This window comes from Pagrus major, chromosome 10, assembly GCF_040436345.1.
Source record: "Pagrus major chromosome 10, Pma_NU_1.0".
In the NCBI taxonomy this organism is placed as follows: domain Eukaryota; kingdom Metazoa; phylum Chordata; class Actinopteri; order Spariformes; family Sparidae; genus Pagrus; species Pagrus major.
Window position 1 is genome coordinate 21230518 of NC_133224.1, and position 112593 is coordinate 21343110.

Consider the following 112593-nt stretch of genomic DNA (forward strand, 5'->3'; position numbering starts at 1 on the left):
ATACATTCCCCTGTCATCATCTTATTTAGGACAAAGAGTGTTTCTGATTTAGCACTGGTGTCATCACTGAAACACATCCTCAGCTCTCTAGACAGGTGAAGGTGAGTTGTTTTGCTTTGACCAAAAAATAGACAAAATTCACTGAGGCTATAAAAGGCTGTGATGCAAGTGAGTTGGCAGCTCTGTGTGAACAGAATGGGTAAAACTTTCACACTGCTTTTTTTTTTGTCTGTGGCGTAGTGGCACAGTCTGTCTGCCATTGTCCTGGATAAATTACACTGTTTCAGTGTCTTTCATCATCATTTTTACTATTCCCCATTAGCAACCCCGTTTTTTTCCAAAGATGTGTGCTGTTGCTCAACCTGAATGACAATTCTAGCAGTCAGTTGTCTGTATTGGTGTTCCTTTCCGATATTCAATTGCCTCATAAACAATAATGTAGCAATACAAGAAACAGAAAATCCAGCTCAGACGCCAAGGAGTGTCTTGATTTATTTGTTCAGCCACACATAATTAGCTTACTTATCTGTGAGTGTATTGCAGTTTCATCAGGTTCTCATTGACACCAGTGTAATTTAAAAGCTTCTTTTGACTTGTGATCGGTGAGCAATGATCAAATACATAAAAGAACGTGGTTATACTTTTTCTGTGTCGCAAAAAATGCGCATGAGATGCGTAACTTCAGCCTTGAAATATCTTTTTAGTTGTAATATCTTTTTACCCAGATAGTTAAAATATTTGGAGATTGCAGAAATACCTTTGAGGTTAGTGTTTTAGACTGTCTTTTCAGGACCAAAAAGCCTAAAAAGATCCAGATGTGAGAGTATTTCAAGAATCCTTCACGTCATATTTCCAGAGAAAGCAGATAGGATTTCAATGTAATGGTGACAGATGAGGGACAAGGTGGTGATTCCCACGCCCCTGAAAAGTATGTGCACGCCACTGCTCACACTCACATATCAAAGGTTTTTATCTTTCATCTCTCTGCTGTACATTTCCTCTTATCTTCTCGCTTTTCTCGCCCCCAAAACAACCTTAACAAACGTAAAAGTAGAGCCTCGTCTCTTAAAGAAAGGTCAGTCCTAGTTAAAACGGCCACGTTGTCAAATATTAACCGGTCATATTGATTACAAAAAAGGGGCACCAAGAAAAACGGTTTATATTTTGTTTACTTACGTGAATGGAGGGGTGGGGCGGGGCGTTTGGTGGCCTGGACCAATAGCAGCCCCAGAAGGCGTTGACTGACGTAGATTCCAACCAATGACTGAAGTGTGCAGCTGGACAAACGCTACCGCGACACAACGTCTTTTCCCCCCTCGACGTTTAGGCAAAGAAACAGTGGATTTACCCGGTTTTTAAGCCATTTAGGCAAGCTAACTGACAAAGGGGATACGTGTTTATTTAGCGTGTTGGAGATTTCTTAGAAGAATTTCTGTATTGGGTGGTTTTCTTGTGATATTCGGGACCGGAAAAGAGCCGTTTCCCCCCGACAGCTGGTTGCGGATTCCCCCCTATCTGACTGCGGTCACTTGAAGTTGTTTGGTGAGTCTGTTGTTATTGGTGGAGTAAAGGGGGAAGCTGTGTTTGCTACAGAAAACAAAGGAAGCCTGAAGGGAAGAGCGGCAAGAAAGCGACGAGAAAGGCTAACTGTCAACTATGTTTATCAAAAAAGCATCGAACTTATGTTCCGTGTGAGCCCGTTTGTAGCTTTACATCGACAACAAGCAGCAGCAGTCATTTCACGGTTAACATTGCTTATCGTGTTGCACAACTTCAGCCCTCAATTACCAGTGTGAAAATACGGGAAAACTATCATAAAAGGTCGTAAAGCCGCTTTAAAGTCTTCTCCTGCAATGGAAATAGATATATTATAACCGATTTTATCATTGGAGCACTGTCAAGTTCATGAAAGTATGCAAATATTGGATTTGTTAATTTCCTCAGATAAGTGATAGTGGGCTATAGGTAGGGCAATATACACACTGATTCACACTGTTCACCATCATTACAATCATTTATGACCCCTCATAAAAGTTAATCAAAGTGTAATTAGTAAGATTTTATGTTATTAATAGACCGAAATACTTTTATTTCCGAAGCCACGCAGGCATTTGTGTTTTGGGAGAGAGTAAAGAGAGTAGTGGTGGTGCTGGTGTGGTGGAGCTTCAGGGATGTTTGTTCACATGCTGCATTCACGTACCCATTCCGAGCCCCGATTTTCGGCCGTCAGCGCTACTCTGACGTGTAGTGTAGTTGGCTTATGGCCCTTTAAAGCTAAACTGTCTACTTGAGACCCTATGGCTAACTGTTCAAGAGGTAAAGCTATCTAATAATTTATAATAAAAAAAGGAAAGGTTAGTGGAAAGTCTGCACACATAAGTATGTGTGTTGAAGACTTTAATTGATTTCCTATTTCAAATATCTCTGACTTCACCTTTGTCCTGTGACCTATTCTGGGTTGAAGTTAGTTGATTGAAAGAAAATTTGTCACAGCAATTTTGATTATTGATTCATTGTGTAAGTCAATTTCAAGAAACAATCATAAACTCCAGCTGTCAGATGTGAGGATATGCAGCTTTGTTCTCTCATATGTCTCATTGAAAAGTCAATTGTTTGAGGCTTTGTGCTGTTGGTTGGACAAAACGAGCAACTTGAAGATGTTACCTTGAGCTTTAGGAAAAGTTTGATGGACTCTTTCAGTATTTTTTTTTTATTGTTTTATAGACAAAACAATTAATCAAGGTAATAATAACTGTCTCATTGTCTGCTAAATGCCCTAAATGTCTCATTAATAATGAAAATAGCTGTATCCCTTGAAATACTTTTTAATTACTAAGCTCTACAGCTACAGGGCTTGTAACAATAAAAAAGAGGTTTCTACACTCAGCTGTCAGCTTGTTGGATAAACCTAGTTAAATCCAAAATAGCAGCCATACAACTTATCATTGCACATTTTTCATGTTCAGTTGTTGTTGATTCAACGCAATTTAAACGATAGGTGTTTCTAATATTTAGTTTACCGTCCCTCATTGATTTAAACATGGTTGACAAAATATAAGAAACACTTCTCAGTATAATGCAGTACAACTCAACAGCACTCTACAACTTTTTTGGCATGAAAATAGGATGGATTCTTTTCTTAGCTGATTGTTAGCATCATGGTCATTACTGGTTTGTTGCTGGACCACAGTATCATCAGCTGCTGTCAGTAATTCAAATTATATTATCTACTGGACTAATTAACTTCTAACCAGAGAAGATAAACAATAATAACTGAAGCACAAATCTGCACCAGGCTGTGACTCCAAGCCAAGTGTAGGAATGGAAATACTGCAGAGGGATATAACCAGATGTGGCTGGTTGCATATCCGGAACACGTCTGTTTCTGTGCATTACTGCAAATATTTTCCTAAACAATAAACAAACATCAAATCTTTCTAGCAACACTTTGGTCAGTTTGTTTTTCATGTGCTTTCGACATCCTCCTGCATATCTAATTAATAGTATTTGTCCACGTGGCATGTGCACAGCATGTTCTGAAAATGTTGCTTGCTGCTTAATCATTTTAAACAGACCATGTTGAGGTTAGGACAAAACAAGAGTTTTATCTTGGTTTTGGGCATTTTTCGTTATGTGAAAATGTATTGCAATTCCCACATTCCTGAAGGAACGTGAATGCAGCACCGGACCACGTGACCGACCCAGCTTTCTAACGTTAGCAAGGTGGCTAACAAGATTTAGCTAACTTGAGCTACGTTGCATCGCAGCAGAGAGTAATCCCAACTGGAGAAACGACGAACACGCAGTCTTCGCCCGTTAGTTGCAATAACTTTGTGTAACGTCACACCTCGAAGTGAACACCGAGAGCGCAATGCCAGGTAACTTTAACTTCTACAACCTTGAATTTTCACGGTTCGTCGTGTGTGTGTGCAAAGCTGTTGTAATCCCCGAAGTGGAGGCTTGTTTTGTTGACCTGCTTCACTGGATGCTGCCGCTGCTGCCATGCTGTAGCAGCGTGCTAGCTGATAACGGAGCAGCCGACTTTGTTTGGCCTCAAGCATCCGATCGGGAGCGGAGTTTGACCTCAGCGCGTGGTTAACATGTTATAATAGCCAGCTATGTATTTTTCTTGTGGTTCATAGTTCGCTTTGAGGCCGATTTCACGCAATCGCACCACCCGACTTCCATTAAAATAACTGTTTTTAGCCACCCAGCCTTCTACCCTTTGTTGCTTGGATAGCTTTCACCTTAGGCCCATCCGCTCATTGACAGCACAGCTATGTCTATCTACCTAGCATGTTAGCCACCGTAAACTAGCCACTTAGCATTACCTCGGCTAAAACCGTCCAATCCATTTACCAACTTTCCAGGTAGGCCTGGACACCTGGTTTAGCCTGTTAGCCCTCTGAAGACGTTAGCAGGCTATAAGCGACTACGACACAGCCCGCTACATACAGCACACTGTTACCTTACATAATCTGTTATGTGGCGGTGTATTCTGTGCACTTAAAAGCACATTATATTCAGCTGATGGTGTTAAACAAGCCTATCTGGTTTTTCCCGTGTTTCCCTAGTTTTGTCGCTCGGCAGGTCGAATCCGTGGGCGAGATAGGATTTTTTTTTTCTTCCCCACATGCAGGTACACAAAGTATCTTGGGTTTCTGAAGTGACACATGGCGTTAAAGCACGACAATTTCACGTGTTCAGTCTTATATTCTGACCTTTACAAACCGTGTCTCTTTTTGGTATTTCTACCAAAACTTATTTTGTTATTATCCAACAATTTCAGCTGATTACAAATCGGTTTACACTCGGCATGAATGAGTTAACATGTAGACATGTCAGCTAATATGTTCATTATTTTAAGTTTATATGGTTTCAATTAAAGTAGTTTCACCATTTATTAATTCATGAGACGTTTATTTTCTTAAATATATCAATCTCTGTGAACAAATGTGCATCAGTCACCCAGAGCTCACAGTAACATTTTTAGTTTGCTTGTTTTCTTTGTCCAACAGTTCAGTACCCAAAAATATTTAATGTTCAATGACATGAAAGCAAGAGAAATGGCAAATTCTCCTTTTCGACTAGCTGTACCATCAATTGTTTGGCATTTTCTTGAAACAGCTGATTGATTACCGTTCAGAAGTTAGTCCATAAAGTGGCAGTAAATGGTCAGATAAGAGTCCATCATAGTTGTACAGAGCCTAAAGTGTTGCTTTAAGTGTTTTTGTTTGATGAACAGCCCAAAATTCCCAAATATTTAATGTGCTGATACACAACAGCAGCTGGAACCAGTGTAGATTTGTCTTTCTTGACAAATTACTTAAAGTATTGGTATTTTATAAAATAGCTGCCGAATAACCATTTTGAGGGTGAAATTTTGGGGTTTCCACTCTTTCAGTAGAGGTGCACCTCCAATTGATTTTTATTAATTGGCAATTTCCATCTTTATCAGTATTGGAAGGATCTAATTTCTGTGCTAAATTTGTCCTAATGTGTCATTCAAAATATGTAATCCAAGTATTTTTAAGCATAGACATGAATGTAAAATAAGATAGGAAGGGAATTGAATTAATGTTAAGGATTTGCAGTGGGGAAAAAACAACATAATCAAGGCAACAAAATTGACATTCATCAATAGGAAGGCTTCATTTGAGCCTTGAAATACTGCATACATGAGGGAATTGGTCATCGGGAACATCCAGTCAGAAGATGTTGACATCATCTACGACTAGAGTGCAACTAAAAGTATTTCAGATCACAACATAAAGTAATTTGACTCAGAACTACAGCTTAATCATATCAGTTTTTTTCTTTGTAGTCCTGTGGCAGAACAGCATTTTACTTTTCCACTGTTCATCCTTCACCCTCATCGAATCAGATCAAATCTCACTCTGCTCGCAGGCATTGAGGATGCTAGGCCCCGCTCGCTAACTAAATATTACATGGCGACCGACACATGGTTATGCAACATGAACATGTTAAGTGCTACATGCTGTACATAAAGGCACAGTGCTCGCTGTCTCCCCTGTTCTTTATTCATGTTGGGTCAACCGCCGTGCACTCTGTCGCCTGAGTAGACGGTGATGCTCAACAACTGTTAGAATTGATTTTTATGGCTCATATTCACATGATTCCTTTTATCTTTAATATTTTCCTACTCTGAACAAATCGGTTTAAGATGGATTCAGCTAACTATTATTTTTCTCATCAATTAATTTATTGATTCTATTAAATTAGATATTTCTTTGTAAAATGTCTTTAAAAAGTCAGGAAGTCTCATTATGATGCTTCTTTTGGCCACAACCCGGTGATACTCAATTTCAGATTATATCAAACAGAAAAAAAACAGCAAATCCTCACATTTGAGAAGCTGGAACCAGAAACGTGTTTGTCATTTTTGCTTGATAAATGACTCTCAACAGTCATTTTAGCTTTTAAACTCAGTGCACTCTAATCTTGGGTTAACTTTGTTGTTGTCTGCTTTGTTTTTTCTTCCTTCCATGCCTGATGTGTGGAATTAAAGGCAACACATCTTCAGTGTTGATGTGTAAAAAGTCTGTGTTGTTTCGTAACACTTTATAGGCTCCAGTAAAAAATGAAATTGAACACTGGCACAGTCGCACATGCAGGCTTCAAACACGTTGGACACGCTGGCACTTTGCTCACTAGTGCAGAATTAAATGTAGGCCTGACGTATTCTCTTGCAACATGTTTTTTCTTCCTCTCTCCTGCCTGATTATTGTTTGCTTTCAAAGCATGTATGTCATGGCAGCTTTGTCATTCACTACAGATAGAGACCAAAATTCTGATAACTCTGAGCCAGTCAGATGCACCTCCTGTAAGTCTACTAACCTACTTAGATTATACATGTTTATTTGAACTCCTTTGAAGGACATCGTGTCCCTCCCGTTAGTGGGTACAGTGAACAGCAAGCCGAGCTCGGCTCACACATGTTTGTTACATTGACCGGGACAGAAACAGCAGGTATAGGTCTCAGTGTAACATTATGTCCTGGATATTGAAGTCAGCCGAGTGAAGCTGCTGGTAGTTTGAGGAAACAAGTCAAACATTGCAATGGTGCGTCTGCATCAGGCTGACCCTGAGGCTGTGAGCACGGCTTGGTTGAGATCATCGTTTTTCTTTTTTTCTCTCTCCCCACTGCGAGGCCGCAGTTGAGTCATGACAAGTCTGTTGGAGCTGGCTGGCAGTCTGAGGATTATGTCATTATAGTGGGCATTTATCATCCGAGCAGGAGTCCTGTGTCTGTCGCTGAAGTAGGGATGCACATACAATCAAGTGTGGTCACTAATTAAATGTACTTTACCAGTAGTATGGTATTCGTGATGGTATTATTAATTCCTGTAGAAGTGTCCACCGCTTTTTAAGTATCATCAAGATTTTCATGTGGGGCACGATGCAACGATTGCAGAAGAAGTGCAATAAGTTGGAAGTTCCCTACACGGAGCTGAAAGATGAATCTGTCTCTTTATTGTTGGAATTTCTACTTTGATACAATACATTGAAGAATAGTGATGTTCAGTACCATTTTCAGTACCACAGGAAAAAGACGCAACATTGAGGAAATATAATTTTTAATTTTTATTAAAAGATTAATAAAACAAGGCTGTGATATGACGAGATACCACTTTTCTTCATTTGGCTAGTCGTCAAGAACAGCAGAAATACTGGGCACTTCTTTTTTTAAAAGGTTTGTTTTCTCTTTAGAATAGGCCTGTGTGAGGAAGAGCAGCTGGTACTGTAGTTTCAATGCTACATAAAATGAGAAACTGCTTTAAATATTCAGAATTGATATGCATCGATATCTTTGAAAACACTGGCCTCTTTGTACTCAACGCTGCAACTCACGATTATTTTTTATTGTTGATTAAGCTGTTGATTATGTCCTTGCCAAATACCATAGTCTTTTGTAAAATGTTAGAAAATGGTAAAAAATGTTGATCAGTGTTTACCAAAGCCCAAGAGTTTGTACACAAGCCGGAGATATTCAGTTTACTGTCACAGAGGAGTAAAGAAAAACCAGAGTGTTCAGATTTAAGAAGCTGGAATAGAGAATTTCAACTGAATTTTTATTTTTTTTAAAAAAATTTTTTTACTCAAACTGACTTCATTGATCATTAGAATAGTTGGTGATGAATTTAACAGTTGACAACTAAACAAATAACTGTTGCTGGTCTACTTTCAGTAGAAAGCAGTGACTTTCCATGACAGTCATGAATCATGCTGTGAGAGTGCAAGTTGAAACATGCACAAAGTACAGAATTTCCCTAAATTACATAAGCAGTCTCTAAAATGACTCTGTAGGCAATTGGCACATAACTCGACACCTAAAGTGTGTGGCACTGTAGCCAGAATGACAGCAAAGCATTTTACTGACCTCAACATTGATTCTTAACAGAGTTTTTGTCTTTCACTGTATCAAACTGTTTCCTCTATTTAAGAAAATAAATCTACTTATCCGAAAGCGGTTAGACGGATGTGAGTTACACCTGCACCCTCTGTATTGCAACATGATGCACACCTTGAACAGTGACTCACTGATTCACTTTTTTCTACTGATGCGTTTCTAACTTGTGCTTTTCTTTGCTGTCCTGTTGCATTTCCTTGACTTAGATTTAAATCTTACTCAACTTGGTTGTTTTGCTTCGCACACTAAAGCAAAACTGTGTATGTAAATGCGGAAGTCCACACTGTGCTGTATTGTCTCTTTTTATTAGGCAACTGATTTCACACTCTGAGCGTTTGTTTGCCTGAGTGAATGTTGCTGTATATCTTCATGATGCCAGTCTGGCCCTGTGTATTTTCTCAGTTAATAATAAACACTGCGAGGCCTTATTGCCGCAGCACACTCTACCAAGCTGAATAACTATTGATTGCAGTCGTAAAATGTCAACGACTCTATTAAGCCTTCAGACTCATTTGGAGTTAGACCATTTTTAGATTCCACAGGGTACTTTTGGAGACTCGGATCTGTCCCAGCTGCTGTTGCTGTTTTCAGTCTGCTTCTTATTCAGATCATGAGATATGGAAAGTTTTTCGGTGTTATTGTTTATGGAGACTTTTCTACCCGTGGGAGGAAGTTTTCCAGCTGTAGCTAGAAAGTAATTGAGTTTCTGCTAATTTGTTAAATTTTGGGTCTTGGCCTGAAATGTTGGAGCCTTGATTCAGTTGAGATAATGTTAAGTTTTACAGCCAATAACACACAGCTGTGGGTGAATAAATAGGAGAAGAGTCAAATCTGGCTTTAAGAATGAAAGAAAATGAAGTATGAGTGGTGTTTGATTCGTTTTTAGTAGTTTAGTTTTTTTTCTTTAACGAGATGAGGTTTCAAGTTCCTATTTTTACTTCTTGGCGAGTTTTCTAACTATTAAACTTGTGTCTTTCCCTTGCAGAGCCAGCTGAGATGAGCGGTCCAGAGGTGGCCAAGACACCGGGAGGAGGAGCTCCGGGCAAGGAGGGAAAGGAGCCAGTGGCCAATGGGCATGCAGGAGAGGGCAACGACGCCAACCCATTCGCCGAGTACATGTGGATGGAGAATGAGGAGGAGTATAACAGACAGGTGGGTGCTCGGTACACATCAACATGTGGTTCTCCTTCTACTCTCATCCCTTCTATTCAGTCTCAGCCCTACTTTGTCTTCCCATACTGCTCACCCTTATACCGCCTCTCATTTTCTTCCTTGTGGGCTTTGACTTTCATATCACTATAAAGGTGGCTCAGACCAGCATCAGCACTATGTCAAAAATTATTCTCCTTATTTTCAATGAAATGAGGAGAAAGAGATGGGTATTAAAGGTTCCCAGACAGAATTGAACTGGGGACGTTGCTGTTTATGGTTGGCACCCTGGGCCCCCCTCTCTGGATCTTCTCAACAGTACATGCAGCAGCATGCTAAGACATTTTCTTACATTTTATTATTACAGATCTTTTTCCCTCCCGCGCCTGCTTTAAAGATTGTGATCTTTTATTAGATTGTGGGCTTTGCTAGGTTGCATGAATATATCCGGATGTTTAAAATTTCACTTGTAATGGTGCTTTAAACTCACCACCTCCCCACCCCCCTTCTCCTTTTGTTCTACCCTGAAGTTTCAGCGCTGCCATTTTTTTTGCGCTGTCCCCAACCCTCCTTTATCTTTTCCTCAACATCCTAACTGAAGTTCTCGGGGCATCTGATAACTGATGGCCATCCACACTTTGACGGATTGGTTTCCCTCCCATGCCCCACACACAAGCTCACTTTTATTACCTTCATGTTCTCAGGTTTTCTGATTCCTATGAGCGCGATATCTCAAGAACACCTTGAGGAATTTCTTCAAATTTGGCACAGGTGTCCACATGGACTCAAGAATGAACTGTTATTACAATTCGGTGGTCAAAGGTCACAGTGACCTCAAACACATTTTTGGCCATTACACAACAGTTCATACGATGATTATGTCACAATTTCACTCAATGTCTATTGTGATAAAATGACAAAGATATGACATTTTATATCCCAAAGGTCAACTTCCCTGCAACATCATATTGTGCACAAAATGATCTGAGCATTATTCAGTGCCCTAGCTCAGGAACCAGCAACTTGACTGGTGTGTGTAAGCATCCAACCATCAGGCAGTAATTCTTCTCTTCCTCACTAATCTGATGTTATTTGGACCCAATCTTAATCTCTTGATCTACATGGTTATATATAGGTAGAAGTGTGCCTGTGACTTTTTTAACAAATCCAACTTCTTGCAATATTCAGTGCCCCTTTAGCTGTCTGTATCTCAACCTCTCAAGTTGTTATCTCTCTCTTGGCTGGATGAGTCATGTATTAGTGTGTGTGTGTGTATCGTCATAACATATTCCTGAGAAGCCCCAGCATTTATGCCACTCATTTCTCTCCTCCTTCTCCTCCTCGTCATCTCCCAGGTGGAAGAGGAGCTGTTGGAGCAGGAGTTCCTGGAGCGCTGCTTCCAGGAAATGCTGGAGGAGGAGGACCAGGATTGGTTCATCCCTTCGCGTGACCTCAACAACCAGGGGGTGGGGCAGCTGCAGCAGCAGCTCAACGGCCTGTCCGTCAACGATCACCACAGCAACCTGGAGGAAGTGGCGGTGAGTCAGAGAAGGATCTGATTTCACAAGATTATTTTATTTCTAAACTCACTTAGAAATTAATCATGAAAGGTCAAGGCTTTAGGCTGTTTGTTCTTACTTTTTTTTCTTTTGTTTAATTTCTTTTCCCCACAGAGGAAGAGCATCTTGAATCCCGAAGCGAAGGAGTTCGTCCCGGGGAAGAAATACTAGGAGTCCCCCTCACCCCCATGGAGCCTCCACACGCACACACACAAACACACACCAGTCCTCACATATTCTCAGAGACTCTGGCGGCCACGACCGCGCACACACTGATTCTTACACGCACACACGCATGCACACACACACATGCAGACACAATTGAAGTCAGTGGCGTGCTGGCAGGCCCAGTTGGGGGGTGGGGGGATTTCTTTTTCTTTTCTTTTTGTTTCTTTAATCTTTTTATTTCCTGTTTGTTTCTTGTAAACTGAGGGACATTGGGAACAGGGGTGGGGGATGGGTGTAATACCAGCACCGCCCTGCTGCGGGCGCTAGCTCATCATTGCATTTCAGATGACACTGTTGACATTTATAGAGTATGCAGATCTCACTCGTGTCCCCTTTGAACTGAGGCAGCTACCAAGGAGTGATGCCAGGACAAAAATATAATCCAAAACATCTAATTATCTTTAAAAATCACTTCACACATTTGTTGATTTGTGTGCTGTCAAATTTGGAAAAACATCGCCCATAAGTCGAGGGTTTCCAAGACAGTGAGGTCAGAGAGCGACTAACATTTCAGGGGACTGGATGGGTTTCTGCCGCTGCTCTGTAGAGTCACCACGGTCAGTCAAACCCGGTGACGTTGGCTCCTATGATGTCACAAGCTCCCTGTGACATCATAGACCTTGCTCATGTAGAAACGCGGGTTCTTATTTGTATCTGCAGCGGCTCCGTTCCAAACCAAATACAGACCCCCCCCCCCTCCCCGCACGCTTGTGTTTTGAAGTGATCTTAACAGACATGGACAGGTGTAACCATGGATATGAAATTATTTTCCCAATTTATGTGGAAGTCCATGTTTATCTTTTGTCCAGCTTATTATAACAGAGGTGTGAGTTTCCCAATCACACGTCAAGTTGAGTTAAGCAAGAAAAATATTATCGGGGGAAGGTCAGAGCTTTTTGAACCTTACAAAACTCAGTTATCGTCATTTTTATGTTTTCGTTCAGCTTCATCCTTAAGTTCAATCTGGATTTCTGGGGTGTCGTGAACTATTGTGTTACAGGGGAGTATTTGGTCTGGAACAATGCCACTGCCTCTCTCTGCCGGAACAACTTGGTTTGTCCAGCATCAGATCAAGTGTCCATATCCAAATCAGGTTTTCAAATAGCCTCTCCTCCTCTTTTTTTTTTTTCTTTTTTTGTTTTTTTTTTCTTCTTCATGTTTTGAGGATGAGGCATTTTGTGTCTCTACTGGGTACAGTAACCTGTGGTGTCCATTCAGTCATGTTTGCAGGAGGAAACGTTAGGAGACAATATTGTCATGGCCAATCAGAATAAAGCAGTTTGGAGCACGTGGCTGACAGCATGTTCTCCTTGCCGTTACTCTCTTTGTAGGTTGACTTCTTTTGAGGAAGTTCTTTTTAACCATAAATCTGTGTTTTGGTCTGGCTTTCCCCGAAGCGTCGTAGTGCAAATATAATCTCCGTTAAGTTGTGAGCCAGTAAGAAAAAGTTGTATATGTGAAGATGCTTTTCAGGAAACCCAGATTCTTATCAACAGTAATCATGAATTATTGAGTTGGTCTTGGCTTAAAAATGCAAAGCAAGTATTGTCATAAGGGAAAATCTTGTAATCTGAACATTCATCTTGAGTCCACTTTTCACTAGTGGTATTACAGTGACAATAATGTCTCATGTATTTAACTGTATTAGTGTTAAGTAGACACTTGAGCACTTGTACTTCATTGAAGTATCTGACAGGTGAAAGCACTCATTTTAAATCCATGCAGCTTTTCCAAATTTCAGCCTAACAAGTACTCAAGTGTGTTCTTAAAGCATGCAGTAGAAACCTGGTTAAAATGGAACTTCCTCGCACAGTGTTGGACCACAGATGTCGATTGGCACCCTGGTGAAGCCAATAGGAATGTCCGCCAGGTGGATTGTACAACATGAAATCATTTTTGGTGATTTTGTTTAGATGAGTTAGACGACAGAAGCCGTTTAAAAAAAAAAAAAAAAAAAGAAGAGGTCCAGAAGACACAGAGTATGAATTTCAATACAAATAAAAATAATGAAAAAAGATGAATAAAGATGTTAAAGACAAATTGCCCTGATTTGGTCTTTTGTTATCTTCACACAGTATTTTGAGCAATTTAGAGGGAAAATTTTTGAAGTTGTTCTACTGAGACTCATCGACAGGGTTTCATTGCCAGGGTGTTTCAAATGTAGGCTGATAAACGACACAATTTGGATCATCCTGACGCCTATTGAACTACACTTAAGGGGACTTTTCGGAGGCCAAATTAAGGATCTAGGCTGGTATGTGTGAAACCACTGCAAAAGTTTGTTCTCAAGTCTGTCAAATGTAAGAATTGGTTAATATTTTTGTTTTAATCCTTTGCAGGAACATTCACAAGTTTTGGTCTACATTAACTAGTTTTCAGGGGAGCTCCAGTGGCATACAGCTTAATGTAAATAATTTGCCAGTAAATAGTTTATGGAGATGTTATGTTTTAAGTTGACCCTAGTGTTCTTATATTCAGGGAGGAAGACATTTCTTGAACTTATCTTGTTGTATTCATTCATGGGCATCCCCGTCCTCACTGCCTTGTCATACAGCTGAGTTTCCTCGTTCCAGGATACATTGCATGAGCAAATGCTCCCAAAGATCCAGCAAGTATATAAGTGACTTCACAGAACACTGCTATAGCTGATTTAGTGATACTCTAAAACACCAGAGTGACATCAACCTTTAGCTGAGGGTGCCAACATACATATTTTTCCATGTAGTGTTAAACCTTGTCTACTTATTGTCTTCTCTGTATTATATAGAGTATATCCCAGCTGATTTTTATAGTTTTTTCTTATATTTATGAATGACCAAAAGCATTATAAGGTATGGAAATCTCTGCAATCTTGACAGTGACTCAAAGTTATAACTAGGAGGCCTGTGTGATATGGTTAAGTTGCATATCAGCTGATATTGATAATTATTGATAATTTTTAATGACTTGTCCTATTTTTATAGTTTTTTAAGACCAGTGTAATTTACCCTCTTTATTTTGAATTTAACCACTTTATCAAGTCCCAAAGGTTATGATTATGTTAACACAACAATGAAAAACAAATAAAATCACGCTAACAATTAAAAATACTGCCACACCGGAGAGCAGACTTTAGAGGAAATGACACTAAAGACATGCCGGAGCGTGGAAGGACTTGATGCCAAGTCTTTTAGAGCTGTATGTAGATGCTGTTGCATCGAGCAGAAAGTTGACCCTGAGTGGTGTCCTGCAGGGTCTCAAAAGGAGGAATGTTATCTACAGAGAAAAACCTCACTTCTTTTTTTGTAGGACACAAATCAAAACAGAAGAACAGCCGCCCTTCTTATTCTCCTGCATGACCTTCCGAGTTGAAACGATGGTAATCTTCAAGTTGACTTAACGTACATTTTAAAGTTAGCAGGTGAACTTTCATTTACAAGTTTAACCAACTTGAAAATTCTTACAGTGTGTGTGGAGCAGCTGACTGATGCACAGAGCCCAGCAGGAATCCATGGGATTAAGGGAATCCAAGCAGAGTACCAAGTCAGCTACAATGCTGTGGTAAGGAGAGGGTGGAGAGGTTGAGTGTGTGGATGTGATGATCACTAATCTCTAGTCCTTTCCACTGACTTTTTATGTTATTGTGTATGGGCCCAGCCTAAGATCAGTAGAGTGACTCTCAATATTTGTCATCCTCCTCTTCAGCAGACACTCTGATCCTCAACTTTTGTTTAAATACGCAAATTAAAAAAGAATGTTATTTGTTTGTAATGTCAGTCATGATGAATCCGTTTAAATTGCTGCACATCTGCAGTAAATGTTGAGAAGTGCTGCTTCCTCGTCCAACCACCCACTCCTTTCAGGCAGGAAGAGTTGCCACATCTGAAAAATACTTCCTAACTGAGGTAGCGGTCAAGGCCTGTGTCTGTGATTCTCAGTTATCTAGCCTCAGGATACAGAGGCTGAGGATGAGTCATAGCACAGCACTACACCTTCTGCTGGCAGGCACCCAAAGGAGAATGTAAAATGTGAGTGCTTGTTGTCATCCTCCTGTCGGACGGAAAATTAAATGTGCATGCGGCCATGCAGACGTCTGAGAAGTCATCGGATTCTTTACTTCTGCAAGTTAAAGTTCTGCATTAAGAATGTACTGAAGACAGACAGTTTAAGTTTTATCTGCAACTATACTTGATGCATCAAAGGTAAAAGTACTCATTATACAGAATTGTTCCTTTCTAAGTGTTGTGTTATTATCTTGTATTAAAATATTAGATTATTGGTATCTATGCATTAAACTTAAGGGGTAAGCATTACAACTACAAACAAAACTCATTACATCATAACAATATTATGTGTTGAAAACTTTTATCTGGAAGTAAACATGTATGTAACGCTGTGATCTCACCCTCTCACTGACGTTACATAGTGCAGAAACAAGTGTCATGGTCATTGAAGGTAACTCCACCACTGACACTTGACTGCATCAGTGTGGCTCATGTTAAAGGTAACCGGTGGAGGATGTGATTGTGACAGGCTGTGATTAGACTATGGACTATGGACTTTGCTTTTGCTGTAGTTATGGGCCATGGTTATTGTTGCTGTGGCTCCAGTGATTAGCAGGGCTTTATACACAGATCATTAATGTGTAACACTAGCTAACCTACATGACAGCTGTGAACTGACATGAGTGAGTTGGCTAGTCATAGAGCTACAGCTACAGCTACTACCATAGCCACGTCAATAATAATAGAGCCACCCACAGCAGTGGCTACAACCGCAGCCAGTGGCTTTCGGCTACAGATGGAGCTCAGTTTTCCGCCACAATATATTATAATAATATTAGTACTGACCTTTTTTTAGACTGCTTACAACCACACCAAAATTTTATGAGCCCAATTAATTTCTGTTTCAGATCTGTGCTTTGAGAACAAACTAGTACCTGAAGAAAATAAGACCTTTCCCTGCTTTTATTATACAAGAAAATAAAATTTTCTCTGGATGTGTGTTGTCAACCCCGTTTTTAGCTGAAGAGCAGAGAGAATCCAGTATGATGACTTTAGAGGTCACATCTCTGCCTTGGCAAGTGATGAAGTGTGCACCGGAGGGGTTTGCAGCAGAGTTTGATGCCACCACAAAGAAAATCTTCCAATCTACTTCTTCTTGATGCTGCTTTGCATTAAGGCACTTGCGGTGGTTTTGAACTCTCAGTCAATCTCAACATTACAGATTCTTCCATACTGACACTTGACAGAAAAGTCAGTCAAATCATGTCTTGATCCCCAAGATGCAGGCTTCTTGCACTTTTGATTTTTCCTAGTAGATGGTGCTGTTACACCACCTTTCCACCTATGACAGACACATCACAGCTGTGACTGTCATCCCCATGGATCCACATATACTGAGATATTACTTCTAGAAAGCAATCTTAAGTCACAACATAATCATTTTTTCTTTGTGTTTTTTATATGTTACACATTTTGTAGTTTTCAGAAAGAGGGCTTTGTTCTACTCATGAGGTCGGTTGGGAATCACGTGGAGATGTTATTGTCTGGGACCTGCAGAGCTATATACAACAACTCAAACATAATGCCAAGAGCAGATGACTCTTTTTAAGTTGAATGTTGTTGAAGGTGTTGGACATGTTGAAGATCCTACGACATCATCGTTTTTCTTGTCCGAAATCCACAACCACAGAGGTTTCTGTTTTTATTTTGCAGTCAGTCTTGGTGTTGTTTGCCTAAAATGTAACCTGCACATCTGCTGTGTGCAACTGTGGTTTGACAATGTGGAGAATGAATCCAAATATAGACTTTATATGGAGCAGATACCAAGATAACAGATACCAGAGCAGGCTATAAGAAAGGCCTTCCTCCGTTAATAGTTGTTATGTCTGGTTGGTATTCATGCTGTGATAGAAACAGAACTTTCTGTCTGTGTGGTCACATATCAGGTGTTCGAAAAATGTAGAATAAAAGTGGAGAGATGAACAAAATATGACAAAGGGGGTTTTGCGGGATTTTAGAGAAGGTTTGTATTAGTGTGACTTCACCAATCACCTCAGCGCACCACAGGAAAATAACAGTTTGCCGGTGTGAAACTGCGTTTTTCCACCTCAACATGAAAATAAAGCCTGTACTGTGCTGTGTGTTTCTACTGTGTATTTCTACTGTGTGCTGTGTGTTTCTACTGTGTATTTCTACTATGTGCTGCGTATTTCTACTGTCTAATTCTACCGTGTGGTGTGTATTTCTACTGTGTATTTCTACTGTGTGCTGTGTATTTCTACTGTGTATTTCTACTGTGTGATGTGTATTTCTACTGTGTATTTCTACTCTCTATTTCTACTGTGTGATGTGTATTTCTACTGTGTGATGTGTATTTCTACTGTGTATTTCTACTCTCTATTTCTACTGTGTGATGTGTATTTCTACTGTCTTTCTACTGTGTGTTGTGTATTTCTACTGTCTATTTCTACTATGTATTTCTACTGTGTGCTGTGTATTTCTACTGTGTATTTCTACTTTCTATTTCTACTGTCTATTTCTACTGTGTATTTCTACTGTGTGCTGTGTATTTCCACTGTCTATTTCTACTCTGTATTTTTACTGTGTATTTCTACTGTTTATTTCTGCTGTGTGCTGTGTATTTCTACTGTCTATTTCTACTGCGTATTTCTACTGCGTATTTCTACTGTTTATTTCTACTGTGTGCTGTGTATTTCTACTGTGTATTTCTACTGTGTGATGTGTATTTCTACTGTGTATTTCTACTGTGTGATGTGTATTTCTACTGTCTTTCTACTGTGTGTTGTGTATTTCTACTGTGTATTTCTACTGTGTGCTGTGTATTTCTACTGTGTATTTCTACTGTGTGCTGTGTATTTCTACTGTGTATTTCTACTGTGTGATGTGTATTTCTACTGTGTATTTCTACTGTGTGATGTGTATTTCTACTGTGTGCTGTGTATTTCTACTGTGTATTTCTACTTTCTATTTCTACTGTGTATTTCTACTGTGTGCTGCGTATTTCTACTGTCTAATTCTACCGTGTGGTGTGTATTTCTACTGTGTATTTCTACTGTGTGCTGTGTATTTCTACTGTGTATTTCTACTGTGTGATGTGTATTTCTACTGTGTATTTCTACTCTCTATTTCTACTGTGTGATGTGTATTTCTACTGTGTGATGTGTATTTCTACTGTGTATTTCTACTCTCTATTTCTACTGTGTGATGTGTATTTCTACTGTCTTTCTACTGTGTGTTGTGTATTTCTACTGTCTATTTCTACTATGTATTTCTACTGTGTGCTGTGTATTTCTACTGTGTATTTCTACTTTCTATTTCTACTGTCTATTTCTACTGTGTATTTCTACTGTGTGCTGTGTATTTCCACTGTCTATTTCTACTCTGTATTTTTACTGTGTATTTCTACTGTTTATTTCTGCTGTGTGCTGTGTATTTCTACTGTCTATTTCTACTGCGTATTTCTACTGCGTATTTCTACTGTTTATTTCTACTGTGTGCTGTGTATTTCTACTGTGTATTTCTACTGTGTGATGTGTATTTCTACTGTGTATTTCTACTGTGTGATGTGTATTTCTACTGTCTTTCTACTGTGTGTTGTGTATTTCTACTGTGTATTTCTACTGTGTATTTCTACTGTGTGCTGTGTATTTCTACTGTGTATTTCTACTGTGTGCTGTGTATTTCTACTGTGTATTTCTACTGTGTGATGTGTATTTCTACTGTGTATTTCTACTGTGTGATGTGTATTTCTACTGTGTGCTGTGTATTTCTACTGTGTATTTCTACTTTCTATTTCTACTGTGTATTTCTACTGTGTGCTGTGTATTTCCACTGTGTATTTCTACTGTGTATTTTTACTGTGTATTTCTACTGTGTGCTGTGTATTTCCACTGTGTATTTCTACTGTGCTGTGTATTTCTACTGTCTATTTCTACTGTGTGATGTGTATTTCTACTGTCTTTCTACTGTGTTGTGTATTTCTACTGTCTATTTCTACTTTGTATTTCTACTGTGTATTTCTACTTTCTATTTCTACTGTGTATTTCTACTGTGTATTTCTACTGTGTGCTGTGTATTTCCACTGTGTATTTCTACTGTGCTGTGTATTTCTACTGTCTATTTCTACTGTGTGATGTGTATTTCTACTGTCTTTCTACTGTGTTGTGTATTTCTACTGTCTATTTCTACTTTGTATTTCTACTGTGTATTTCTACTTTCTATTTCTACTGTGTATTTCTACTGTGTATTTCTACTGTGTGCTGTGTATTTCCACTGTGTATTTCTACTTTCTATTTCTACTGTGTATTTCTACTGTTTATTTCTACTGTGTGCTGTGTATTTATACTGTCTATTTCTACTGTGTATTTCTACTGTTTATTTCTACTGTGTGCTGTGTATTTATACTGTGTATTTCTACTGTGTGCTGTGTATTTCTACTGTGTATTTCTACTGTGTGATGTGTATTTCTACTGTGTATTTCTACTGTCTATTTCTACTGTGTATTTCTACTGTGTGCTGTGTATTTCTACTGCCTATTTCTACTGTGTGATGTGTATTTCTACTGTCTTTCTACTGTGTGCTGTGTATTTCTACTGTCTATTTCTACTGTGTATTTCTACTGTGTGCTGTGTATTTCTACTGTGTATTTCTACTGTCTATTTCTACTGTCTATTTCTACTGTGTGATGTGTATTTCTACTGTCCATTTCTACTGTGTATTTCTACTGTGTGCTGTGTATTTCTACTGTGTATTTCTACTGTGTGCTGTGTATTTCCACTGTGTATTTCAACTGTGTGCTGTGTATTTCTACTGTGTATTTCTACTTTCTATTTCTACTGTGTATTTCTACTGTGTATTTCTACTGTGTGCTGTGTATTTCCACTGTGTATTTCAACTGTGTGTTGTGTATTTCCACTGTGTATTTCTACTGTCTTTCTACTGTGTGCTGTGTATTTCTACTGTGTATTTCTACTGTGTGCTGTGTATTTATACTGTGTATTTCTACTGTGTGATGTGTATTTCTACTGAGTGCTGTGTATTTATACTGTGTATTTCTACTTTGTATTTCTACTGTGTGCTGTGTATTTCTACTGAGTGCTGTGTATTTCTACTTTGTATTTCTACTGTGTATTTCTACTGTGTGCTGTGTATTTCTACTGTGTATTTCTACTGTGTGATGTGTATTTTTACTGTGTATTTCAACTGTCTATTTCTACTGTGTGATGTGTATTTCTACTGTGTGTTGTGTATTTCTACTGTCTACTTCTACTGTGTATTTCTACTGTGTGCAGTGTATTTCTACTGTGTATTTCTACTGTGTGCTGTGTATTTCCAGTGTGTATTTCTACTGTGTATTTTTACTGTGTATTTCTACTGTGTATGTCTACTGTGTATTTCTACTGTGTATTTCTACTGTGTGCTGTGTATTTCCAGTGTGTATTTCTACTGTGTATTTTTACTGTGTATTTCTACTGTGTGATGTGTATTTCTGTGGTGTATTTCTACTGTGTGATGTGTATTTCTGTGGTGTATTTCTACTGTGTGATGTCTATTAGCCAGTCAGACTTACAATAAACATGATGCATTACTATTGTATAAGACAACTTTGGGTCTAAAGGAGGAGTAGATGTGATGTTGCTTTGTCACAGTTTTATATCTTATACATAAGACAACTTTTGCTGTTTGACTCAGTTCTGCTCTGTTTCCTTGAGCCCTGCCCAGGTCACAAAGCTCCATATCCCAGCATTACTGTATGAATGGCTTAGCAGGAGTAATAGGATGACATTTCCCAAAGAAGTTGCAGCATTTGTGTATGCTGCCACAGTCAACAGAATAAATATCAGTAGAATTCATCCAATTTAATTAAAACAGTAGCGTTAGCATAGCAACAGTGGCTTCTAGTGGGCTGTAGTAACTGGTGTCCTTGGTACGTTTCATTTGTGTGTGAGAAACTTGCTTTGCTGTGTCGGGCGACGGATCAACATTCTGTTCTCAGCTCAAAGCAGGTGTTGTGATTGTGCTCAGTGTCATCTTATATTCCTCCCCAGCTCCCTTTCTGATATTTTCTATCCACAAATGTACAAATGCGTCACTATTCTGTACTTTGGGAAGACAGTGGGGATACTGTGGACAGACTGAGCACACTTTGGGTTTACTGTCATACGCTGTGTCCTTAAGAAATAACAAAAGATGAGTTTGGTCCTGTCCACTGTCAAAAATTGACCCAAAACATTTCCTGTCATACATATAGTGACTAATTGCATTTGTTGAAAGTAGCAGTAACAAACTAAGACATTTATTCACAACAGGATGAAAGATGAACAAAAGATGGTGAGAAAACTGAAGGACTATTACTAAAAGACTAAAAGCTAATTTCATTCAAGAGAACAATTAACAGATTAACAGAACATGAATGCAATAAACAGTGATGTTGACACTGTCTATTGTTTGCTCCTTCAGCTCCTCCCCCCGTCTCTGTCCCTTGCATTGTGGATCCAAACTTTAATGCATCCCCCCACTTCTGATGCCATGGCCTGGCTGATTTTGTCACATCATCTAAGTAACAAAGAAATCAACAATGTGTGCATTGCATGATTTACATGTATACATTTTCTTTTCTGGGGATAGCCTATGACTAGGCCTAATGAGTAAATATAGCCCTCATCAGGTATTATGGCACATTTTAAGATAGAGTGCAAAGGGTGATTTCATTGAAAGAATGTATTTGAACAACAGACTGTGATTAGAGTTTGAAACAAAAGAACCAAGTAGTTTACACAGTATGAAACACGACTTAATATGAGCCCAAGCCTTTTCAACATATAGTATGATGACATGTCTCTGGAACTTTCCACACAGGGCCTTTAAGTATAAAGTAGCAAGAAATGGAAATACTTGGGTAGCCTAGTGTTCAGTACTAGACCCAAAGTTGTGACATACAAACAGCATCTGGCTTATACAAAGTAATGCATTATGTTTATTGCAAGTATGACTGGATAGTAGAAACAGTATGGGTTCTTTTGTCGTGTTGGTGCAGAAATGCAGTTTTACACAGGCAAATGTTTTTTCTCGGGCGTACTGAGATTATCTTCTTGACTGTGCCGGTGATTTGTGACATCACACCAACATTAACCTTCTCAAATCCTGCAAAAACCTCCTTTTTTCGTGTTCTGTTCATCTTTCCACTTTTATTCTACATTTACATCTACAAAGTTATATTCCTATCATGGTGTGAATGCCAGCCAGATGTAACAAATATTAATGACAAAAGGCCTTTCCTATAGGCTACTCTGGTGACTATACAGCCATGGTAGGCAACAAGTATGTGTTCTGTAATGGAGTCATTCTGCACATTGTCAAGCCACAATTGTGCAAAGCAGATCTGCAGGTTAAAATTTATGCACACAGCACCAAGACTGTTGCAAAATAAAAACAGAAACCTCTGTGGTTGTGTGGATTACGCACAAAAAGTGTGATGACGTAGGATCTTCAACATGTCCAACAACTTTAACAACGTTCAGAGTCGTCTGCTCTTGGCATTGTTTGAGTTGTTGTATATTTGCTCTGTAGGTCCCAGACAACAAGAAGCTTCCTCTGAAGAAAAACATCTCCACGTGATTCCCAACTGACTGTGATCTACGCCTCATGAAAACAGAGCCCTCTTTCTCTAAACTACTAAATGTGTAACGTATAAAAAACACAAAGATAATTATCATGTTGTGACTAAAGGTCGTTTTCTAGATGCTTCAATTAACATGTGGATCCATGAGGATGACTTTCACACACTGCGACGTGTCTGTCACATGTTAAAGATGGTGTAACAGCACCATCTACTAGGAAAAATCAAAAGTGCAAAAAGCCTGCATCTTGGGGATCAAGAGATGATTTGCGACCCTGAATGACTTTTCTGTCAAGTGTCATTATTTTTATTAGAAATGTCAAATGTAAACAAGTGTTGTAAAGGTGCAAAGATTTGCAATGACATTACAATAAAAGTGATATCGATTTTGGAGTCAAAATAGCCTCCATGCAGCTGTAAAAACAAGATATGTAATATGTTAAAGCACAGTCTTGGTATCTTGTAGTTACATCAAATCATTATTACATAATCATATGGTAAATACTGTTAGCGAAAATGCTAATAATCATATTCAGGCAAACACATGTTCCCTTTAGCTGATTGGTTAAGATCTAAGGCAGCTGAACTCTCATCGGCTGCTGTTAAAAGTGTGCCGGTAGAAGATTTTGACGTTCGCTGTGTAATCCATAGTTATGGTGGCTCCCATACTTTTAGCCCCCAGACTAGCGCCGCCGAGGGCTGAAGACTGCTGCAAAGTCATGAGGCTGTAGCCATGGAAACGGCCCTTGAACTTGTCAGATGATGCCACTTCATCCAGGACCTCGGTGAACCCTGAAACACAGAAAACAAAAGAGAGGAAACTGAGATTTAGTGGAACTTAACTGAAATTTTCTTTCAGTGTCAAATTCATAATAAGTTAAGGGCTTCGTTTTGTTGATCTGAGGGATGCTGACCTAACTTCAGAAGCTCCCAGCTCCTCCACACTGAGCCCTCACACAGGATGGGCAGGCCGAGGTCACCACTCAATAGAGGCTGCCATAACAGTCAGACGAAGACATTACAAAAAATTCATGCAGTGAAAGTTTAGAACAAAATAACAGTACACGTGTGTGTATGTTACCTCTTGTGCTGTTGGTAAGACTGCTTCTACGTGTTTAGCCAGGACTCTCCCAGCCTGAGTGAACACATATTTGCAGAGAGCGTCCCCTGTTTCTGCAACTTAAACACGTGCACACAAACACTTTTCACTTCCACTTTAATCTTTTATTTTTTTTCTAAACAGAACCAAGCAGGAAGTGATGCACCGCCTACCTTCAGCCAGCTTCTTGCAGAAACCAGCAAAGTGGGACTTCTGGAAGTTCCTGTAGAGGTGTGGCAACATGCCCATCAGATCTGACACCTGGGATAAATTGGACATATTGTATTATTCAGAGAGATATTTGATTCTCCTAAACGATGAACATATTCTCTCACTGTTGTTGCAGTCTGACCTGGAAGTATTCCTCCATGGCTTTTCTGACAAGTGTGATGTCATGAGGAGGAGCAACCAGGTTGTCTTTGGCATCAAACACCGTCTTCACAGCCAAATGGGAGATCCAGAATGCTGAGAGATAGACAGACGTCTGTGTAAAGAGTCTGATCCAGTCAATAAAGCTTTAAAATATTCATAAGCATATCGCCATGGTTACCTCCTCCCTCGTCGCCCATCATGTGACCCCAGCCTCCGCAGCCGATCTGTGAGCCATCGGGATTGAGTAATTTGCAGTTAGAGCCGGTCCCTGATATCAACACTACACCGCCTACAGAGAAAACAGAGCCGCCAGTCAGCTGTATATGATACTAATGATGAGTGTGTTGAGCTCATTAAGCCATAAAGTTTGGAAAGACATGCTATAGATGATAGGATTTATACAGCCACACCTAAAGGGGGTAAAGTGTCAAGCCTCGCCCTGTTTTATGGTAACGATTTACACCGTGTCTGTAGCTGAGTATCTTCCAACTTTTTATGTAGATAGGACAATTGTAGCTACTTCATAAATTCAGACAGTAAAACTCATTTGCTAAACAACACCTGATGTGCATATTTATACCTTTTGAAAATGTATATAGTTTAAAATATCTATGGCATTTTATCACATTAATGCACATCTTTATGGTACAAATGGTTGAAAATAAGAATGCATTTACGGTATTGAGATGAAACTAAAATGTTACAAAGTTTGGTTTCTGAGGTTTTACTGCAGCACAATGAAACAATAGAAAAAAAGTATAGTTACCACGATCACTGGCTGTAGCGATTGCGCCGATGGCATCGGTGGTGATGAAGTAGTGCTGGCTGAGAGCAGGGAACCGTTCCTTCATCTGAGCGATCAGTTTGTCAATGGCGTCCTTCTGCTCCCCTCCACTCAGAGACATGCCCTGCGCACACACACACACATTTAAATGTTCTACTTATTTGTTCATCAAATACACATCAGGAAGTCAAAACAAGTGTGTAGGCATTTGACAAACTTTGAAAGTTTGACTGACCAATGAGCATAATGGCGTATTCGGATCCAGCCCTGCCTCCGTCTTGGCTCTCTGGACCATGTCGTTGATGACTTCGATACATTTGTCCACCCCGACCAACTGTATACACAAATAGATGCACACACAAAGTCTTTATGCCTTCAGCTTTTATAGTTTACTGACATTTACTTTGGTTATGAGAGGGAAATAAATCAAACAAAGACTTTAAATAATGACAAACTCCCAATATTCATCCAATCTTTCCTCCCTACAATCCTTACTTTGTTTCCTACATCTCTCCTGTCTTACCCAAAATACCACCATCCCCCCCTACTGCTCACCCAGTGGTTGGAGCATGGTCCCTCTGTCTCTGCCAGGATCTTTCCATCTGCTGCCACCAACACAGCCTTGGAGTGAGTCCCGCCACTAGACAAACAGAAACACACACCTTACGAGAATAACAAAAATGCATTTGTTGTCTATAAACTCACAGGTGCAACTAAGGACACAGATAGGAAGTGATCACGAGACACATAAAAAGTTCCCTTGTCCTCCAGTCAGGAGACTATAATCAGAATGAAACTAAGCTAGTACGCTAAATTTCAAGATGGCAGCCGCGAAAAAATGTCTAGATGCTACCCTTAAGTGATATTAATTCATAAAAAGTAAAAGAAGAAAGGTTTTGCTGTGAATTTAACTCATTCTTACCCCTCTACTCCGCCGAACATCGATGCCATGTCTCACTTCCTGTTTTGGTCCAGTCAAAGTGCGCAAATATCGCGAGAGCAGCAGCTCGACTCCAACCTGCAATGCTGATTAATAACCAGTAGGTGGCAGCTGTGTTTAGGGGAAAAAATCACCCTCGACCTTCAGTTCACATCATGTCATGATGATGATTTTTGATTTGTTTTTATATATATATATAAAAAAAACATACAGTAAGGCAGAGGATGTGTTTAAGTTTGGTGGAGGAACACTGGAAAATTGTGTGTTTTGACTCATGGTCTAAAAATCCATAGTTAGTCAGAGATTTAGCACCATCTGGTTATGGGCTGAAAACAGGGACAACTTTAAGCTGCAGTGTGAGCCAGCAGGAGGCATCTGCAACACATTAATGTTGAGGCCAGCATCTCTTTGCCAACACAGGCTGCTTAAAACATATCTACCATTCTTTGGCTACCCTAGTATCTGTAGATAAAGTGTATTTAAGTGCTAATAATAGTAGTGTTCATAGAAACTGGGTCTAACTTTATGACATTTACAAATTTTTCTCAGTTATTGGAGTGACCTGCTATGTTATCATTAAGTTTCATGACCAAAGTAAACACCACATGTTGTTAACATTACGCCTATAGGTTGTAGTTGTATTCGAAAGTACGTGTGTCAGAGCTGTAACCAACAGAGAAGTTACACAAGAGTGAGGAGGTGGGAGGAGAGGAAGAAGAAGAAGAAGAAGAAGAAGAAGAAGAAGAAGAAGAAGAAGAAGAAGCGGCGGCTCGGTGCGCTCACCACGCGCTGCTCACTCCTCCTGCGGAGAGAGAGCTGCGTCAAACACCGCAGACTTACTACAATACCGGATATTGGCTAATTCAGATTTCAAAATAAGACATATAATAAGCAAAATCCTCACTTTTTTTCCACATAGCACACACGACAATGTGAACTCATTAATAAATATTTACCAAACTCTCTCAGGTCACTATTGAGCTCTTCTTTAAATAATAAGATTTAATGATTAACGCAGATATTTACCATCATCATGATAATCATTCACATGATACAAAGCAGTCATGCTCGGTTTGATACCTACTTCAAGAATCAGTTCACATTTCTGTCAGTTTTCAGCATTTTTCAAGGTTTCTTTTGAGAGTAGTAATTGTAATTGTTAGGGCTCGCTTGGACAGAAAATGGGCCATATCATCACATTAATTGAGCCTGGGTGCCTACAGTCTGCTTTACCCCATTTGTAATCCAGCCTGGGCAACTGTCTGGCTGGATTTCTACAAGGCAACACTCGCAACTGGCTTAGTTTCAGGTTTACAGTGAGGCTTTTGTGGTCATTTATTTAATTGTAAATATGTTTGGTCATATATCATGCACTCTATCTATTAAAAAGTATAAATTCAAATGGTAGGGGGCTTAAGGAGACAAACTTGAGGCCCTGTCTAGTCTAGTTTGAAAGCCTTGATTATCAATGTGGTAGTTACATGGTGCACATTCTTAAATATATTTTGCTTTTTCAAGTTATTACTAAATAATGAGGCCTACTAGTTACTAACTAATGCACTAAGGAAGGGAAAAACAGGGAGGTTAATAACCGCACACAACTTAGTTTTTGATCTCGGGCCAATAAGAAAGTTAATGTATCCCGAAGTAAACAAAAAACAGGTTTCCATGTATTATTTCCTGACCAATTAAAATAACTAAATACCTGTGAAGCACTGCTGAGCTGAGCCACCATGCACCTGATCCAGATGTTGGTTAATCAGACTTTTATTGTGAAAGCTGTAACCGGAAGCTTCATGTTATGTATTAAGTGTGGTTTATCAGTGGTCCAGCCCTACAGGAGGAGTGAGAGAGGCGACAGATAGGCGACCCAGCGACAACTTTAGGACATTATTTAACTTTGTCGGGACCACCCAGCGACTCTCCGGACCTCTTTACTTCCACCATGACGCCTTAAAGTGTGCGAGAGCGGGACCATAGATGAGTTTGAACGGCCGGGGGGCGGAAGTGAGAGAAGGGGGAAGTTGTTAGGGGACATAGGAAAAATAAAACCCCTTAAAAAAAGTGATTTTTTTTTAATTTTTCCTGCGTCAAGTTCAAGTCAAATTTCGTCTTTCGAGGTGACGGGTGTCCCTGGAGTGTTTTGGGGGCATGGACACCCACGTTAAGGAGGGACAACTTTATGTGCAGCACCAAAAGTTTGGAAAGGTAAGTCCAAGAAAAGTAGTAGTTATTTTTGCGAGGGCGGTTGTGGCGTTGACAGAAATTTGTGAAGTCTGTGTAGATTTGTGATAGGAGTATAATAAACTAACTAGATATATAAACCTCTATAGGTCTCTGCTGTCTGTCATAAACAGTCTGTAAGTCCTCATAGAAATGAAACAGTTATGTTAGTTAAGTTATTTCCCTCCAGGAACATTAACTTACAGGAATAACAAAGTAGCATGTTTATGAGTCAGTTTAGCTAAAGATAAAGGCACCACACATCCCCATAGTAGTATTGTTTGTTGGTATATTATGTAATATGATATTCAAGAAGATGGAAGTGTTTTTTAATTCGCACACAAGTGACATAAACGTTGTGCTTCTCCCAGTTATAAACCAGAAAGGAGCATCTTAGGTCGTGACTAATAAACAGAGCATATATTGGTGCAATTAACAGACCAGTGTCTTCTGTAGATGCAGAGAGAGGAAGTGAGAGCAGTTTTTTTACTGATCTGACCTTGTTTTCGTGTGGTGGTTTGGAGTGAACCTGCCGTGCATATCTATGTGTGAGCCAGTTTTCATGTGCATGTGTTTATGAGCTGGTTAAAACCCCTGGTGCACTGTAGTAACACTGAATTGAATGTAAAAAACAAAACAAAACAGGAAAGTGGACTTAAGTTAATTGTGTGAGATAGAAAGCAAATGTGTGAGAGTTTTTGTTTGTTTGTGTGTGAGCTAGTGACACCGCACTTCATTAGAGCTGCTAAAAAGCATGCCATGATAATGAAAAAGGATGTGCAAGCAGAACAGCAGAGATTAACAGAAATAGAAAATTGGCACGGATAGAGATACAGATCTTTTTCATGAAGGTGGCACACATATTTCCACTTCATCTTTGCTGCATATACAGCTGTTTGCACCCTTGCAAACGCCATCACCCATCCTCCTCTGTGTTGCCTCTGACACTTTGTGACCACTCATTGTAGATATGAAATCACACACCAGAACCGGACGCAGTTAAAAGCCAGTGATAACACCTGTTTGTGTGTGTAAGTGGGTGTGTCTGTGTGTTTGTTTCAATCTTTGGCCTCCATGCAACCTCTCCTTTGGTCTCAGTGCACCTCTGGATAAGAACTCAGTTACTCTTTCAGATTTGTAAGAGCGTCTTTGTCTCCCCGTCTCTCTCTCTGGTCATATGACATGGATCAACAAAACATTCTGGCTCTGTTTCCTGTCTTGTAATCACCACTCCACAATAGATATTCATACGCGCAAAACACAGTTTCAATGAATTTTATAAACAGTTTAAAATAGAAAACGAACAAACAAAATCTCCACGTCCTCAGAAATGACATGTTATCGCTACAGAGTAGAGCTGAGGGTAATAGAAGAAGAAGAAGGCACTAGAGTAGAGGAGAATAGTACAGGAAGCTGATCTGAAAGTGTTGAAACATGTGTGAGCTCTGTTGGGTGAATTATGCAATCGCGAGAGCTGTCAGTGGACACACACGCACACTCATATAGGCTCGTTCCCACGTGTACGGTCGGAAAATGTGACTTAAGAGAACAGCGGCTAAGTCTGACCAAAGTTTCTGTTTCTGACTGCTGTTTAAAGAGTTTATACAGCAGGCTGTTAGAATGTAAACCATCGAGATGCATCTACGTTTCATATACTTTTTACACTGTGTTGAAGATTTTAGTAACTTCAGTCCATATACTATTTAACAGTATTTGGAGACAAGTAACAAAACAAAAACATTTGAATGTATTGAAATAACATTATCAAGACCACAGATTGTTTCTTTCTTTTTTTGCATTTTTCTCAGGTACTTTTATGCAAATAATGCAAGTCAGACTGAGCCCAAACCACCAGAGTTGTAATACAGATAAGATACAGCTCTACTGACAATGAACTAGAAAAAAAAGATCATTTGGATTGACTAACGATCGCTGGGCCCCACAGTCAGACAAAATGTTGGTAGTCCTGCCAGCATGACAGCCATCATGTTTGTTTAATGTTCCAAAATTGGACAGTTCACCTTAGCTTACCTTAAATTCAGTCGTTAACTACCTACTCACCCCCATGCCGATGGAACGTCAGGTGAAATTTTGGAGTCTGCAAAACATTTCTGAAGCTTCACAGCAAAACAGAGTTGCAGTATTCTCCTAAACAACTGAGGTAGATGGGCCGCATCACAGCCTCGATGCGCAGAAGAGCTTGTGCACAACTTCAGACAGGGTGCGCTTTAGTCTAGCAGCTACAGTGAAGATTTTGGCTTAAAAAAGGCCGTAAATAACGTCTTCTCGAATCAATCTGTGACATATTCATTCAGCCTTTGTTCAGCCCCATGTATTCACCATCATTCAGGTCCTCACTGCATTGGCTCGACCCTCAACTTAATCAACAATTCTATGCTCCAGCTTCCACCAAATTTTTGCAGCTATTCTTTATCTCATATCAGTACAGGACCCTCTTGTTCAGAGAGAGTAAGAATTTGGACGATGACACCTCGGTCAAACTTATGGTTAGTGACCACTGACATGTGCTGTTAAGGCTTGCATTTGTGTTTTTTCTAACTTAGAAAAGCTCCTCCAGAGATGCAGAAGACATGAGTCACAAGTGTTTTCAAGTAGAACTCCTCTCACTAGAGAGTATTTTTTCAACAGTGTCCGAGACCTCTGTCAAACCCTACTGCGGGACACTAAACAATACATCTGAGGCCTGACACACACTGTATACAAAGGTATTCATACCATCCAAAGCATGTGCCATGCCTCTGTCTAAGCCACTCACAGTCACATTTGAACAATGCCCACGTGTAAAGCATGCCAAATATTTGTGGTGATGATGCCGATGTTAAGCTGCTGTCTGACCTGCCGTTGAGACAGTGAAAAACAACATACAGGCCCAGTGCTGGATGAAAGAGTCCAGTTTTCAGACTTGTAAAGCTGTTTAATCTCTTCTTGTGGCTAAGTTGTATGCATGATTTACGATTTCAGATTTAATCGCTATCTGTGCATGCTTCTGCTTGTCTGCCACACACTTACTGAGATCAAAGATGCCTGGACCTGAAGTTTGGAGTTTTGCTGAACCCTGGGCTCACACATAGCTTTCTGCTTGATGTCGACATTGGCAGTTGTTTGCGAACTATCAGTTAAAGCTGCACGGGTGAGCATGGTAGATGATGAAGACAGCTTCAGTCAGGAGCTAGCTGCCACTTGAACAGACTGGGTGTGTCAGGATAAAATATCATTACACACCCTGAGGCGGGATTTATACAAGTCACTTCTAAAGTAATGACTGCCTGATGGATTAACGGGGTTATGAATTATCTTCTCTTCAGGTAGCAGCTCAGACACTTAATCATCTTTCTCAGAAAAGAAACACCAGTGCGTAATTGTCCACATATACTCTGAAGTAGGTATATTTTCAGGAAGAACAGCATAGTTTTGTGAGTAGATGGTGATGCTCAGTGGAAAGGAATGATTAAGTGGGTACAGAAACATGCTCAGAGTCCTTACTCACAGCGATTGTGTCATTTAATTTCAGTCACATTAACACTCATTCAGTGTCACTTGCAATACTCTTCAGGCAAATTTTACTGTCTTTTCCTCATGTGAGTCAGTATGAATTACTGTAACTTTGCATATTTTTTACATAAACTGTCATTTCAGTCTAATTCTACAAGTAAGTGACGTCTTCAGACAAAAGTGTAGTCATGGCCTGAATGTATGAGTATAATTTCTGTGGTGTTAGTAACGTTTAGTAATGAAGATTACTTTACAATGTAAAACTGAGGCTGTTTTACAGTTAGACTATTAGTGGACACGGAGAACAATCCATCTTATCGTGAGCATGTCATAAGAGGAACAGATAACGTACTGTTTTATATGTACACAGACCAATCTTTTTGATCACAGTAAACGGTTGGTCCCTTTCCTTTAGGTCAGCAGGGGTGAGTATCATTTAGATTTTGTCAACTCTAATACCTATTCTGCTTATCATTTCCTGTTCTCATTGAAAACTGGTTCCCTTTTTTGGCATATTATAGAGCAGAAAAAAAAAACCAATACGTTGAAAGCAGATATAAGAGGAATTTGTCACGAGTGACAGCACACGTTGTGATTCTGTTTTGGCATAAAAGAAAAGTTAAATGATGACCTGTTGATGTTCGCTGTTTCACTCCTCTTGACTTGAGCTGGATGTGCTAGTATAAGCAGCTACTGGGGACATCAGAGAGGCTTCATTCTTATACCACGCTGTTAGAAATGTTTTGGCATGCGAGTCCCTTCAAAACATGAAATTATTTTCAGACAGGGTTTACATTTCGCTGTATCACTTTACTGTCTTTGGTGAAGTTTAGCTGCACATTTCCGTGCTAGATGTGGTCAGCCTTATGGTGAGCGCTATAGACCAAATCAACGTGACAACAACAGTTACTTCCTAGTAGAAAACTGGCCACTGAGTTGCACTGTGGAGGTTTGTGAAATCGTCACGCTTTATGTCAGCTTTGGCAGTGGAAAATGTCTGATTTTATTTTAATTATTTAACATTTCATACCCTAATGAATTATTAGATAATTGCAGCTCTACGTGCAGGTTGAGTTTCAAGGCTCCACATTTTTGTACCTAAATCATATTAGCATAGAAATGAAATAAAATGTAATAACTTTTTTACTGTCTAGGGACTGTACATCATTCAATTGTAAGTAAATGTGACTTGTGTTACCTAGCTTGACCTACTTACGGACGTCATCATCCCTCTGGATACATATCTGCTCCACAAATAGCCTTTTGATACACGACATGTGCACTATAGTACTTTGACTATATGAAAATGTGGCATATTTCTATTTGACTCACTGTGTGGCAGCAACACAAAGCTGATATTCTTCAGTTCAGGACTCATTACTGTTATTTACTATATGCTCACCACACTGTTTCATGCAAATGTACGCTCAGTTTTGGTTGATCAGTTTCAGGAACTCAAAAAAGAACAACCTGAAAGCTTTTCTGTGTACTTTTTACTTTACTCGGCTCAACTCGACATGTTTGAAGGTTTATTTTGTAGGCACAGCAGAAGACTGAGGTTATGGCAGCAGACCTGTGGTCAAAGCAGTGGTCTGCCTCTCTCTCTCTCTAACACACACACACACACTCTTCTTCTCCCTCATTATCTCCGTCTCTTAAATACACATTACACACGCATACAGGACACATAAACACAGTCGCACAGCTTTCCTCTGTTTTCCTTCTCTCTCCTTTTCACACACATTACTGAGAACAGACACGCTGTGATACACAAACATACTTTCACTCTGTTAAACACACAAACAGACGGACAACCACACACACACACTTCTCCTGCATGTGTCATTGAGGTCTGTCTGTGGCCAGTGGGAACACGGTTGAGTAGTTCAGTTAAATGGCAACATGACGAATAGAGAGGATCCTGTGCTGTAGTGACAGTTGTGGATTTATGTACCCATCGTACATGCAAACACACACAGATGATGTAATAATATTATACAGTGATAATTAAATTTACGAGTATTATTTTGAGTGACATAAGTCAATCAAAGAGCTTTCTATTCTCAAATTCACACTTTTTGTAGTAAATAATTTGTTTTGAGAGACAGATCTGTGAAATATATTTTCAGTGACCAAATGAGTTCAAGTAAAGATTCAAATTCTGTGGTCATGAAATCCTTTTCTGTCAGATGCAGCAACGTTATCTAAGAATAATACAATGGCAACGTGTGCGAAATGAAAATGTGATGTAAATGCAGAGACGAATGAACACAATGACAGCTTTGAAGACGCGACAGAATTAGAAGTGTCTTTGTCGTATACCAAAAACAAAAACTGGCACTACGCCACCTTCAAAGTTGAATGACAGGAAGAACAAAAAAGAGCTTTCTGAAGTCCTAAACGGCACGAGAACTTTGTTAAAAAATACAGAAAAACCTTCTTTTTGCACAAGGATTTATCTGCTGTTTCAAAATGCTGATTCACATAGTCAGCTCATGTATCATTGTTTTAATGGACTGACTAATGTACTGAATTGACACATGATCCAAGGCGTTGAAGGTGGACAACATTTCTTTACGCCTTTATTAAGATTTACATGTTTAGGACAAATATAATGACCTTTTCTTTTAAATGTACAAAGGAAGGGTTTACGTTGTCTTTACAAGGCCAATCTTTAAAAGTTACAGTTAACATAGAGGCAGTAAAGGCAATGCACATGCTTGTATTATAGTTAGTTATTAATATAATAAGTGCTGTGTTGAACAGGCAGGACAGCAGTGAGGAAGTCTCTCTGCCAGGATCCTTTTTGCATAATTTCCACTCAGTGTAACAGTGGCTGATAACGGTCTGTTGCCTTATATGGAGCAGCTGTTTCACACACACACACACACACACACACACACACACACACACACACACACACACACACACACACACACACACACACACACACACACACTATGGACCATATTGCAGCAGGGGTTAATGTATACAGTAAAATCACGATTGTCTGGACAGTGTTTATGTGTGTCTGCACAGCAACAGATGTTCCTCAGCGCACCGAGGGAATCATTGAACAACACAAACAGACGCACATACACATATGTACATACACTGAGACACACCTGGATGCAGAAGAAGGAAGCAGAGAGAATCCTGGGTAATAACAATCCCACACATTTCCTGTCCTTTTTCGGCAGTTAATTGTAACGGGTTGGAGTGCATGCATGCACATGTGCACGTGTTGACTTCTCCAACCTTGTGTGTGTGTAAGTGTGTGTTATAAATACATTAAGTTCATCTTTAAATTTCTTGTCATTTCAGTTCTAGGAGTTACATGTTTCTGACATGCAACTGATGAATTGCAATGAGTGTTGAATATTTGATTGTGCAGCTGCATGTAGGCCATGTGGCTACAGTTTTATCGGGCCCATCATGCAAATACTATAATTACACCATTCGAGTGACGCACGTCTCTCATTTTCATACTGTGAATGATAGACATGTGCGTTATAGAGCTACTTTTACTTCAGTTGAGTATTTCCATTGAATTTCAAACTTAGACTTCACAACAGTTAGGAGGGACGTATTCTACTTTTACTCTACTACATGCATTTATCAATTACAATTACTCTGCAGATTAAGATTTTACCTTACACTTATGACGTGTTTGTAAAATAACCTAAGAAGAAAAGTACGCACAGTGTGCTTAGTATATTAATCTCAGAGGCCATTTTTCCGCATACACTACTTTTCATTAGGGCTGCAGGACTGACATTGCGATATTTGGCTTTCTGTGATATATACTGTATTGCGATAAGAAAAAAAAACACAGGAATTTTCACCAGATAACTTAGATAGCTCAAGAGAGGCTATGCACCTGTTTGTGGAAGTCACCATGATTACAAGCACTGAGTGGCAAAAAGACTACCGAGTTGCAATATTGTTAATGTTAATCAAGTGGTGCAAGGGTATTTTTCTGTCATGGTGTGGCTTCATTTCCTGAAGAAACACGTTTGAATACTTCTTCTACCACCTACAGAGCCAGTGTTTGCTGTGACAGCAAAAATCAGATAATGGCATGCTGATATAATCTCTTGTGTATCTGGAGTGTATCCTGGCAGATATGCAAATAAAAATTTCATACATATCTTTTATAGGCAGCATTGTCATGCATTTCAAGATTGAAATATGTTTGTTGTTTTATTCATATAATTTAATTTCAAATTAATTTGAAACTTAATAAATTCACTGTAGTAAAGTTGATTTTGAAGCCTTTTTCACATCAGACGTTGTCGGAAAAGTAAAGTAAATAATAAAATTATAATTAAAAATGGCTCAAATCCATCTAGCAGCTTCAGTGTCAGGCTCCAGGTATTGTTCATGCAGTCACTGCCACACTGTCACGTCTTACTGGGACACTTGTATAGAACAGAGGACTACAATGACAAGTCATAAATGTGTGCTGTGAAAAATGTGTATTGTTCTATTGTAAATATCCTGCTTAAGCAACAATTTCCAAAATGATTTGTTCATTCTTGTATATAAAAATGTGGTATTGGCTGATATGTTGCCATCAGACTATCGATATCGATATCAGCCTGACACACAGGCCCTATGAGCTGCATGTAGGTCACATAAGTATTCAAATGCACTGGGTGATATTTTGTTAAATATTATCCGACCAGTGACGAAGAGAATCTCCCTCGTTATGCAGCATTTGAGGACTTGTAGTCGTAGTTTTGGACTGTGTGTCATTTGGAATTTTGGATTTTCCCCGCTGGTCGAAGGATTTTCACACTGCTGACCTTCCTGTCACAAGCTCGGCTCTCTGACTGTCATTCAGCATCCTCCCCGCAGAGTGAATGTAGGGGAAAACACACACATACATTCTGTGGAATAATGTGGCTGAGATGAGGCATAGCGTGATGTGGGGTAGCCAAACACACACACACACACACACACGTCCAGAGGGTACGAGGGACGATAGGGACTTCCCAAACAAATGTCCTGTTGTCTCATGTCGTTTTATCACATGTACACTTGTTTGTGTTATGACTGCACATAATCTTGCGTGTAGTGTGTAATCTTTCCCATTGTAAGCCCTGAACATCTGGAGTCTAACACACCCGCTGTGTCTCTTATTGTTCAGTGCTGTATGTATGTCGTGTTGTTTGGTCACATCCCTTTTTTTCCCTGAGGAGGAAGAGATCATTGTTAGCTGCTGCTTCCTCACTGTTGTTGTCAGGAAAGGTGATGCACCTGTTGCTAGGTCATATTTTTAACCTGTTACTTAAAAAACAAACAAACAAACAAAAATCTATATTAAGTTAAGCTTTTTTATTACTTTAAAGTGGCATAAAACATAGACAGAGTCATTTAATCCTGGGAAATTAATGATAACATGTGTAGGAGACATTGTTGGATATTTACTGAAGCTTTTTAGACTTTTATGACCTTCCTCTTATCTTCATATCTCTACATAACCATAAGGAATATATGTGGTTACTCACAGCAGATGGACACTTAAACACTGTCTTTTTCTTTGTAACTTAAACAGATATAGAAATAAAGATTGATAATGGCTATGTCAAAAAAAAAAAAAAAAGATTACAGACACCTAAAATAAGGCCAGGAATGTGTTCGACATCCTAAACTAAACTAACTGAGTTTAATTTGGATTTATCTAAATCAGATATTATTGTTTGATGTGATACTTTAAATACTGCAAATGAGATCTCTGTAGTGTTAACAGTGTTCGTATTTTGTGTCCAGATCTTTTTTTGGGTGCACATCATGTCCTTGTTTGACTCCCAAGTTTTAGTTGTCACGCTAAACCTTTACTCATTTGGGTCAAAAATGTAAAAAAAAAAAGCAGCTCAGAACTTGCTTTGATTTTTGGGGGAAATTATTCTTTCCTTCAAACAACTGGTGACTAATGCTGTAACTGTGGTCTATTGCTGCAGATTGATAGTAGAGGAAAGAGTGGTGTGTGCGACAGGTCTGAGTCAAACTGCATTAGATTCATCACCACATGCCTCCTACATTAAGTCTCAGTCAGTAGAGTACAAGTAACAGAAATGTTATTTTGACTCACATCCTTTGAGGACTTCAGATGTTCAAACATCTTCTCTCTTCATCAGTTTTTGGTTATTTCTGGCAAGCTCTGCATTCTGCGTTTCCTCTTTGCTGTCTACAGACCACATGCTAATTGTTCTTCCCTCCCCAGACAGATGTGAACAGGACAGATGTGTGTCACAAAAAAGAAAGAGGCAGACCTTCTGTTTCTGTTTTGCCCAACCTACCATTTTTCCTGTTCTACCCTTTCAACCATGCCTCACTTTTTCTTCTTTCACTTTTAATTCAGAAATAGCCCGCTCACATGAAAAGCTACTTTGATAATCTCTAAATGGAACAAAATGTGCTTTGCTTATTGTTGTAATTTAAATAAGAGACCTGGATACATACAAAAATAATCAACAAAGGATCTAGAAAAACTCAAAAGAAACTACAAAGGAAAACGTTACTGATCATGCACTTGAAATATGCAATGAGAGTGAACTAAACATTAAATAGGTAATATCCAACATTCACTGCCACTAGAGTGCCAACATCTCAGACTGAAACAAATGCACGTGTTATTCACTTGTAAGTTTTCAAAAAGATAATTGAGTGTAGTGTTTAGCTAAGAAAAGAAAAAGAGAAAGATTATGACGAATAGGAGGCCATTTTGTGTCCTGGTTCGTAAGGAAAGGAACATATTTAAGTGTACTGTTTAGCTGTAACAGAAGAAAGTTTCTTACTAGGCCGCCATTTTGAAAACAGGCAAGGAGAGGTCATTCTCTGTTTAGGACACAATTTCTCCAGCATATCTTAACTGGTAAATGTTTTATATGTGATTAATGTTCAAATCTCACATATTTAACTGTTAAAGTTGCAGGTCCTGAATCCAAAAAAAATCCCTGAAAAACAGTAAAACAGTCAGTAAACCAAAGGGAAACTCCAAACTCCAGTGATATTTATCTGTGGGTTGTAAAATTGATATAAAGTTGATATAATATTTTGATTAGCGCAGCTTTAAATTTTTCCCCCTTTTCTGCTCATTAGAAATGGAAGAAGAACTGGTTCGTCCTGTACCCCGCCAGCCAAAACGGCATCGCCCGCCTCGAGTTCTACGACTCACCCTCGGGCGGAGGGGGCGGGGCCGGCGGAGGCTCGGGAAGCGGGTCCAATGAGAAAACCAGGAAACTTGACAAGAAGATCATCCGCTTGTCCGAGTGCATCTCCATACTGCCGGCGCTGACGGAGAGCTGTCCCAAAGATAACATGGCGGCGTTCTGTGTGGAGACCAACGACAAGATGCACGTGTTTGCTGCAGAGAAGACCGTCACCAAGGACTGGATGGATACCATGTGTGATATCGCATTTCAGGTATTTTTGCACTTTTACTGTTAGCTTTTGGAAATAGTGTCTGCAGAGAGTGACTAAGACGTGGGTGGATGTGTTAGTTATTAAGGTACGAGCTTCCTTTAATGTCTGTTTTGAATGTGTCTGTCTTTTGTTCTATCTACTAAACATTTTCCAAAATTTCCCACATGCCCCTGGAGTGTCTGTACAGGCCACAGTCTCTATTGTGTGCACTCACCCACACACACATACACAAACCTGAACACTACACATATTTGAGAGAGGAAGCCAGAGGGAGTTTCCAGGAGGAAGACTTCATCCGCATCGCTCTCTGCTGCACTGTCAGCCTCTCTAACTCTTTATTCGTTTTCTCTTTCCCTTCTCTCACTCTTGCCTAATCTGACCTTCAGTGGTTATACTGGAAAGCTCCCAGTTTTTCTAGGTTTCCCCTCTTTTTGTCCATGCACACTTCAAAGTACAACAAATAATCTGGCATCTCTCTCAGCTGGTTAACTGTCTAAGTGTGTGTGTGTGTCCACAGGGAGGAAGCGGTAGCAGCACCAGTACTGCTGCGGACTCTAATGGAGGACAGAAAGACCTGCAGATGTCTGAAAACCTCATCTACTACTCCAGAGAGGAGGGTAAAGACACAAAGCCCTCTATTCGTATGATCTAAAGAGAATAACACAGCACAGAAGATCATCTGGAATTAAGGGAATTTAAGCAAAAACACCTTTCCTGTCTTCTCACAGTGAACGAGTTTTGGGTGACTGTTCAGCGTACCGAGGCGTCCGAACGCTGCGCGCTGACGGGCAGCTACTGGCTGAAAGCAGAAAACGACATCTTAATCTTGAAGGACCCAAAGACCAAGAGGAAGGTGCTGGTGTGGCCCTACAAGCTGCTGAGGAGATACGGGCGAGACCGGGTGGGTGAAGAAAATTTCTTTTCAGCAATTGAAAGCGATTGATCTCTGACGCAGCTGACGAGCACAGCAAGAGGAAGTTTGGTGTGTTCAATTCAAGCCCACACTGTGACAACTGATCGTTGTTAGGAAGTGCAAATGACACTTTTAGCAGCAGTGTGTGTGCATTTGGTCTCTGAAGATATTAAACTAAAGAGACTGTGGTTGTTTTTGTGTCACATTGATGCTTCAAAGCTTGAGGCTAGGGTTTAAAAATGACTTTGACCTTTTAACGGTCTGTTTGGTTTGTCTGTGTTTATTTATGCATGTGTATAGAGTGAAACCAACACTAATCATATGTAAGAGGAAGATGAAGAAGAAAAGGGGAAGTAACCTAAATGATCTGTATGTGTAGGTCTCATAGAAAGCCTATGTTTATAAAACAGAATTTAACATTAAGGAAAGCGGTGAAGTAATGAAATAGATATGCTGAGAAAACTCAAAAATAAAAATTCAGTGGAAAAAGGAAGCAAGCATTGTTTTAGTGCCAAGAAAATGCTAAATGAGTGATGACTGGAAAAGAGTGCAGGGACTTCTATGACTGGCTTCCATTATTTCACTCCCATTTTGGCATTTATTCAGACAATTCTGTGTATTTTAACTGCGTCACACACACAATTAGCTTCTACTTTCACATAGGGCTGCCACAGTTAATAAGTTTTAGTTGTTTAGTAGTTTGTCATACAGTAATTGCAACTAATGATCAAAAGGATAAGTTAACCAAAATTCAGTAATTATCCTCCACACCCATGCCAAGGGAAGTCGGGTGAAGTTTCTTATTCCACAAAACATTTCACAGCAAAACAGTGTAACAGCATTCTTTAGCTTAGCAGCTACAGTGAACTACTTTCACACACATAAATTCATTTTTCCTTGTCTTTATTTCCTTTCTCTCTCTAGGTGATGTTCTCGTTCGAGGCGGGCCGGCGCTGCGACTCCGGCCCCGGCAACTTCACCTTTGAGACCAAGCAAGGCAACGAGATCTTCACGCTGGTGGACCAGGCCATCCAGTCGCAGAAGGCTCTGGCTGAGGAGCGCCACCTCAGCTGCCCCATCAACTTTGACCCAGACTGCCCTGCGTCACTGCAGCACATACGCAACGCCATTTCTAGTGGCATGGCGGCGGCGGGAAGCGGAGATAGCAGCAGCTGCAGCAGTCGGGAGGCGGACGGCGATTCAGGCGGCAGCAAACCGGGCTCTGCTGATGGTGTGCTCGGGAAGAGAGAGGGTGGAGATGGAGGAGGAGGGAGGGGGCAAGGAGCAGCAACGGGACACAAAGGGAGGAGTTTACCAGAACCACCAGCCATGTTGGGGGTTTTGGGAGCTGAAGGGACCCCTCCAAAGCCTCTCAGGGGGCAGGCAAAAGGCCTCTCCTCAGCTGATGAACAAGCAGGTCTTTATTCTGAGCCGGCAGATTCAGTCCGCATGCCTCTGACGCCGTCTGACTGCCTCTACTCCGACCCAGTGGACAGCATCAAGGGTCAAAACCAGACCAGCAACCCAACCACCCCTCCAGTGCCCACCCCGCGCCTCCGACCAGTAGGAGACGAGGCTTTGGGAGGCGTCGTCCAAGGGGATCATCACCACACAGGCAGCAATAACAGGAAGCCGTCGGACCTGTACTCACACGTGTATGATCGGATCAGCCTGGAGCTGAACCAGAAAACGAGCGCGATGAATCTAAACGGGGCTGCAGGGGGAGGAAGAGGGGGAGGACGAGGGGTGAACATTAACAGACGACCCCCAGGAGGTCAAGCTGAAGGGGCTTCCTCACCTTCTGCTCTTCCTACGGAGCACATATACGACGAACCGGAGGGTTGTGCTAATATGTCTGCAGGTTCAGGGATGAGTATTTACAATGAGGCCCGTTTGGAGCCCCTCAGCCTGAGGAGACAGGAAGAAGCAGCGACCCCATCAGGACCGGAGGGAAATTACTGCACGCCCTCCCACGGAAAGCCGCCCGAGCCCCACAGACACTCTCCTCCACAGCTGGGCCCGAGTCGTGGCACACCGCAACCTCCTGTGCCGAGGTATCCCAAACCTGTCACCGCCCCCAAACCGGCCAGGAGCGCTTTTGCTCGGAAGGAGCCGGTGCCGCTGCCTCCCGGGAAACACGGAGGTCCTGGCAGTAATGTGAACAACAACAACAATATTTGGGTCGGAGGAGAGGGCCGGGAGCTGTACAGCAAAGTGTCTAAACAGAAACCTAACTCGTGGTACAGCCAGCACCAGCAGGCGCCGCTGAGATCACCTGATATCATCTATGACAACCTGGGAGATATCTGACATCCCTCCGTTTCCTACAGGGACTGAAATGAAATGTCTAATGCAAAAAACAAACTTTTGGTCGATGCTTTTTTTTTCTTGAAGTTTATGTAAGGACTACGCACATTTCTTCCATCTGTGGACTGGGATAATTATTTGAGACGGTCGATTCATTCAGAGCACATTAGATCACAACTACGAGAAAACCACATTATGAAACATGGAGTGCAACTATTGTCGGGCCACCCTGTGTGTGTGTGTGTGTGTGTTTGAGAAAGACAGAGTGATGCATGGTCAAACCCATAATTGGAGTACCAATCCACAGTGTGGTTGGAACCAGCCACTTCACTTGAACACACACACACACACACACAGAAACCATTTTTGCCAAAAGGAGCTCGGCCTCCAGGCTTCACTTTAACAAGCTGAGAGAGCGGCTTGGCTCTTCTTTTATAAAATGTCTGCAATGCTTATGAAGTGACTGGGAAATATGTTTTTGCACTGCTGCTTTTGTGTTTTCTCTGCGATATGAGACAATGTGACAGCGACGGGTTCGGCCCAAAAGGAGAGAATCTTATTCTGTTTGGGTTTTCTGGCCTTATTTATCATCCTAAATCCCGACGAAACAGGGAGGTAATAACATTTTCAGTCCAGGAAACGAATATGTGACGCGAGTGCGTCTGAGGCTCCTTTGAATGAGAAAACATTGATGCTACTGTTTTAAAGGAAGCATGAAAAGTGGGACATCCCATTAGGGTCTTTGAAAGAGACATAAAAGGACCATAAAGGGTTCCTGAGGTCACATTAAATGACATCCTGCACAAGATAATATTATTTGAATCCTTGACGTTTCTATGTACAGACAATCTAAATATGAAACTAATCAATCCCCTGCAATGTGTAAGTGTGTATGTATGTGTCAGAAACAGCTGTGCTGTCTGTAAATATATCTAATAATAAAACCGGCTCCAAAAAGTTAAAACTTCGTCCAAAGTGGATCTGTGAACAAGAGAACGCCTCTAATTGCTGCATCACTACCCCTCCCCCTCAGTATGTTTGTCCCATCAGGAGCCAATCAGACACAGTTTTGAGGGGTTTCAAAGAGTTTGTGTTCTAGACAGTAAAACAGTCTGACCTCATCCTCCACTTCCCTCCCTCTGCCACGCTCTGTTTTTGTTGTTTCAGTCCGTTTCCAACCACTTAATCACACCGTTAAAGTCGAGCCTCGAAAAAACAGAAACAAAGACGTCCTTTCTTTCTTGTCTTTCTTCCTTCCTTTCACCCTCTCTGCATTAATGCTGTTGTGCGGTTGCCCTGGTGACAGTTAATGGCGGCTGGTTCGTGTCGGACACGCTGCGCATTTTAACTGCGGAGAGATACCGTGAGAGGAGGGCAGGAATACAAGACGAAAAGAGGGGAAAAGTGAGCGAAAACAGCTAATTGACATGTTGAAGAATGCAGCGGAGAAAGAGGAGCATGTGGCCGTTCATCCTGAGCTGAGGATGAGGAAGGAGGGAGAAAAGAGACGAAAAAGATGCTGACATGATGAATGCTGGCTGGATGGACCTGTCTGAGTCTGGTTGGCTTGCACAACAGGTACAAACTGTTCCCGTCAATCCTGCGCTGCTCTTTATCCCCGTCATCCCTCTTGATCCCTTTTTTTGCTTTTCTTTATTTCCCCACCTGCTGCTGGAGTTTTTTCTGGAGAGTAAAGTCGTCTAAAAGTAACTGGAAGACATTTTGAGGTAAATTTCCTAACTCTGCTCCCCTCCTCGCCTGTTCTGTTGTTTCAGACAGAGCGGGGGAAGAAAAACAGAAAGGGAAAGAGCGATGACAAACTTCTGTCTTTCTCATTAAACTCTGGGTGAACTCATTGGAAAAATATTCATGGTGCACACACACACACAGTCTGCACAGTACATGGTACTGTTTTCAAGCTTTCAACATTTGGTTCTTTAATATGGTTTAACACTTCCTCATTGGAATATCCAAAACAAGCTGTTTACATATTTACTGTCAGCGTGAAAGTGAAACCTTGACTTGACTGCTTTTTCAGTAGCTGTTCTTATTATTTGTTGCAGTTAATATGGTGAGATGTGCACCATGTAGAGGTAAAAATCAAGTTACTGTGCCAGCTGTGGATTGGTTCGTGCAGATCGACAGATAGCTGTGTCATTTTTTTTTTTTCACATTTCTGGACCTAATTATATTGTTTTAATGACATAACGATTGATCATGAAATCAAATTTCTAACATTTTTAGCTTTTGGCCACAATAGTAACAAAAGCATCAGTACTTCAAACCAGGCCTCAGTTACGTGAAGATGCCAGGCCCAAGTTTTAAAGGAACAGTTTCACATTTTTGGAATACACATTAGTGTTGCCCTTGCTGAGAGTTGGATAAGAATATCAACACCAGTCTCTAATCTGTACCTTAAATATGAAGCCACAGCCAGCCGCCTATTAGCTTAGCTTAGCATAAAGCTTAGCATCAGGGCTAAACAGCTAGCTTGGCTGTTGCCTGGAGTCTTGTCGTCACTGTAAGGTTGCAAAGTTGCAAACTGGGACTCCTGGAAGTCACTGCACCCGGCCAAGAAGCAGTCCCATCCATTATCAACAACTTTTACACGTTTCATTTTGTACTGAATAAACAATAAAACACGTTTATTAATTAGCTTTACAGGTGCGTGTAGGCAAATTTTGTTACCTTTGGACCTACCATGGCTGGCTGTTTCCCTGCGTCCAGGCTTTATGCGAGGGGTCTCACAGAATAATTAATCAGTTGACTACCCGAGAATGAAATCTGCTAGTCGAAACTATGCAAGACATATTGTTCATCCGAGATTTTAGCTCAGTGCGGTAACAAGTGACATCATAATGTTCACAGTAGGTCAATCATAGCTTTTCAGATGGCCTTCTTAGGCAGCATAACTTTAGGTGTTGATAAACATCAGTTAACTCCTGCGATAAATCCACTATTAGACTACTTTTTTGGATCAGTCAATGGCTACTATAATGCAGTAGTCATGAATGCCATATTTTATGCTAAGCTAACTAACCTTCTGCTGGATACAGCTTCATATTTAACAGGCACAAACGAGAGTGGAAACAATCAGATGGTCAAAACTGAGGCTGAGATGTCCTTATATGAAGATCACATCCCTTTTATGTGTTGTGCACGTTTTTCAAATGCAAACAGTTCGCAATTCAGGCTTTCTATCAAATGTGACAACTGCTTCAGCAAGCTAAGTTGTACTCCTTATTACTAGCAGAATGACTTTTATTACTAAAATTGTAGTTGTTATGTAGTTATGTTAGCCTGACACAACACAAACAAAAGAGACTGTCATGACTCATTGTGGTACAAATGTCATTTCTCATCTATCTTGAATAAAAAGTACAGTACAGTAGTTGTATCAGTCATCGGTGTAGCATAATGACTGATTAGAACTTTGTAGAAACACATTTAGTGCAGCTTTCTAATTTCTAATTCTTTCAGATCTTGTTCCTGTGTCATAAAAAGTTCCTCTGTGCTTTCTGTCACCTCCTCTCCCTCCTTCTTCACATTTCTCTCCTCGTCTGCTTTGACCTTTCACACATCTGCAGAACAGCTCGACTGACTGCCTGATCACCCATGAATGTGTGTGTGTGTGTGTGTGATAGCTACACAGCTACAGGCGAGCGGTGTGTGAGAAATCTACAACCATATGTCTGCATAAGTTCCACCACAACTGCCATCTCACCTTGTGTGCATTCCTGTGATTATGTGTGTGTGCGCGCAAGGTTGATAGCCTCAATCTGAAAGCATATGAGACCTCACTTCATAGTTTCAGATCAACTTTAGAGAAATGTCAAGTCAGTAGGAAGCCCTTTAATGTTTTGCTGCAGGACACATGACACAAAAGGAACCAAAGCACTTTGTTAAGAAAATGAGGATTTATTGGTGAATGTTGAAACAGGACACAAAAAGCTGACGGATATTTGGACTTTAATATGATAGACAAAACTCGACCTGCTTGTGGACACACGTTTGTATGTGTAGTCTCAAGCCACATGCCGCTATCTTTGGCCAGACAAGCTTTATCTGCAGGCTTGAGGTCTCTGCATTTCTGCATGTAGACGTCACACACACACACACACACACACACACACACACACACACACACACACACACACACACACACACAATCTTCGACTATTAGCATTTCGCTGACTGTCTTCTTATCTTTTCTCTGGCTATCCTCAACATTGTGAGACTGTCTCCTTCCTGTCAAGGTCTCTTGCTCTGTCTTTCTCTTTTTTTTTTAAGGTCAGGTCAGACTTACAGAAAGAGAACAGGACCAGTCCAACGACAAGAGGTACTGAAACCAGGCTTCACGCTGACAGGTGCATTTTGTGGAGGCTGGACTGGCTTTCATGCTGGGAAACACATTTCCAGAAATTTTGAAAGAAGAAATACAAAATGTTGCATTGCTGTGAATTTACGTAACAGAGTGAATTGAAAATATCTCAAACAGAGAGCGTACAGGCACACTCCTACAGCCTGTCGGTCTGTTGCTAGCTAGCTTACAGTCTTGTACATTGGTTGTTAAAAGCAAATAAAGACAGCAGGGTCCAGCAGTGACATTTGTGAGATTGATGCAATTTTAAAATTCACTTCACTTTTCTTTTTTTAAAGGTGTTTGTGAACACACTTTGGGACTGGTTCTTTAGCTGCTCTGCTATATACACCGGCTAGTTGCTAACTTTGTTGGTCTAGCCTTCGATACTAAAAATGTATGTATAAAATATATTTCACAGCAGCAGATTGAAAGGAAACTTTTTTGACTTCATATATCGAAAATCCTGATATTTTATCAAGCTTTAAGACCTGGAAGCTCATCATTTTCAGTGCAGATCATGCAGACAGTCTTTCATCTTGTGAAGATTTCCCACCTGACAGCTGCACTTCTGAATATAAAAAACTTTGAGCTGAAACTCAGCAGCGTTTCCTCATTCTGTTTTCAGACTGCGGTACATGAAATATGAGACCTTTCTGTTGCGCACATCTGACGAGGATTCAGATGTGCTCCCTTCAGACGCACCTGAAACTGTCCCGTTTCCTCGTCTTTGACTCTGCAGACCACCAGCTTTTATTTTTAGAAGTGCGTGGGCAAACCCATTCAGTCACATGTGTCTGACAGAGAGTTTCATTCATTCTCTCTCGACTCTCAGTGCAATCTGAAGGAAATGAGGTTCTCATTCAGCTTGTCGGTCCATTGCCTCAGGGCATGGACTCCTATGCAACACTTTGCTGAATGTGCTTAAATGTTGTTTGTTTATGTTTCGTGATTTCGTCCCAGATTTCTAGATTTTTCTTGCCCTGCATAGGAGTACAGGCCTTTCATATTTCTGTCGGTCGGATTTAGTTCAGGTTCTTTCGCCTGACTTCACCTCCTCACTTCCTCCTCACAATGATATACTTCCTCTTTCTTTTTTTTGTATGGCATTTTTGGCCTTTATTGTTAAGAGTGAGGTGAAGAGGTAGAAAGGAAATGGGAGAGAGGGATGCGTAACATACAACAAGGACTGTCCGCTGGAGTGGAACCGGTGAAGTTGGGGTTATATGGCATGCACTGTAGCTATTTGGCTACCAAGGCACTCTGCACTTCCTCTTTCTGTTCTGCTTTTGAGTAAAACGATTATTCTCTGCCTGTAACCTGTATATAAATTGAGACTTTGTGTCTCTGCTCTGTTCGTCTGCGTGTACATTAGATTCCTGTGCTGCCGTTGTATCCAGTGAGGACAATTACAGGAAAGAGACAGTTTGTGACACAGATAAAGAGTCTGGCAGAGGTTTTTCTTTTCTCTCTCTTCTCTCAGATTTCAGCAAAGGAAACAGTACATTCAGAATAAAGCAGGAAGTCAAAGCACTAATATTATTCTAACCTAGTTATAGAAACTGATAGGTGCACTTATAGCAAAGCAAACCACAAAAGTTTTTTTGATATCAGAATGGAAAAAGTATAAACAGAACTTTCAGAAAATACAGAAATACTTCTGTAAACTGCATTACATGCAACAAGTTTCAAGAAACAGGAAGCCAAGAAAATCTATGTATAAAAATACAGAACTTATCAGCCAAAGTGGAACCATAACAGAAGCATGTCCTGTCCATGGTGACACTCACGGACATGCATTCACTGTCTGAAAAATGAGACAAAATGGTGCAGTGAAAGGTCACCTCTCCACCCTCAGGAAACACTGAATCAAAACTTAAAAAGTAGGAGACAAACTGTCTCCTGCACAGTGGTGAGTGATGATCACACTGTCTAGTCTCAGTATCAACACATGACAGAAGTCCACCTTTTTTTAACTCACTTTCTGCTAAAAGGCTTGATCTTTATGCAACATTCACAACATTGAATCCATGTGATTATCTTTGATGTGTCGAACACGGTTCACATAACACATGTATGAATTAGATGAACTAGTGAGCAAAGAAGCGCACTGCATTAAAAACGCAGAAAGCACAGATAACCAACATGGAGAGTGACAACTGCTGACATAAGTAAGTTCTAAAATCAGCCAGCATTGTTTGGTACACCAAAGACTAGGCGCTGGTCATGGCCAGATGACCACACTTGGTCTTTCTCAAGACCATTTCTGCCATTTTTGCCAGCAAAAAACACATATTTCACATATTATTCGTCAGTGTATAAAGGAACATTTTTACAGTGAGGTAGCTGCAGGGTATGTCAATGCGAGGCTAGACTATTTATCAGCTCAACAGATACTCAATTTGGCATAAAATAACCACATATGCAACCTGCAAGAGGCCACAAACATGCCACCCTTCCATAAACAGCAACATACAGTAGTTCATGTACCTTATCATAGTACCTGCAGTGAGAGTTATATAGGGCGAGCATGCTGCGGGTGGAACAGTGCGTGGTAAAAGGTTAAAGGTGGTTAGATGGCCTCTTTTCAGAGCAAAAGCATCTGAGGCTACTTCACCTCACAGGAAAGTTATCACAATAATCCTTCCACCAAAGAGTTATTTTAGGATAGTTTATTAAACAGCAGTTCATAAAATACAAATCTGAGAGGTCAATAAATATACACTGTATAAATACAAATATGCAGAACTTACAAGAGCCTGAAAAGACTGCTGGAATATCAATTAACAGGAACACATGGCATCGATCCATGTCAGTTTCCTTTGCAGCTCAGATAATACATTTAAACCAGTCGCAACATGTAAGCTGAACAGGAACATGAGAAAGTGAACACTGAGATAAGGATGTTTGTGTGGTAGAATAAAAAATAACAATGAACAAGGAACTTTCTCGCCAAAAACAACTGCGAAGGTTCCCAATCCCGCCAAAGCCTGAAGTACCTCCTGACTTGCTAAATTCAACGCTGAAATAGGGAAATTTTTCGTTGACTCTCTGTCATGCCCCATTTATCGCTTACAGTTATGACATTTAATGAGGAGTGTGGCTGATGTTGTCCGGGTCAAACAGGGGAACTTTGGCAACAGCCTTTTGACCTTTTTGAGGACAGAGAGGCTGCTGTTGTGCTATTTGAACAAATGTATGAAATTCACACACGTTGACTCGACTTCTCTGAGCTCGTGAGGATTAAACAAAAAGTGCTGAGAGAGAGCGAGAAGAGAAAGTACAGAGAGAGAGAGAGAGAGAGAGAAGTGGGTTGAATGTCAGCGGGTAGTCAAATTGTCTCTGGGGACAAAAGGATCGTTGTGGGTGTAATTCGTGAATGCGGAAGTCCTGTGACATCACAGCGTCATGAAGACATTTGCCACTGGGTCGTCCCTATAATGTTATAAGGTTCAACAAGGGGGTGGAATGGCGGGAGACTGATTAAGCCTGTGTGTGACTGTGTGTGTGTGTGGATGACAAAGCTCCTTGACGAGGAATAAATTAATAATAGTGACGATGGACGTGTGTAACTGACCAGTACGTACGTGTGAGCATGAATCATTGCTTAAATGCGCGTGGATGTGTGCAGGAATCAAACAGTGATGTCATTTCTTCATAGCAGATCTTTTCGGTGTGTCGTACTCACTATTATAAAGAACACACTTCAGTTTTTCTTTTGTCCCTGTTCTCCTTCCATCAACCACCCGACTCTCATGCTGCCTTTCAACCCCCGGAGAGAGAGCAAGCTGTGGGGGTGAAGGAGAGCAGAGAGGCCCCTCTGTCTACTGCTTTATTCTCTGTCTCATTAAAACAGTGAAGCTGTGTTCACGCCGGGGCTTAAGGGCAAAATGGAAATGGAATGTGCATGTGTGTGTGTTTGTCTATAAGTCACTATAGAACAAAAGCTGCAGTATGTCTTCTTTATTATGTCTGAATTAGAATTTTATAACTGGTTTCTCGTCTCTCACTCTGTCAAGGCTTTTTATACATCCTTTAATCTCCCTCTGATCTCCCACACCACCCACCTTTTGCTTTTTTTTGTCGTTTCTTATAACTTCCTCTTCCTTCCCTCCATTTTTTGACTCTTCCAGGCTTCCATTGTCCTGCTGTTTCCCTTCTTTTCATCTTGACGGTGTGTGATTTTGAAGTTTTGCTGCCTCAGCGAACTGTAGATGGCAGGGTCGCAACTTTCCTTTCTCACACGCTCACGCACGCATAGATAGGCTTGTTAAATTCAGGTCTAGCTAATCGTGTTCGTGCGGTGAGAATAAATAGAGATGAATTGAGGTATCAAAAGAAGCTGTAACCACCCAGAGTGTAGCACAGAGTAGTGTGTGTGTTGTCGTGCAAATTAGTGTGTTTTTAAAGCCTTTATGAGCTGTTTAATTACCCATAAACTTTAAAAGGGAGACTTAATGTGTGTGTGTCATTGTAAAGCTCTTTGAAGTGACATTTTCAGGTGGGATTTTAAAGTGAGTGTCAAATAACTTGTTGACTCTCTCTTTGTCACTTCCGTGTCACTGTATTGCACTTTCGGCCCACTTTCCTCCACCCACCCTCCGGTGGTCTTACTGTATTACCATGGAAACATCATCGTCTTCCTCCGGCAGAGTAGGGGCCGGAGCCTGATGGCTTCTTCCACCACCGCTGCTGCTGAGGAGCGTCAGAGCTGGGCGAGAGGCCTTAGCAGGAGGAGGTCCGAGGGAGGAGGACGAGTGGGAGGAGGACGAGGGGAAGGGAGCCACAGTGACCCTGACCTTGCTGTTGGTTCCCAGTTGGCGACCCTGGTTTTGTGGCTGAAAAGAGACAACATATGACCTTTATACTTCAAATAGAGGGTATAGATAAGCTTGGAAAACACATATTTAATGCTACTTAAACTGGCAACTTTTGGCTGAATAATACAGTCTGAGCTGTCAGTTTTTAGTACCCTGATTTGATAAAAAAAAAAAAAAGACAGAAAAAAGCGTTAGATACAAGAGAGGAAGAGGAGGAGGCTCTGAAGGAGGTGGAACGAAAGCGAGATAAGAGAGGTAGAAGACATTATCAAAACAAATACAAACATTATGTTAAGAGTTACAGTAAGATTAAGTTCCACGGTAGTGGATAAAAAGAGTGTGTGTGCCAAAGAACAGAACAAAACAGAAGCAGAGCGGGCGGACATTTTCTCTGTGTTTTGCTGCTGTAGTGAACTATTTGCATGTCAGCAGCCTTATCGGCCCTGATGAGTCACGCAGCCAACAGCTACACACTCGGCTCACAGTCGGCCTCAGCTGATGTAATGAAATAACACGGAGGGATGAAATGTTCAAAGAGAGACACTGTCTGTAAAATATGAAACCTACTCTGATAAAATTACAATTATGAGCTATACTTAAAGTCATGAGACATGTTTAGATATTTGCAGATATTTGTTAAATGTTACCAGACTTCCTTTCTTATATTAACAATTTTGGCAATGTATCATGAAACAGACCTTCGACGTGAATCTATTATGATATAAAACCACAGTTTCATCAGCTAGTATCATCGGTCTGACTCACTATGAAAAAATAAAACAAAAGAATGATTCACAGGATTATGAGTTTCTGTCTAAAACAAACTATATAATCTAATCTCTTCACGTATCAACGTTTTCATTTTTGGTTGGCAAGTTTTACTCACATTACTACACATTTTTTGATGTTTAACATGTGTCCTTATATAGCCATGGCAATGGTTGTGTTATAATCAAAGTTATAATGTAACTGTAAATTTACTCAAGCACTTAATGTGCTGATAAAATACAAAACATTTTTATAGATTAACCACCGGTTTCCAAAAACTTTTTGGCTCGTGACCTCTAATATAAAACCAGTGTGTGGCTCTTTGTCATGTGTCACATGTCTTTTTGAATAATGTGTTTTAGTGTAAATACAGTATATCATACAAGAGTTAATGGTCATGTGTCAGATGTCTAGGAGTAGTTATGAAACCACCAAAGAAACATTTCCCCTTTAAACTTTTCACATGGTTTCATTTAAATAACCATTCAAGTTATATGGTATGATATTTTACTATAAACAAAGATTTGAGAATAGTCTAACAAATTAATATAAATGTATGTATCACAGCTTAGTATTTTCTTCCTTCCTGTCCCATTATTCATCTCACAAACCCTCAAGTTTATTTTGTGACCCTTTGGAGGGAACCGCCCTGAAGATTTCACTGTACTAAACTACTGAACTGTAGATTGAGTAAGTAAAACTAGCTCCACCTCCAGCAGCTACAAAAGGAAAATACTGCTGCATCAAGAGCCATCTGACTGCAGAACTTTATTTTTATAGTAAATTTAGCTGATAATATCTCAGTACTTTTATATTACTAGGATTTTTAACGCAGGATTTTTGCTATCTAGTGGAGTATTTCTATATCAGGGTATTGGCGGTTTCACAAAGTAAAGAATCTGAGTACTTTTTCCACCACTGGTTATAATGTTTCACCACTGCAGGTTCAGGTCTTATATTATGGTGTTACAGGTCTTCTAATAGTTGCATCTGATTCATTTAACCCTTTACTTTGTTCCTAATGAACCAGTGATGAGGTTTTGCTGTGTTAGGTGTTAAAATATCGAGGTCAGGTGACTTCTAATACATCAACCACATCTGTATTGCCAGGAAAACTAAGTGCTGCCATCTATTGAGTAAATATGGTAGTGAGAAGTGAGGGGGAAGTTGGATTAGTTAAGAACACACAACCTTAATGAGTTTCATAAAAAAATATCCTTCCTGCTTCGTGCTTTCAAATTGCTCTTGACTCATGTTGTTAACTTTACTCATGTCATAATCAAGTTCATCTAAATGAGCAGCACATCCTGACCTTTAGACTGTCATAACGCTGCTGTGTTTACCTGCCGCGGCTGTCTGCTGCCTGTGCTTTTAGGGCCCTCTAGTGGTTGAGACTGGTTTCTGCGGGCAGCTGATGGCTGCAGCCTGGAATCAATCATCATCGTCATCATCATCATCATCATGTCCTTATGACATCATCATCATCATGTCCTTACTACATTAATAAAACTGACATGACTTTATTCTAATCATCATGCTCTATAAAATCATTATAATCAACATTAGTAAATTAAGTGTGATCTTCCACCTTTACTTACATCATTGACCTCTACATCCATTACACATTAATAATGAATATAGTCCATCATCGCACTAAACCCCTCTGACCTGTATGGGTATCGTGGCTGTGAGAGCAGGCCTCTACTCCTCAGGTGCTGGTACAGGTTACTGCTCAGACTGAGAGGATTGAACACAGACTCCTCATCCAGCTGAGTGAGACAAGCCTGGCAGAGAAATTGACAGAAAACAACAGCATCATTTGGATGTGTGAACTTTTGTTTGTGTTTGTGTGTTTTTTATTTGTATACACTTTATTAACATGCAAATAAACACATTGAACAATCAAGAAATCTGAATTGTAAGCACAGTCAATCCCTAATACACATGATACACAATAATATATTGACAACTATTTAATCCTAAAATGGAATCAAAACACAATGTCCATTCTAAGCAAAAAGAAAAAAAGAAAAAAGAAATGGCACAAGTATACAACAATAAACAATAATAAAACAAATATGAACAATAATATAACATTGTGGGGATGTGACATGAATGTAAAATACACCGAGTACTTGTACATGAATTGTCATTATAACAGCATACATCTTTATCTGTAAATATTTGTATACACAGTATATCTCTCTAGATGAGTGCTGAGATTGTTTTTTTTGGGTATTTGGTTCCAACTTTAATTCAGATGAAATGCTCTACATCCTATCCATAGACCAGATTTTAATTCAGAGAAAAACTCTAAGCACTTTCACCATGTCAGATTCTCTTCAGATTCATCTTTTTATAGATACATGATATTTTTACTACAGAGGAAGAGAAGATTGCCTTACTGAGAAACTCAATACTCAACAGCCCCATGTTTAATTCCTGGTATCAGTTTGTGGATCAGTAACAAAACCAAATGTATTTCTCCTTTTGAGTCCTCTGTCTACTTCTGCAATTTGTCTACAATAAACAAATGTCACCTAACCTGCATGGTCTGTATGGCATCAGGTGCAGGGTCCTGAGTTGAGATGGGCAGTGAGCAGGGCAGCAGCAACTCTCTGGAGACCACAGGCTTCAAAAGGAGAGAGAGGGATGGGGAGGGCTGGAGGATGTAGTGAGAACACACACCTGTGTAGTATACAATCACACACACATACACACACAGCATAAGAGTGCACTCATGAGGACTGAAAAAATTCTTTCTCACAGATACCGGCAACCACACACATATGGACCTGAGCCTCCAGCTGTAGACCTCTGTGCAGGCTCCACCTGCATCAGCAGGAATAGGTCACGACTCTGAAAGAGAGAAAAAAAAGAAACAGGTTATTCATTTGTGTTGCACAGAGGCAACTTGGGAGTAGTGATGTGTTCATTTAATTGTCAAGCGAGTTTAAAGTGAACTCTAGAAATGTTGGAAAAAAGAAAAAAAGAAAGAAATAGTGCATTAGGTGCAAAGAAACTGGGCTTTGCAAAGCTCAGTTTCATCAGAAGTTGGCATGTCACATATGACTGCAACAGAATACAGTAGAAGAAGTAGAGGCTGCAAACTGGAAACAAAACCGGTTGTTTGCCAACCACCAATAAACCTCAAAGAAGAAGAAGCAGTAACAAAACTGGTCACCTTGGTCATCTACAAGAGAAAAACAAAGAGGAAGACGGAATCTGGGAAGATGCTGAGAACAGAAACAGCTTCATTTTCTTATCTCAGTGTGGAAACAGCTGAGCAGTCATGTGAGGTAAATGTCCACTATATGGCATATGGCAGCATGGTGGCACACTATTAAACAGTTCTATTTATTTTGTTAAAAGGTATCTGGTTTGCATAATGCAAACACAGATAGATTGGTAGATTTAAAACCCAGCAACCCACAGAATTATCAGAGAACTCCAAAACTTGCCAGTTTTCTCATGGTGAAAGATAAAATGTCTGATCTAAAATTATAAACAGTAAACACATTAACACACCCTGAGTGTGTGGCAGAGAGCGTGGAACAGGTTGTGGTTGGTCTCCATTTCATCCCAGTCCAGCTGCCAGCAGGTGGTGGGGTGGATCACCAGCGGCAGGCCGTACAACACACTCTCACACACTCCGTCTGCACGCAGAGTCCTGCAGCACACACACAAACGTGGTTAGCATGCAAACCCAAAATGAAGGACAAACATGTCCATGATATATGTCTTTTTCTTCCACAGATACTGTCTCCAATCAAAAACAAACATTCTGTGACCACTGGAACTGTACTGTAAACCATTTTCACGTCTAACCAGCTGTCGTCTATCTCCTCTGAGCTCCTGAAACAGTTTTCAGTGGAACACTGTCTGTATGCAAACACAACAAATCATCAGGAGCAGAGACACAGACCATGACATCATCCCTGTGACCGTCCTCCAGCTCCATTTAAATGTCACTGCTGTAAATCATGACTCATCAGTATGTAAAGCACACACACAAACAGAGCACAATAACTTTTCCGACTGACCGATATGCAAAACACACACACACACGCACGCACGCACGCACGCACACACACACACACACACACACACACACTCTCACTTACAGGCACACATTACATCCTACTGCAGCTCCTGGAAATGTAAAACTGATGCAAATTAGGGACTGTGTGAATGTTTTTTTTTTTTTAAAGAATGACTTTGAAAGAATGGCAGAGCTATTTACACCGGCATGACCCAGCTGTCTCCAGCTGATCAACCAGTGATACATGAATTGTGGAAATTCTCCTGCCAGTATTTATAAAGACATGTGAAAATGTTTTCACAAAGACTTAAAAACACATGACGACAATATAATATGTATTAAAGAGGTAAAAGCTTAAGACTTGACAAGTAAGCACAAGCACTCCAGTATGTTGCTATTTGCTATTGGATTTATCAGACATATCTTTGTGTCATTTGTTTGACTTAATGCTCTTGGTTAAGCCGGACAAAAATGTCACATGGCTTTTAGACTGTAACAGAGTCGATTACAATCACAATGTTTTGAAACACTGAGGTGATCATGTATAATCTTATTTCATTTAATTTGTCTTTTGTACAGGTGATCTCATTGAGACCTTTCTCACATTCTCAAGACAGGCCTGGTCAAAACTACAGCAACACTTCAACACATAGTTGCATATAGATAAGAGTAAATACAGAGACAAAATTAAACATAAGAGTGCCAAAGTGCCTGTCAGCTTTTGAATAGCCTAATGAATTATAGCAGCGTATGTAAATTCCAATTACAGTAATCAGGATTAACATAAAAATGGATCCAAATGATTAAACTGAGCATTAGGAAAATTGCTTATTTTCATGTCATACACGGCATGCCTTTTAACCCTCGAGTTTTGACTTGATGTACTATATATCTGCCTTCTTTATCAGTGAGGTATTTCTTAAATTACTGTCCATTCTTCCTTACATGAATTTCCAACGTTTTGGAAAGAATTTTAGATCCCCTTGACACATACTGTATTTTGGTTCAGAGTAGCCAGCATTAATATTATTATTCACAGTATGGTTTATTTCAGGCTCCTTTTTGTCTTGTGAAGGTTGGGTGGGATGACGATGGAATGGTTTTTGTCAACACAGACTTCAGTACTGATTTTTTGGCTATGAGCCTCTATTTGGATAATTTAAAGTATGACAGGAAATAGTAAGAGAGAGGTGATGACATGAGGGGAAGGGCCACAGATTGGAATTGAACCCAGGCCGCTGCTGAGGCATCAGCCTCTGTACATTGGACCTACGCTCCTCAGGTGAGCTATAAAGGCTCTCAAAGTTTTTTTTTGTTGATGCGTGATCTAAAAAAGGAAAGTGAAAGGAACAAATAAAATGATTTGTATTAATGTGTTTTAGAAAGCTTTCATTGTTTCATTGTGAAAATACTGAAAACATATATACACTTACGATTACTGAGCTATTTTAAATGAGTGTGCCCTCAGAATAACTTTAAATTGCTTTTGCCATAGTTTGCTTGTCCTGTATGTAAATATATAACAAGCTAAGGACACTGTTAGTTAAATATTATACGATATTAATTGTGTCAGTTGGATGTTACGTTAGTGAATAATAAAACATTTAAAGCTTTTGTTTCATTTTTTTGTCCTTGTAGCCAGTGTTAGCCTGCTCATCTTGTGTTGAATCCCTGTCCTCTCCTTGTGCATCCCTCTGTGACCATGCCCCATGAGTTACTACTATATGAGAATAAAAAAATGTTCCTCACAAACATGTTAGGGGGAAATTCTCAACTGGCGCTTTCAGGCATGGAGCAAGTTCTCAGTGTTTTCCAGCATCAGAGCCGATGACTCGAGCAACGAGAACGAACAAAGCAGACTCTGATGTGATGGGAGAGTATCATCTAAGAAATATTCCACTGCTCCCAGCTATCAGAATAGAGCCATTCATGGACAGGCAGGGTTTTACTGAATACACACAACACATGGCTGATGGAGCATCTGCACATAATCATACACACACACGCACTCTTCATCTCAGACAATCTAAGAGATAAGGAAGCATGAATATGACTGACAGATGGTGATGGCAGACATCATATCTAGACAATCTCTTTAAGGTTTAAACTAAAAATGTGCATCTTGTCTTCTTCAACAAGAATAATGCCAACTGATCATCGTTATGGTATGATTTCAGTTTCATGTTACTTACAAGCACATGTAAAAGGTGCAAAGTATCAACATTATTGTCTTTTTTTTCATTCATGTCACTCACTTTGCAACATGTCTTCTTTAGCAGTATTAGGCTTTAAAAATGGTTGAGTGAAAAAGGGATATTAAAACATGCAATTTCTGCACAATTATTTTGTTATTCCTTTTACTAAAGCTCAAAAACAAGAGATCTCAGATCAGATCTGAGATGAAAGCAATAGAAACTGACTTTTCAATACATTGTAAGGAGGCTCTCCTTGCTGCCACATCTCTTACTTGATTGCTTTCAGTCTCTGTGGCAGTTGGCTCTGATTGGTTGATCCCTTAGTGACAGGCAAGAAGTCCCAGACGCTCTCGGTCTTCACGCCCAGGTTGGGGTTCAAGGGGATGAGGGCGGGGCTTATCAGACGCTCCTGCATGTCACACTTCACACACACTACACGGGGGAGAAAGGTCATCAAGAAAGTGTGACAAGACATCCGGTATTACTGTAACATGTCATCATGGCAATCCAAGTCACCTGTGGATTCAGTTACATTCAGATTACAATGCGTTCTGGATGCGTGTAGACCTTGTTTTTACAGTACATGTGTTTATTAACACACGTGTTTATTTTGAAGATGTCACATCACATCCATGTTGCTAATCAACAAGAGGAGATATGCAGGTATGTTTGTGTGCAGTACCTCTACCTGGAATAAGACTGTCTAGGGGGCTTGGCAGCAGGAGGTGAAGGTGCTCCCTGTCTCCTCCCTGCTCCTGAAGCCACGCCTTCAACACCGTCTCCATGGCAAACACATTGTTTTCCACCCGCTGCAGGTCGACCTCCGTTCCCAACATCAGACAATCTGAAGATGGACACAGAGAGGAATCTACTGTCAACACATCAAATGCTGAAAGGGTTACAGAATTTAAGTATCTCAGCTCAATGACACATTTACTTTTACATGCCAATTCAGGAATCTACAACAAAAGATTGATCCGGCTTTCCCTTCTGTATGAAGAGGGCTGTTACATCAACTCTCATGTAATCATGTCATGCAACATGCCTGTAACAGTTTTACCTAATAAAGTTTGTGGATTTTTATGTTTATATTTTTATTTTAACTGGTTGATTTTGCTTGTTTGTTTGATGTCTTTGTTCATGCTCGGCATCACTGAAAGTCTCCCTCAGTTGATTCCCCAGGTCTTGCATAGAGATCAAGAGTTTGAAATTAGATTAAATAAGGATCTGGATTAATGGTCGACCCTGCTGACAGAGACCTGACACTTATTTTGGTATGGCCAACCATGTCCTTTTCCAAACCACGTTTTACACAGATATCAATTGCATTAGTATGCTCCTGGGGAAAATCAACAATTTTAATCTATGACCACTAGATGGAAGCAAAATTCAATAAATTCAATTCACAGTTTCGCCTCAGACACTGACTCTATCCTCTGAAGACTTCAGTTTCTCTGGATTAAACCTTCTTAAGCTTTACTGGATGAGAAGGCCTGGCACTGAAAGAAGTAGAGCTGAAGCTTTGGACATTAACTGACTATTATTTATTTATTTTTTTAAAAAAGAAGACAGACGACACAGAGAAAAAGCGGGCTGTCTAGTTATTTTAGAGACACTCATGCAAATCTTTGTCTCTTGTCTCTCATTTTCTGTACTTAGAGTGACGCCTCATCCCAGAGGCCATAAAGCAGCTGCACTGCTCTCCTCTCTTTGCTTCCACTTATCATTACAGAGAAGAGAAAGAGACCCCGTGGACCTGCCCCACCCTCTACTCTCTCTGTTGTCATCCCCCAATGTCCATTTATTATCGCAAACTAGACACAAACCTTAACGAATGCCCTTATTCTCCTATTCCCTCTATCTGGTGTTTAATAGTTAATGACCCATCACGAGATAACTAATGGGACTAAAGGGAGAGCAGTGGATCAGGAGGCACTGGAGGGTACAGATGGAGGACAGGTTCACAGAAAGGGGGGATAAGAAAGAGCAGATAAGATGGGTGAAGAGTAGACAACATTTTTAAACTTTCTCTGCCAGGAACTTTTAGGGAGAAAATGAGAAATTCCTTGAATAAGATATGTCATTGCTTCTTTCATCTGTCAGAGGCAGCTACAGTACAGAAGCTACTTTTGGTTCTTGGCCAAAGTTTCCAAAAGTGCTTTATCTAGAAATAAGTACGTTATCTGAAGGGGAAAATTGTGTTTGCCGAGTTTTCTGCTGATGAACATTTTGCAGTCAGATCCCTGCTGAGGAGGAGAGAGACAGAGAAGCTAACAAAGTGTGTACTAATGACACTTTTGGTTTACAAGTTCTCCTTCTATGTGTCAAAAAGTCACACTTTAAAGTCAAGCTTAAAATTGTGACGCATGCCACATTGCTCCTGCTTTAATATGGATTAAAGACCTGGTGGGAGTTCTGTGATACTCGGGATGAGCTGTTAAAAAACCCTGCATCCTGCTGTGTACCAGCTAAGTGAAGACAGAGAGGCTACAGAGAAAATGAGTAAAGGGTAGAAAGAGAGAGACAGAAAAGTAAAAGCTGAGGTTAGAGACACTTATGAAGACGTATGAAGATGTATATTTAGAGGAGGAGAATAGGGGAGAGAGAGAAAGGATGCTCAACTTTATGGGAACGGTAATGCAGAGATAAGGGAAAAACCGTGAGAGATGTACAGAGATGGAGGAAAACGGGTTGCAGAAAATCAATTGCCATTCCCTCAGATAATGTCTGTCTGGGGAGTGGGAATGGAAAGAGGAGGAAACAGACTGAGAGAGAGAAGAAGAGAGAGAGCGAGAGAGAGAAATATGCAAGAAGACAAGAAGGGAAGACAGTATAAATTACACAAAGAGCAAGAGCAGCAGGAAGGGGGGAGAGAGGACAGAGAGAGATAAGATAGGGGAGAGATGGATGGGTATGGTGGGTGAGGGATGATGGACCACACCGTTGGAAACGCTTGTAATTAGACCATGAAGTGTGCAACTGTGTATGTTTGTGTGTGTGTGTGTGTGAGAGAGGGGGAGATAAGGAGGGAAAATGAGGTGCAGTTCTCCTCACAGCAGCATAAATAAGTCAAGACAGTCCATCTTCTTCGTGTGTGTATGTGTGTCACAGTGGTTTCTACAAAGCAATACATTACTGACTGAGGATATTAGGTGAGAGCAGTTAACCTCGACGTGTGTGTTCAGCAGTGAGACAACAAAGACTTGGAGTGAAGCGATGCTGTCTGTGTCTCCTCAGCAGGCTTATCTGACCTCATGAAGAATGTGTTTACACTGCAAAATCCTCCTACAAATGCCTCTGCTTCTCAATCTCTGCTGAGTTCATGAAGTGTGTTTGTTGTAGGTATGGAAGATTAAAAGAATTAATCATGTGTAATCATCCATCTCTCTTCCAACACTGTCTCCATACCTCTGCTTTAACTGTCCCTCGTCCTCTTGGTCTGTAGGCAGACCGTGACCTGTCCCTCTGACCTACAAGGCTAATTGTGCACCTGCATCTCATTAGCATGTCCGGTGTGTGTGTTTGTGTGTGTGTGTTTGTGTTTGTGTTTGTGTGTGTGTGTGTGTGTGTGTGTGTGTGTGTGTGTGTGTGTGTATGTGAGAAGATAAAGTCTGACACACATGCTGAGGTTAGGATACAGGGTGGCTGTCGAATCTCATTAAGTGTGCGCTTGTGTGTGTGTGTGTGTGTGTAGGGTGTTAGTGTGTTGTAAATTTAGAAGCACAAGCCTGCTGATGGTCAACAACTGTAGAGGTACTGCCACTATACACTACAAACCACTGAATAAACACTTCAGATGCTGAATGAAAAACTGAAAAAAAAAACTTTATTTAACCTTCAATTAAAGTCTATCATTAGAAAGCACATTCTGTGTGAACACTGTAATACCATACATTTCAAAGAGTGTGATTTTAATAATACTTCAGTTTCAGAGAGAGTTTAACTATTTGTTAGCAACCCCTGTATACAGTCTAAGGTTTTATTTTATTTTATTGATAACATTTTTATGTAGACAAATATTTTTAAAAAATCATACATCTACAGAGCTTATAGAAAGGTGCAGAATAAAAGTATCTCACTTCCTCAAAAGCATTATTATGATTGTGAATCAATCATTTTAAATGTTTGTTGGGTCCAAAATGATTGTTTTGTTTATCTCTGTGTAAGATTCTGACAGTTGGTTCCAGCTTCTAACAAGGTTTATGAGCCAATAGTATAATGCCGCTGGTATCACATGGTATCTGTGTTTCATCAGTGATCAACAGTCTTGGTAGTTCTACAGTATGCAGTGTTACATGCTCCCCCTCTGCTGGCCAAGATGTGTCGCTGTGGCTGATGCTTGGCCTCCTGCCTTTCCAGGTGATGGTGGTTTAGCTGATTAGGGATGGCCAATAAGAAGGGGTAGGGCACTAGGCTCTTTCTCTCTTGCTCTTACTTCAGTCCACCAGACAAGAGGTGCAGTCAGTCAACTGGGAGGCTGAGGTATTACGTTTTTGATTTAAGTTTATCTGATGGGTGCGGTCGTCCAGTTTTCTTGGCTTCATTTCAATTAGGTTTAGTTGTTCTGTTGTGTTAGGGTAGAGGGTTAGCCCCCAGCTCTGATGGACCCGGTGCGTTGGTCTGGGAGGCTGCTCTTCTTTTGTTTATTTGGCCTGCCCATCAGTTTGTTTGTTTTGTTTGATTGTTATTAATTAATAAACTTTTTTCTTTTAAACTACAACTTGCTTGTTTTGTCGTGTGTTAGACCTCACTTGGAGGGGGTCGTAACAGCGGACAGTATTCTGTACTGCCCTAATGTTAGCCAGCTAGCGTTTCCAACATTAAAGTTTGTTAGCTAACTTTAGCAACATAAGCTTGAGTTAGCAACGTAAGCTAGTGCACAAACAAGCAACCACATGAGGGGGACATGAGCAACAGTGGTGTTGCGACGTGTGGCTGAATATTAAAGCTTAAAAATGTAAAACTGTCATCTAACATTACATCATATTCACTTCTACAATACTTTTATAATAACAATTTGTCAAATGACTGTTTTATGTGAAAGGTTTCTTTGTGATAAATGTGGAGAATCATCACCCAAGTGTAGTTCCCCTCAGCTCAACAGAGCGTTTTACTGTCTTTCAGCTCATTGTTTTTGGTTGTACTGATTTGGTTCACTCTTTGTGCTCTCATTAAAGTCATTTCCAGATGTAGCAAGCAGCTATTTTTCACTGTAGACCACCTGCCCAGCACCAAATGGCTCACAGAAAAAAATAGAGATATTATACTATATATTATATTATTATATATTATACATGCTAATTTAGCCACCTATTTTTCTCAGGAGTTGGTGGAGACCAAAACCAAGCTGAAGGCTGAGTGAATATTGGACCGCAATTCATCAGGTGATCAAAAACACAACTCACAACATGCTAATGTTGCTCTGTGTCTGCTGGATGTGTATAACCTTCTCCATATTACTGTACATTTTTAAGGTTTATAACTTATTCTGCTCTTTTAATTAAATTATTGCTTTACAACACATAAACATCTATTTGCGCTAGACTCTGATGAGCTGTATCTATTGGGGAGAACCTGTGTCTTTTCAGTTATATGCTCTTTAACCACAAGGTCACCGCATCTGTTCTAACAGTTAAGACAGTTTGTATTTTAACTGCAGGAACTCAGTTTCTGTTGCTGACTCATCTGGAAAAACACATCCTTTAATGGGTGGCTGCCAACGCCTCGCCCTGCTTACCGTAGCATCTCTCTTTTCTGTAATGATTGGAGAGTTTTTCTCCTGCCCATATGACTCATTTTGATTCGACATGTTGAGTGATTTCCATGCAAACCTGAGACACAACAACCATTTATATATTTTTTTGCTTTGGTTGACACCTTAAAGCTGCTGTGTGCCTCTAGCATTGTTGCTTGGTGGAGAACATTTGCAAAGGGCAAACATATTTGTGATTCACTTTCTCACACACACACACACACACACACACACACACACACACACACACACACACACACACACACACACACACACACACACATAACCTTAAAAAACAAGTGGATTACATAAAAAAGCAATGTCTTCAGTTTTGTTTTAATTTCCCCGGAGAGATCGGTTTTGATGAATGACTGATGAGCTTTTTAAGAGAGGGTTGGGTTATTTTGCCAGTGGCGTAGGGCTGTCACTTTGAATTTGAAATTTGACTGTGAGAGAAATATATGTGATCTGTAATGATCATTCTGGAACCAAAATTATGTTTAAATTAAAACATAGATTTTTTTAAAAAGGGACAGCCCCACAATGACAAACCCCCCTACATCTTTTCAAACCCCAAATACATCAGTGCATCAGTGTGAAACTGTTGGTTTCTGTCTCTACGATTATTTTTTACTTTGCTTTGGTAAATAGGGTTACATAATAATACATGTACCACTCTGGAAAGACAACTACATGTACTGCTTTCGGTTGCTGTTGTTTTGCCTCTCAGTCTCTTCTTCTAATTGAAGGTCACTGTGCCATTTCTCTTCCTGACCCTCAACTCTCTCTGTCCCACCCTGGCCCACGCCCAGTAATAGTTTCTTTTACTCTGTGCATTAGGAAATGTGCATCATCCTCATGGCCATCGACCAATGTAACATTAGCTTTTGTGGGGAAATAAGTGAATCAGTGAGCTAATGCAGTACAACAAGAGGAAGCAGAGCCCTGCTCTACAACCCTGTCACTTATTCATTTAGATGCGGATCAGCTTTACCCGATAATGGACACTGCGCTCTGTAATGGTGGAAATCTTCATGAAAGCTTCTACGATCACATTGTCTAATTCCAGAAACATAATGGTAATGGAGAATAAATCTGAAGTGCGCTGCATTAAACATCAATAGTTGGAATTTCTTTGTCCTATTTTAAATTTTTTTTTTTAAATTCATGAGTTATTCACATTATTATTTGATCAAATTTGAGGTCTCTGCACCCTTTTGAAAGGTGTGTTTGAACGGGCACTACACTTGTATCAGTAAAAATAAGTTAGCGTTATTGTTAACTCCCGAATCTCAGCAACTAACGTCTGATACAAAAATACCACCCCTGTTAAAATAAACCAGGATCATCCTTTAAGATTTTAGTTAAATAATAACAGTAAAATAAAAGTTGTCCATAATCCCTTTTCAACTTATAATTTATCTTGAAAGGTATCATCCTGTTAGAAAACCACTTTCAACTCACCACGTAGCTTTATGATGTAATCTAAATAAAATGTTCTACCTTGACACCAATGTGTGAGGCAAAACTGTAATATCAACCTAATGCATCTCCTGACACAAATTTCACAAAGTGTACGTAAACATGAAGGAGACATTGATGAACGTCTGTCTCTGGAATTTTCCTCTGACATCCATATTTTACTTATAGAGTGACACTGACAGCACACGCTCTGTCCTTGCCTTGTCACACTCTGTCAGCATGTGTCTGTGTGGGCATTAATGATGAATAGCTCATTGATGTAGTTTGAGACTGTGACAAATAGGACATTGATCATCTGGGCTGAAACACATGCACTCGACACACCAGCGGCTCTGTGACCTAATTGCCTTGCGGTCACTTCTGATGAAGCCAAGCGCTCATGGAGACAATTAAAGCAGATGGACACTTGAAAAGGACAAGATGACGAGGGGGCAACAGCAGCACAGTTATCAAGAACAAGAGAAGAGAGAAAAATAAGAGAAATAGTGACAACTACTAAAGAGAAGGCCAAAAAGAGGGGACTCATTGGGTATATTACCAAATCCCTACTGTTTTGATAAGTGTAAGTGGATGCAAAATGAAAATATGCTTGGACAGAAGAAAATAAATTAATCTTTCCATTTCCTGCTTTTAATTGTGCTTCTGATAAGACTTTTCCTGTAGGCTACCACAGATCTGTCCTGTCACCAAACGTATATCAAACAAGTAAGTGCTGACAGATAAACTGTGATTTCCTCACTGTGAAATGACCATTTTGGTCAGATTTCAGATTCCTGGATACATGCGCCACGCATTCACACCCTCTGGCCAGTCAGATGAAACCCCAGTTACCCTCAGATTAATTGGTGTCAAATCGGTGGCGACTGCGAGGTTAGCTAACATATCTCGCAGGCAAAAAAAACAAATTATACAAACCTTGAATCCTGGGGAAGATGAGTTGCAACCATGTTAACATAAATAAATGATGTTTTAGTGAGCCTGATCAGCAGAGAGAGAAAAGTAAAGTGATGGCAAGAGATCAACTGTCTGGTTTCAAAAGGAATCTGGAATTAGAAGAGGGTTAGACAGCAGAGAAGGACACAGACTCAGAGAAGATGGCAGCTTGACGACTTCTTTGAGGCACTTGAAAAAGACAAGAGGACGGAGTATGAGTGGAGCCCTGCAGACAGTATGAAGACACATAAGAGAGGGGAGTGTTTGAAAGAAGGACAGGAAAACAAGAAGGCTGAAGAGAAATTATAGAAGTCTACATTTTTTAAGTTGTATACTTTTTTGAGGACCATAATTTATCCTGGTTGTATTGATTAAAACAATTATAGCTCCAAAATGTCCACTTTCCAGGAAACAACAAAAGCTCACTCCCATAGTGACTCCCATGTACTTTAGTAAGTGTTCAAGAGATGTTCAGTGTCATAAAATATCTTCAAACCAAAAAGTGCCATGTGAATTCAGACAAAGAAAGAAGACAAGGATGAAAAAGACCCATGAAAGAGGTTGCAGAGAGAAGATGAGAGCAGGGTCCAGAGATTGGAGAGGTGATAGCAAATAACAAACCTCTCAAAGGAGAAGGGAAAAAAATGGCCTTATTTTCTTTAAGTGGCTTGAAAGCCAAGATTAGAGAGACACACAGAGTCTATCTGTATATGCTGAGATAGAGAAGATAGCGAGGACAGGAAGAGAGACAGAGACAGGCACGATGAGCAGCTACTTAAAGAGGAAAGAAAGAATCAAGGAGGAAATTGGATGAAAATAGGGGGAGGAATTATAAGACAGTAAATTGAGGAGAAAAAGGGTGAGAGGAGGATGACAAAGTGTGTCATTACAGCAGATGATTGAGAGTGATATTTGGAAGGCACAGGCTGCATGGAAGATTAACTGATGTTTCATAGATACCCCATTCAGGAGTGTAGACTAATTTTGGTGCTTGCTAATACATAAACTAACCTTAGGGAAATGAAACAGAAATTAGAAATTCAGAGTTTAATTTGTGATGATAAGACAATCATAGCAGGTACATTTCTTCTGCATTAAATCAAAGAAATGACAATTTTAGCTCATTTGGAACACCAGTGGTGTGATTCAGCATATAAAGCATTTGCTGAAGTTAAGGTACTTGCATGATACAACATTTTTGGGTTGTAACAGCATAACTGAATGCACTTATTGCGAAATCACTTGATCATGTGATGTTAAAAATTCATCTTGCCTGGCTTAGACCTATGTGCTTTTGGCTGAACACACAGTAGCACCCTTATAGGACCTACTGGCAGCTAGAGACCGCAGCTATGAGAGTAGACCAGCGATAAAAGCGACATTTGAAAACAACAATGGTAGCACCTCAGGACCTCAGCATAGAGCCTGTTACAGCGTCATGCCACATGCTTTTCTCAGTGAAAAATATGTTTTTACTCCAATGACCAGCTTCGGTAAGAGTCTGGTAATGCTCTCCTACTGTTGATCTGATTGGTTTAAGTTAGCCCGTGATCAAAGGTGGACAGACAGATGGTTCGTCCAATCACCTGCTAAGTATTTTCTTGCCTGCCCTTTTCCAAACAGTTTCCAGCACCTCTCCAGATGGTTCCTTGTAACAAAACATCTGGTGTGTCAGGTTAATTTCCATTAGCAAATGTTAGCATGCTAAGATGCTATACTAAGTTTAGATGCCGAAATGGTTTGCAAACTCATTGATCTCTGTATCACTTTGTAAGCCCAGTTCTTACAGGATATGACTTTGCAGGTTTAACCTTATAGAACGTTAATGTGACAACATGCAATTCAGACTTGTGCCATGTTGAAAAAGATACGAAAATCTTGTTTTTGTTGTCATGAATTTAATGTAACGTAAATTACTCCAATGTTTATTCACACATGAGACCGACATGTTAAATTGCCATGGGATTAATGTAAAGGAGTGCCTGTCTGAAAGGGGTTTCATACATTTTTCAACCTCCAATCCTTTCTCAGTGTAGAGCAAGGCGATGAAGACAGCAGAGGGATATGATTGACAGAACAAGATAGTGGCAAGACAGATGCAGGTAGTCAGAGAGTGGAGAGTGGAGAAAAGAAAGTGCAACATCACTCTGTGGGTGTTTAATAACTGTGAACCACTCTGACGAGCCCTTCCCTTATTTTCCCTATACTTCTTTCTCTGCTCACTTTCTTGCGCTTCCTTCATCCAACCATCTGTTGTTCTGAACCACAAAGAAAGAAAGAGCCACAGAGGGATAACTGAAACATCTCTCTGCAAATATGTACCTGCAAACTGCAACCACAAGAAAACCCGACCCGATTACATTAAAGCATCAACTTGTTCTGTCCAAGTTTTCAGTTACAAACTTTTTTGTCAGCCTGCACTGTAGATTTGTGGTTTTTGTCATATTTGTTTTGTCGTAATCTTTTTAAAAATTGGGCTGAAATGGTTTAACAGTAAAAAAGAAAAGATCGAAAGATTTATATGAAGATATGCTGACAGACAAACTAGATTTTAGGAGGGATTATATCAACAAAATTGTGTGTGTGCATGATGCGGAGCAACCAGCCACCTCTCGGTGTGGGACTAATAGGTTCCATATCCTGGTGTGAAGAGTGATGCCAGTCTCCATCTGTACGACCACCTGCTGCTCTGCTAACGTCACACAGAGGTGTGAACAGCCTGACCTTGGCACCGTGTGTGTGTGTGCGGAAAGATGAAAAACAAGCACTCCTGAAATCCATGCATCTTCATTATCATTCATGTTAAACCATATTTACATGTAAATGAATAAAGCAATGGCGTAAAAAGAAAAAAAAACATTTTGTCTTTTTTCTCTGTTGCATTCTTGCTATTGAATTTATGGCCAAATTATATGTTTACTGTGCTTCCTGTCTGTGCAAACATTGTGCAGTAGCTGCAGTTGGGTGTGTGTGAGCATGTCAGCAGGTCTGGGTGGGGTTTCCTCTAGAGCACCTCTCTGAACTTTCACCCAGCACACATTAAAGTGAACTAGCTGACTGTGATGGAAAATTAACTGAATGAAAGAGACAGAGAGAAAGAGACTGAGGGAGGGGGCAACCCTGGGTTGAATGACTGCAGGTGTGTGGTGGTAATAGTAGCTAAGAAGGAAAAGTCTGGCAGATGGAAAGTAGTTTTTACACAGAACCAATTACACAAAAATGTAGGAATGGTGTTTATTAACATCCCACAGGAGTTGACTGCAAAAGATTGATGTTCTGAGTCACAAATACCATACATTATATCCTCTAATTACTCTCAGGGTAACATACTAGATCATTTATCATGACAAATCTAAATATTGGAATTTCTTTAAATCACTACAATGAAATTAAACTAGACATTGTTGAGTTTCCACCACACAGTTCTCATTCATACAAAAAAGACTATCGGATGAACCTCTTGATTTGTCCAACTCTGATGGCTGAATATTAAACACAGAGGGAAGACTGTGAATCCCTTACACTGAAAGTGTATCAGGAAGGGTCCTTTTAAAAAGCCAGCACGAGCAAGAGATTATATCCAACAAAACCTGTTGCAATGTTCACAGGGGCGCCTGACTATTGTCAGACTAGACAGACAAATTTGCTTCTCGATCTGCCACAGAGTTAGATGAGGAAATCAATACCAGCCTCATATCTGCCATGCTGCAGCTTGGCCTAGCTGAGCATAAATACTGGGGAAACGGCTAGTCTGGCTTGGTCTGAGTAGCAAAATCTGCATACCAGCATCTCTAAAGCTCAGCCATTAACACATTATGTCTTGCTTTTTCCGCTGAGCGGATTAAGGATTTGGTCTCATTGGGGACATGTTTCAGGGGAACTGTCCTTCACTGTCCAGATGACCACAGTTAATACACCCACAAGCATTCACTCTGCCAGAGCATCTTTGCAAAAGCTTCAGGGCTTCTGCTCTGTAGGTCTTAACTCTGCTTGGGGAGAAGTCACTCTGGGGATCAATGAAGTTTCACATTATTATTGTAACGTAATACAAGAAATATGGCTCATTGTGAGCATTCAGGATGACGACTTGGCTTACCGTTGCTATAATTCTTGGCTGTGGGCCAGTGGATTATAATCCTCCTCTCGAGGGACATACATTTTCAGAGTCATTATTCTTGCGACTCAAAATGGATTTGTGGGATGTATGCTGATCCAAGTGCAACTGTGTGGGGTGTGGAAATGGCTTAAGTGTTCCGAAGGAGGCAAATAAGGAGAAGGAAAACACTTCTAAACAAAAGGAGCATTACGTATTCAAGGTGGCAGTCGCAAAGATATAAAAAGCACAGCACTGCAGGCAGTGTAACAGTTAATATGATTACACAACACAAAACACCCACAATCTTGGCAAAATATACGTATCAATTGTGACCTGACGTAGAGTGCATAGTCTGACAGGAAACAGGCTCCCATCACTGTACGTATTGTTTCATCATGCTTCCTGCATGCACTTTTGTAACATTAACTGCTGATCCAACTCAACAGAGCTTGTTTTAGGCTGTTAAAAATGACTTCATTTTATGCCTAAAGTAAATGTAACCAAGATTTGGTTAGATGGATGAGATAATGTAAGTAGCTTTTTATTGAATGGGCTTTAAATCTAAGCAAACCAACCCTGACATAAATCACAAGTGGTGAAGGCAATGAGCACAATAAATCTAGGTTAATACATCATACTTTTATGGTAATACAAGAGAGATAAAGTGAGAACAAGATAAAAGCCGAGAGGAAATGGGATGCTGCATAGAAGATCTGCAATGTACGAGGAAGGAGAGACAGTTGGAGACAATAACATGCTAGAGAATTTCTTTTCTTGCTCCTCCTAAAAAGAGACATCGGAGAAGAGGAAAGGGGAGGTGGAGGAGGAGGAGAAAGTAATTAAGTATCTGAAGAGAGAACAGAAGGAAAGAGGAAAAAGTCCTCTCATCTCTCGGTTACGCTTTGATGGAGCAAGACAGATCCTGTGAAACAAAGTATGATTAAAAGAAAAACAAAAATTACACAGGAAGATTACATTGTTAAGGCCCCCCCCCCCCGAACACACACACAAAGAGTGAAATGGTGCGAATAGAGATATCCGCTGATTTACAGATATGTTTGTACTCAAACACATGCACAAGAGTCTAAAATCGCAAATAAATAAATAAGCAAGGACACAAACACACATGCAGGCTCAATTACATAAACATAAACACACATGCTCTCTCTCACCTACACACACACACACACACACACACACACACACACACACACATACACACACAGACACAAACACGCTTTTTATTCTTTGAGTCTTAACCACATCAACTGTCATCTGTCCCTTGTAAAAGCTTCTTATCTCTCGCACAAACTGGACCGACAGACGGGGAGAGAAAAGAAAAATTTGCAGGGGAAAACACTGAAGATAGCACTGTGGACAGTTAGAGAGGAGAGACTGGGAAGGAGAAGAAAAGGAGGAGAGAGAGAGATTGCAAGCAGAGGGAGAGGATTAGGGGAGATATAATGGGCTATAATCCTTTTCTATTGAGAGACTGATCCAAGAATCGCTGATGGGGTGTCAGTTTGAAAGAGCTATTTGTCCAAGCTATGAGTCTGCTTTTAGATGGCTTCTACCTTTAGCTGAAATGTCTCAGGCAAAACACAGAATAGCACTCGAGATAAGCTCTTTTTTCATGTGATTTCAGGAACAATCGTTTTAATTTTAGTGAAAAAGTTACATCACCAATCAAACACATAATTAACAACCATCTTTAAAGACATTTTGGCTACAATGGTAACATTTTAAGTGTATGAATTAGTTGTTGAATTAGTTGTAGTTGAATTTAATTAAATTAATTACACACAGGCGGGAGTCACATGTTCTGAACATATTCACATTACTTTTACAGTCCTGGTAACTTTGGAAGCCACATGTTAATGATAAAAATTGTCTTTTTACTTATTTTTTTCAATTATTAGAAATTGGGATGAAATGTAAAACATTTTGGAAGGACATTTGTATAATGCTGTAATGTAGTTTTCACAATTCAAAGATATTCTATTTCAGCCTTTCAGCTCCTTATCACAGAGGTGAGACGGCCATCTGCCAGAATAAACTTGCAATATAAAGCCATTGAAAGAGGGGATGTAGCTCAGTGGTAGAGCGCATGCTTTGCATGTATGAGGTCCTGGGATCAATCCCCAGCATCTCCATCTTTTATGCTCAAACTTCTTTATCATGTATTTTTCTGAGGAAGATGATAATTTGCTCTTCTGATGCATGGTAAGATATGGTTCACATTGTGGTTCAGTGCCAACATGCTGACTATCACAGAGCAGTGAACCTCTACGAGGAGTACACTGTCTGAGGAGCCTGGGTTTGTTTGTGTTGGTATGCGTGTGTATGAGGAATAATGTTTACCTCAGAGCTCAGAGCTGAACTGGAGAAGCAATAAAGGAGGTTATTGATGTGAAGCAGATGGGTGGAAGGCTGAAGGCTAGATCAATGACGGGATAATACACAACCTCCACAAGGCAAACTGTGTGGAAGGTATTTGAATAGGATAACGACAACTGAAACCTGGATTTTGGGACAGAATATGTGTGGATGGAATGACTATATTGTCACTTTGAGCAGCATTTGCAAACTAGGTATTTGAATGAAATAAACGCTTTGACAAAGCTGGGAAGGGATGTGAAAAAGACTATAACTGTTTGAATGAATATTTGTCAGAATATGATGATGAGGAATCAGATTTTGGCAGCCGTTTGAAAAGGATTTACAGTGAATTTTGAGAAGCATGCGTCATATGGATTTTCATAATACTGCACCTTATTATGAGGCAAATTAAAAAGAGAAAGGGGTTAAAAATACACACATGCACAATCACACACATTTGCCTACAGATTTAAATATTATGTAAAATACCAACGAAAGAGTATACATACAGTAATGGCACACAAAATGTTTGCACAGTCACATATACCGATGACATACATGTACATTACTTATGATGTGTTGTATAAGTTGTACATACTAGTTTAGAGCAGCTACTTTTGAAGGTGAGAACACAGTCAGTGGTGAGACGGGGAACAAAGACAGAAGTTATTGCTACAAGAGATTAATGAGCAGACGGCAGAAAATAAAATATTGCTTTTACAGGTAACACACAGGCAGCCACGTCCCCTGGTGAGTGGTAAACTCCAACTTAAAAAATGTGATGTGGAGGGTGAGGGAAAGTTCTATGTCAACACATATCTGTTGTTGTTCAGAACTTGAACCATGTTTTACCCCCACCCCTCCTCTCTCTTCTCTGAAAGCCAGCCACCTCTGCCAAGTGGTGCTGCCAACAGAGGTGATTGGTGTGGCTGAGCAAACACAGGCAGGTGTCGTTGTAGGAAGTGTATGTGGCTGTTTTTAGTTGGACAAAACCACTCAAAATAATCGACCTTCTGAAAAAGGCTTTTGACAGTTTCAGACGTTCCAAGGCAGGTGTGCAGCAGAGTATGTAACTAACTCAATGCACCAGATAGCCTGTTTATTGCTTAACATTTGCTCTTGTAATACTATTACTTCCAGTCCTGGTCATTTTGACAGAAGCTAAATGCACTTTCTACATTTTGTAAGCTGAGGATTCATAAAGACTATATAATAATAATATAACATTTTGGAATTCCCGCTGCTGACCAATAGCAAGCTATCTCGACACTGCTGACCTTTGAGAGCTGTTTTGCTTCATCAACTGCTGGAATAAGTTCCACCAGCAATGGTCTGCAGTAAGCAAGGAGTTGATTTGTACAAATATGACTTCTGAATTAACTGTCTGAACTTATTGTCATGTTAGCCGCCAAATTAGCTCAGCTTTCTTGCTTTGTGTAGCTTTAATTTTTATTTCAATAACTTTTTATTGAAGAAAATGGTGTACAATATTGAGCAAATTGCCGGGGGAAAGTAAAGAGAACAGCAGTGATTGAGGTAACAATTAGTCCACCAGATGCAGCAGTTCACCACTAGCTCTGTGACCACAGATAGGTGTCAACCTATAGGTGTTACTCACCATTCGCTCTTTTTACAGCTTGCAGTTTTTGAAATATTGTGCAGAGATCAGGATGCACAAAGGCTACATAATCAGAATGGGGTATACATTTTGAAGAGCCACTAAACTTAATTTCCCCTGAATCCCCTCTGAATCAGAATAAATTATTAAAGATTTTGGAAACAACTTAAAGAACCAGTATTTCAGAAGAGAGGAAAATCCGCGGCCTGCAACTTTAAACTTGTATATCATGAGCAGTGTGTAGGGGATGTAGCTCAGTGGTAGAGCGCATGCTTTGCATGTATGAGGTCCTGGGTTCAATCCCCAGCATCTCCATTTGTATTCATAATAGGGGTTATAGTTTGCATTTCTTAGATGAAGAAATAATAATTTGATTCATAAAACACACTAGTATGGGGATGTAGCTCAGTGGTGCTTGAAATTGACTAAGTGCAGTGAAACACAGCTGCAGGAAAAGTTACAAAAATAGTAAGTTTGCCTGAAGGCAGCCATCCATGAGAGGGCAGTGTTTTATATAAACAGGCGCTGACCCAATTTATTTAAGTGTACGCATGTTGCTCTCAATTTTAACATTCATAGAATGGAAGTCTATTTCCAGTGCTAATGGAAATCTAAGCCCAGTTAGCAAATTACCTAGTCCACTCAGGTTTGGTGAGTGTAACATCAGCAGTGGATAGACTTTTCTGAATCATTGCCTGAGACCACTATCATTAATAACATACTAAATGATGACATTTTCAGTGGTGTCACTTTCCATTACAAGAGTTCAAAATCAATGTGACTTGAAGCATTAGATGTTTATTGAGTCTACGGTGGCTCAGTATGATATAAAGATACTTCAGATATAAAAAACACGGTAGTCAAGTAAACTACATACAGTACTGTTTGTCAGGTATGGAGATGATTTTTTCAGAGAGAAGTGTCTCAGTGGAAATGTCTATTTTTGATGCTGGAACTACTTCTAAGCAGTGAAATCATTCATATTCAAACTCCTACTGTGATTCACTGATATTCGCAGCATTTATAGAATCAGAGATCTGCTTCAACAAGTCGATATTCAGGCAGCATCAGCTGCTGTTTCTGCTTCAGGGGCGACACAGTGCAGTCCTGAAATACTGTAAAGAAGTCATTGTGTGACTGGACAAGCCCATGTCCTACACAAAGATTGCGATATTCCTCAATAACCTCTTTGGATATCAGGTTGTGTTAATTAAAATCCAGCCTCCACTGTCTGCACAGGATTACAAAAGAAACAAAAATGCCACACACAGCAAAAGAAATTAAACTAATCACATATGATTATGATTAACATAAACAAACCTTAACATACAGTATATTTTATAGTATCTATCCCTGCTGGTGATGTATGCCTGGGAAGACACAACCTTTAAATGTTTTTCAAGGTAACACATCAGGCTCTCTCTTCCTTTCTAATTACAGTAGCATCTAAAATGGACTTTTATATTGGTTATCATTATAAAAAAAAAACTATGTACATAAGGTAAAACCTACTACTTTTTGTTGCAATTACATGAGTCACTAAGTGCCATCCATGCCTCCTCTATCATTCTAAAAAGCTTAACTCTCAAATTCAGACATGGTGTTCAGAGATGCCAAGCACAGCTCCTTTTCTTCAGCTGGATCTATTCTACCTTGCCTTTACATTTTATATTAAACAGGACCTGGCATGTTGGAGACAGCTAAATACTGTGTACGATGGCAAATCCAAACTTGAGCTACACAAACAATGAGTATTTTAATTCATTAAAATAATAATAATAAAGTTGCCGCCAGGCCCAAACTCTCACACTGACATCTTTAATACTTAAATTCAGAAATCTTGATATTTGATCTGACATGTATAGGGGATGTAGCTCAGTGGTAGAGCGCATGCTTTGCATGTATGAGGTCCTGGGTTCAATCCCCAGCATCTCCACTTATAGCCAAATAATGGAGAAACACAGCATTTCAGGTGATACAGCTCAAAAGTTCTCCACGTCCTGAAATCTATCTAGTTAAAAATGTGCTACGATGAGGACAAAGGCTTTTGACATGTACGAAGACAACATTTAAGCATCTTGTTCAAATCAAGGCACTGCTGGATATGATACTTCAGGCAAACACACAAATCACTCCAACTTTGCGTGATGGCACTCCTTAAGACGACATTTGCAATTAGATTTTTACGATGCGAGCTAAGACTGTAAGTCTTCTTGCTTCTGTAAAAGCCTTCTAATCTGAATATTGGATGATTGGTTGAAATATATTAAAGGGTAGCAGGACATGGGAAGCAGGTAAACAAAATATTTGTCACATTTCACCAAAAGACGTTTAACAAAAGAAAGAGTGAGAAAGCCTTCAGGGGAATTTCTGAAAAAATGAAAGAACAAATTCTCATCCATCTAACTTTTTTTCTTGTCTTGTTTTGTTTGAGAGACAGAGACAGAGAGAGAGAGAGAGAGAGATGCAGCTCAGGGGAGAAAGGTCCAGCTGTTCATGGGAGACAGTCAAACTGTAGTAATCTATCTCTGCAACTGCTCCAGACGGGAGCATGGGTGTGTCTCTGTATCTGCTTGGCTGCCTGTCACAGTGGGTGTCCTCTAGCGCAATAGCAATGACTTTGCAAAAATAACACATCTTACTCCCAAAGCAGATGCTTCTTTCTCGAACTTGTGATTCTGCCTCGAGAGTAAATATAAGTTTTGTCTGGTGTGTGTTTACATAACTGTGTGTACATATTGAACTTGTATTGTACAATTGTACCCACTGGGGTGTTATGCATGTTTAGAAATTGACATCAAGTGCCAAAGACTTTAAATAATGACTTGTGGAGACAGAGATATATGCTCCATGTCTTCCTGATGTATTCACATCAAAAACACACTTACACACACACAAAGCAGGAGCTGTCAGACAGACTTGGCAAGCTGGACAAGTGTTTGTATTTCTCTAGTCTGGAGGGAGTAAAGCATTAAACTGCTACGTCTGGCAGGAACTTCCTTTGGCGTGCAGAATAAATGGTGGACCAAATTCAATCATCCTGTTGTCTGCTCTATACTTGAACATCATCCTTTGAATTTTATGAGTAACATGGGTTAAGTCAAAAAGCAACAAAAGCTAACTGGTTAACTGGTTAGATTTAGATGTATCAGGGACTTGTGCATTTATTAGTTTTCATTAATAAAATACGATGAAATTGTTTGAAGGAAAGAATGGGGATGTAGCTCAGTGGTAGAGCGCCTGGGTTCAATCCCCAGCATCTCCATTCACACTGATAGTAGGGAGTTTTTCTTAACCCATTCTTGCAGGGAGAAGTGGACTCTATTATGCTGGATTCAGACTGCATAATATTTTTGTCTGTTACGATAGTCACTGTATCAGAATAGGCGATAAAGAGTTATTAATTCTTGGAGAAATGACAGACTAAACGTTGGTCCTTGACCAATCATGGCTTGCCACGATGTGTGTGATGTCATCAAGCAAGGTGGATCATACAATGATCCACCTTGCAGCACCCACAACAACATTGCTCTTTTGTGTTGCCATGTTTACAGTTGTGCAAGAGTGCTCTGTGTTCCTATTGGTCAATGACTGGAACATGTCATGAAACGTAAAAACACTCTCACATGCACCCTGATTGGGGATACCGCAATTCTCCAAACCCCAATTGGATTTGACTTTTGATTTTAAGGTCACAATTAGATTTGAACATTTTTTTTTCAGCACTGACAGCTAAGCCATTGTTAGACTATTGCATCTACATTTGTAAAGATCAATAGATGATTGTTTTTTAAGCCCTGTCAACTACCATTTACATTTTCATATAATTTTTTTAAAGGATGGGGGTTTCCTCCTGGTGTGTTTTTGCAGGTTAGAATTAGGCAGGTTCAAATATTATTCACAAAAAATAAAAAATTTGAAGTTCAAAAAATGCCACCCTTCTCGGTTTCAACAATAAACAAAAAATAAAAATGTTTGGTTTCTCAAATCCGTCAAGAGAAAACTATCTTCTCAAACAAATCAATAAAGTATCTCTTGCAATGTTCACTTCATTTCAGTTCTTCCCCCATGAGTTAACCCTCTTCCCTAACAAATGAAGGACGCTCTCAGAATTACCTCCAGTACCAGTCAGTCGATCGCCTTTGTTTTTTTTTCCACTTGGGGTGCACGCAAGTAGGTGGGAGTAGAGAGAAAAAACTACCAAAGAATTGCAGATCCTGCTTTTGATTTTGATAATTTATTTTAAAATCGTGACTGCCCTGTCATTGCAAGGAGTGAAAAGAATGTCATAATAAATGTCCGTTTCCATTCCCAGCACCTGATGTCTGTCGGATTGGGGTAGTATTGGAAATGGAAATAGTGAAGTCTGAATCCAGCACTAAAAACACATCAAACCTGTCCTGAATTGGGCCCATCAACATTAGAGATGTTAATCCCTGATTGTCACCGTTAGCAAAGGCTCCAGTCTGCAGTCTAGTTCCTAAATCTCTCACTAAAAAACCACAGAATTGCACTGAATAATTATCAAATACAAGTTCAGTTTCAGTGTCACCTCTACCCATGTATCCTCTTCGCAACTTTACATATTTCCAAATGTGATTGGTTGAAGACTTGTTTTGTTGGCAACTTTTTGGCAGTTTGGAGACAGGCTCTCCCAGAGCAAAGTTACAGCACAGATGGGGCAATATTTCACTGACTGGTAAGGACACACACATAGACACACCCACACACACACACAAAAACATAACGTCTGGCAGCTAAACACATATTTGGGTTAATGCCAGCACTACAGGCAGCCTCAGGTAATGTAAACCCATTGACTTGGCCTCAATCTCGCACTGGTCCAGAGGACATCTGCCTACCTACTGACACTGTTATCAACACCTATCTGTCACAGTCCCTGTCTCATCTTCTCCTCTATCACTTTGATCTACTATTTATTTTGTAATTAACCCTTTATCAGCTTGTCTCTGACTTTATCTTACTCTCTATCCCTCTGCTCCAACACAATGATTTTGTCTGCGAAAAGACAAGCATTGTTCCCTTCGCCCCTCTCTCTTCTGCATCCACTCCATCACCTCTACTTTCGTCTCTTCTTGTCATTGAGATCTGAGCATTCTTCGAAGTGATGGCTGTAAAGCCAACAGCTGTGACTTGACTACATTTAAATAATTGCATCAACAGAACATGCTGAGGGTTCAACAGACACTAAATACAGGGTGTCAACCCTCAAAAAAATATGTGCCCCCCCAACACACACACACACACACACACACACACACACACACACACACACACACACACACACACACACACACACACACACACACACAGAGTCAGTAGCAATCTTGTTTTGACGGATCACCCAAGCATCCCCATTTTTAAGATGCTGAGCTGCATCATTTCCTCTACTTTTACCAAACTCTGACCCCAATGTTATCATGGCAGAAAGACTATTCTGCTCTGTCTACTAGCAGGAGCCACATCCTTGGAGAATGCCCCATAAAAAAAGCACACTTACGTTTATGTTACCTTAGAGTAAAAAACTGTTACAACTACTGCTTTTTCCAGAAAATGTAAATCTAAATATCGAGACCGTGAAAATAATCATACTGGGAAACTTTGCAGTCTTTTTTAAAATGATATTTTTTGGGCACTTTTGTCTTTAAATGCACACTCGGTGTACAAAGGTTTGCCTGCCCTAAGAATGATGCTACTCTTGAGAAATGGTAAAAGTTCATGTTTGAATATATGTAGTAGCACCATTTCAGTTATTTGTTAATATTTAATATGGTTAATGAAGCTTACGAAAATCATATCAATGTTTAAGCATTATACATCAAACTGTCAAACATCTGCAACAGAGAGTTGCATTACTTACATAATTAATTGTGTCATTTCAACACAACTTTATATCTTAAGAAAAACAATGCATTTACATTTTTCCTCCTATGAATCTAAACAACTGAAGTGAGTAGTTATTTGTTGCTGACTGTCCCTAAGGTACTGCTGCATCCTGTGTGGGACAACTTGTTGAATCTGTTTCAGTCAACAGCTTGGCTGTTCAACTGTGAGGAAGCAAACCCCAAACCACCGGTGCAATAATCACCTCTGTCTCTGTCTCACTCTGCTCCTCTCGCTCTGTGACCCATTTCTCTATCTGCTCCCTGGTGCTCGACTGTACAATTATACAACAGGCAGGGGATTCAAGGATACACTGGTTGAGTTTCAACAAAAACAGGATGCTTATCAAGGCGTTGGCCTTTAAACACTTAGACACGTTAGTGCTTTTATACTTGGGAGATCCCTCATTGACCCAAAGCACTACCTCACACCTAACCTTAATCATCAAAACTACACTCTTAACCTCAACCCCATTCTGACCTTAACCTTCTATCGTTCACCATAAAACCAAGTCTGACTGTTAAAAAGCACTTTGCGGAACCAATTACAATAATGTCCTCAATATCAGGGTGTAAAACTCACATTGGTTCTTACAAAGATACACTTATGAGACCTCACAGCAGTGCTGCCGGTCATTATAAAATATGCTGCATCTCACTCACACACACGCACACAAGCAGTTTGAGCAAAACAACTGTCAGCTTTTTGAAAAATGAGGCATCTGCATAACTGTCCTCTTACTGATGTTTCTATCAAGTTGCTGCACTGTACTGTGTGCACATTTGTTCCTATTTTACTTGCCTTACACACACACACACACACACACACACACACACACATACAGTTATGTAACAACCATTCTTTATTCTAGAAAAGAGTTGTGACCCTCTTTCTTGCCATTAGATAAGTGAGTGGCAAAGATGAGAGACAAAAAGAGATTGAAAACCTTAGTCATGGCTTTTGCTCCAAGTCTCCCTTTGGTACAAAAATGGATACTCCACCCACTACTTATAATATACTGCACTCCATGGACTGACTGACACACATGCACGGACACACACACACACACACACACCCACACACACATACACACACACACACGAACACAGCTAAAATAAATAGTCTGGGGTTAAGTGAGACATATTTCCTTCAATCTCTCGCTCTCACAGAGTATTCCCACCCAGCATCTTAAACACACGGACATGATTAAGATTCCACAACGCACCCAGATCCCGGAGTATTCCCTACATAAACACTGCTTGCTAAATTTTAGCGTATTAGGCTTGGTATATTAGACACACTTCCCTTTTCAAAACATAAATTGCTTTACGAATTGAAACAATGGGTCAATGAGCCATTACATCCCACTGCTGATCAACAAAGTTCTGCTACAAACTCCCTCAGGGTTGTGTACATGATAATAAACTTGATAAATGATAAAGGAAATAAAAATTTGACTAACAAATGGAAATTCAAAGTCAAACAGAAGTATATCCCTGTATACCGTCATTTCTGAGCAGGTCTGTGGGTTACACCTTAAACAGCAGGTATCTGAAATCTTTGTTTAATACAATAAAAACACCCGGTCAAACTTTCATTAAGTGTGTGACATTCAAACACAATTTCAGGACCAATACTGGTATTCAGTAAGTCTGAAATCATACTGGCTAGACAGTTAAACTTCTTATCTTTGATTTAAGCCAGCTTCAGTTTCTAGCCAGATGATCTCTGAGGTCAACGTAGCTCTTGGATGCAGTACTGACCCCATTCCCTTTTCTCTGTTGGCCGATTCTTACAGAACTTCATCCAAAATGTTTGTGGTTTAACTGTGAGCAATTGCAGAGTCTGAAATATCATAAAAAGTACGCTTGTTTTCAAGCAAAAAGACTGTGTGGTCTCATATTTTTAAGGAGTTATCTTAAGGTCTGGTTGTTCTGTGACTTTTTAAAGACAAGCAACTTCAACAGGTTACACTGTGTGTATTAATGTGGCCAATTGGTTGCAGCAAACAATGAAAAGGGAAGATTAAAAAAAGTCAACTACTATGAGTATTTTGTATTATGTCAAGTTTTTGAGTCAAAACATTTTGTGTTTATGAGAAAAAGTAGAAAACTAAAGAAGATGCATATTCAAACTGACAATTCTGTTACACAAAAGGCAGAAAAACACCTATCAATAACATAGTTTGTGCCATCAATAACACTGTGTACGAAGATGTTTTCATGTTTTCTCCACTGTGGAATGAACCAGTTCTAATGAAACAGCTTTATGTGGAACATCAGCGGTCTAGCAGCACCACTGGTGTTGACATAATTAAGAGGGTGTAGGCCGATGTATCAGAGAGTTCAAGTGACAATTATGTTTCTCGTTGCTGTAAACACTTGGAGACACTGCGGACAAGTGATCTCGTCCCAGTGGCATAACAGCAGCTAAAACTTTTCCGGCCTCACTGTCATCAAACTGTGGTAACTACATAACCATGTCTCCAAGGCTCCATTCCAAATATTACTTTTTTCAATGGTACTGCTTTATCATTTGACACTGGAGAGTGACAGGAATAAGCATCACTATTATTAATCAGTGAATACAAAAGAGGAATTTGCACCAGAGGAGGTGCAGCAGGGACATGTAGCTCATGATTCCTGTAGATTTTCTTCTATACTTTTTTACTGTTGGACTAAATAAACATACACACATGATATGCTCATCACAATTTCTTCTCATTGTGACTGCATTTACAACCAAATAAATTTCCTGCACTGCTCTTTGCATTAAAGGATCCCCAAAACATCTAGCCAATAGCCTACCCTTTAGGCTTGCAACCCCTTAAATGATGCAAAGTCTGCTTGTAACCTATCATTACAGCAGTTAAAGATGCAGTCGGCAATTCTGGAAAAAGGTATTTGTTTGTTGAGGCTTGTTCCCACCCACCTAAATATTGAAACTTTAGGTTGGTGTACGATTGGTTGTTGGTGTTCAAGCCGAAAAACTGACAACCAATCATTGACACTCTGGGTTAATCTAGTTTCAGTGTTTGACCACCTGGGAACGAGACTCCAAAACATACTTTCTTTCTGCAGAATTGCCTCCTGCACCTTTGAAACTAAAGTTATTTTTTTATTTGAGGATGGTTTCATTTGAAACAATTTTAAACGTCCACTATTTCACAAATTGGAGATCTTCTTTTCTTTCTTGGAACTCCTGGAATGATCTGGTGGCCCCTAAGACTTTCCTTGAGGGGCCCCAGGGTGAGACACAAAAGGATGGTAAAGCAACATTAAACTGGAAGTCATCAGCTTTTAAACAACACAAACACGTCTTCCACACCGATGTGGTCATTCTTAACCTATATTCTATATATTTAGTTTGGCTGACAACAAAGAAACTAGACATCTACCTCAGTTTAACACTACAAAGTCTGGGATTTATTTTACAACACCCAGGTAGCTCTGTTATTGAAAGGCCAATGCAAACCAAGACTGGCTCCAGGGGGAACAAGGGAAAGGTTTAATTAAGGAGAACTGGGACAAATCCATAATATTTCACCTTAATATTATGTAAAAATAACAGAAAGGGGGCCAAGCTACAACCCTGGCAGGATTGCATAACTGACATAACTGTGTCAGGTGAGCTCAAACTCTCAACATCATTAGTAACATGTTTCCAACATCTCATGCACTTCTGAGAAAACTAAGTTGCAGTCAGTTACTCAACTGATACACTTAGTGGTTTAAAATCACGGAATAAATATTTCAAACGGTGCATAAATATTTTTACAGGAAAGACTTACACTTGCTCTCATTTTGTCTCTCCTCCCTCCTCCCTGTATGTTTTCCTTCTCTGTCTCCTCTTTTTCTCCCGTTCATTTATATCCAATCCTCACTGCACTCTCTACTTACTCAGACCACACCACTTGAACCTTCATGTAATTACAAAGAATGACATGTCATTATGAAATTAGTCTCTCTGCAAGGACTGGTAAATGTTTGGATTGTAGCCAAGTTGTGGAAATTGTGACATGTGTCTAGAATGTGTTGACTGTGGATATGTGGCAAAAAATGCAGCGTGATAAATGGGTCAACACTGCACAACTGAACTGAAGATGATTAAGAAAGCACAGGGGAAGAGCATGTGCAAAGTGAGGGGGAGGAAATAGATAGCAGACCTCCTTAAAGTAGTTTTGTTAATGCTAGTGTTTGCTTAGTCACAGCCACATGCACTGCAGTATATAAAAGCAGTGTGAGTGTGTTTGTTTTTACCAACCTCGCATGAACAGTACATGTGCTACTGTGTGATCCAGTGTGTTTTTGTGTCTGAAGGTTTCCTACCTTCAGTCTCAGCGTGCGTTGCCTCAGGTGATGGGTTGTCTTGGCTCCATTCTGCTGCACTATAAATCTGTACCACCAGGAGCCGCTTCAGTGACACCAGGTCAGCATCTTTGAGCCCCATCTCCAACTGGCGAACAACACCACGCCCCGGCTGGCTGGTCACCACAGTAACCTGTGAATATAAAGAAAAACGCCTCATTAGATCTGGAAGATAAAAGGGCTCAAGTAAGAAATATTTTACAGTGACATCCCTCAAAAGAAATAGATAGAATCAGTTAAAAGAAGAGAAAGAGCACCTCTTAACTCAACCATTAAAGCCAAACTGCTGGACCCAATAGGCACATGTAAAGGTGTCAGTATGTGTAAAATATGGTGCTTGTTGAATGGTTAAACAACTTATAAAATCCAACGTTAAATCGTGTCTCATCTCGCTCGTCCCTTGTCATTGGGGCTGTTATAACACTTAAAACAAGCTATAACGCTTCATAAGTGGTTGCGCAACTCTGTTCTGTTAAAACATACAAAATGCATTGAAAAGTGCACACAAAATTTCATTTGAAATTTGGACACAGTCGGTAGAGTAGTTACATTAAACTGCACAAAACGTTTGAACATTTGAAATATCCCTTTAAGTCACATAGATGTTCCAGCCCACAACTCTTTCCCAAAAGATCACTTCTGAATTGCGGGCATTACAAAAGATCAAGTTCTGTTTAAAGTTGTCATATCTTCAAAAGAACAGGCCACAACAACACCACAGCAAAGCATTCTTTGCGGGTGACTGTTGTGTTTCTCTTGTAGTTTGGGGACATGAAATGCCGTAAATTACTGTAACTAAATTAAACACATGATGTCAGAACGACTGTCCCTGTCCCAGTGAAGCAAGTTCCCACCCTAACAGAAAAGTGGCATGCCTTATGTTGTAATGACACAACTCTACACTTACACATACTATGAACACTATGTTTCCTGAGAAAAAAATGCAGCTTTGACTAACCTCTTGCCTTATGATGTGTAATTTTAATGTTTCCTGTAACTGAGCTATCATTATCTCACACGTTATTGCATCCCATGAGAACAAAACCACTGTTAATGCACTGTAAAATGTATTTTTTACTTATCCATTATTTTGTAATGAAGATTTCTGCAGAAGATTTACGCAAAATACAACTTCTTAAGTGATCACTATGTGATGATGGACAGAGATTAAATTAGTTTTCTGTTGCAGTTGCATGTGTAATAGGGTGAACACAGATAAACTAATGTTAGACTGATGTTGAACACCCTACTGAATCACATTAACAGTAGCAGTAAATGAAGACTATAATGGGTTTATTAATGGGGTCTGCTCTCTGCTTCCTGCTGTTTGGCCATATGTAGAGGCCTGAAGCACATCATCAATGCTAGAAACCTATATGAATGAAAACGCGTATTGTATTAGTGGAACAGCAACACACACACTGCTTAGTGTCCCTCGGCCACGTAATAGTGCTATTCATATCTGCTGCTGTCGGAAACAGTGACTCTTAGTGTAATCATCTGCCCAGAGCTTCTTAATAAAGCTGGTTGGATTTGAGAAATCCTCATCAACAACTCCGAGCCTTGTACCCGGAGGACATGATGTTCAAATTTAACAAGAAGGACAGTGACTGGCTCATTTCTCAGTTGGCTCCCCAAATGGTCTGCGTTTAAATCTAACAAATGAGACCATTTCAGTAATGTCAGCTAATATTCCTGTTCCCCCACACAAAAGCTGTATTTGTGTCCGAAGTTTTGAAGCTGGAACATGTACTAATAATTAGCCCCGAGCTGGCTTTGAATTACATAACATAAATAGGCATTAATAGTTCTATTAAATGTCAAAGCTATGGTCTTAAATCGATGTCAACAACTACATCCACTAGAACCACAATGAAGTGATGTAAATCAGCAAGTTGAAACAACTTAGACCAGGACTAGCCTTGAAACAATTTTACCCAACACTGAACAAATGTAAATGTAGCTCAGAAATGGTTTCTGTACTTGAGGGGTTTGCCATTTGAATGTGATAGCTGATTGGATATTCTAGCAGGAAGGTACTGAGAGCTGATGCTTTACAGGTGGCTCATCAGCAGATGAATAGAGCCCATTTGCAGCATTTCAAATGTACACAAGCTGGTTTTAAGCGGACTGTCTCTGATATAAGATGTCAAGAGTTCTCAGCCACTAAGAGGAACTGTTAACAAAGATTTTTTAAGATGTTAAAAATGCTAATTAGAATCCCAATTCAATATGTTTTTGCAGCTGCTAAATACACTAAATTGGACATGAAGAGAGCTCATTTATCAAATATAAGTGGAGCCTCTTCCCTACATGAAGTACAAAGTTTGAACATCAAAGGGGTCTATTCAGTCCCAGCTAGTCAGCAGCTGACGATATGCTCCTTCATATTGGATCTGTAGGGACAGAAACAGACACATATTTTGGGGAAATGACTTATATATACAATCAGACACGGGGATGTAGCTCAGTGGTAGAGCGCATGCTTCGCATGTATGAGGTCCTGGGTTCAATCCCCAGCATCTCCATTTCTTATGGTACTGTGCTACAACCGCTTCACATGTACAATGACAATGATAATTGTTAAAGCAGTGCATCATGAATAAATGTAAGGCTTTGTCACAATAACATAAATCGACGAGTACTCTAACAATACTAATCTAAGTTGGCTCCCAATTTTCTCTTCATGTGGTCTTCAAAATGGAGGTCAGATGATGTTATTATTTTCCAGGTAGTATTTAGGGGCTCTGTTCAAATCATAGTAATCATTCAACCCTTCTTCAGTGGACTACATTGAAAACATCTAAATTGTGGATGCAGCTGAATTAAAAGACAGCAAAGATGACCACAGAGCAGGAGAGGCCAGAAAAGAGGTGCAACGAGCTGAGACTCAGCAGAGTAACCGGGTGTATCTACATCTTCCCAGATCTTAGCAGATGATGCTCAATTTTGTTGTTTTTCCAACTGGAATTGAATTGAAAGACTTGACCATTTTTTCATTGTTTAGATGTTACCATATGGATAGAGATCTTTATAAAACACTAGTGCCAACGTGTTGTTTTCACATGTAAATCAAGTTCTCAAAATGAGCTGGTCTATTGTGGGCACCCACCCAACTCTGTCATAGAGCTAGAGGTGTGTAAGTTTCATGGGGATGTAGCTCAGTGGTAGAGCGCATGCTTTGCATGTATGAGGTCCTGGGTTCAATCCCCAGCATCTCCACTTTTGAAAGCCACTAGTACAGACGTGATACTTAAGTAAAGTCTGTAACATTAAGTGATCAGACCATGGCTGAATCCAAGTGTCCACCCTCTCGACTTGGGAATTGAGCCCACGTGGACTTGAAGTCTTGTGTGTTCCCGTAATATGCACCCATAAGCAGACTTGCTGGAGATCTAAAGAGAGCCCCGTGGGTACCTGATGAATTATGGGTTTGGACAGCCATCAGCACTCACAAAGTCTGTAAGAGCAGTGAGGTCCACACATTTTGATTCAATTTCTTGTTGTGCTGGTTGTGCATATTAAGGGTCTATCTATGCTCACCTCCACAGATGTGTTATTGCCGGCCTGGTTTCCTGTACAGGTATGTCTGATGTACTGTTTATACTGTTGCAGACTGTCCAGCACCGCCTGTCGCAGCAGCTCACCTACTCTGGCTGCTCCTCTGATACAACCTTCACCTGGAATAGACCTCAGCTCCTCGACGCAGGAACGCAGCCTGGCCAGGTTAGCACGAACCTGCTGAAAATCGAGATGGACAGAGAAGAAAAAGGAATACTAGTGAGAGATCTCTGGGATGATAGAAAACAATAAAGTGAAGCAGGGTGAGAGGAAGAACATGACAAACCAATAACGGATCTTCAAACTACTTCTCCTTCATCTTTCTTACCACAAATGGCAGTAGACATTCCTGCTGCCTGCTGATGGCATACAGGCTGAGTAGTGGGATCCTACAGGGTCCATCCAGACTACAGGCCAGGGACAGGAAGTTATCCAGAGCATCACAGAACACCGCACAAGTCTCTGACCACCAGGGTGGCAGTGCCTCCACGATCAGGACCCTTGCTGGTTGCCGCGGAAATGAGGAGGACCAGTAAACCAAGTTCCCAGAGTTGGAGGAACCTGCTGGCCTCTTTCTGTTGTCCACGGACATCTGAAAACAGCACACACAAAATACAAGTGTTCAATGACAAAGAAATTAGAGAAAAGCATAACAAATGTTTTTAAGGAAAAATGTAATCCCAAATAAATGTTCTCATGTGCACATCTATCAAAAGTGAAAGCCAAGAGGAGGAAAACCAGTAATTACCAAAATTAGCAAAAAAATATAGACATGATAACAAACCATTGCCCTGTAACAGTAATCAGCTCATGGAGTGAACAACATTAAAGAACTTAAGCTGTATTCATAAACACAAGCGTTGAGCACCACTGTAAATAGAACATGAATAAAGAGGCTTTGATAAACATGGAATATTATGTAAGAATCTAGGTTATAAATGGCCCGGTTATCGCATAACTCAGTGTCTTTCCCTGACTTCTGAGGAGCCTAATGTGAAAATGGCTGAAAAATGAGAATCAATTTGGAGGCCAGAAAGTGGAACTCTGCTGTAAGGCATATGTAAAGTAGACAACATAGTTTCCTGAGGAACAAATTCTCCCTGAAGTGGACAAACGTTGTAAGAGTTTATTGTGCACAGAGTGTCCTCGCTTTCTGGTGAATGAATAAAGACTGTTAACTTGTTTATCATTACTTACAGCCCTCTGATCTATTAATGACATTGCAGCTAACTTTTGACAGCCAACTTGCAGTAGGGCTGTCAAAAGTCCACTTAAAAAGAGCCTCATGCAGTCATGATGCAATGATTAGACTATCACAGAAACTCTGATGATTCTTGTGGAAAAATGGGTCATTACAGCAGCACAAAGTAAAACAAGACGGATAAAATGGAGCATATGCAAAGCACTGTAGTTACTAATAGTATTGTTTCAATGTTAATATGGCGCCTGCAACTAGCAACCAAAGTGACATCTCCATATTGTTTTATCTGATCAACAGTTCAAAATCCAAAGCTACTTAATTTCTAATGATATAAAAGAAAAAAACAGCAAGCCCTCACATCTGAGAGACTGGAACCAGCAGATGTTTGGTATTTTTTGCTTGGAAATGCCTCAAACAATTATTTAACGATCAGAAATGTTGGTAATTGTTTTTTTGTCAACTGATGAACAGAGTAATTGTTCCAGCACTAGTTAATATTCACATCTGAGCTAGACCTCAAGGCTTTTTATTAGACACAAGTTTTCGATAGGGGTGGAAATCATAGAGTAACTGATGACATGATTCACCACGTTAGCCATGTTAAAGATAGCATCATGACAGCGATTCTGCGATAATCTATACATTGCAAGACAATCATCTAACGATACATCAATATCTGTACTGAAGTAACTGAAGAATACAAAGTACCCCTAAAAGGCAAAAGGCAGGAGTTATGCATTTATCTGTCAGATTCACAAAATTTGACGTGAATGAGACAAAACGGTGTTAAAAAAAAGTGCAGAGTCTTAGCTAAGTGCCTCTTTAACACACACACGCTGACTGCAACTTGTCCATGTCCATGTGTGACATCATTTGGATGGCAAATAACCATAAACTGGCAAAAGGCTGAACTGCCAGAAGCAGAACAGTTCTGGAGTTAAAATGTTTAAAGGAAGGATAAGCTTACAGAAGTTTACACCACAATGAGTGATGAAGTAAAACCCTTTACCTCATCAATGTGTATCAGGGGAAAATTGCATCGCTTTTTTCCTTTTAACAGCTACACAAGCATCATCAGATGGAAAGGGCCTGTCTGTGTCAGTGTAAAACAGCAAGAGTCCCTCATGGAGGATGTGGCCAGAGAGATAGAGAGGGGAAAACCCGTCACGCTTCACAGAGTCAATCACACCATCTGAAACCCTGTCATTCTCAGTCTTTTTGTGTCTGATCACTCACATCATCATTACTGGAGGGAAACCCCTCATTTAGCAAAACCAATGACCCTCTATTCTGTCACATATCAGTACAATTAGTCATTTCATTTCCACACCTCAGTGGGCGAGAACAGAAAGGACCACTGAGTGTGAGGAAAAAGCTGAAACACGAAACAAGATGCCAGATTAGCCTACACAAGACAATGATACAGGTTTTGGGGGCTTTTTCATAGCGGACATTATCATAGCAGTAGACCTGAATACAGCATATATATCAATACCTTTGATCTCTACCCAATACCTCAACCATTTGTGTATATTTAGCTAAATATTCTAGCTCTGAGTCCAAGGTTTGGGTACTGCATTGCAGAGGACTTACAGAGGACAATTTTGTTTACAAATTCCCCTTCGTATTTGAGTGGTGAATTAATTTAACGGTGAATGGAATATTTCTGCTTCCTGTCATCATGTTGCCATAAATCTGCCAACGGGCCTGCCTTACATCACTTGTCTGTCTCAATGTTTAAACACACATACACACACAGTCATACTAGCCTGCCGATGCCCACAATCAAACTAAGACACTGAGGCACCAACAGAACCATACCAGACAAGATTTAAACTTGAAATACAAGCAGAAATAACAACACGCCCCATGGAAAACACCTGAAGGCTTGGACTACTCTTATCAGAGCAGAAGCCATCGACAGAACTAATCCCCTCCGATCGAAAGCTGAGCTCTGAGCGCTCTTTATCATCCGAGCACTTAAATCCACTGTCCTGAAACCCTGCTCTGTTCTGATCTTCACAGAGAAGGCCTATTTTACCGGCAATAAAGGGCATATTGTGTGAAAGTGAGTGTGCCGTTTGATCTTCTGCCCTTCTCATCTGTCTCTGACTCAGTTCGCCTCTTCTAAGCATAATTCTGTCCTCCTCACCACCCAGATCATACATCTTTCCCCGTCACCCCCCATCACCACCTTTGATCTCGCATCATCTCTCAGACCTCTCTCTGTGTAAACATAAACAAAATCCATCAGTTTCAGTCCAACAGCAAAACAATTTAACTTCTGTTTACCACACCAGTCAATGTTTAAACACACATACACACACAGTCATACTGGCCTGCTGATGCCCACAATTATCCTTAAACATAATCTGCTGGATAATTATCCTGAAACATAATCTGCTGGATTTCTTCCCTGGCATAAATACATCATACACCAAAGCAGTACCTGTAAACTACGTACATTTTCTAAATCTCCCTTACAGTTCAGGCACCTGTACCTGTGTGAATGCTAGGTTTATCCACCAGCATCAGAGTCAAGTTCAGTTAAAGTTAAAAGTGTGCATAAATTGTTACAAAAATTGTAAGATTAAAGTTTTAAAAAAGGTTTTAAAACAAGCAGCAAAAGCTGTGGTTGGATTCTTCTGACAAGAGACTGTGTGGCAAGAAATATTAGCTATTAGCTAACGTAACACTACCTCTATGGCTTTCAAAAGCTAAATACTAACTTACGTAACCTACATGTATACATACATGCAGTCAGATAAGATAAAATCAGTTGAATTAGCTGTTATTTTCATTTTCAGCTGACTTTAGCTAACCGGAGTTACATTGTAGCTATCTGTTAGCTAGTAGCTTACCTTAGCTTACCCCCTCCTCCTCAGTTAGCTTCTGCTGGAATAACTTTAGCTAGTGGTGTATAAAAATAACGCTAGTGAAAGGGAATATTCTTGAAAGTATCTAAAAAGAAAGTTTTGACAAGCTACGGACAAAGCAAACCTCACTGTTTCCTTCCTAACGCCAGCTAGTGCTAACAGCAGGCTAACTACCTGTAACGTTCAGTTAGTGGTCACGCGCAGCCTGTCTGCTGCCTCCGCCTTGTCCGCTCAGTGGCGCGAGGACCATCACTCAAGCGTAATGCCAAAGATTGTTTATTGGCAAGATGAGTCACTCCATCCCTCAAAAAGACTTTTGTTAAACACACTATGAAACTCCTTCCTGTCTCATCTAATGTTGAGAGTTGAGTCAACACTAAATAATTCAATAATAATTGAAGTAATACGGGTGCGTATATATACGTGCAGGCATATGCAATAAAAGTCAAATGAAATGTGTCGCATTATTTTTGGGGACCAAAAATATTCACAAAATAAAAATTCAGATATGTCAATGAATAAAATGAATAAAATAAATAATGAATAAAGTGAAACACATAAATATTCCAATATACTTAACTAATTATGAGTACTGTATACACAAGGACATCTTGAGCATCTGCTATATCTTTAAAGAGACCAAGAAGCACCGAAAAACAAACAACATCAACTCTCTTGATGTTAGAAAACAAAAAATCAACAAGTTTATTTGAAAAACTTTTGCATCTTGTCCTGCCCTCCTTCCATGTGTTTATTTCTATTCATTATTTGTAGTTGAATAGAGAAAAAAGAGAAATGAGGGCCCAAGTGCAGGAACCCAGGGACAGAGTGAGCGACTGATATGGAAATGTGTTCCTGATGGTCCGTCTGCTCGAGTGCTTGGTCCGTGTATTGGTGTGCGTATGTGTGTGTGTGTGTGTGAGAGAGAGAGAGAGACAGACCTTCCAGGCCATGAGGGCACAATCAAGATAAAAGAAATACGATATGTGATTTTTGATGAGTGTGTGTGTGTTGTCTGTGTGTGTGTCTGTGTATGAAGGGGTTTTATAATGTGCTGTGGTCTGTGTAAGAGGCTTTGGTGGATGCTGGGTTGGGAAATGGGAGCTGACTGATGCGTAGTCACATAGGTTTTTTGACTGTGACTCCCAAGCTCACACACACGCGCGCGTACACACACAACATGTTACTGTGTCGGGCCGTATGAGATTGATATGAAGTATTTTGGAACGCACACATCTGCTTATGGGAGATAAGATGAGGTTTACCAACTTCTGCCAGCGCTATGTACCTGGCAAAATCATTTCCAGATGAATTTGTGCCCAGTGGAGATTATGATTTCAAAGCATAGCCTGTGTGTGTGTGTGTGTGTGTGTGTGTGTGTGTGTGTGTGTGTGTGTGTGTGTGTGTGTGTGTGTGTGTGTGTGTGTGTGTGTGTGTGTGTGTGTGTGTCACCAAAAGACGATCAAGGCTTAATGTTGCTGGTCGGGTGGTGGCTGAGGATTTGACTGAGCTGCAAGTTTTCTTCCCTGAATCTGATTCTTGAAGGCAGTCCTCCATCTTGCCTCCAGTCTTTCCTCCCTTAAAGTCTTCTTCATGTCCACACACGCTTTCTTTCTTTCTTTCTTTCTTTCTTTCTTTCTTTCTTTCTTTCTTTCTTTCTTTCTGTCTTCCTCCTTCACATCTCACCTGCCCGTCTGTGCTTCATCCATACATTAACACTTGAATGCATAGATGTTACCATGAGGATCTTCCACTGAGATGGATGTCGAGCTTTCACTCTCAAATATGAAGGCCCATGTAAAGGGATTAGGTGCACTGATATGATTGGTGCTTAATCGCTCTTACACACAGACACACGTAATAAAATACACAAGTGCTTCTTAATTTAGTTGCGAGGAACACACATACTTCTAGGTCAATAGGAGCTTTGCGACAGTGCTCTAATCCGCTATGCCTTTTTGATTTACTCGGAGGGGATTGAGGGAAAGTTTGCCCAGTAGTTTTAGTACTTATTCGGCACACTAGTTGCTTTTTTCAGTCCAGCGTGGTTGGAGCACCGTTTTGACTTTTACATCTGGGTTCAGTTTTTGCTCACTGTGCGATTGAGGTTAAATTAATGTTAAGTCGCTTGTGTTAAGTTGTTTGCTGCCTTGAGAAATTTGAGTTTAATTCCCTAAAATGGGAAGAGGAGCATGAAATTAGAAAATCCCCTCTGTAGTTTGCATCCGAGCAGTTTGAGCTGGAGAGGGTCAGATGGTGGCAGATACTCTGTTTCTCAACCTGAGTTTCTTAGTGAGCTGACGGCGGAGCTGCGTACAATCTCATTATTTTTTTTGTGCTACTCGCTACATCCGTTTTTGTTTTACACACATCATTATTTAGCCCATTTGCTACATCCCGAACATACGCCTCAAGCTTGCAAACAATACGTCTTAAATAGTTTAACATTTTGTTTTTTATCAGTACAAACTGCAAAGTTGTACTGATAAATGCCAGTTATTTCCAAGAGAGGAAATAAGTGTTTTCCAAAATGCCAGCTAGCTCTTTAACGAGATTCATGTGATACATTTTTAGAGAAAAATACCCACTTCCTGCTTATTACATGTTGACTGTGACCATTATGTCTGTGCAGGAATTCAGTGTAAAAACAAAAGGCTTGTCTCAGCATGTTAGCTAGACTGTACAATGTTGAGGTTTATGTAACAGGCTGGTTCAGAACCAAACACAGATTGTGTAAATTGCTTGTTATTGCTCGTCTACAGTATTACCACAGCACACCTCTCACGCATCCGTCCTTGCGCAAGAGGTCTGAGCTCCAGTGAAGTACTTTAGGTGTTTGCTTGCTTGGTCTCAGGCTCAGAGAGTATTTATTTTTGTTATGCTGAAACTAGATTTTATACCTTAAGGGTGAAAAAAAAAGGAAGGGGAAGTGAGCAGCTACAGCAGCTCTGATGACTGATAATATGAAGACATCTGCTGGAAGCGCACAGCAGGGTGCCGTGTGTCACCACTTGTGAGTTAGGAAACACACGTGTAAACATGCCAAACAGGGGATTTACCTGCACCACCTGAAGGTTTTTACCCTCAGGAGAAAATGCAAATAACTTAATTGTCTAAGTTGCACTGGAACGCTTGATTTGAAATTCTTGTTTGAGATTATTTGAGATCACAAATGATGGTGATATATCATCGCTACAGGCAGCTGTTTAATCAGAGGCTGCCTTTGCTGCAAATTATTTTCTTGAAATTAAAATTTCCTCTCGTGTATATTCCGAGCTTTATACCTGATAGCACCAGCGAACCCTCAGGGCAGACGGAGTTTTAGTTTGAACTTCTATGAAAAATGAAAACGTTCAATTAAAGGAGACGCCATTTTAATCTGCTGCGGCTCTGAAGTACAAATAAGGACATACCACATTGTTCTTTTATCCACGTGAGGCTCTTTTCAAGCCAATCCTGTTGTCTGGGCTGTAGTGTGGTGGTGAGTATTATGGGAATTGTTGCATTCGGATGTTGGTGTGTGTGTTTTGGGCTTACAGATGGTAGGCATTAATACTCTGAGTGTTTGTGCTAATCTGGGTGGGAAAATGACTGCGTTGGAATGCTTTCTGGCCGAGTGTGTGCACACGTGAAGCACGGCTTTGTATGTCAGAGCACAAAGCCAAACCTGTTTACTGTGGTTCTTGTATTTAGTGCTACTAGAGAGCACAACAGGGCAGAAGTAGCTAAAAGGGTGGATGTATATAATGGTCAATTACCTAAATGGGGGTGCTTTACAGTGAAAGGACGGGTGCACTGCAGACCGTTTATGACTTAATGGTCTAATGGGAGTTGTGCTTTCTGTGGCACAGAGTATATGTTCCTTAACAGAGAGAGCATCAGCATCAGATGACAGTCTTCATGTCAAAAAGAATGATCTGTTGCTTTGCTTGATTTCAAAGTGGAATTGATTGATGCAAATCAGATCGGATGATCCCCAGTAAACAGGAAGATCCATTTCTTTCCTGATCTAGAGCTCATGATTCCTATAGCTAAGTCGTCAGAAGTCATTAATGTCTCTCTGAGTGAAACCAAGTGGTGATCCATGTCTATACAAGAGCACATTTCCTACAGATTTACATACCTGAATGAGGAGTAATGACAGCATAACTAGGTGAAGTAGTGAGGGCAGAGAGTACAGACATTGCAGGTCAGAAAGTTCGCTCCAGAATTTTTGATGAAAACAAAGCATGCTAAGCACCTAGCCCCGGCCCATCCCGGTTCAAAGCTCCTGTTCTAGCTATGTTAACACCAACACTCCCCTGGTACCCAAGCTGCCAGTCTGGACTGTTAGCTGCAGGGCTAACGGAGTTAACTAGCTAATGGTAGCAACAGTTAGCCGCACTTATTGGTTAGTCTGGTTATTTGCTTCCCCCTGTATGTTTTGTGTATGAATTCGACAGTTTGCCAATTTTTACAGATTGCACCTTTAAAGATGCTTTAATTAACTGAATTTCAGGAATCAAATGACTATGCCCTCAAGAGGCAAAAAATTAATTAATGCATGTTTTCAGCGCCGTTTTATTCCCGAGGCATTGAATGCCATTGTTTTGTCACATCCCTCCATGTCTCATAGACAAAGTGCACTTTAGCAATCAGAGCACTGCCTTCTTTCTTTCTTTCTTTCTTTCTTTCTTTCTTTCTTTCTTTCTTTCTTTCTTTCTTTCTTTCTTTCTTTCTTTCTTTCAACAGACTTCTAGAGCAATTAATTCTGCAGCCCTCTGCTTGGCTTATTCAGCATGTAACTGATATCATTCAAGTAGTGCTAAATGTAATTACCCATTCCATATGAATCACTCTAATTTGCTATTGAAAGGGGACACTTTCTCCTCTAATGAGATGATGGATGGAGAGGTTTGGCTGGACTGCTGCCAGGAAACGCCTGTTTTTTTTTTTTGTGTTTTTTTTAGAGAAGGAAGGGGATTTGAAGGTCGGTGCCACTCCTTTATATTTGCCCAAAATTTAATTAGACATGTAACTGATACTTTGCAACACACAAGTTCCCCTCCAGCTCTGCACCACATCACCACAGCATCCTCAGAAGGTCTATTTCCACTGTCTTCTTAGCTCATTGTGAAGGGGTTTGCATCAGCTGTGTGAGAAAATAGCAGAAGAAACAGATTGCCTACCAAACAACAGAAGCTCCTGATGTTCTTGTGACTGCAGCCTCATCAATAAGTCAGTGTTCACTAATGTACCACATGAACAGGAGTGATGTTCTCTGGAGGAAAAAAAAACCCCAGAGAGTGTTCTTGTGAACATGGATGACTCATCTCGGACTGAACATCAGCATCTCGAGGGGTTATGCTCGAGGAGTTGGATGATGTAATTCTGATCAGGTCAGGTCCTGTGTGTGTCATGATGTCATTAAGTACTTTTATTATATCTCTATGACGTGTTATGGCCATTTTGTGACCAGATTGGTGCCTTTTTATTGAATATACTGTTTACTGAATCCCTTACACCTGGTACAATTTGAAGACCCCATGCATATGTTGCTATTATTTCAGTCCTCTGTACCACTCATTCAGCCCCATAGTATATCTACATGAAAAGGATATGCAGAGGATTGCATCAGCAAAGACAATGCTAATTGGAGACAAACCAAAAGCTAATGCAATTGTAATGTTAACCCTCAAAGACCTATAACATTTTTGCCTGACTCTCCTGTATTTATTTATTATTGCCCTACCCTGATCTAGCAGATGAAACTACATAGGTTTCCTTGATGAATCAATGTTGCAGAACGTGATGGCATATGTTCACATGTGTGATACCACTTGAAAAGCTGTGAGACCTTCACATGAATTTTTAAAGCATGGATAGGATTAGCAGTTCAAAAGTTATTTAATATTTTACAACAATGGCTATCTAGGTGTCTAGGTCTTTGAGCATTAAAACCTGAGAGCTATAAACTAGATCTAGATTCAACATCTCTCTATTGATCCTGAAGATGTTAATGTTTAGTCAGGTATTGGTCTACTTCTTTCTCAGATCACATGTTGGAAAGAGCTCCAACAGTTGGCGTGTGGTGAAATGGGACTGAACTGACAAAATGGACATTGGTCCCCCTTGTGTCCTCTTGCCATAAGCACTTCCTGCTTATCTCTGCTGAGGGACAGTATAGAGAGTATAGCTCTGTACAGTAACAGTCACAGCACCACATGGTCTCATCCGATCTGCCGATGTGTCATGTGACTCTCCAACAATCCACTCTTTTGTTGCCCTTTGTTCTCATGACTCTATTCCACATTCAGAGGAGGAGCAGGCATCAGCAGCACAGACTATAGATTGTGTCAGCTGTGGTGGCCTGATGTGCTAATCACCTTGAGGCTGTGTGTTTGTTTTACTTTTTTTCCCTCTTTTTTAAAGAAGCTTGAAGCTTTATGACTTAATGGTTGCTGTGCTCCACATTAGATATTCACTTTTTCCAACTTAAAAACATGTGATATGAAGCCTTTATGTCATAAAGGTGATGGCAAAGTGGGACCATTTTAAGTTATGGCATTTTGTATCCAAGGTCAGTTGTATTTGAATATGTTAAAGGTGCACTAGGTAGTTTAAGGGACGATATTTTAATCAGAAGAGAAAGATCTTCACTGACTAATTTTTTTATGCCTAAACAAACTTTATTATTTTAAATAATTTTTGTTTCATGACTGATAAAGTGAATAAACAAACTGACCTTTAAGGACAACACAATTTCATACTGTTTTACTTTGTTTATATGTGGCGGACCCTGCCACCTTTCAAGCTTCAAACAGTGTTCTGGGGACCTTATTTTCCTCTGAGAACAGCTTGTTTATTCAGTTATGGAAAGAGTTAGGGTTAATATTGAAAATTCTGAGTTTGAATTTCTTCTCAAAAACTACATAGTGCCCCTTTAATTTGATCAGACAGACATGTCTGGTCTTAACAGTGTGTCTCGTATGTATGAGGTGACGACACTGGAGCTCAGCACATCATGGTAACGATGTCACCACTCTCCCACCGTTTCCATATGCTCACTGTCTTCCTCAGGGCTATACAATGATCAGCTTACTTTTGTGTGTGTGTGTGTGTGTTTGTGAGTATGTGTGTATGTATTTTGTAGGGGGCTTGTAAATATATTCACAAATCTCCTCCTGTTGATCATTATTCATGTCACGTTCATGTATGTTTTTGCATAATACCTAATGTGAAACACTGCCAAGGCACCTGATCAGTTCATAAACTCTGCATCTTGTATTCAGTCATTTTACATTCATAAATGGAAACACTGTCTCCCGCATGCAGTTTAGGTTTCATGACTCCAAGGCAATGACTTGGTATTTGTTATTGTAAAATGTCAATGCACCTCTCATGGGAGCAAAATGTTTTCTTGAGTGTCTGTGTTGCTGATAGATGTGAATTTTCGAATGCCTTCAGCTCATAATATTTTAACCTGATGTTACACTTACAGAAAGACATAGTTAGCACAGCTTTGCAGCAGAATAAAACTTGTGTATTCATTAGATCCATTGAAAAATACAGCAGATGTTTTGAGTTGAACATGAACGGCTGCTAACTTCAGAAGGAACTCAGGAACAGCTAATTGGAGGGAGGCTGCATCCACCCGTGCAAACATTGTTCCAAGCCGATCATCATAGAAGAAACCAAGCTGAATGACAAGCGCCTTGTCTGTTAGATTTGCGGGCTGGTTGAGGATTTGTGCCTAACGAAAGAAAATAACTTCTGAGCGGCAGTAAAGCATATGGATCAGGATAAGAGAACCTGTCAGAGTCTCATGAATATGAAAAAATGAAATTAATACATAAACGCTTTTTTGTGCAGAGGTTTCAAAAATATAAAAAGCTTGTGATAAACTTTGGAGAAAAGAGAAAAAGACTGACAAGCTGCCATAGACACCACATGCATCATGCTCACACAGGACGATTTTGCTTTCTGGCAGCGCTTTGAAAAGTGGATGAGAAATTTGTGGGAGGGGATCCTTCTGTCATACAAAGATTAGGTGAAGCAAAGGAAAGTAGAATTTAAAATGTCAAGGTGTTCCTTTAACCTGCCTCCAGTCCCCTCCAGCGTTATGTAGCAGCCCTAAAATTACTTCTGTTGCTAAGAATTTGTTATGTTTTGAGTGCCATGTTTCCCTTCCTTCTTCCACCTACCTGCCTCAATCTCTTTTAGGGACAACTAAAGTGGTATTACTGCCGTATGATTAAGTCAGATACATGTTCAAATTTAAACCATTGCTCAATCGTTAAATTATTAAATTATGCTACTGATGATCTCGTCAAAGTAACCTTTAATGTTCTCCACTCAAAAATGTGTCTTGCTGCTACTTCACTTTTATGTCTGAGCATCACTGTGCAGAATGATGTGTGTGCACAGTTTCACAGACTTCTCACATACATCTGCTGAAGAAAAGCAAAATATTCAATCAGAGTTTCAGATTTTGTGACAGTGCAGCTCGTGTGGAAGCCAATCGTCGGCCAATCCTGCTAGCTTATTATCTCATGGCTCAGTTAGCCTTGGAGCGAGTTGCGCTAGAGTTTGCCTGGATTGGGACCTTGGATCACAAGAGGAGTCAACACGGCTGGACATTGACTGAACACAGCCTCCAAGACCAACAGATGCCAGTTTGAAGACAGGGGATACAGTATGGAGGTGATTTACAATAGTTCTGATCAGGACTTTGACTCTGTGTCTGCATTTGGGTCCTCACCCTTTTGTAAACAGTTTCTTGACTTTTTGTGACTCTATTTTGTTCATTTAATTTTACTAAAAGCCAAGAGAGCTTGTGAAGCATAGTAGCTTAAACTGGCATATGTCTCCCAGCTGAGACTTGCCTCTTATATATAAAGGGGTATTAAGAGACATGTCGGGCCAAGGCTAGCTGGTTAGCATGCTAACTTCAGTATATATCTCTATAACACAGTACATAATGTTTTTGACATAATGTCAGTACTGTTGTTTTTTCACACTGATGATAATTTTAGTGTATTTTTAAATTAAAAAAAATGTACTGTACTTTAAGGTTTATTACGATGGGCTTTAAAATAAGACAAAATCCACACAAACTGAAATAATGTTGAAATAAAACAAAATACCTGAAGAGCCAGAAACCATAAATGTACAAAAACAAAAAAAACAAAATCCCAAAGGCATGAGTAAGCATCAGCAGTGCAAGTTTTTGGCACCTTTAACCACCTTCAAGAGTGAAAGACTGTTGGCCTGTTTTGTAATTAGCTACTTCCTCCACTTTCTTCATTTTGCACTGCCACCTCTTCTCTCTTTTCACTGATTCTTCTCATCTTTCCCTCTGATCTCTTCATATTGTACTGCTTTATATTTACATTTTGGTTGTTAACCTCTTATCCATAGCGACTTACACTGAGTTAGGATGTGGGGGTAAAGTGATCTTCAGCAGGATCATTATCCATTCCTCCATTTCTCCCTTGATCCTTCCAACGGACCCAAATTCCTCCATTTCAACCCTCATCCTCTGCTCCTTCCCCTTGTTCTTAAGCGCTCTCCTGAATCAAGGTGCTCTGACAATTGCTCTGGAATGACAGTTTTTCACCCTAATCCTCAGACCTGTTGTCATGGAAATTGGTCCTCCAAACAGCACAATTCAGCGCCTTTCACATGAAACATGAATGATGAATTTGAGTTTTTGTGTGTGTCAACGTGTGTGTGTGTGTGTGTGTGTGTGTGTGTGTGTGTGTGTGTGTGTGTGTGTGTGCGAGGAGGCCAACAGGCAGATTTCAGCAGTTAATCACTTGGTCTGTCATTTCATCAAAAGAGGAAAAGGGAAGTAAAAAGAAGAGGAGAAAGATGTGTTGAATGGAGACAGGATGGTAGAAAATCTGCCCACTGGTTAATTTCTCAATGCAGGATTGTGTTCAATGCATTCGCTGACAGGGCTAGTGAGTTTGCCTAATTGCTTGGGGCTAAAAACCGCTCAATCCACAAAGAAAAACTAGGCTAGGCGCTTAGCCATCTCAAAATAGATAGAGCTGAATGCCTTAGTCTCTTTGGTACTGATGCGAATTGGCCAGTTTTAATAACCCTGCAAGGATGGAAAGACGGAGGGAGAGTGTGGAGAGATAAGGACTGATTTAGCCTCTTTAAATTCTGCAGACTGCACTCATTTCTTAGTTTGTTTGTAGGATAATTTTTTTGTATTTTGATAGTATTTCCCCCACTTCTAGACATTCATTAGTATGTCCTATTCATCTAGTTTGTTTATTCCCTGATCCAACATCAGTGCAATTACAGAAACACTAATGTTCTATCCTGATTATAAGTCTGACGAAGTTCACATTGAAAATAGAGACAGGTAGTAATTATACTAATAATACTAATGTATTCTATATGGCATTAACTTTCTACAGCAAATACTTCCTCAGGGACATGGCATCTGAATTATTTTTAAAGGTGCAACCAGAATGACACTCATTAGAGCTCATCTCTCCACCAAGGCCCAACAGTCCTCTTCAATTCAATCAAGCTTAATCTAATATCTAATAAAACATATTCAAAGGTGCAGTATATAAGAAATTCAGTTGAAAACATTCAAAAATGCACAAAAGTTAGGATGTGAAGAAATAGGATGTTAAGGAGATATCTACAGAAGTAAGCATGCTAACCAGCTAGCCCGAGCCCATTCTAGTCCAAAGCTCCCATGCTAGTGGTGTACGCACCAACACTCCCCTGGTGCTCCAAGCTCATCTCAAAGATGACTAGCTGCATGGCTAAATGAGGTAAGTAGCTACCAACAGCTACAGTTAGCAGAAACTAGTGGTTACTTTGGTGATATTCTGCCCTCAGTTTGTTTTGAGTATGAATTGGACAAGGGGCCAAACTGTTCTCACTAATAGATAACAGCCAACTTAATATGCCTGTTTTTTTCATCAAGATCAATGCATTATTCCCTGAGAAATTAACAAAAAAGTAAAACAAACAAACAAACAAACAACAACAAAAAAAAAAAGGGCAATCTCACAATTTCTTAACGGAAAGTGAAAAAAAATTCCTGGATCCGTCCCTTTATCAGGAGCTGCACTAAAAGTTAATAGGGTCTATTCTGGGCCGAGACCAATCCTCCTTCTTAGTTTCATGGAAATCCGTTTTGTAATTTTTGTGAAATCCTGCTGACAAACCAACCAACAAATGGACATAAGTGAAAACATAACCTCCTTGGTCGAGGTAACTGATTGATTAATAAGTCTCATTCTGAGGTAGTCAAAGAGTAACGATTTGGACCAGGCCACCAACCTGAAGTGTCGGCATAAACACCAACACTTCTCTGGTGCTCTGAGCTCCCGATCCGGACCACTAGCTGCACGACTAACTGAGTTAACTAGTTTACGGTGGCCACAGTTAGCAGCAGTTAGTGGTCACTCTGGTGATATTCCGCCCCCTGTTTGGTTTGAGTATAAATTTGACAGGTAGCAGATTCTTACATATTGCACTTTTAATGTGTTTTAATGCTCATATTTAGGCACTCACAGGACGAGGTTAAGGTGAGGGTAGATTGTGGTCTTAGGTAAATATTTAAAATGAGACACAACATGTTTACTTTATTAGTATTTGACCAATATCAAATCTTGTGAGGCCAGCTTGCCATGGTTGCATTTCAACACTGTCATTTAGATTTCTTTTTTCCATGTTATCTCCAGTAGTAGAAGCAACAAGTGACCCTAGATTTTCTCTCTAACTCTCAAGTTACTTGAGTCATCAGACACCTATAAAGTGCTTACATGCCTCAGTATTCCATCTTCCGTCACAATTTCCCAGCTAGCAGGCTGTGAAAAACAGCTTGGCTTCTCTAAGGATGTAATTTACAAATGTGTCAAACAGGATACCAAAAAAACCTTATTACAGACTGAGAACTGATTTGAATTAAACTGTGACAGGGAAAAAAAGACACAGAGGACTGAATCTATTGTGTTTTATTGTCTTTATTAATATGTTAGCCCGTTCATCTGGAGTTCATCTGTCATAATGGAGTACATTATGGTGCACACTCTTCACTGTTAATCAAGCGTTGAGAGGCTCAATAGGTCTGTTGCCATAGAAACCAAAAAATGAATAAGGGACCAAATTGCTTGATTGGACATGTAGTTGTTCCAGTCATTAATCGAGAACTAATGGGCCACTTTGTCTAAATTATCAGACTACGGAAATCATTGTGTGTGTGTGTGTGTGTTTCTATATGTGTGTGTGTGTGTGTGTGTTTCTATATGTGCGTGTGTGGGTGGGTGGGTGCAATCATATCATTTTTCAATAATCATCATCCGGCTACATGAGACCTTCATTAGACTCAGTCTGAAATGTCTCCCTTATTTGCTTTGTTACCTACAGTAATCTCGAGTGCTGTAAGAGAAGCAGCATGTGCATGCATTCAAAAGGCTGCGTCCTTGATCACAAACCTCTGTAATGTGTGTAATGTTAAAATGAAACTTTCATCCAGTGACCAGCAGTTATCACTAGCTATCCATGTGAGCTGATAAGGTAGTATTTTGTTTCACTGACTTCCCCATTTGTTAAACTGAGGCCACAAGCTGAAATCAAATTTGTCTCAAAACTTGTGAACATCATGTGGAAATGTTTCATCTTGTTTCTTTTCAGTGATTGTTTACTTCAGCAGTGGGTCAATTTCTATTTGAAAAAACATGCAGGGCTGTACGTAGGGTTTTAGAAAGGTGCAAAGGTCCACAACCTGAGCATGCTAGGGGGATTTAGGGGCATGTAATTATGTACATTTAAAGATGTTTGGAGAGCGAAAACTGCATAAAAATAGCTTTGAAAACATGTCGGTGAACAGTAGCATAAATGATCCTTCAAGTAGTAATAAATGAGAATCAGGTAAAATGTTGCATGAATGATCCATAGCAACCCAGTCTCATATTAAAATGTACAATAGCTACATTGATCCACAGCGCAAGATGTAGTAGTTTCACAATAATGGCTTTCAAATTGTGAGATACTAACATTATTCTCAACCGATTCTTTTCTATTTTTCTGCGTCCATGTCATGTAACTGTCAAGTTTCAGTCTGTGAAACAAAACAACATGGTGGACATTTCTTTAATTATCAGTGGAAAATGCAATATTTTAGAAGTAAAATAGAAGTTTCTGCATTATAAAATGTTTTGATAATATTCATAGCAAGAAATGTATGTTTTATTTTCATTATCTCTGTTCAGAGAATGTGTATAATCTTTAGTTTGTTAGTTATGACGAAGATTTGTCCAGGTTTCGCCTGAAAATTGTTTAAGGTGCACTATGTAGTTTTGGGTAAGAAATTTTAATCAGAAGAGAAGGATCTTCATCAGCTGATTTTCTTTATGCTTAAACAAACTAAATAAACAAAGTCTCTTTGTTCTGATGACTGAATAAATAAACTGACCTTAAAGGACAACACAATTTCATACTGTTTTAATTTGTTTATATGTGGCGGACCCTGCCACCTTTCTAGCTTTAAACAGTGTTCTGGGGATCTTATTTTCCTCTGAGAACAGCTTGTTTATTCACTTTATGGAAAAAAAATAAATATTTCTGAGTTTGTATTATTACCTCATTAATATTGTGAATATTCTGAGTTTGAATTTGTTCTTCAAAAACTGTATGGTGCCCGTTTAAAATGCAACATTTTCAGTTGTTGCTACGCAGGTTGCTATGGACTTTCACTGAAAAGGTGTAGTAGACTGGGATGTAAATCTGGAAATATGAAAGAGGCTGAAATTATCACTTTTCTGCAAACCACAGATCCGTTTTATTTTGTTTGTGTCAATTTCACCTTTGTAAAAACAGGTAGACCTTCCTCAATATTTGTTTCTTTCCTCTCTTCATGTTGCTGTTTTTTTCCTCTCCCCTCTTTCCCAATGAGTCATGCTATCTGCAGTGAGCTCTGTTCCTCCTGATGTGGTTCAGAAGATATTGGCTCAGCAGTCCAACACTATCCCGTCATATGATGTTGTTTTCATGTCTGCAGCCTTTGATTACAGTCAAATGGAGACAGTTAGCTCTAATCACCCTTCAATGAACCCTGTGTTCTCCTCAACTTCATGAAACAACATCTGTTCTGCCAGAATGTACCTCATGTGAATGGCCATGGAATATGTGTTTTCAGGTGTGTTGTATGAACGAAGACGATTTTGAAACACCGCTCGTCTGGACAGAGATTGTTTTTTCTTCCAAAATTCCTGTTTACAAAAATGTTAAATGTGTAATGTTAATGGTCTACGCCTGATATGACCCAGAAGCTTGGTTAGCACTACTTGTAAGATGAGCTTTGTTACCTTCATTTTGACCCACTTACATTGGCTTCCTGCACACGTCAGCATTCAGTTCAAGAACCTCCTGATCATCCTTGAGTCTATGCCACATTTTAAAAAGCTTTCAAAATCTCACTTTATCAAGGTTAAAAATTCAATGTGATTTATTTGTCATTATACCAAATAGGGTTATGTGCTACACAAACATAGAACATATATACAGTTATCCATACATATAGACATAAACAGGTGGTGCATTTTTTGAATTCACATCAGGGGCAATGTAAACCGCATCAACAAGATGGTGATGATAATACTGTCGGTGTCTTCAGATTAAAAGATCGACATCATGTAAACACTGTCAGTCAACTTTTGCTGTGTGTCTGGCCTGGACCAGAACCTGGCTGTGAGGCACCAGTGATAGCCAGTGTTGCCAACTCTAGTCTAAACCTTTTTTGGATGCATTTGAAAAATTTTAATAAAGAGAGAGAAAAAGAGAATGCTGTGAGGTCACTCAGTGACACCTGAAGCGAGTGGGTTCTGTGCACCTCATATAAGCTATTCTGGTGTTTGATGACAGTTTAGTTATCAACATAATAACGTCCTCTGTGGTCTTGAAAACCAGTAAGACTAAGGTCTCTCCTGTTTTCTTGTTTCTCTCCTGTTTCTTGTCTATCCATTGATCAACCTCATTTCATGTGATGTCATTTCCTGGTATGGCTGGAAGCAAATACATTGGGAGCTTGTACCCCTTTTTTGGACATAATTTGAATCTGTTTACAAATCTTACTTACACAGTCGAGCATCTCACCAGCCATTACCTGATAAAGTCTGAAAATAGAGAACTCAAAATATAATCTGCTGCATAATTTCAATAAAAAGTTCCAATCAGGAATGTGATCCTATATACATAATTCTGATCCATTTGATCAGCAAAGCATCATCAGTGTTCAAGGGCTTGTGGATTTGAAGCACATCCACAATTTCCGGCAAATGTTACATCTCAAATATTCATGTCTTGATTGCGGTACGCTCACCGTATAGATCCATCTACTAAAGAGGTGATTATGGAATAAATTCCATAATCATGTTGGTTTCACTTTCCTCCAGATCACAGAGAACATGAGGTTAAATGGATAATTTCAACCAGCGTGTGTCTGTGATTACTGCTGATTTCAAGCTCTGAGAAATGCTGCCTTTCTTCACCATGTGCAATGTTTTATTCACTTTTTAAGCCACAAACACCAAGTAAAAACCATTCTATCCTTTTCAGGATGGTTTCCATGCTGTTTAAATAACATACCCTTTCCTCATTCAACCTTTTTAATTTGATAAATAAATAAATGGGTAAAATATGTTTTCATGAATATTTTAGCAAACAACTTGTGCTAAAACAGAGAGTAAAGTAGCCCAGTAGACATGAGACATAAAGCCAGTGAAATGTACTATATAGTGCCCAGGTTTGCTAACATTAGTCAACATTAGCCACAACAAGCTACTGGCCATCCTGGACCAAGTAATGCCGTAGAGGAGAACCCCTAAGTGTGTAAAAGACTTTTTATTTGCAAGAACACAAATGCATTTTTTCTTTCTGTTTAAAGTTACATAGTCTCTCTTTAAACATGAAATATACGACATTCACTGCCACAGCATATTCCAGCGTCTCAAACTAAAACAAATGGGAGCGTCATTCGCTCAATAAGTTGAAAAAAAAAGGAAAGCGGCATCTGAACACACACTCATCAAATATGAATATTGTATATATAAGATTATGTTACAGTATGACCTGTTTCGCATTCAAAATGTTTTCAGAAGCATAAGTGAGTGTACTCTTTGATTATGATAAGTCGGCAGCCATTTTGTGCTGTGCTTTGGAATGGAGGCTCATGTATCTCAGATCATGCTTCATCAGGTCAAACTTCGCAGTGTTGATTCAGTATGGATGAATGTTCTGTTACTGTATAACCCATTTCTTGCTTAAAATGTTTACAGAATCCTATTTTAGCGTATGATTCAGAAATAATATGTACGTTTCCCAGCAGGCCGTCATGTTGAAACAGATGTGAGGAAAACAAAGAACAGAGAAGCTCAGACACACAGGAGGACTATTTTCTGTTCAGGACGCCATGACTGTATGATTTTCAAAATATCATATTAATCCTTTAAAGTCCTCTGTGTCAGACTGTGACTTTACTACATGGACCAGAGCTGAAAACACAAAAAAGACCTTAACTTGTTTCCTCTTCAGTATTTGCTATTTCTTCAGCCTATGCATTTGGAGTGGAGTAGCTAATATGTGCTACTAGCTTTTTGTATCTTTCATACCTACATGCCTGTCACAGTTGCATGAAACTTGAAACGGTTACACATCTCCAAAACATGGAGACCTATGTGAAATGACACCGTGTCCTAATTTTAAACCATATCATCAAGTACTTGTTATCTTTTCAGCAACACCTCAAGGCTGCAAACAATACTAGCAAGACAAAATATGCTATTTAACAGGATGTACGTTCAGGTTGACCTTGCTGTCATATTTGAGATTTCCCACCCTCACTGTTATGGCTCGGACTGCTATCATCGAAGCAAGTTGTGAGAATTAACTCAACTTCACTCCACCTTTTGTTCACTTCCAAACAGGAAGAAGGTCCTGTGGGGGTCTCCTCCGGGCCATACCTGCTTCCTGTCTCTGCTTAGCAACGAGGAAAGTGTTACTAGGGGCTGTCAAAGGGGGTCAACAACAATCTGTATGTCCTGTTACACAACTATAGACTGTAAATTTTCAAAAAAGTCCCATAGTTGAAGGTACTTAACACTCAACCACTTTCGACAGGGACACTTTGTAAGAGGTCAGAGCGGTTTGTCAAATCCCATCTGTTTGTCTTTGAGCTGGATATTAGGGTGAATAATGTAGTTTTGGAGAAGAAATTTTAATCAGAAGAGAAAGATCATCACTGAAGGACAACACAATTTCATACTGTTTTACTTTGTTTATATTATATTACAAACAGTGTTCTGGGACCTTATTTTCCTCTGAGAACAGCTTGTTTATTCAGTTATGGAAAAAATAAATATTTCTGCGTTTGTATTGTTACCTCATTAATATTGTAAGTATTACAATTCTGGGCTTGAGTTTCTTCTCCAAAAGTACATAGTGCCCCTTTAACTTTCAGCACCACAAACACACACAGAGCTACATATTGCATGTGCCCCTTGAGGATGAGAACAGTTTTGAAAGTGTGTGTTTTGAGTGAGTGTGTGCCATGTACAAGCCTTTGACAGCCCTCTCCGCTCCTCCTATTATCTCATCCTCTCTCCACATGCAGCCAACATCCAATGCAATAATTAGCAATCTGTCTCGCCTCGGTGACTCCATTCACTGACCTGCTTCACACACACACACACACAGTGGATGTTCTTATCTGGTGTGAAGAGTCCTTGTAGGCTCCAGCTTTGGGACAAAAAGGCACCAAAACACTTTGGATGTAGTTCTCCCCTCTGTAAAAAGCTTGGCAGAACCACAAGATAACGGCACAGAGGAGAGACTCGTTACAATAAAATGAGATTACGGAGGCAGGAACGCACATAAAACAAAGTCAGGTGGTATAAAGTGGGTACAGATTGTCATAAGACTGAAAGTAAAACATGGTTAAGCCTAGTACAAAAACATATTTGAAAAAAAACAGGATAATAGAGGAGTGGGAGCACATACACACACTGGAATAAACCTCTTAAGATGACAGAAAATGGAAGAGGCTCTTTAGGTAATGAGGCTTCCATACATGCTCATTTCTATTCTAATCAGCTTTTCCTCTCATTTGTGTGCATCAAAATAAAAAGCACTATGGCTATTAAAGTGCTACGGACAATAAAAGTCACCCAGCCACGTTTAGTACAGTAGATGCAAAAAAAAGTATTTTATTTATTTCTTTGAGCAAGATCAGCATGTTGGAGGGAAATGTGTCCTGACAAGGGAGGTTTTCAGACTCTGACAGCAGAGAGCGAGTAACGCTTGAGTCCAGAGGAGCGCGGAGGGAAAAAAAAAACAAAAAACAAAACGCTCTCGGTGGTCACAAGAAAATAATTCTTGACTGACTGTCTGTGAGTTTAGAAGTCAAAGAGAGCATTGTCTGAAATGTAATGCAGCATTTTTCTTGCCCTGTTAGGGTGCTTAATCAGAGCTGCATGAAGAAAATTAAGTATTCGCTCTGACATGGCAGCTGTACCAGATAAATTGTCCCTAAAGGTCAAGATTAAAGTCAATTCAGCATTTTCAGATGAGCATCTGACTTAGTTAACCTTAATCTTGGAGTTTAGGTCATTTTAACCACAAGCTCTTTAAGGCGAGAACAGTCTTTCTCTTTTCTGTCACTCATTTCTAGACTAAACATCAAGTCTTTATTCATTTTGTTCAGTAAATGTTACATTATGATTACTTGTGTATGCAGTTTAAGCACAAGCTATTTGGAAGAGTCTGCACTGCATTCAACCCAGTCGCTCGAATAAATGTTGGCAATGCACCTCCTTTCTGTAAGCCAAACCACAGATTTGTTAAAATGTTTTTTCACGCTGCAACTTTATATTTCTTTAGGTTCAATGTAAAAAAGTATGTTGTTCACTAAAGTCTGCTTAGGTTAAGGCGCAAAAAACACTCAGTTAGGGTTAGGAAAAGATCATGTTTTGGCTTACCTGTCGACGCAAACATAGGTGAACATTTTCCAGGGTTTTCACTTGCAAATTGTGCCATAATAATACGTAGTTACTAGTTCTAAATACTAGTTCATGCATCCACTGATTAAAAGAAATCAACAGTTACTTTTGTAATGGGTCATATATTTCTTTAGCGGTAACGGAGTAATATAACACGTTACTAATAATATTTCAGTAATATAATACGACAATCTGTGTTACTGACTGAAGTGAGGCGTTTATTGTTGTTTTTTTAAGAACCCATCCACACTGCGCATGACCACATTAGTATAGGCTGTGTGTGTTTGATATAGCCGAGCCTATAAGTTCTTTGTTCAGTCTCTGCGTGACTGAAATGAGCAGTATTTCGTAGGCCTAATGATGAAGCCTCAATTTACATTCTTGAATCACACATGCCCATGCATTCCTTGTTCTGTGGACTAAAATAAAAAGGCATAGAAAAAGAGATTTTTTTCTCGTCATGTAGTTATAGACTACATTACAGAAGGTATTGGTCTATTGTTTTTCATATGACTAAGCTTACAATTAAAAATATTTATTCCTATCTCATAATATATCAGACTTTGATCCTTTGCCTGCCTGCTCATCCCTGTGTCCAAGGCCATTCGTTTATTTAAAAAGATATAGGCTATTTAATTGTTCTATAAAGGGTATATGG

General features: G+C 39.9%; 4 protein-coding genes and 5 non-coding genes across 10 annotated transcripts; 7 read left to right on the top strand and 2 right to left on the bottom strand.

Annotated features, from left to right (window-relative positions):
• The first annotated feature begins 1252 nt into the window (after positions 1-1252).
• On the top strand, positions 1253-13407 carry paip2b (poly(A) binding protein interacting protein 2B). Of its 2 annotated transcripts, none has more exons than XM_073474575.1 (4): positions 1253-1542; positions 9417-9583; positions 10936-11118; positions 11254-13407. In XM_073474575.1, exons 2-4 carry the CDS (start codon positions 9428-9430, stop codon positions 11308-11310), a joined length of 396 nt encoding a protein of 131 aa, XP_073330676.1. In that variant the 5' UTR covers positions 1253-1542; positions 9417-9427; the 3' UTR covers positions 11311-13407. The 2 variants fall into 2 exon arrangements, with proteins under 2 accessions (XP_073330676.1, XP_073330675.1); XM_073474574.1 differs by lacking the exon at positions 1253-1542 and adding an exon at positions 3740-3878.
• A 9862-nt stretch (positions 13408-23269) lies between these two features.
• nagk (N-acetylglucosamine kinase) lies at positions 23270-26272 on the bottom strand. The gene is made up of 10 exons (XM_073475075.1): positions 26167-26272; positions 25800-25884; positions 25480-25578; positions 25227-25368; positions 24639-24749; positions 24441-24553; positions 24262-24349; positions 24071-24168; positions 23904-23982; positions 23270-23781 (listed from the first exon to the last, which is right to left on the bottom strand). The coding sequence occupies exons 1-10, from the start codon at positions 26193-26195 to the stop codon at positions 23579-23581; spliced, it is 1047 nt and encodes a 348-aa protein (XP_073331176.1). The 5' UTR covers positions 26196-26272; the 3' UTR covers positions 23270-23578.
• A 1748-nt stretch (positions 26273-28020) lies between these two features.
• On the top strand, positions 28021-43529 carry dok1b (docking protein 1b). The gene is made up of 5 exons (XM_073475678.1): positions 28021-28392; positions 39028-39351; positions 39869-39968; positions 40080-40252; positions 41189-43529. The coding sequence occupies exons 1-5, from the start codon at positions 28336-28338 to the stop codon at positions 42572-42574; spliced, it is 2040 nt and encodes a 679-aa protein (XP_073331779.1). The 5' UTR covers positions 28021-28335; the 3' UTR covers positions 42575-43529.
• Positions 43530-51541: 8012 nt separating this feature from the next.
• m1ap (meiosis 1 associated protein) lies at positions 51542-89490 on the bottom strand. The gene is made up of 11 exons (XM_073475677.1): positions 89177-89490; positions 88831-89028; positions 85249-85420; positions 59445-59600; positions 59029-59188; positions 56048-56189; positions 55315-55378; positions 55065-55207; positions 54188-54303; positions 53863-53944; positions 51542-51769 (listed from the first exon to the last, which is right to left on the bottom strand). Exons 1-11 carry the CDS (start codon positions 89438-89440, stop codon positions 51542-51544), a joined length of 1725 nt encoding a protein of 574 aa, XP_073331778.1. The 5' UTR covers positions 89441-89490.
• On the top strand, positions 73101-73172 carry trnaa-ugc (transfer RNA alanine (anticodon UGC)). Its single transcript has one exon. It is a non-coding gene; the product is annotated as a tRNA-Ala (tRNA).
• trnaa-ugc (transfer RNA alanine (anticodon UGC)) lies at positions 75260-75331 on the top strand. Its single transcript has one exon. It is a non-coding gene; the product is annotated as a tRNA-Ala (tRNA).
• trnaa-ugc (transfer RNA alanine (anticodon UGC)) lies at positions 76881-76952 on the top strand. The gene has a single exon. It is a non-coding gene; the product is annotated as a tRNA-Ala (tRNA).
• On the top strand, positions 87744-87815 carry trnaa-cgc (transfer RNA alanine (anticodon CGC)). Its single transcript has one exon. It is a non-coding gene; the product is annotated as a tRNA-Ala (tRNA).
• Positions 88438-88509, top strand: trnaa-ugc (transfer RNA alanine (anticodon UGC)). The gene has a single exon. It is a non-coding gene; the product is annotated as a tRNA-Ala (tRNA).
• Positions 89491-112593: the final 23103 nt, after the last annotated feature.

What these genes read in the sequence shown, in the direction of transcription:
- paip2b (XM_073474574.1), top strand. An exon ending in AGGAGGAGTATAACAGACAG is followed by an intron (nt 9,584 to 10,935) that starts GTGGGTGCTCGG and finishes GTCATCTCCCAG; the next exon opens with GTGGAAGAGGAGCTGTTGGA. An exon ending in GCAACCTGGAGGAAGTGGCG is followed by an intron (nt 11,119 to 11,253) that starts GTGAGTCAGAGA and finishes TTTTCCCCACAG; the next exon opens with AGGAAGAGCATCTTGAATCC.
- m1ap (XM_073475677.1), bottom strand. Translation starts at nt 89,440, where the DNA reads ATGTCCGTGGACAACAGAAAGAGGCCAGCAGGTTCCTCCAACTCTGGG. An exon ending in GTCTACAGCTGGAGGCTCAG is followed by an intron (nt 55,208 to 55,314) that starts GTCCATATGTGT and finishes TATACTACACAG; the next exon opens with GTGTGTGTTCTCACTACATC. An exon ending in CAGCCACGATACCCATACAG is followed by an intron (nt 53,945 to 54,187) that starts GTCAGAGGGGTT and finishes GATTGATTCCAG; the next exon opens with GCTGCAGCCATCAGCTGCCC.
- dok1b (XM_073475678.1), top strand. Translation starts at nt 28,336, where the DNA reads ATGGACACCCACGTTAAGGAGGGACAACTTTATGTGCAGCACCAAAAG. An exon ending in AGCACCAAAAGTTTGGAAAG is followed by an intron (nt 28,393 to 39,027) that starts GTAAGTCCAAGA and finishes TCTGCTCATTAG; the next exon opens with AAATGGAAGAAGAACTGGTT. An exon ending in CTACTACTCCAGAGAGGAGG is followed by an intron (nt 39,969 to 40,079) that starts GTAAAGACACAA and finishes GTCTTCTCACAG; the next exon opens with TGAACGAGTTTTGGGTGACT.
- nagk (XM_073475075.1), bottom strand. Translation starts at nt 26,195, where the DNA reads ATGGCATCGATGTTCGGCGGAGTAGAGGG. An exon ending in CTGCAAGAAGCTGGCTGAAG is followed by an intron (nt 24,169 to 24,261) that starts GTAGGCGGTGCA and finishes CACGTGTTTAAG; the next exon opens with TTGCAGAAACAGGGGACGCT. An exon ending in CTGGGAGCTTCTGAAGTTAG is followed by an intron (nt 23,782 to 23,903) that starts GTCAGCATCCCT and finishes TCTGTGTTTCAG; the next exon opens with GGTTCACCGAGGTCCTGGAT.